Source organism: Aquarana catesbeiana, linkage group LG03 (genome assembly GCF_042186555.1).
Source record: "Aquarana catesbeiana isolate 2022-GZ linkage group LG03, ASM4218655v1, whole genome shotgun sequence".
NCBI lineage: Eukaryota > Metazoa > Chordata > Amphibia > Anura > Ranidae > Aquarana > Aquarana catesbeiana.
In genome coordinates this window covers 545,071,609-545,193,504 of record NC_133326.1, presented here as the reverse complement: position 1 = coordinate 545,193,504, position 121,896 = coordinate 545,071,609, and the positions used below count along the sequence as shown (strand labels likewise).

General features: G+C 42.7%; 2 protein-coding genes across 3 annotated transcripts in view; both read right to left on the bottom strand.

The window, feature by feature from the left end:
* Positions 1-4,395: 4,395 nt before the first annotated feature.
* On the bottom strand, positions 4,396-65,119 carry LOC141132729 (protein mono-ADP-ribosyltransferase PARP12-like). The gene is given in 13 exon segments (XM_073621493.1): positions 4,396-6,022; positions 6,750-6,901; positions 9,419-9,549; positions 9,764-9,875; positions 9,984-10,080; positions 14,749-14,869; positions 25,558-25,720; positions 28,208-28,331; positions 29,482-29,544; positions 33,066-33,370; positions 33,372-33,421; positions 51,070-51,205; positions 64,705-65,119. Coding segments are annotated over 13 exon segments (2,037 nt in total). The 5' UTR covers positions 65,001-65,119; the 3' UTR covers positions 4,396-5,735.
* Positions 65,120-112,065: 46,946 nt separating this feature from the next.
* LOC141132726 (zinc finger CCCH-type antiviral protein 1-like) overlaps positions 112,066-121,896 on the bottom strand; it is a 162,172-nt gene continuing 152,341 nt past the window's right edge. For both annotated transcript variants that reach the window (XM_073621491.1, XM_073621490.1), the window contains exons 12-13: positions 117,212-117,369; positions 112,066-116,292 (exon numbers count right to left, since the gene is read on the bottom strand). In XM_073621491.1, coding sequence (XP_073477592.1) covers positions 116,006-116,292; positions 117,212-117,369 — 445 coding nt within the window. In that variant the 3' untranslated portion in view covers positions 112,066-116,005. The remainder of the gene's footprint in view (positions 116,293-117,211; positions 117,370-121,896) is intronic.

Here is a 121,896-nt window from a genome sequence, read left to right as displayed (position 1 = left end):
CCATGCAGTCCTTGGCTGCTGCATTCTTAATCTGCCCCTAGTTGCCTCTTCTATCCAGCAGCAGGGGATGCTCTAAATCAGGGGTCTCCAAACTTTCTAACGAAAGGACCAGTTTACTGTCCTTTAGGCTTTGGGGGGTCAGACTGTGCCCAGTGGGAGTAACCAATGCACAATCTTTGGTATGGGGGGAGAAATAGTTTGTGTCAGTGGGAGGAATAGTTACCCTGTTTTTGTTGTCAGTGGAGGAAATAGTGCCCCATAGTTGGTGTCAGTGGCGGGAATTATGCCCCATTGTTGGTGTCAGTGACAGGAATAATGCTTCAAGGGCTGGATAAAGGTAAGCAAAGGGCCGCAGTTTGAAGACCACCTCTAAATTAATGGAGCATGAGCGCTACAGCAGTTTTTTCTAGGTCGTACTTTAGGTACTCAGCTGCTATATACTTGTACATGGGGGCAGCCGTATTTTTTCATAAGCAGATTCTGCTGTGGGAGGAAACCTCCTCTCGGTTTCCGATGATCACACAGGTAGCAAAAACTAAAAACCTGAGATTATAAGCCTTCTCCACTCAATCCAGAATCACAAAAAAATTTTAAAAAATTAGTATTTGTGTCCAAGCGACTGTAAAAACTCTTTGGAAACTGAAGGAGGTGGTGATCTAAACAGCCACCTTCTGTTATGTGTCAGGCTCATGTATTGGTCCAAGGCAGCACTGGAAGCCATAAGAAAAAGCTGGCGGCTCATTTACCTGAAAAATAACTTGAGAACCTGAACACCTTAGTTACAAAGCCTTTTACACTTACATGTTCTGAAGTTCAGGATGGAGTTGACAAAGTCATAGAGTAGAACAGAAAATTCTGTTAACTTAAAGATGTCTAAAATAAAATAAGTGGCCAAGGGGATACACAGTAACATTGGACTGATTTTTCTTTGGAACTGGATTGTGAAGATATGGTTCCCTCTCAGCTAATGACACAGGAAGATTTTTTCTCCTCCTCATACTCTGGGTAGACCTGGAATTTCTCGAACACCACGAAGATGGACGGAGCATGGGTGGTGTCCACGCAGGAGTCATAACTCTCGGTTTTGTTGTATTTCTGAGGTGGACGTCTCATCTTGGAATCCCCTACAACAAAGTCACCGACCAGCACATGAGCCACAAACATGGTTCGTGTTCCTGCAGAGGTGGGCACAGAGTAATTGTGGGAGTAGGATTCATCTCTTGCAAAGTAACTTCCTGTTGGGAAAAAGTTTACAAGTTATATGTGTTGCGATAAAAAAAAAAAAGAAAACTGTGTCCCCTTTCCTTATTTACAGAATAGGAGGGTCTCCTACTGAATTATGAGAACAAAACTTACTAAAGTCTATCTAGAGCAAAACTTCTTTTTTTTTTTTTTGGATGGAGTGGGAAAAGATGAGTGCCACCTTTTATTATCAAAAACCCAGCCTCATGCTGAAGTCAGTAAGGTGCACTCACCCCAGCAGTTTTCTTCCTCTCTCCTCCCTCGGCGGCGACGGCCTCACTACTATGGGCACTCGGCTGTGACAGCTTGTGGCTTTACAGCTGGATGCCCACTGCGCATGCGCGAGCGGCGCTGCACTTTGTGATTGGTCCCGAAGTCTTCTAGGACCTGTCCTGTGTTCCAGAAGACCGGGAGGGAGGGGGGAAGGATAACTTCCACTTCTGATCACCTAAGGCGACCCAAAAGGAAGTGGCTGCGGGAACCAGTCAAAAACAGGTATCCGCTCCCCCACTCCTCCCCAAAAGCTCTATTTCACCATCAGATAGATATACTTTATTGTCATTGTATACATACAACAACATTTTTCTGGGTACTCTTTACAGCAGTAATAAAACACTTCTCAACAAAACCACATATATACTCTTAGCAAATGCCCACATAACTATTTAAATATATCAAAATATAAAATGTTATTTAACAATAAATAACAGAATATTATAATTCCACATAAAATTCCTAAAACACTGTACCTGACGGGATCATGGACAATACGGCCCTAGGGAAAAAACTATGCTTTAAGCGGTTAGTGTGCGTTTTAAGTGTTCTATATCTTTTCCCTGATGGCAATGGGACAAACACACTGTAACCTGGGTGGGTTGGATCAATACTAATAGCTTTTGCCCACTTTTTTAATCGGCTGGCATATGCTGTATCCAAATTTGGTAGCTCTGTTCCTATGATCCGCTGTGCTGTTTTCACCACACGAAACAGGCACTTCTTATCCTCCGCCCCTCAGCTGGCATACCACACTACAGCGTAGTGGAGAAGAATACTCTAAATGGTACAATGATAGAAATTGTCCAGAAGCCTTAAGGGCAATCCAGCCTGCTTCAGTCTCCGAAGAAAATGCCTCATCAATGGGACTTTAACCAGTTCCCTACCGCCGTATTGTAAGGAACCATTCCTCCCTCCGGGTGGGTGTCATATGACGTCCTCGGCTTCCTGGCATTGTGGAGATGTCCGCCGGGCACTGGGGATTGCTCATCACAGAGCAGGGACGTGGGTCTGTGTGTGTAAACACACAGATCCACGTCCTGTCAGGGGAGAGGAGAACTGATCCTATGTTCCTTGTACAGAGAAACACCGATCGGTCTCCTCCCCTCCCCCCACAGTTAGAATCACTCCCTAGGACACACATTTAACCCCTGCAGCGCCCCTTAGTGTTAACCCCTTCCCTGCCAGTCACATTTATATAGTAATCAGTGCATTTTTTATAGCACCGATTGCTTTATAAATGTGAATGGTCCCAAAATAGTGTCCAAAGTGTCTGATCTGTCTGCCGCAATGTCACAGTCACGATAAAAATCACAGATAGCTGCCATTAGTAGTAAAAAAAAAAAATAATAAAAATGACAAATCTATCCCCTATTTTGTAGATGCTATAACTTTTGCGCAAACCAATCAATATATGTTTATTGGGATTTTTTTTTTACCAAAAATATGTAGAAGAATACATATCGGCCTAAACTGAGGAAAAAAATTGTTTAAAAAAAAAAAATGAGATATTTATTATAGCAATGGAAAGGGCATAGAAGTATTACAATTCTTAGTTAAAAGAAAGCAAAGAAAAATTGCGATAATTACCCAACAAATCGCAGAATGCAAAATTGCATTAGAATCTTATAAAGAAACACCATCCTTTGCTACACTTACTAACCAGCTCAATAAAGTGCTGGAAAGAAAAGATATAGAGATAAAACAGAAGAAAATACTTAAGAGACACAAATGATTACAAGTTAGAGCAAAGTTACAAATGGCAATTGAATTTCAAGGAAGGTTAAACTGGTTCTACCACATCTTCCCCTGTGAGAGAGGTACGGACTTCAACCCCTATGAGAGACCAAAGAATGAGATCTCCAAGAAGATCAACACAGGAAGAGAGTATCACAGAAAGGCAACACAGAAACAATGTTGATGGACAGCCCAGACAATATGATAGCAATGGCCCAAGAACACCTAGGCCCTGGTGGCAAAATAAGAACAATAACCCTAAACCATGGAGTAAATCCTCAAAAAAACCTTTTTGGAAAAATAATGGAAAAAATAAAAAACATAGGAACCACCAGAATGGCCAATATGAACAATATGGGAGTAGGGAATATAACCAAACAAATGGACAGTACTACAATGAGTATCAAAATCCCCCTAGACCTCAACAACAAGGATATCAAGGAAGACCTAGGGATAACTATTCAGATAACACATATTATCATCAGGACAGTAGACATGATGGAAGAGATCGCTACCAATACCAATATCAACAGGAAGATGACCGGGGACGTTACGATCAATATCAATATGGTCCAAGGTACAGCCCCATAAGAACACAGAACCGATATGAAGTACTAAGGGAGTATAGAGACCCTAATCCACCTACACCTTTTTTAGACATGCGCAAGAACGAAAGTCCCCCGCGGCAAGACAGAGCTATGAACGTAGGAATCCCAAACGGAAGAGAGGATGAAGAGGAGGACACAAGACCAAAAAGGAAGAGAGAGTAAAAGGTGAAGGAATCTACAACCTGAGTGGAGTGGACCTCACGCAAAATGAATTAGCATTACTCGACAAAGGATTAAAGTATGCACCTACACGCAATCTGAACAAATTCAACTTATATGTGGATATCCAGAAATACACAAGGAAGTTAAACATCAAAAAATATATGTTGAACCAAGCAACAGCAACCAGCTCAACCAACAGATTATGCTGATTTGCACATAATTAGTTATTTTTGTACAAGAATTAATATAAGAATATTTTCATGTGTTTTTGCACAGAGTTCAGTAATAAGATAATAATTAGTTTACACAGAAAAGAAACGAAAAACAAAGGGTGTTTGTTAAATTTTTATTGGAATAATTTCTTACTGAGGCCCGGTTCACACCTATGCGAATTAGATGCAGCTTACATTGCATCCAATTCGCACAACATTTTAAACTACGTTCATTTGAATGAGGCTGGTTCACATATGTGAAAACGTGTACGTATTCTGGGCATTGCGGTGCGATTTTCAAGCACATTATTTATTACCTATTTTGTAGTTGCTATAACTTTTGCGCAAACCAATCAATATACACCTATTGTGATTTTTTTTACCAAAAATATGTAGAAGAATACATATTGGCCTAAACTGTGGAAGAAATTTGTTTGTTTATATATTTTTGGGGGATATTTATTATAGCAAAAAGTTAAAAATATTGCTTTTTTTTTTCAAAATTGTCGCTCTTTTTTTGTTTATAGCGCAAAAAATAAAAACCGCAGAGGTGATCAAATACCACCAAAAAAAAGCTCTATCTGTGGGAAAAAAAGGACGTCAATTTTGTTTAGGTACAATGTTGCACGACCGCACAATTGTCAGCTAAATCGACGCAGTACAGAATCGCAGAAAATGCTCTGGTCAGGAAGGAGGTAAATCCTTCTGGGGCTGAAGTGGTTAAAACCAATCACACCGTGTTTTTGGAGAGCAGCCAGTATTTCTCCTGCGGTTACCTGTGGGTTTTTCTTTGTATCCTGAGCAATTCTCAGGATACAATTCCTGAGCAATTCTTCCGCCAGTTGTGGCTGCAATCTTTCTTGGTCTACCGGACCTTGGCTTGGCTTTTTAATAAGTGATTAAACAGTACTGACTGGCATATTCAAGGCTTTGGATGTTTTTTTATATCCTTTTCCATCTTTGTAAAGTTTCATTACCTTGTTACGCAGGTCTTTTGACTGTTCTTTTCTACCTCCTCATGGCTCAGTGTCTAGCCTGCTTAGTGCATCTATGTGAGCGCTAACAAACTCATTGACTATTTATACACAGACACTAATTGTGATTTAAAAAGCCACAAATGTGGGAAATGAACCTTTAATTGCCAGTTTAACCTGTGTGTGCCACTTTCTGTGTCTATACCAGGGCCAAACATTCCAGTTGATTAATAATAAATGGCTTCAGCCAAACACTAACCATGAGTGAAAGAAATGTTTTTGCGTTATCATTCATATTCTCTGAAAAATGGCCAAGAATTCATAAATTCTGCTAGGGTATGTATTTAATCGGTGCTATAACTTATAAGCGCAACTGTATTTACAGTAGCTATAGGTAAGCCTTATTATACCTTATTATACCTTTAATGATGTATTAATGATTACAGAGCTGCATTAATTTGTGTCAGCTTTAAACTAGGTGTTTTGTTTGTATATTACACAGGACCATTTATTAAAATTACTTTGGCTCAGCTAATCATGCAGTAAGATTTATTTTCTTCCTCGTACTCCAGGATGTACTCTGGGTAGACCTGGAATTTCTCAAACATCACGAAGATGGATGGATTGAGCATGTTGTCCACGCAGGTGTCGTAGCTCTCAGTGCTATTGTGTTTCTGAGGTGGGCGTCTCATCTTGGAATCACCTTTGACAAAGTCACCGACTAACACACGAGCCAGAAACATGGTCCGTGTCCCCTCAGAGTTGGGCTGGGAGTAGTTGTGGGAGTAGGATGCGTCCCTGGCGAAATAACTTCCTGTTGGGAAAAAGTTTACACATTTAATATATTAATGCATTCACCCCCTCTGCAGAATATTGGTAGCTCCTGCTGCATAGTAGGAACAAACATAGGAACAAAGTTTTGTTTTAATGGATCAGATCTGCCCCGCCAGCACATACACAGCAGGAAGAGAGTTTATGTACAGGGTGTAAGCTTAGAATTGTTCAACAGAATTTGAACAGTCATTTGTTTACATGTTCTTACCAAGCAGTAAATTAGCTTTAAGCCAAGCCTTCCCTGACCTCTGTAGCTGCATACACTGGGAGCAATTAATCCCCAAAATTTACAGTGTAAGCACTGAAGTCATTCAAATCCTTTTGTCTGCAGCTCAGCTTCCCCTTCCCAGTAGTGACTCCCTCCACAACTGGACTCCCCATGCTTTCCATTTTCAGCAGTAATTAGGCAGCTCAGCTACCCCTATCCCCCACCCCATCCCATTAGGACTCAGCAGCTCAGTTCACCTTGCTCCCTCCTCCCAACAGTGGCTCAGCAGCTCAGCTTACTCTGCTCCCCCTCTCAGCAGTGACTTAACACTTAGCTACCCCTGCTACCCCCTCCTAGTAATGACTCTACAATTTGCTCTCCTTGCAAACCCTTCTTCTTGTGTTCCTATTCTGTGATTACATCAGAAGGGTAGGAGACTGTCTGAGCCACTGTGCAGCTGCCCAACCACGACTTAGGGGACTTAGGCTTTAAGACTGACCTTGCCCATATACAACACCATTAGTGCTGCAGACACGCCAGTCAAAGTTCTCCTTGCAGATGGCGTCGGTTTTAGAACTGTCTGTGCCGTGAAACAGCTGGCGCTCCTCCACAGGGATACCCAAATTCTTCTTCTTCATCTGATCCTTCTGCCTGAGACCCATGAAAGAAATTCAACAAGTCAGCGTTGTCTAAAGTAGAAGTAACTTTTTTTTTTTTCATAAAACAAAAGATGAACCTTTTCCATGCGCTGTTTGTCTGTTGTTCAGGTATGTTCAGGGTCCTGGGATCATTTTAGGGTTGCCGCCTTGTGTGAGATTGTCCAGCCACAATATTCAAACACTTAGCAATGTCTACAACAACTTATATCCCGATGTCTTTTCTTTGCTTACATGATGTTTTTTGTATCTTTACGCATAGATCCTTTTTATATTGCAAAAAGCTCTTGTTCCCTGAGGAAGCCAATGCTTTGGCGAAACATGTAGGAAACTGAGCCCTCACTTCGAAGGCCGTCTAAATCTGGCCCACCTTACCGCATTAGGGTCATACGTATCATATATGCTTTTTGCTGCTAACTATTTTATTGTTTTTTCTATGTATTGAATATTGTGAAATAAAATATTTGTAATTTTATAATTCCTTTGCATTTTTCATATGTTGTACCCTAGCACCGCTATAATCCCCGGTCCCTCTATCTACTATGAAAACATTCTAGTGTGCCCTAATTCACAGATCCATATCCCTCTAGTGCAGTGTTACAAATTATTTAGATTTGTGAGCTAAGGATATAACATTATCAACTGCTATGCTACCCCAACATTTTATAATCCTGATATGTGCCTACTTTACTATGTACCAATGGCTGACACAGCTCCCCCCCTTCCCCACACAGCCACTCACTGGAAAGACCAGTGTAATGCTGTTTCTGTGCCTCATCATTGGTGTCATTGGACCTGATTGTTGGTGGCACTGTTAGGAATAGTGCCCTATTTTTGATGTCATCGGTAGGAATAGTGCCCCATCATTGGTGTAATTGGTAGGAATAATGCCCCATCATTGGTGTCAGTGGGAGGAATAGTGCCCCATCATTGGTGTCATCAGTAGGAATAGTGCCCCATCATTGATGTCATTGTGAGGAATTGTGCCCCATTGTTGGTGTCATTAGGAGGAATTGTGCCCAATCGTTGGTGTCATTGGGAGAAATTCTGCCCCATCATTGGTGTCATTGGAAGGAATTGTGCCCCATCACTGGTGCGATTGAGAGGAATTGTGCCCCGTCATTGATGTCATTGGGAGGAATTGTGCCCCATCATTGCTGTCATAAGGCTCCATTGTTGGTGTCATTGGGACGAACTGTGCCCCATCGTTGGTGTCATTAGGAGAAATTGTGCCCCTTCATTGGTGTCAGTGAATAAAATAGTGCCCCAAGGGCTGGAATAAAGCAAGCAAAATATCACATCTGGCCCTAGGGGCGCAGTTTGGAGACTGCTTCTTTAAAGCGAAGCAGGAGCTCTTTAAACATAATAACGAGAAACACAGAGGGGTGCCAGACTAAGTGCAGCATTAAAAATACCTTGATGTGTTAAAAAAGACAATAGGCAACTCGCATTGTAGTGAATTCAAGTAGGCATGTGTAATAAGCCAAGGCCAAGCATGGAGGGATCCTAGTTAAGAAGCATCAGGAAGTGGCCAACCGCAATGGTGACCAGCGTGGAACGCAAGATGGCCCTGCACCGGAATTGATGCCAGCGGGAGGACATGCTGCCGTGGATGGGAGTTTAGGAGCTGAAGTGTACATGAAGCCTTACAGATCTGTGATCTCTCCTTTGTGGCTTCTGATCATCCAACAAATACTGCCACTTGTACACATCTGGAAATTGTGCACAAGTGGCTATCCTGGGAAATCTGCCACATTTGCCTTGGAATACAAAATGCCCCTTTGACCTATAAAAGTGAGACACTCCTTTTCTGAATTAATTGGGGCTTGTGGGCGAGGTCATCTGCACCCATGCACTCAGGGGTACCTTTTATACGGAGCGGAGCGCTCTCATCAATACCCGGGACCAGGCGGAGACTGTGATCTTAACAACTACACTTCTCTTCCTCTGTGTCTTGCCAAGTTAACCCTTTTATAGTGGTGTTACTTCACACCCCGTAGTGCATTTATAGACCCAGGTTCTTTAGATAAGACAGGACCAACATACAGCCCTTTGAATAACTTCAGACCAGGCTCATAACGATTAATGTAACTTTACTGGAGAAACGCAGAATAACAGTTTAATATGAACAACATCCTTTCCCTAATTCCAACTAAAACAATGTAGTGGCCCAGGCATACCTCCATGAGGTAAGAGTCCATAATGGCTTGGATGTTTCCCCAAAAACCCTGGTTTCTTCAGCAGCACCAATGATGATTGTGCTCACAGGTGATGCTGAAACTCACTGAACCCACCAGAACCTGGCTCACTGGGACTCAACCATCCCCCTTTTATAGCACAGGTGGGCTGGCTAGGACCAAAAGTCCAGAAACTGAGCTAGAAACATTTAACCCTTTTACCAGCCTGGGCCAGCCGCTGGCTTACTGGACTAAACATGCTTTAACCTGCCTACAGGCTGCTTGGGTATTAAAGCCACCCAAGCTCAGTTAGTTTGTAATAACTGCCAACATACCATTGATAGACCTGCCAGAGAGAGGGGTTCTGAATTCGCCACAGTTTTTTCACCTTAAGACGGGAGACTGTCTTCCTAAACATTTCAACAGTTTTTGAGAACTCTACCCAACTTGCCGCTACAAGAACTTTCTGCAAATAAAAATAAAATATATATATTTTTAGATTTACACAACCATATTTTATTTCAAGAAGGTCATAGAAGCAGACCTATCATAGACATTTGCTAAACAAAAACAGGGTTTAGGCGGTCTTTACCTGAAAATGAGTGAAAATGTAGCTATATCATTTTACATGAAAGTTTATTTTCAAATAAATTAGTAGTAAAGTATTCTTCCTGTCATACCTTATACCCAATTTCTGGCACGGCATTCATGTCCCAGTGTGGTGGGTAGTTTATCATCTTCAGAGGGGAATTTGAAGGCTTTTGGTTTGAACTGCCTGTAGCAGATTTGGTGCTGCAAAATAAAAGCAGAAAACAGATGGTCAGAGTCACCTGCCATCTCAACAATAACTATTTCATCATCTCAGTAGACATACAGATGGCCAGTGTAATTCTTCCTTACCTTCCTTTCAACATCTTCACTTTCTCAAAATCCTGGAATTTGGGTCTTCGGTGTACCTCTTTTTCTGTTCTATAATAAATGTTCCTCTGTCTCATTTCTGAAGGTGAAGAAAAAAAAAGTACAAATTAAAGAGAAGTATATGTCCATGCATCATCAATTTATACCCCTCAAATGTCCCCTTCCCCTCTAAATCATATAACAGCATTATTTTTTTATTTTTCTGTTGTGAGTGAACCATCTTTTTTAGTTACTGTGACATCATCACAAGGTTTGTAAAATTCTGCAGGGGGGGCTGCTGGGAGTTCAGTTAATATTGGTTGGAACACTCCGAAAACGATGTCTCCCGAGAGCCTATTACTTACATAGTGTGTGGATAGGCTTTTGCTGATCAAGGAATCAGCATTGTCTTGCTGAAAAATAAGTCAATATACAGTATGCATGTCTAGTGACAGAGACAGACAGGAATAGGTGGAGTTCTGTGATCCAGCAGGGTAGAACTGGACAAGTCTCATAATGTTGGTTGGGATTTTAGTGCAACAAAGGCACTGTGTAGCCCTCCCAAACAGGAAGCTAGAGGCACACTGGGTTTCTGGCAGATAGGTGTCAGGTCTATAAGTATTGTTCTATACTTGCAGAAACACAGGCAAATATGTGCTAAATACAGTGGCGGCTGGTGAAGTTTTAGGATGGGGGGGCGCCAGACCTCAGCCTTCCTTTTTGACCCCTCCCACTTGGTGAAAATGGGTGTGGTTGCAGCGAAATAGTGGGCGTGGCTCTAGGGTGATGTGGTTAGCGTCTGAGATGAGGGAGAGAAGGGAGAGGGAGGGAGTGAGGGAGGGACAGCAGGCCCATATCCTACACAACAATAGAAATATGTGTGTTCTAGAAATTTTAACAATCAGCAGATAAAGATACTCCAAACACCTGGTATTAGCACTTCAATCATCCCGGCACCATGGTTGTTATGGTGTCAGGATGATTGAAGCGCATTATTTCTATTATTACATTGTAATATCAAATTAAATCATTCAACTCACCATAATGCAGAATCAGTGGGAGCCCTGAGCATGTCACCTGCCACGTCGCCTGCCACCAGATGCCATCAGGTGCCCCCAGCAGAGTCCGTCCTTACATCATCTGCCCCTAGCGGAGTCCGTCCTTACATCAGGTGCCCCCAGCGGAGTCTGTCCTTACATCAGGTGCCCCCAGCGGAGTCCGTCCTTACATCAGGTGCCCCCAGCAGAGTCCCTCCTTACATCTGTGTCCCCAAAGGAGTCCCTCCTTACATCTGTGTCCCCAGCGGAGTCCATCCTCTCTCCACTGAACACAAGGGGATTAGTCCTCACGGCAACCATCTTGTAGCCCGCCGTAAGTGACTTTGTTCTCATACTGAAAACAAAGCACCCGACGGGCGGATGCTGCTCGGCGCGATAGATTGCGCCGCAAAGCAGCTCCAAACCCCGCCAATGAAGCGCCGCATCAGCAGTCTCGTGATTGCACTGACGTGGCGCTTTCCATAGTGCACTGTGTCCAGCGCCCGAACACAGTGCACTTAAGGGCTTTTTTTTATTATTTTAATTTTTTTAAAGGGTCATTTTTTTTTGTGACTGCCTTGGGGGGGGGGGGGGGGCCCGGGCGCCCCCTATGGACGGCCGCCACTGGCTAAATATGTGTCTTTTTAATTTCATTTTGTCCAGATATAAACATTAAGGAGGGGATTTACTTAGCGTTAGTGTGAACCCCCTGTATGTGAATGTCTCACTAATGCTTTTTGCATTTTGCCTATGGAACACGTTCACATCAATGCATTTTTGTGCCTCTGCGTTTTTGGGAAGGGTCGGGGACTTTTTTCCCGCAAAATGCAGCGTCTTGCATGTAATAGATTTCAACGGACCCGCATCCAAAACACAAGTTTTACAGCGATTTTGCTGCGATTTTTTTGTTACATTCTATAGCTGGTTGCTAAGGAGCGGGAAGTTGGTCGCCGCATCCTTAGCAATCGATGAGTCATCAGCTGTCAGCGGGCTTCCCCGCTGACAGCTGAATGTAAAAAAAAAAAAAATTGCTGTCTAAAAAAATTCACCTTCGGTCTGGTATGGATTAGGAGGGGACACCCCCATGCCAAAATTTAAAACAAAATGATATGGGGTCCCCCACAAAATCCATATTAGACCCTTATCTGAGCATGCAGCCCAGTAGTCAGGAAAGGGAGGGGACAAACGAGCGGTCAGATTGCCATGCCCACCTGTGACATCATCGGATGGCCACACCCCATGGCTATATTGGAGATGTCACACACCGGGGACATCACAACGGAGGAAGACAGCCCCAGGACAAGACCTTTTTTGTTTTTAGCGGGTAATGGGCGTCGAGAAAGAAGACAGCGGTGGCGAGGAAAGGGACAGCGGCGAGGAAGGAGACAGCGGCGGCAAGGAAGAAGACGGTAGTGGGAGAAGACGGCTCAGGGTGAAGACAGCACTGGGAGAAGGCGGCTCGGAGAGAAGACAGCACCGGGAGAGACAGCGGAGGGAAAAGATGGCTCGGAGCTATTTTTAATTACATTTTTTAATTTCACTGCTTTTTTAGTGAATGGGTAGGGGTATGTACCCGATACCCATTCACATAGAGGGAGGCCAAGATCTGGGGGTCCCGTTGTTAAAGGTGGCTTCCAGATTTCGATAAGACCCCCGCCCACAGACCCCGACAACCACTGGCCAGGGTTGTCAGGAAGGGGCCCTTGTCCCCATCAACATGGGGGCATGGTGCTTTGGGGTGGGGGCTAGAGAGCATGTTGAGGGCATGCGGCCTAATATGGTTCAGGAGGGGGGGCACTCGCTCGTCCCCTCCCTTTCCTGACCTACCGGGCTGCATGCTCGGATAAGGGTCTAGTATGGATTTTGGGGGGGACCCCACGCCATATTTCTTTAAATTTTGTTTGTGAATTTATTTAGCCAGCAATTCTTTTTTTTACATTCAGCTGTCAGCAGGTAAACCCACTGACAGCTGATGACTCATCGATTGTTTAGGACGGGAAGCCGGCTAATGTGCTGTGAGTGACCACACAATTCACTCTTTACTATTTACACATATTTTTTACTTAAAGTTGAAGTCTAGGTATGATCTTTATTGCATAGGTACATTGGTCCAGCTTGGACCAATATATAGTATACATATTTAAAACCTGAGGGACTGTTGTGGAAGGTGACAACCACTGTAGTAGTACTACAGTGATCACCAAAATTTTCCTGGGCCCTGTAACGAGCAGCTTCCCTCTGCACAGTGACCACAGGGGGCACTCGTTCGGCATTGAAAACCATTCACAGATGCCTTGTGTAGCGATAAGGACAGTCAGCAGAAAACACCATACCTTTCAGTATTTCTAGACATCGCTTGTCACTTTAGTAATCAGTGCAATCAGTGACCACATATCTGTGCATCCAACAAAGTGAATTATGGGACGTATAGTACTCCTTCAGACTATTACTATGCAACCATGTACCCTAAGGCTACACATCCCAGGGATCTCCGCAGAGACATGAAGATTGCTGGGAGTGTCCATATAAGGAGCGAGAAGCCCGCGCAGAGTCTCTTCCTCCTAGGCCTGACACGAGACGGACCTCTCTGTGCAACAAGGAGAGAGATGTCGCGGACCATCATGCTGAGCCTTACTTCCACCTCGAGGAATAAAGGGGCCTAGCTCTGTTATCAGCTGTCGGACATCCTGTCGCTAACATAATTTGGATCGCCTGCCTGTCGGTGTGGGTGCGTAGGGCAAGTTTTACTTTGGAAGACCGAGACACTGTGCTCAGACGCCTTAGATCTTCACTAGGAACCTTTTGCTTTATCTACAATCAAACGGATTACAGTTAACAAGCTCCATCTAGCTAGGGAAGAACCTCAGATCTGCAACGTGGAACTCTTTTGTCATTACACTTATAAGAAAGCATATATATATTACCTTCAGTACACTTGCTCTTTCATTAGGATAGCGTAGGCTGGCTAGATTACATGTTTCTCAAAGTAGCCACATAAGTAGTTAACTGAAACATCCGCTAGGAGGTGACTTTGGATCTAAATATAGTGTACATATATGTATATAACATTGTTCATTGCTGAACCATTGTTTGTGTCCTTGGGAGGAATCTGTTTGCTGAGTTGGCGCTGTTAAGCCGGCTTAGCAGATTCATTACCTCTGTTTGTGAAATAACTTCCTCTATCTGGCTCAAGTAAAATATTTCCGAACCTAATATTACTGAGTTTTTTAACTCTTGCTGCACAGTGTTACAAGGATGTCTGAACCCAGAGTGTCAGGTGGTTTGGAAGGTTCACTTGATCATGGCCGTGCAGATGAGCAGGTAATTCTCAGCAGTCCCCAAGGGGGCAGTGCTACACTCGCATTTTTTCCCATGAATACAAGGCGTTCTCTGATTGGATGAGTCGGAGATCATGACATTACTACCCCACCTCTACATTGTCCAATCAGTGAACGCCTTGTAACCATTGAAAACTACAAGATGTTTTGTGAATGGCGCTGGTGCTGTGCTTGTGACTCCCTGTGGTCTCTGTGCACAAGGGAAGATTGCAACCATTATTGTAGCAGCGCCGACTATTGCAATGATTGTCAGCTTCCCTCAGGTAAGAGATATGCATACTTACATTGGTTCAAGCTGGACCAATGTACATATGCAATAAAGATCATACCCAGGCTTCAACTTTAATGTACAGGTACAATGTTCTAGGCTGCTATGAGGAAGTTGATCCTCACCTTGGCAGTTGATGATGTAGTTCTGGTCTCCAGCACTGAATGAGATGGTCTCAGTAAGGTTGGAGAGGTAGATGGTCTCCAAGTCAGATGACAGAATGGAGGAACTGACTTTCTTTGTGTTCTAAAAGAGCAGATAGAAATATGGCAGTCATTATCTTGCATTGTGGAGCACTTGTCCCCAAATTAGACAGCCTACATGTAGGGTGTGTATCTTTGAAATGCATTATCTGTAAATTGAACCAGTATTGGCATAAGGCTGTAATGTTAGTTGGTCAATTGAAGCTATTAAAGCAGAACAAAAGTTTTTTTTTTTTATTAGAAGAGCCTTTGCATGACTTTCAACTACGGTACTTATGTATTAATATTTTTAATGTTTTGAGCACTGCCTGAGGTGCATGTATGACAGTTTTTACTCTCCATTCACGCTCAGCATCTGTAAGATCCTGGGTACAGAGATAATGAAACTCAAAACTTTCCCCAGTACATTCCCACTGTGGTACAAGGTCCTTTGGCACCCAAAGTGAGAAAGCAATACTGCACCCCATTCCCAAGCACCATAGTCCCCCCCCCAACCTCTTTAATTTTAATATGCTATGTAAGTAACATTTTAGCCAGAGCTATTGTGCTCCATACACAACAACTCCATCTGCCAGCTGGATATGTATAGTGCCTTGAAAAAGTATCCATATCCCTTGAAATAAGGTATGTAAAAATTGGTGCTGCGCTGTTCTTTAAAAAAAAAAACAAAAAACAAAAACTATGCTGCTAGAGGTAGTAGTACAAAGGTAAATGAACATGTAAAATGATATAAATATATAAAAAAAAAAAAAAACAGAAACAATATAAGAATAAGTACAATCAATATAGAGCACTTCTATACCCAGTAGGTGCAGTGTGATGAAGTCACGTGACCGTGACGTCACGCGTAGGGACGGGGTAGGCATCCAAGACTGATATATGCAAACGAGCTTGCCGCTTGTAGGAGATAAGTTTTCTGTGTGTTTTTTTCTTGTAAGTGAAGTGAGTACCCTCACCATTGTTTTAATAAAAACCAACCTCTGATTGAAATACTACACTATTTGGCCCCTTCTTTCCTTTAATCCCCCTCCTGCTCCCCTGAGAGACAAAGACCCACTAACAGCTCCATCCAGCCCAGGAATATAAGTGAGAGGCAGTTAGGAGTACAAGGGAGAAGCAGCCATTACCAGCAACTTTATGCGGTTACATGTTTACCGCAAGGTAAGAGGCCACTTCACACTATTGTGTGTCCTTTGCACGAAGAGGAGATCACCCCCATGCTCTCAGCACCTTACTGCACTTTTTTGCACATTTTCTGATTAGCCACAAAAAGAGGATTTAATCACATTGGACTATATTCCCAGTCCCATTATATATTTTGCACACGTTTGCCTTTGTTTGAATTTCCACAAGTTCTACAGTGGATTTATTTTGGTTATATGTTTATTATACACTGCATTTGCAATCTTTGCACATATTGATTGCACGTTGCACATTTAATTTATTAATTGCTGTTTTTTGCACAATGTTTTTTGCCTATTTGCACGATCCATTGAGGTTTTTAGTGATTGTATATTGAATTTAGTGTTTCCAGTAAGATACTTATCACATCTGGCCTTAAGTCTTTATTGAATGATTTTCTTGCACTTTGCTATTACCACCGATTATTGTGGAACATCACACTGCACCTATTGGGTATAGAAGTGCTCTATATTGAATGTACTTATTCTTATATTGTTTCTGTTTTTTTATATATTTATATCATTTTACGTGTTCATTTACCTTTGTACTACTACCTCTATCAGCATAAGTTTTTTTTTTTTTTTTTTTTAAAAGAACACCAATTTTTACAATCCTTATGCCGCGTACACACGGTCGGACTTTCCGGCATACTTGGTCCGGCGGACCAGAGTGTGCCGGACAATCCGCCCGTGTGTGGGCGGCGGCGGACTTTTCCGGCGGACTTCTTCCCAAAAGCCCGCCGGACCTAGATTTGAAACAAGTTTTAAATCTTTCCGTAGGACTCAGTTTCGGGCGGAAAGTCCGCTCGTGTGTGTGCTGGTCCGACGGAAAGCCCGCTCGTGTGTATGCTGGTCCGACGGACCAGATACGACGCGAGGGCAGGGTATTGCATCTCGCGCTCTCTGCAATAGGAAAAACAAATTTTCCTATTGCGGTGAGCGCGGTGCATGCCAGGCCCTTAGGTCTGGTATGGATTATAAAGGGAACCCCCTACGCCGAAAAGACGGCGTGGGGTCCCCCCTAAAATCCATACCAGACCCCGATCCGAGCACGCAGCCTGGCCGGTCAGGAAAGGGGGTGGGGACGAGCGAGCGCCCCCCCCCCTCCTGAACCGTACCAGGCCGCATGCCCTCAACATGGGGGGTGGGTGCTTTGGGGGAGGGGGGCGCCCTGCGGGGCCCCCCCACCCCAAAGCACCTTGTCCCCATGTTGATGAGGACAAGGGCCTCTTCCCGACAACCCTGGCCGTTGGTTGTCGGGGTCTGCGGGCGGGGGCTTATCGGAATCTGGGAGCCCCCTTTAATAAGGGGGCCCCCAGATCCCGGCCCCCCACCCTATGTGAATGAGTATGGGGTACATGGTACCCCTACCCATTCACCTAGGGAAAAAGTGTAAGTAATAAAACACACTACACAGGTTTTTAAAATATTTTATTAAACAGTCCGGGGGGGGGGGATCTTCCTCCGGCTTCGGGGGTCTTCTTCCGGCTTCGGGGGTCCCTCCGCTTCATCTTCTCCCGGCGTCCGGTTGGTTCTTCTCCGCTCTCTTCTCCCGGTGTTCCTGTTCTTCGGCCGACTCCTCTGCTGTCTTCAAGTAGCTCTCTTGCCAGCAGAGGTCCGGACTTCTGGGCTTCTGGGCTTCTGGGCTTCTGGGCTTCTCTTCCCCAGATGTTGACACGACGCTCTCTCCTGCTGGACTGCTCTCCGAGGGCTGCGTTGTGACTTATATAGGTGGAGACCCCGCCCCCTTTTGATGTCACAGTCCCTGGGCATGCTGGGACTGTGACGTTTTAGGGGGTGTGGTCACTGGGTGATGTTGACCACGCCCCCTAAAACGTCACAGTCCCAGCATGCCCAGGGACTGTGACATCAAAAGGGGGCGGGGTCTCCACCTATATAAGTCACAACGCAGCCCTCGGAGAGCAGTCCAGCAGGAGAGAGCGTCGTGTCAACATCTGGGGAAGAGAAGCCCAGAAGCCCAGAAGCCCAGAAGTCCGGACCTCTGCTGGCAAGAGAGCTACTTGAAGACAGCAGAGGAGCCGGCCGAAGAACAGGAACACCGGGAGAAGAGAGCGGAGAAGAACCAACCGGACGCCGGGAGAAGATGAAGCGGAGGGACCCCCGAAGCCGGAAGAAGACCCCCGAAGCCGGAGGAAGATCCCCCCCCGGAGCTGTTTAATAAAATATTTTAAAAACCTGTGTAGTGTGTTTTATTACTTACACTTTTTCCCTAGGTGAATGGGTAGGGGTACCATGTACCCCATACTCATTCACATAGGGTGGGGGGCCGGGATCTGGGGGCCCCCTTATTAAAGGGGGCTCCCAGATTCCGATAAGCCCCCGCCCGCAGACCCCGACAACCAACGGCCAGGGTTGTCGGGAAGAGGCCCTTGTCCTCATCAACATGGGGACAAGGTGCTTTGGGGTGGGGGGGCCCCGCAGGGCGCCCCCCTCCCCTAAAGCACCCACCCCCCATGTTGAGGGCATGCGGCCTGGTACGGTTCAGGAGGGGGGGGGCGCTCGCTCGTCCCCACCCCCTTTCCTGACCGGCCAGGCTGCGTGCTCGGATCGGGGTCTGGTATGGATTTTAGGGGGGACCCCACGCCGTTTTTTCGGCGTAGGGGGTTCCCTTTATAATCCATACCAGACCTAAGGGCCTGGTATGCCCCGCGACGGGGCTCGCAAGGTGTCAATCTCGCCGATAAAAGCGGCAAGATTGACATCCTTTTCTAGTCCCGTCGCACCTGAGTCACGTTCAAAATGAACGGACTTGTCCGTGTGTGGGCAAGTCCGTTCATTCTGAAAGTCCGCCGGAACTCCGGCGAAAGTCCGTCGGAAAGACGGGCGGACTTAGCCCGCCGGAAAGTCCGGGTGTGTGTGGGCAAGTCCGTCCGTTTTAAAGTCCGGCGCACCTGGCGGACAAAGTCCGTCGGAAAGTGTGCCGGACCAAGTAGGATAGAAAGTCCGACCGTGTGTACGCGGCATTATTTCTATTGCTGTATGGGCTGAGTTTGACCTATATTCGGTGCTTGCAGCAGTTCAACTTTCATTGCCCTTCGTTTAAATGGTAGCGCAGGAATAACTATACATTTCACTATCACTTGAAATTTTCCACATTTTGTCATGTTCCAACCAAAAACGTAAATGTATTTTATTGGGATTTTATGTGATAGACCAACACAAAGTGGCACATAATTGTGAAGTGGAAGGAAAATGATAAATGGTTTTCAGAATTTTTTACAAATAAATATGTGAAAAGTGTGGTGTGCATTTGTATTCGGCTCCCCTAAGTCAATACTTTGTAGAGCCACCTTTCGCTGCAATTACAGCTGCAAGTCTTTTTGGGTATGTTTATACCAGCTTTGCACATTTAGACAGTGAAATTTTTGCCCATTCTTCTTTGCAAAATAGCTCAAGCTCTGCCAGATTGGATGGAGCGTGTCTGTGAACAGCACGTCTTGCCACATATTCTCAATTGTATTCAGGTTTGGACCTTGACTGGGCCATTCTAACACATAAATACGCTTTGATCTAAACCATTCCATTGTAGCTCTGGCTGTATGTTTAGGATCGTTGTCCTGCTGAAAGGTAAACCTCCACCCCAGTCTCAAGTCTTTTGCAGACTCTTATGCCCCATACACATGGTCGGACATTGATCGGACATTCCGACAACAAAATCCATGGATTTTTTCCGAAGGATGTTGGCTCAAACTTGTTTTGCATACACACGGTCGCACAAAGTTGTCGGAAAATCCGATCGTTCTGAACGTGGTGACGTAAAACATGTACGTCGGGACTATAAACGGCGCAGTAGCCAATAGCTTTCCTCTCTTAATTTATTCTGAGCATGCGTGGCACTTTGTGCATCGGATTTGTGTACACACGATCGGAATTTCCGACAATGGATTTTGTTGTCGGAAAATTTTATAGCAAGCTCTCAAACTTTGTGTGTCCGAAATTCCAATGGAAAATGTGTGATGGAGCCTACACACGGTCGGAATTTCCGACAACAAGGTCCTATCATACATTTTCCGTCGGAAAATCCGACCGTGTGTACGGGGCATTACAGGTTTTCTCTTAAGATGGCCCTGTATTTGGCTCTATCCATCTTCACATCAGCTTTAACCAGCTTACTTGTCCCTGCTGAAGAAAAGCATCCCCACAACATAATGCTGCCACCAACATGTTTCACGGTGGGGATGGTGTGTTCAGGGTGATGTGCAGTGCTAGTTTTTCACCACACATAGCCTTTTGCTTTTAGGCCAAAAAGTAAAATTTTAGTCTCATCTGACCAGAGCACCTTCCACATGTTTGCTGTGTCCCCCACCTTTTTGCTTTCTGGAACTTAGACCAAGTGGGACTGGTCTAAGTGGTGAGTTAAAACCAGAGCTGAAAACAGGAGATTATAACAGGAGTCATCAAACCTGTAAGTAACATCTGAAATTTTCTGTTAGTAATATTATTATTGAAAACGGTGTTCAAAACACACATGTGAGGCATGATCGGTAGAGCGAGAGCAATAATTCTAGCCCTAGACCTCCTCTGTAACTTAAAACATGCAACCTGTAGAATTTTTTTAAGTCGCCTATGGAGATTTTTAAGGATAAAAGTTTGTCGTCATTCCACGAGGGGGCGCAATTTTGAAGCGTGACATGTTGGGTATCAATTTACTTGGCGTAACATTATCTTTCACAATATAAAAAAAAAATGGGCTAACTTTACTGTTTTCTTATTTTTTTAAATTCAAAAAAGTGTATTTTTTCCAAAAAAAGTGCGCTTGTAAGACCGCTGCACAATTATGTGACAGAAAGTATTGCAACGAAAAAAATGTATAATGTTTGGGTGTTCTAAGTAATTTTCTAGCAAAAAAAATTGTTTTTTAAACTGTAAACAACAAATCTCAGAAAGAGGCTCGGTCCTTAAGTGGTTAATGAGGAGGTGGAGACTCAGCTCCAAGCACAGATGGAAAGGGCTGCAAGGGCTGGAATAGTGATAATAATAGGGGATTTTTGGGGGGAAATTGACTGGAGTAATGGCACTGCTGGGACAGTTAAAGGGCAAAAATCTATAAACGTATTACAGGTCAATTTTACAGTCCAGTTTATTGAGGCCCTGGTAATCTCAAACCATTGGCTTATTGCCAATATTCATATAAAATAACATTTGGGTAGCAGTGACCATAACATGATTTAATTTAATATTAGCTGTAAGCAACAAACACATAAGGGAAAGATTAAACTAGAAAGGGTTGGGACTTTAACCATGAGTATAGTTTTGACCATACTCATGGTTATATGCAATAAACTTTTCTACTAATTTACAGTTCATTACTCATTCCCAATTGCATGCTTCATTTAAAGTCCCAACCCTTTTTAGTTTTTTTCGCCAAAATTAGGGATAGAGGTAATATTGACTTATACGTCATAGACCTCATTTAAAGTCCCACAGCCCTACTCTTTCTTTACAGGAAAGATTAAAACACTTAACTTTAAGACCCCTTTCACTAGTTTTAGCGGCGCTTTACCGCTGTTATAGAGGCACTTTTTGGCAGCTAGCAGGGCGCTTTTAACTGCTAGCAGTTGAAGGAAGGGTTAATAGTGCCTGTGTTGTGCTGAAGCACTTTGCAGGCATTTCGGCAGCGCTGCCCATTCATTTCAATGGGCAGGGGCGGTGCGGGAGTGGTGTATACACCGCTTCACACTGCCCCAAAGATGCTGCTTGCAGGACTTTTCTTCCCATCCTGCAAGTGCACTGCCCGAGTGTGAAAGCACTCAGGCTTTCACACTGGGGTGGCTTGAGAGGCGCTTTTCAGGTGCTTTACAGGTGCTATGTTTAGCGCTAAAACCGCCCCAGTGTGAAAGGGGTCTTAGAAAGCTAATTTTTTCAAGGATGAGGGCTTCTTTCCAAGACTTAGACTTGGAGGGAATGTTGGCATCAGTACACACAGAACAGAAAGGGGAATTCTTTAAAAAGACTGTATGCAAACTCACTGCAAAGTATATTCCCATAGGAAATAAGTTTAAAAGGCTAAAGATAAAACCTATGCGGCTCACAACCAAAGTTAAAATGACTATAAATAATAAGAAAAGAACTTTAAAAAAAATAAAAATGAAGGAACACTATCATCGTTTAAATGTTACAAAGAATATAACAGAATATGTAAAAAGGAAATCAAGGATGCAAAAATTCAAAACGAACGGCAGATTGCAAAAGAGAGTAGGGCAAACCCCCAAAATCTCTTCAAATATATTAATAGTAAAAAGGTCAGGTCTGAGCATGTAGGCCCTTTAAAAAATAATCTGGAGTGGGTGACTGGGGACAAAGAGAAGGAAAATGTATTAAATACTTTCTTCAGCTCTGTGTATACAAAGGAGCATGAGGGAGCTCATGACCATAATGGGGATGGTATGATCCACAAATGATCCACAATGGCTCAAAAATGATATTGTGCAGAAATATTTAGACAGAATAAAGGTGGAGAAAGCACCTGGACCAGATGGCATCCACCCACGGATCCTAGAAAAATTGAGCTCTGTCATTTCAAGGCCATTGTTTTTAATTTTTAGGGACTCGTTAATGACTGGAATGGTACCACTGGATTAGCTTGGTGCCAATGTGGTGCCCATATTTAAAAAGGGATCAAAGTCTTTACCAAGTAGCTATAGACCTGTTAGTTTAACTTCTATAGTCAGGAAGATACTGGAGAGTTTATTAAAAGACCACATAGACGAGTTCTTGCTGGAAAAAAATATTTTAAGCAACAGACAGCATGGATTCATGATAGACAGGAGTTGTCAAACAAACCTGATTTCTTTTTATGATGCGGTAAGTAAAACCTTGGACAGAGGGGTGGCTGTGAACGTGGTATACTTGGATTTTGCAAAAGCATTTGACACAATTCCCCACACACGACTAATGTGTAAGCTAAAGTCTACAGGCTTGGAAAGATCAGTTTGTAAATGGATAGAAAACGAATTCAGTGAGCAGTGATTAATGATTTTTACTCTGAATAGTCTAAGGTTATCAGTGGTGTACCCCAAGGTTCAGTGTTGGGACCCTTACTTTTTAATAGCTTTATAAATGATATAGGGTCTGGGATTAAAAGTAACATTTCAGTCTTTGCAGATGACACCAAGCTATGCAGGGGAATAACGTCCTTACAGGATGTCTCCAATTTACAAGCTGACCTCAATGCACCGTGTAATTGGGCAACTAAGTGGCAAATGAGGTTTAATGCTGATAAATGTAAAGTTATGCACTTGGGGAGTAGAACTGGGGCAATCCATAGCGGAGAAGTATCTGGGGGGTTTGGTAGATCTTAAGCTGAATAATAGCATGCAATGTCAAGCTGCGGTTTCCAAAGCGACTCCAGAGAGAGAGAGAGAGATAATTTTGCCCCTGTTCAAATCATTAGTAAGACCTCATCTGGAATATATAGTTCAGTTTTGAGCACCAGTTCTCAAAAAGGATATCAGGGAACTGAAGAAAGTGCAGAGAAGGACAACCAAACTGATAAGAGGCATGGAGGAGCTCAGCTATGAGGAAAGATTATAGAAACTGAATTTATTCTCTCTTGAGAAGAGGAGAATAAGGGGGGATATGATTAACATGTAAAAATACATAAGTGGTCCATATAGTGAACTTGGTGTTGAGTTATTCACTTTAAGGTCATCACAGAGGATAAAGGGGGCATTCTTTACGTCTAGAGGAAAAAAGATTTCTCCAAATACGGAAAGGTTTGTTTACAGTAAGAGCTGTGAAAATGTGGAATAGACTCCCTCCAGAGGTGGTTCTGGCCAGCTCAGTAGATTGCTTTAAGAAAGGCCTGGATTCTTTCCTAAATGTACATAATATAACTGGGTACTAAAATTTATAGGTAAAGTTGATCCAGGGAAAATCCGATTGCCTCTCGGGGTATCAGGAAGGAATTTTTTCCCCTGCTGTAGAAAATTGAATCATGCTTTGCTGGGGTTTTCGCCTTCCTCTGGATCAACTGTGGGTAAAGGATTGTGTTTATGGGATTGTATTTTTATTTTTTTTCTGGTTGAACTAGATGGACCTGTCTCTTTTTTCAACCTGACTAAGTATGTACTATGCCAAGGCTGTCAGTTTAGGTAGACGGCCATGTCTTGGTAGGTTCGCAGTTGTGCCATACTCTTTCTATTTTCCGATGATGGATTAAAGGATTGAACAATGATCCGTGAGAGGTTCAAAGCTTGGGGTATTTTTTTATAACCTAACCATGCTTTAAATTTCTCCACAACTTTATCTCTGACCTGTCCGGTGCGTTCCTTGGCCTTCATGATGCTGTTTGTTCACTAAGGTTCTCTGAGGGATTCACAGAACAGCTGCATTTATACCGAGATTAAATTACACACAAGAGGACTCTATTTACTAATAAGGTGACTTCTAAAGGCAATTGGTTCCACTAGATTTTAGTTAGGGTATATACTCTTATTTCCTTTACATTTTTACAAAGTCTGTAGCAAGGTTATATGATTTCAAAGTTGGCCTTGTCATGATATATTTTTCATTGTACGTGTAGCAGTGTTCAATAATGTGCCTTAGTAACGTTTCCAGGTATTTAGTCGCTCTCAGATGACAGTACTCCCCCCAAGACAATGCCTCCAATCTGCTTTAGTCTCCTGTAGCATGGAGCCATCTTTGTTTAGACATCATCCAAGATCACTATGTACTTCTTGAACTGAGATCTTGGTTCAGAGATGACAGAGAAAAAAAAAAAATCGAGCACTTATCTGCATGCCCACCCCCAAGCATAAATTCCCCCTCCTCCCAGAACAAATCTTCCACCCTGCTGAAATGATCCCCCCCATCTCCCCCCTCCAGAGTAAAGGGGGCTGAATAGAAATGCATGGCAAGCTTTTCAAATATTTATTTGTAAAACATTTTGAAAACCATTTATCATTTTCCTTTCACTTCACAATTATGTGCCACTTTGTGTTGGTCTATCACATAAAATCCCAATAAAATACATTTACGTTTTTGGTTGTAACATGACAAAATGTGGAAATATTCAAGGGGTGTGAATACTTTTTCAAGGCACTGTAAATATTGACTAAAAACTACAATGCCAGTTTTAATTGAATAAATCCTTTCAATGGGATGAAAATTTAATAGTGATTTTACTGTTCACAAGATAATTTAACTGAAATCAATTAAATATTGGCTCAGAAATAGTAGTGCAATATTGTTGTGCTGAAGAGTCAGGTCACCCAGCAACCTCTTATGTTGAACAGGGACTCTGGTGTCCAAATCTTTTTATTGTAGTTCTTGGCTCTGGTCCCCACAGCCTCTGGTATCTCAGAAACCTTTACCACAATTCAAAGCATATGAAAATTCCAGTAAAGTATGTGGGAGCTCATCTGTTTATGCATGGCAGATGTGGGGTCTCACCAATACAGTCTCCGAGAGAGAGAAGAGACTGTCAAGTGATGCAGCATGCCTTAGCCACCTTTATCTGAAATATTAGTTTTGGTTGAACTGAACTTTTATATCTAATAATAAAATTTATTCTGGAGACTTCACTTACCATTTGGCCATACTTGGTCCAGGTGCCAAACTCATCCTTCCAGTACCAAATCCACTCAGTGGTCAGTACATATTCCATTGGTTGGGTGACAGATGATGGGGTAGAGAGTCTGCGGACTTGCTTCTCACCAGCTTTCATGGCCTGAAAGTCAATTGATCTGTAGCTGAGATAGAAAAATGTTCATTCGATCACTGCTGTATCAGTTATGGACAATACTGACCTTGTGGGAAATAATAGTGAAAGCTTTTATTGTCCTTTGGGTCCCTGTTAAAAAGATTTCACCTAATTTCTGGTGCTGGTGACCACACTGAAAGTGAGGAGATCTTCACAGTGGGGACAGAAACAGCAATAAAAACCCTTGTAGTCTGTTTCTCCAACCTTCCCACAATGGTGAGATTTCCCCCCTGTAGTTTGTGTCTCTGCTTCTTCCACAATGGTGAGATTTCTCTTCAGTAGTTTGGATCTCTGTCCCCCCCACAATGGTGAGATTTCCCAATAGTGGTCTGAATCTCCACCCGTCTAATTAAAGAGATTTCCCAGCAGTAGTTGGTGTGTCTCTGTCCCTCCCACAAGAGTGAGATTTTCCTGCAGCAGTTTGTGTCTCTGCCCCTCCCACAATAGGGATATTTCCCCGCAGTAGTTTGGGTCTCTGCTTCTCCCACAATAATAATATTTTTTTTCAGTCTTTTTTTACTTAATAAAATTAGCATTGTATAAACCAGGATTTTACATCACATTTTGACTCTCCAGGTTGAGGCAGTAGTGTATTTAGGTTTTGTGCTGCCCTAGGCCTGACTAAACTCGTGCCCCCCCTAATTTAAATATGAGCCACCCCTTCCTATCAAGGCCACACCCCTTGCTGTTTAACCACTTCAATACTGGGCACTTATACACCTTCCTGCCCAGACCAATTTTCAGCTTCCAGCGCTGTCGCACTTTGAATGACAATTGCGCGGTCATGCTACACTGTACCCAAACTAAATTTTTATCATTTTGTTCCCACGAATAGAGCTTTCTTTTGGTGGTATTTGATCACCTCTGGGATTTTTATTTTCTGCTAAACAAATAAAAAAAAGACCAAAAATTTGGAAAAAAAAATGTTTTTTTTTTGTTTCAGTTACAAAACTTTGTAAATAAGTAAGTTTTCTCCTTCACTGATGGGCACTGATGGGGCTGCACTGATGGGCACTGATAAGGCGGCACTGATGGACACTGATGAGGTGGCATTGATGGGCACTGATGAGGTGGCATTGATGGGCACTGATGATGGGCACTAATATGCAGCACTGATGGAGCACTGATAGGCAGCACTGATGGGCACTGATATGCGGCACGGATACGGATGGGCTCTGATAGGCAGCACAGATGGGCACTGATAGGTGGCATAGATGGGCACTGATAGGTGGCACGGATGGACACTGATAGGCAGCACAGATATGCACTGATAGGCGGCACGGATGGGCACTGATAGGTGGCATGGATGGGCACGATAGGTGCCACTGATGTACTGTAACGTATGGTACTGATGGATGCCAATCAGTGCCAAACAATAATGCCTGCCAATCAGTGATGTCCATTGTTGGCAATGATTGGCATCCATTGTGGGCACTGATTGGCATCCCTGGTGGTCTAGGGTGGCATACCTGGTGGTCCTAGTGGCGTCCCTGATGGTCCAGTGTGGGCATCCTCGATAATCGATCAGCACAGACCCGCCCTGTCAGAGAAGCAGCCGATCGGCTCTCCTTTACTCACGTCTGACAGACACGAGTGAGGAAAAGCCGATCACCGGCTCTTCCTGTTTACATCGTGATTAGCCCTGATTGGACACGGCTGATCATGTGGTAACGAGTCTCCGTCAGAGACTCTTTACCTAGATCAGAGTTGCGGTGTGTCAGACTGACACACCGCAACAACGATCGCCGCAATGAGCGCCCCCAGGGGCGCGCAGCGGCTTAATATCCTAAAGATGTCATAGGAGGTCTGGTCAGGATATTGGAACCACTTTGCCGCCATCATTTTGCTATATGGCGGGTGGCAAGTGGTTAAGACCTGCCCTGAAATTTTCGAGTGGGGACACTAGTTCTGAGGGCCTGGGGGGGCAATGGGTTCCCTTAATTTGCATAGATTTCCTCTCACTTCCTGTTTGGCTATGAGGCAGGAAGTGAAGGGAAATCTCTGCAATGGGACAGGGATGGTAAAAAATAAACTGACAGGGGCTATAACCCTCCCTTATTCTATCCAAAATGAAAAAAAAAAGTGTTACCTATAGTCCTACTTTAAGCACAAATTTCTGATAATTTTATGGAGTGGACTAAGAAGATATAACCATGCCAATGGTGCAGCAGAAAACATAGCACAGTGAGGAAGGTTTGTGGTCCAGGATGGTAGGACAGTCAAAATAAGAAGCGGCGCCCCCCCACAGTTGCGGAATGCCAGCTGCCCACATACCAGAAGCAGTGTGGCCGCTTTATGGGGGCGCTAGACTAATTAGCCTCTCAGCCCAGTCCTCCCCATAAGACTGGCAGTACACTAACAGTGTAGAGCAAGCCAACGGGGACTCTTTCCGTGCTGCCCCCCTGCAAAGTGCTGCCCTTGGCCTGGGCCTTGTCAGCCTAGGCCAGGATACAGCTTTGGGGTGAGAGTCACATACCTGACATTGTTTGGATTACTATAAATCATTTCAATGTCCTCCATACTTGGCAGGTCGCCCCAATCTGTTCCGTTGAACTCCTGCCATCGGTATGGTAGGTAGTAGTGCATTTTGGAGCAACAGCCTGTCAGTCAAGAATAACACTGTTATCTTTGGTGCAACAATATTCCCAAATCTCATATTATTATACTCTGTTCACTTTGCTATAAACAATGTCTTATTTGTCATAGCAATAACTATTCATTCTATGTGACTTCTATTTTTAATTGTTACTGCTAAATACACTATATTACCAAAAGTATTGTGAAGCCTGCCTTTACATGCACATGAACTTTAATGGCATCCCAGTCTTAGTCCGTAGGGTTCAATATTGAGTTGGCCTGCCCTTTGCAGCTATAACAGCTTCAACTCTTCTGGGAAGGCTTTCCACAGGTTTAGGAGTGTGTCTATGGGAATGTTGGACCATTCTTCCAGAAGCGCATTTGTGAGGCCAGGTACTGATGTGGACGAGAAAGCCCTGCTCGCAGTTTCCGCTCTAATTCATCCCAAAGGTGTTCTGTTGGGTTAAGGTCAGGACTCTGTGCAGGACAGTCAAGTTTCTCCACCCCAAACTCGCTCATCCATGTCTTTATGGACCTTGCTTTGTGCACTGGTGCACACTCATAGTGGAACAGGTAGGGGCCATCCCAAAACTGTTCCCACAAAGTTGGGAGCATGAAATTATCCAAAATGTCTTGGTATGCTGATGCCTTAAGAGTTCCCTTTACTGGAACTAAGGGGCCAAGCCCAACCCCTGAAAAACAACCGCCACCAAATAATTTGCAGTGCACAAACAAGGTCCATAAAGACATAGATGAGCGAGTTTGGGGTGGAGGAACTTGACTGGCCTGCACAGAGTCCTGACCTCAACCCTATAGATCACCTTTGGGATGAATTAGAGCAGAGACTGCAAGCCAGGCCTTCTCATCCAACATCAGTGCCTGACCTCACAAATGCGCTTCTGGAAGAATGGTCAAACATTCCCATAGACACACTCCTAAACCTTGTGGACAGCCTTCCCAGAAGAGTTGAAGCTGTTATAGCTGCAAAGGGTGGGCCAACTCAATATTGAACCCCATGGATTAAGACTGGGATGCCATTAAAGTTCATGTGCGTGTAAAGGCAGGTGTCCCAATACTTTTAGTATAATAGTGTATAACAGTTGTTATGACTTAGTCAAAGCTTAGTAAATTGAATCATACATCGCTTATTTTTTCTTTTTTATTCTCATTTACCTCCGAGCTTGCAGAACTTCCAAATATTAGAGAGACAAATTTCTGGTGTTTTCTCTAATGACACTAAAATAAAGCATATGAAAATAAAAAGAACAGTGATTTGGCATCTAAATTACTGAAAACAAATTCCACTCAACAGACCCCATAATAATTACATTACACCAATAGGTGTCCCCAGTCTTCTGGAGTTGAATAATGCTGGGCGACTGGAAGATTGAGGAGATACCTTGAGTGCAGGGTATCATGGTCCTGCATCAAAAGGGGGTGTCACCACAGCTTCATGCACTCACTGTGTAATAATGCAGCACTAATGCAATACATTTAGTGCTGCTGTTTGCATCATCAAGCACCACTTTCCAGCGGGAAAAGAGAAAGAAGTTATTACCTTATAAAAGTAGCAGTGACATCATCATCGTCCTGCACATAGCCTGTGCAGAGAACAGAGGTTTGGAAGGGACCCAGTAGACCCCACCAACTACAAGCTGCCTGCAGAAAACTACAAGAGGGGGCGGATACAAGACCAGTCACCCTGTACAAGGAAAGAGAGAGCATAACTGTGGAAGGGACTGAGCTGGTTCACCTACTACAGGCTGCCTGCAGAAAACTACAAGAGGGGGTGGATACAAGACCAGTCACCCTGTACAAGGAGAGAGAGCATAACTGTGGAAGGGACTGAGGTGGTTCACCTACTACAGGCTGCCTGCACAAATTACAAGAGGGGGCGGATACAAGACCAGTCACCCTGTACAAGAAGAGAGAGAGAGAGCATAAATGTGGAAGGGACTGAGGTGGTTCACCTACTACAGGCTGCCTGCACAAATTACAAGAGGGGGCGGATACAAGACCAGTCACCCTGAACAAGGAGAGAGAGAGCATAACTGTGGAAGGGACTGAGGTGGTTCACCTACTACAGGCTGCCTGCACAAATTACAAGAGGGGGCGGATACAAGACCAGTCACCCTGAACAAGAAGAGAGAGAGCATAACTGTGGAAGGGACTGAGCCGGTTCACCTACTACAGGCTGCCTGCACAAATTACAAGAGGGGGCGGATACAAGACCAGTCACCGTGAACAAGGAGAGAGAGAGAGCATAAATGTGGAAGGGACTGAGGTGGTTCACCTACTACAGGCTGCCTGCACAAATTACAAGAGGGGGCGGATACAAGACCGGTCACCCTGAACAAGGAGAGAGAGAGCATAACTGTGGAAGGGACTGAGCCGGTTCACCTACTACAGGCTGCCTGCAGAAAACTACAAGAGGGGGCGGATACAAGACCAGTCACCCTGTACAACAGGGATATGCAATTAGCGGACCTCCAGCTGTTGCAGAACTACAAGTCCCATGAGGCACAGCAAGACTCTGATAGCCACAAGCGTGACACCCAGCTGTAGGTCCGCTAATTGCATATCCCTGCTGTACAAGGAAAGAGAGAGCATAACTGTGGAAGGGACTGAGCTGGTTCACCTACTACAGGCTGCCTGCAGAAAACTACAAGAGGGGGCGGATACAAGGCCAGTCACCCTGTACAAGGAAAGAGAGAGCATAACTGTGGAAGGGACTGAGCTGGTACACTTACTACAGGCTGCCTGCAGAAAAATACAAGAGGGGGCGGATACAAGGCCAGTCACCCTGTACAAGGAAAGAGAGAGCATAACTGTGGAAGGGACTGAGCTGGTTCACCTACTACAGGCTGCCTGCAGAAAACTACAAGAGGGGGTGGATACAAGACCAGTCACCCTGTACAAGGAGAGAGAGCATAACTGTGGAAGGGACTGAGCTGGTTCACCTACTACAGGCTGCCTGCAGAAAACTACAAGAGGGGGTGGATACAAGACCAGTCACCCTGTACAAGGAGAGAGAGCATAACTGTGGAAGGGACTGAGGTGGTTCACCTACTACAGGCTGCCTGCACAAATTACAAGAGGGGGCGGATACAAGACCAGTCACCCTGAACAAGAAGAGAGAGAGAGCATAACTGTGGAAGGGACTGAGCCGGTTCACCTACTACAGGCTGCCTGCACAAATTACAAGAGGGGGCGGATACAAGACCAGTCACCGTGAACAAGGAGAGAGAGAGAGCATAAATGTGGAAGGGACTGAGGTGGTTCACCTACTACAGGCTGCCTGCACAAATTACAAGAGGGGGCGGATACAAGACCGGTCACCCTGAACAAGGAGAGAGAGAGCATAACTGTGGAAGGGACTGAGCCGGTTCACCTACTACAGGCTGCCTGCAGAAAACTACAAGAGGGGGCGGATACAAGACCAGTCACCCTGTACAACAGGGATATGCAATTAGCGGACCTCCAGCTGTTGCAGAACTACAAGTCCCATGAGGCACAGCAAGACTCTGATAGCCACAAGCGTGACACCCAGCTGTAGGTCCGCTAATTGCATATCCCTGCTGTACAAGGAAAGAGAGAGCATAACTGTGGAAGGGACTGAGCTGGTTCACCTACTACAGGCTGCCTGCAGAAAACTACAAGAGGGGGCGGATACAAGGCCAGTCACCCTGTACAAGGAAAGAGAGAGCATAACTGTGGAAGGGACTGAGCTGGTACACTTACTACAGGCTGCCTGCAGAAAAATACAAGAGGGGGCGGATACAAGGCCAGTCACCCTGTACAAGGAAAGAGAGAGCATAACTGTGGAAGGGACTGAGCTGGTTCACCTACTACAGGCTGCTTGCAGAAAACTACAAGAGGGGGTGGATACAAGACCAGTCACTCCTTATTTGAAAGAGCAGTAGGGATTACAGGAAACTCCTATGCAGTGCAGGTTTTATTATATGTTGGATTATTGCACAGATCTGGAAGAACTGCAGAAGGGACACCTTGAGTAAGAATACATTTCAGTCTTTTAATTTCAGCTTTAATGTTCTTCCTTACCAACAGGGTGACTAAAGAGGTTGACCCAAGCTCAACTTTTAGGCCTGGATGGTTTTACAGCAGCTGTTTATGGCTTCAGGTGTTTCTTTTACTGCAGCCTGTAAATTCCCCTGCATGTTATCCTATGTGTCCATGCACACATAGGCTTTTATCAGCGTTTTTTGGTAGGGGCGTTTTCTGGCTGGAAAAAAACCCAGAACTAGTGGGTTTAAAAAGGAGCTTAAAAACGGCTATTTGACATTTATGAACATTTTTGAACCCTAAGTTTTTGTGGAAGTATAGTTTTGTTAAAAAAAAAGCTAAAAAACACTGAAAAACACTACTGCAAAAATGCTGCAAAACTCATTCTACGGCTAACGCTACTGGCGTTTTTAAAACGTCCAGTGTGCATAAGGCACATAGGTGAAGCTCCGGCCAATCACAGCGCTGGAGCCACAATACCCGGAAAGAAGATGGATGCTCCGTGGCAGAGGGGACAGCAGTGACATCGCAGGCTCCTGTGTCAGGGAAACAAAGAAGAAGTAAACCCATCAGGGTTTACTTCCTCTTTAGTCTGCATATAACTTGAAATAAATATAGCTGTGGATCTACTGGTTGTGTTCACAAAAGAACAGAAGCATTTTATGTTTCTTATTTTAAAAATGGGATATTCCAGATGTTAGATTTACTTTATATAATTGGTGGGATATCATTACCTTCTTTTTTTCTTTCCCTGCTCCTGCTGTCTGAGTCTTGAGAATTATCTTTTTTTCTTGGACTTCCTATCTCTGTGCCTTCTTCTTCCTTCTGTCGAGCCTCCCTGGCCTCTTTATTATTAGCCTCCTTCCAAGGATCCTGGTGCCTCTCACTGTGTTTAATATCACAGAGCATCTGTAAGTTCTCGATGGTCTGTTCACTCAGCCAATGGCATTCGAGCAATATTTTGGATTCCAGCAGATTGTGCGATCTTTTACAGCAACGGTGGTTGCAGTGTCCTCGCGTAAAGTATCTGCACATGTGGAGTACAATCCTCTCCTCGGTCACAGCTGCTGTGTACATAATGTGTACAGTCCTAGTGGGGAATGGATCACAAGAGTAAAATGAGAGCAACTGTAATAAACAATATTGGGTAGTGATCATGTAACCCCCTAACTGGATGATATTTAATTTGCTTTCTTCACTGCATTTTACAAACAAATTTGATGTGTAGCCCAGTCTGCAGCACTGACAGGAAAAGACAGTCCGCCTTCTACCCAAAAAAGAAGGCACAGAGGATGTTGACTGCAAGGATTGTGGGAGTTGTAGTTCTGACAGACTGAGCTGGCTTGGTGAGCTGAAAGGAGTACACTGCATATCCCACAAGGCACTAAAGCAAAGAGGAGAGGTGGTTCTCTGCTCTTTTCCCAGGCTGAGAAGAAATGTGGAGGCTGTTCTGTGAGGACATCAGGATACTAATAGACTGTTCACTGCTGTACTTGAGAGGGAGAAAGGCACAGTGGCAGACATTCTGGGACATTGGAGGGCATCATGGATACTGATAGAGTTTGCTACTTGATCAAGGAAAATGGATACTGCAAACACAGACCAGATGTGTTTTACCCAGCATTCAGAAGGAGAACACCTACTAACACAATAAATTGGTGGGAAGCCACTGGCCAAATCCACAATACATTTTGACAATAGAGGGACAGTGTTGCCTGCAAGTTCCACATTAGTGCTTAAGGGAAAAGTCCAGCCTGAGCTTGTTTGGCTGGGCTTCTCCCAGCCTCAGAACGAGCTCCCCGCCCCTCCACAGCTCAGCGCTCCAATGAGCATAGAGGAACAGAGCAGGAAAGCTGCTGACTGACAGGCAGGAGCTCTCTGCTCGGGGAAGAGTGAGAACCAAGCCATTGGCGATGTTCGATGGCTCGGTTCTCAGTGCAGAGACAGATGCAGCATCGGTCTGATGCTGCATTCACATAGGTAAGTATGATTATGGGAAAAACAGTTTTTTTAAAAGGACATTACCCTGAGTGTTCTGACAGAACAGCTGGGCCCCAATGAGCTAGCCAGCAGAATAAAGTATATTGTAGACTGCTGCACTGTTAGGGTGGTATAGTTCTCCTTAGTTAGGATTGCCCTAGTACAGTGGAACCTCGGATTGTGAGTAACGTGGTTAACGAGCGTTTTACAATACGAGCAGTTATTTTTAAAAAATCCTGACTCGGTTTGCAAGTGTTGTCTCGCAAAACGAGCAGGATTCAAGCCTCTGTGGTGTGCAGTACCGCATTTGGCCAGGGGTGCAGGGGCGCCAGTGACACTCGGAGCCATTCGAAAATACTCTGAAACACTCAAAAATACTCTGAAACACTGGGAAATACTCCATTCCCGAGTGTTTCTGAGTGCAGCCGAGCTGTCTCCAAGTGTTTCCGAGTCTCTCCTGCCCCCCCCCCACCTCTGGCCACATGCGGTATTGCATGCTATAGAAGTCAATGTGGAACAAATTATTTTCATTTCCATTGACTTCTATGGGGAAACTCGCTTTAATATGCGAGTGCTTTGGATTACAAGCATTCTCCTGGAACGGATTATGCTTGTAATCCAAGGTTCCACTGTATAGGGTTTAGGATAAGTTGCTCTCTACACCTATTGCTTGTTTTTACAGTATATTTTTTCTACTGTTCATCTATTTGCAATATATTCCTTGCCATAGTTGAACTGTTTGCAGTATCATTGCTGTTGTGTCATATCCCTTTTGCTATCAGGGAACTTCATATACATCTGCAATAAATTGTCCCCACCCAGCCAGGTGTGTCAGAGTGCATGGTGCTGTTTGCACGGAACGACGAGCCCAACACATCAACACATCAGGGTAAAGTGCTACCCGTGTTCTTTTCTTAAATAAATATTTGTTCCCCATGTCAGTGCTGCTGATCTCCTCCAGCCTCTTTCAGTTACTTCCTGTGTAGGTGCACTTATTCCAATCAGCTGCATATCATTTGCACATGATTGAATTGCATCCCAATGCACCTATCCAATGCTGTGCAACGTGCTGTGGTAATACAATTATGCTGCATTATAACCTGCGTTGTCCTGTGCGAGCAGGCCATTTAAACCAGCAACGGGTGATGCTCATCTTCACTGTCTTGCAGAGCTACAATGGAAGAATAATGTTCAGCATTCAACATACTGTCAGCTCCTGTGTCTCCTCACTGGTTGCCATGGTTCCACCTGCTGCCCACTATTTCTTCACAGGTCCACAGGGACACAGCAGTGACTAGTGGCTGGCAGATCAAACAACAGTGCACAGCAGGGACACTCCAAGGAATGCAATCGGTCGAAAGCTAAAGATTCTTTAGTTAGGGGGCGTGGCCTGCTGCAGCATGGAGTAGGACGTGTTGGACCAGAGCTCCGTCCAGTACTCCTTAATCCTTGCCCATCCTGTTTCCCAGCATCATCCTCCAGCAACCTGAGGTACCTCCTGAGCCCCCTGTAAACATATTGACCTGTTCCTGCAGGTCTTTGATCGGACGGGCATCCGAACCGGCACGGAGCTCCTCCGTGGCGGCAGCCGCAACTACAGGCCGCGACTTCGGGCCTACTGGATTCCAGAGGCCATCCTGCCCTCCTCGGCCTCCCGGGTGTCTGGCTCTCCTCCCGCCCACGGACCCTGCCCTGAGGGCTTCCAGAGGAGTCTCAGACGGAGCGGTATAGGACCGCACGGCGGTAGCCCCAAATCTAGGCCGCGGCTTCGGCCTAGTCCGGAGCTCCGGCGGCCATCTTGCTCCTCCAGGCCTCTCCAGGGGTGCTACGATCTGGCCCCTGGGACACCTGGCTTTCCTGTTACCAGCTGACCCCCCTGCATGGGACCCTGAGAGGAGTCTGAATCACATAGTGCCCCCCCACACAGCGACAGCCTTAAATCCGAACCGGGGATCCGGCCTGGTCCCGGCGGCCATCTTGGTGCTCTCAGCCTTCCCACCAGTATTGCATCCTTACTTCCTGGGCTCTGTACCCTGCACTCTCCGACCTGAAAGTGGACACAAACGGTACCGGAGCTTCTCGGGACCAGTATGACCGGAGGGAGACACTCCCAGGCATCTCGCATGCCCCGGAGTACTCCGAAGAAGCAGGCCTCCGTGGTGCGCTTGTCTCCCGCCACGGCGGCCAGCATGGCGTCTCAGGCAGAGGAGGGAGAGGCAGCTCTACGGGAACAAACTAACTTTGAAGCCCTCATGCAGGCTATTACTACCTGCCAAACTACCCTGACGGGGAAAATAGAGTGCATGCAGCTAGACATCAGCCTCATTCGTAGAGACATGGACTGTTTCCGCTCCAGGCTCACTGAAGCTGAAAGAAGAGTGGGGGAGGCAGAAGATATACTACAAGACCAGGGAGTCTCACTCCACAAGCTGCAGACCAAAATAAAAGTCCTGGAAGCTCGTGCGGAGGACGCAGAGAACAGAAATCGAAGGAACAACCTCCGGATAGTGGGACTGCCAGAGGGCGCAGAAGGTAAAGATCCTACGACGTTTACTGAGCGCTTGCTGTGCACCCTTCTTCCAGATGCCAAGTTCTCTGATGTCTTTGTGGTGGAGAGGGCACATAGAATGCCTGCTACCCGGGAGCCCCCGGGAGCTCCTCCACGCACATTTATTCTGAAACTCCTCAATTTTCGGGATCGAGATCTGGTTTTACGGGAGGCGAGAAAGATCGAGGTGCTTCGCCATGAGGGAGCGAGACTCATGATCTTCCCAGATTTCTCCATCGATACACAAAAGTCAAGAAGATCGTTCGATCAGATCAAATTGGATCTCCGCAATCGCAAGATCAAATATAGTATGCTATTTCCCGCCCGTCTGAGAGTGCAGGATGGAGAGTCAGTGCGGTTTTTTACATCTCCAGAAGAAGCATCCAGGTGGCTTGAAACAGTACCACGAGGCTGATCCGATCGCTCTTACTAAATCCCCTTATAACATAAGTTTTACTGCAACAAAGATCACCTTCATCTGCTGACTTCACTACAAGCCCGAACCCTTTACCTTGACTTGTCCAACTAGTTCAGAATAAGTCACTTTTATATTCTTCTTAAGATCCGGTTCTGTGAGTATATATGCCTACTAGTTATAGAACATTTACGCAAAAAGAGATGAAGAATTGTTTGTGATCGTGCTTAAATATATGGTGAGGGGACCGGAATCTTCAGTTTGCAACGTGTTTCAGTTTAAGAATAGTACCCCCGGACTTTTGGGAGACATTTTAATATGCTGGGATCGTTTATCCGGGAATTTTGGGTCTTGTTGGCTGCTCTTTATGAACACAGACTAAGTCGCTCCGATGGCTCACAGTTCACGAGCCCCATGGGCAGTTGCCACAATTAGTTTTGGGGAACGAGCATCCCGAAGTTTGGGGGGTGGTGCGGGGAGGGGGGAGGGTGGGAAAGGTTGGTGCTGGGGTTCTCACCCCAGATTAGTTTTACGTTATGTTATTTTACTTTTACTTTTTATACATTTGGCAGTTATCTGCTCCAGATTGTACAATCAGTGCTCTACTCAAGGCAAGACATGCAGTGTTAATCTGCTAATACTAGAGAGGGAGGGTTATTCGGCTCACTGTATTATCACAAATGTGTATCTCACTAAGAGTATTATGTTATCATGTAAGCTCTGTATGGAGCGTATGCTGTACCAATCCTGTGGCACATGTATCAGGGCACCAGAATGAATCTCCTTAATGTTATGTCCTGGAATGTACGGGGCCTAAATTCTAAGATAAAACGCTCCTTGGTTTTTACTTACATAAAAAAATACAACCCCCATATCTGCATTTTGCAGGAGACTCACTTAACGGGGAGCAGGATGCTGGCTCTAAAAAAGCCCTGGGTGGGTTCATATTATCATTCTACATACTCTACCTATTCTAGAGGAGTCAGCGTCCTGGTCCATAAATCACTGCCCTTTACACTGCTTGATCTCCACCTAGATCCCGAGGGGAAGTATGTAGTCGTGCATGCCATGTGCGACAGGATTGAGATGGTAATAGTGGGCTTATATATTCCACCCCCAGCCTCCATGGCGATTTTACATAAACTGACCCCTATATTGGCTCAATACCCGGCTGCAGCCATTCTTCTGGCTGGAGACTTTAATATGCCACTGGACCCCAGTATGGATAGGCTGGGTGACGATGGAGCTTCTGACTCCCCACTGAAGAGATGGGCGGAGGGATACGGCCTTAGTGATGTGTGGAGATGGCGTCACCCCAGGGATAGGCAATATACTTGTCACTCTGCCACGTATGCCTCCTTCTCAAGAATTGATCTGTTCTATGCTGGGGGACCCATTCTCTCCCGTGTCCAGGAGGTTAAGATTCTGCCACGTGGCATTTCTGACCACGCTCCCCTCCTACTACAACTAAACACGGACTCGCCAACGGGCTCCGGCCTATGGCGGGTCTCGGGTTTTTGGATAACGGATGAGGGTGTTGCCCCTGAGATAGAGGGAGAGATGAATACATTTTGGTTACAAAATAAAGCAACGGCCTCCCCTGCAATGGTGTGGGATGCCTTTAAGGCATATACACGAGGTCAGTACCGCATGGTTATAAATAAAGTTAGGAAACTCAATAGGCTCGCATTGGAGGAGGCTGAGGGACGGGCTCAGAGTTTGGAATCCAGCTATGTGACCACCAAAGATACGGGAACTTATACCACACTTCAAGCTCTCCACCGTGAGATTGCGTTGTTGCGAGCAACTGCGACCCGCAAGCTACTGCTCTCACAGTCCCAGAGAATATTCGAACAAGGTGAGAGATCAGGGAGGCTGCTGGCGTGGCTGGCCAAGGAGCGCTCCACCATAGCACACATTGCCAACATTAAAGATGACATGGGGAACCTTTTGGCGGATCCCGCTAAGATCAATGCCAGATTCGCACAATTTTATGAACACTTATATACATCCAAAACTGACTACACCCTAGATACCTTGCAACACTTCCTAGGTCAAATAGAGTTCCCAGTCCTCTCGGAGGAAAATAAAACTAAATTAGATGCACCCATTACCCTCAAAGAAGTGCAGACGGCAATCTCTTCACTGCAATCTGCAAAGTCCCCAGGCCCAGACGGTTTACCGGACGAATTTTATAAAACTAATAGTGAGTCATTGGCCCCTCAGTTTCATGAACTTCTTCTGTCTATGCTGGAGGGTCAAAGCCTTCCTCCATCAATGTCAGAGGCGGTGATTGTTGTAATACCTAAGCCCCGTAAGGACCCCGAGCTATGTGAGTCATACCGGCCTATTTCGCTATTAAACGTCGACGCTAAGATCATCACAAAAATTCTAGCGAATCGGCTTAATACTGTTATCCTTTCTCTGGTTCATGGAGACCAAACGGGTTTCATGCCAGGTAAGGGAACAGACATCAATTTGCGACGATTGTATACAAATATATCCCACACCCTTGCCAGAGGTACCCCCGGAGTAGTGGCCTCCCTAGACGCCGAAAAGGCGTTCGACTCGGTCGAATGGGAATATCTTTGGCAGCGGTGCTGGTGACGGTGCGCTGGTGGTTTGTTCAGTCACGACATAACCCAGCGGTTAATTTAGAAGCAGCCATATTGGGGTCGTATTCAGCATTGAGCAACCTGGTATTCAGGGGTCCAAAAGCACAAGACAATATGACCATCCCCATGCGCACGACCGCCAAAATATGGGAACAGCTGACAGCTAAGCTCAACCCACCACAAACTTATTCACCCTATACACCACTCTGGGGTAACCCTAAACTACCACATCTGTTAATGATCCCAGACCCAGCAGTCTGGGCTAAATATGAAATTAAAATCTTACAGCATATTATGCCAGAGGGTAAACTCCTTACATTTGACGAATTGCGTAATACCTTCCAACTCCCTACTAAAATGTTTTTCCGCTATTTGCAACTGAGACACACAATTCAGGCTCAATTCCCTTCAGAAATTCAACTACAATCACATATGGTGGAGCGCTTCCTTATTTCCAAGCATGTGGACCGTATCCTTTCCTCTTTGTATCTCCGGGTGTCCCTGGGAACTGATAACCAGGGGACTAGGCTATTTAACAAATGGAAGCTGGCTGTGCCCTCCCTGACGGATGACGATTGGGAAGAGGGAGTCCAACAATATATTCCTTTGATGATATCCGCCAGGGACAGGTACATCCAGTTAAAATTCCTTCACCGGGCATACTACACACCCCAACGGCTTGCTAAAATATATCCCTCTCACTCTGATAGGTGCCCAAAATGCAATACGGATATAGGTACTTTCTTACATGTGGTGTGGTCGTGCCCCCTTCTTCAACAGTTCTGGAGGGAGGTGGTGCAGTACATCAATTTAATTGGGAACCTGACACTTACACTGGATCCCCGGGTCCTTCTCCTGGGGATCTGTGATACCCTTATCGCAAACACCCATAAGAGGCTATTCGTTTTCTACGCTCTATTCTATGCAAGGAAAACCATTTTATTTAAATGGAAACAGACAGACCCCCCAACAGTGGGACAGTGGAAAACACTCATTGATAAGACCCTCCCTCTATATACGCTCACATTTATGAGCCGGAAATGTCCCAAAAAGTTTGAAAAAATTTGGGGTGCATGGGTTTCTGGGTGAATGGCCACTGATGCGGATCCCCCCCGGGAGAACTCGCTGAACTTATACACCACTAGATCGATTAAGAAATATTTAGAATACACTTAAAATTACCACTAAAATATACCCCCCCCCTTCTTTTTTTTTTTTTTTTTTTTTTTTGCTTTGAGGAGGAGGTATTGCTCCTAAAATACAACTTTGCAGTGATATGAATACTTGCAACTAAGATGTGAACTGATGTGCCTTGCTTTTTGATGTAATACTTGAGACTATTTATCCTAGATTGTCACCTTCCTTCTGGAAATGGTTCTTCTTTGCCTTTTTTATGTAATCCTCTCTTATTGTGCCCTTTTATATTTCTATGTATAGGTATATGTACATTTATATATATATTTGTGAATGTACTTCTTTTTTATCTTTGTACTGAAACTTTTCTCCTTTGGAGATGAATAAAAACGTAACTGTTAAAAAAAGATTCTTTAGTTGGTGTAGCACTGCAAGACTTGAGTCACTAGCCAGGGAATTGATTAGTATTTTTTTTTTTTAATTTTTTTGGGGGTGACAATACATTTACTGTGGGTGGGCAGCAGCGCAAGGCTAAGCGACATGCGGGTACGGCGTGGCTCACTTTCTGGATTTCGGGCGTGCTGTGCACGCCCCCTTCTGATCTGTGCTGTGAATGGCCACAGCACAAATCTGTCAGCTGGTTACAGCCAATGATCTTGGCTGTATTTCTGCTGATCGGCTGTGGCCAATCACAGCAAAGACCTCAGTGTGTTTATAAACAGAACACACAGGACCTGGCCGGTTTCTTCCTCCTGCTTTTTTTGTTCAGGGAAAGAAGCCAGACAGATTCTGTATGAATACAAGCAGCACATATAAACTTGTTAGGCACATTTAACCCCTTGATTGTCCTCCACAGTTAACCCTTTGATTGCCCTTTAAGCCAGCCAGTGTCATTAGTACAGTGACAGTGTGCAGTATTATCACTGATCACTGTATTAATGTCACTAGTGACATCAGTGCCAGTTACTGTCCCTCCCAGCCAGTGTCAGTAAGACCCCTTTCACACTGGGGCGGTTTGCAGGCGGTATTGCGCTAAAAATACCACCTGCAAACTGCCCCTAAACAGCCTCCGCTGTTTGTTCAGTGTGAAAGCCCGAGGGCTTTCACACTGAAGCGGTGCGCAGGCAGGGCGGTGAAAAAAGTCCTGCAAACAGCTTTTTTGGAGCGGTGAAGGAATGGTGTATTCACCGCTCCTAAACCGCTCCTGCCCATTGAAATCAATGGGACAGCGCGGCTATACCGCGGCAATACCGCGGCTATAGCCGCGCTGTACGAGGGATTTTAACCCTTTTTCGTCCGCCAGCGGGGGTTAAAACCGCACCGCTAGCGGCCGAATACAGCTACAAGAACGACGGTACAGCAGCGCTAAAAATAGCGCTGTTGTACCGCCGACGCCCCCACCGCCCCAGTGTGAAAGGGGCCTTAGTGTCAAATTTCCCACCAAACTAACACAGTCACACTATAAGTCGCTGATCACCATTACTAGTATAGTGTCTAGTACAACAAAAACAAATACTCTTGCACACGGTGTGTTGACTAGATGATCCAAAAGTTCAGAATGGACAATAAATTTCAGCCTTGCTGCCCTCCAGGATAGGGATATCCTAGTAGTCGAACAAAAAAAACAGAAAAAAAGAGAGAGGGCGCACCAGCCTAGTGCATTATCCTTTAGTACATTTATTCAAAAAACATAATTAAAAACTACTCACAAAAGACAGTACAGGGGGTAGGTAAGTGGGCATAATAAAGATATATTTTCCTCAAGCAGAGCTGCACAGGAAAGAGAAAGGAAGGAAGAAAGAAAGGAAGGAAGAAAGAAAGGAAGAAAGGAAGAAAGGAAGAAAGGAAGAAAGAAAGGAAGAAAGGAAGAAAGGAAGGAAGAGCATCCCCTACTCAATGTACTCACTGGGAGGCAGGAGGGACTGGATGGATGGAGGGATGGATTGATCAGACTCCCCTTTTCCTTTTGCTGTTTGCTTCCTTTTCTGTTTTCCTCTTCAGCATGAATCTTCCCGCCCACACATCCCCTTCTCTGAGGCAGAACAGAGAACACTGCCGAGGAGAGTGGGCGGGGCAGACACAGGAGGAGAGGGGAGGAGGAGGAGCAGAAGCAGCTCTCTCCTCTTCTGTCTGGCTGTGAGGGCAGCAGGGGGAGGGGGGAGATCTGTCAGAGCAGGCTCTACTGAGCGGCTCTCCCTATCTGTGATCCGGAGATGTATGTGAGCTCCGATCACACGTCTCACTCGCAGCCTGTATCTCTCCCTATAGCAAAGCGAGGGGACTCGGGACTGTGTGATGGCGGAGATCTCTGCTGCTGGAAGAGGCGGCTCTCTAATTAGGTGAACTAGCCAGCTGTGCGAGGCCCCTGTGACTGCGAGGCCTGAGGCCACCGCCTATTTCACCTAATTAGAGAGCCGCCTCGGTTTCCATGTCATGGAGAGAGGAAGTACCAACCACTGCTGGCTGAAGCATTTCGAAGGTATCCCTTCTTTCTCAGAGCCTCTGTACTATAGGATAATGCACTAGGCTGGTGCGCCCTCCCCCTTTTTTTCTGTTTTTTAGTATAGTGTCTATACAGATCAGTATCTTGATCACAATCAGAACTATACTAGTGTCCCCAATACTATACTGTCCCCAATACCACAGTGTTAGATGTGGGATTTTTTTTTACCAAAGACATGTAGAATACATTTTAGTCTAAATGTATGAAGAAATTTGATTTTATTGGACATGTTTTATAACGGAAAGTAGAAAAATTGTTGTTATTTTTTTTTTCAACATTTCTGGTATACATTGATTTGGATTATTTTTACCAAAGAAATGTAACAGACTACATTTTGGCCTACATTTATGAAGAAAGAATATTTTTTTGCAAAACAGTATAACGATTACCATAAAAAACTGGGGGTTTTTTTTCGAAATGTTTGGTCTTTTCATTTATATAATAAACAATAAAAAGCTCAGTGGTGATCAAATGCCACCAAAAAAAAGCTCTAATTGTGTGAAAAAAATGATACAAATTTGTGTACAGCGGTGCATGGTTGAGCAATTGCCAGTTAAAGTAGCACAATGCTGAATACCAAAATGCCCTAGTCATGAAGTGGGTAAAACCTTCCGGAGGTCAAGTGGTTAAAGGAAACATTTCACTCCTTTGCTGATATTTGTCAGGTTTCAGTAGTCATACACGCCCTGTGCTGAATTATTAGTAAACGACCAGAGGCTTAGTTCTGCTGTGTCGTGCAATAGTTTATTGCTATGGGATCTACAGAAGGGCGTTCTCAGGGACATAAGTTGCTTTACTGGCTTGAACCGATGCCTCGGAGCCTTTTCACACTGAGGAGTTTTTCAAGCGCTTTTGAGTTAAACAAAGAGCCTGAAAAGCTCAAGAAAAATGCTTCCTATTAAAATCAATGAATGCTTTTACACTGAGGCGGTGTGGTGAAAACAATTCTGCATGCAGCATCTTTGGAGCATGTTTGGAGAGCTAAAAAAAAGCGCCCCTTTCCATTGAAGTGAATGGGAAGTGCCTCAAAAGAACCACTAAAACACCTCAAAAGCGCCTCAAAAATGCCCCACAGTGTTTTTGGAGCAATTTTTGAGTCACATGTCCTTTAAAAAACGCACTGCAAACACCTCAGAACCGCTTAGCGTTTTAATTGCAGTTTTGAAGTTAACCAGGGTGAACTTGGCCCAAAAATGACTTCAGGAAGTTTTCACAGGTGACCCTCAACCTTACAGAGATAGTAGTCAATGAATCCGCTGCATTTAGTATATGCACAGACAGTGCAGGTGCAGTTTGATACTTGGTCCTAAAAACATGTTTGGGATCATTCAGTTGTATGCCTAAACCTTTGCAAAAGAATACTTTGTTTTGTAGAGGATTGTAAGTAACACAATTCTCCTTACTTTTTTCATGTTTTCTCTCCTTTGTGCTGTGCGCATCCTAAAGGGCTCTTTGTATGGACTACCTTTGAACATGGGCACAGTCCAACATTGGCTGTGTTGGAAGAACAACAACATGTAATGTAAAGTACTGTGAACTGTATATAGTGTATGCATTATACCTATCTATCCAGCGTGTGGCACTGTGGTGTGTATCTATGGTAATGTATATAGAGGAAGTGTCATCTCTCTAAGTGTATGTAGTTGTATGCTTCTTCTTCCTGTTTCTGTCTACATTATGTAAAGCCATGATAAAGATATCCTCCATGAAAGTAAAGGTGTTCTGTTGTATACAAGAAGCTTCCAGCCATGATTTCAATGCTCTGCACAACAGGTTATGGGTCCAGGCATTGGAGAGGATACTACAAGCCAGAGCACCCAGCGCACCCAGCAGGCACTGGAGAGGATACTGCAAGTCTGTGAGTACTGTATACAAGCGGCTGAAAGATAGCAAGTGATTCAGATGTGAAGTTTTCAACAGTAAAGATAAACAATGCCAATTATCAGCTATGGAAGTTTAAACTGGAAGTGTTTCTCACCAAGGGTGACTTGTGGCAAGTGCTGAATACAGACAGACCCACAGACGGAGAGGCAGAGGACTGGGATAGGAAGGACAGACAGGCAACAGCAATTATAAGCTTACTAGTGGAAGATGACCAGCTTATCCACATAAGAACAGATCAAACGGCCAAAGGTATGTGGACTTCATTACAAAAACGACATGAACATTCAAGTCTAAACAGCAAACTGTTTTTCTAAGAAAGCCGTATAAGATGAGACTAGAAGAAGGCCAGCAAATGTGTGACCACATGAATACTATGCTAGAGATCATAGAGTAGCTACGTGCTATCGGAGAGGACATCAAATATAACCATATTGTTGTCCTGCTCCTCTGCAGCCTTCCAGAAATATACAGTAACTCACAAAAGTGAGTACATCCCTCAAATTTTTGTAAATATTTTATTATGTATTTCATGTGACAACACTGAAGAAATGACACTTTGCTACAATGTAAAGTAGTGAGTGTACAGCTTGTATAACAGAGTAAATTTGCTGTCCCCTCAAAATAACTCAACACGCAGCCATTAATGTCTGAAGGAGTGGGGCATCCTCACTGGCCAAGCATGTCTCCAGACCTAAACCCTATTTAGCATCTGTGGGGCATCCTCAAACGGAAGGTGGAGGAGTGCAAGGTCTCTAACATCCACCAGCTCTTTGATGTCGCCATGGAGGAGTGGAAGAGGACTCCAGTGGCAACCTATGAAGCTCTGGTGAACTCCATGCCCAAGAGGGTTAAGGCCGTGCTAGAAAATAATGGTGGCCACACAAAATATTGACACTTTGGGCCCAAATTGGACATTTTCACTAATGCCCTGTACACACGATCACACATTCCGACAACAAAATCCATTTTTTTTTTTCGACGGATGTTAGCTCCAACTTGTCTTGCATACACACGGTCAGACAAAGTTGGTCGGAAATTCCGAAACTCAAGAACGCGGCGACGTACAACACATACGACGAGCCGAGAAAAATGAAGTTCAATAGCCAGTGCAGCTCTTCTGCTTGATTCCGAGCATGCGTGGAACTTTGTGCATCGGAATTCTGTACACACGATCGTAATTTCCGACAACAGATTTTGTTGTCGGAAATTTGAGATCCAGATCTCAAATTTTGTGTGAAGGAAATTCCTATGGAAAATGTGTGATGGAGCCTACACACGGTCGGAATTTCCAACAACAAGGTCCCATCGAACATTTTCCGTAGGAAAATCCTATCATGTGTACAGAGCATTAGGGGTGTACTCACTTTTGTTGCCAGCGGTTTAGACATTAATGGCTGTGTTTTGAGTTATTTTGAGGAGACAGCAAATATACACTGTTAAACAAGATGTACACTCATTAATTGACATTGTAGCAAGTGGCATTTCTTCAGTGTTGTCATATGAAAAGACATAATAAAATATTCACAAAAATGTGAGGGGTGTACTCACTTTTGTGAGATACTGTATACTGCTCTTATTAACGCTTTAGAAACTCGAGACTCGAGCAGGAGCAGACACTGGTATATGTCAAAGGGAAATTAATTGTTTACATTTGACAGAAGGAAAGAAAATACACACCATGATGTACAAAGGCACAAATCACAACAAAGAAAGCAGAGCCTGTTTTCGCTGTAAAAGGACCAGTCACTTAAAAAAGGACTGTTCTATCTGGAAATCCGAGCAGTGAAAGCTAAAGCTATCCACACAAGAAAGAGTCAAAGTAATCATAAAGGAAACTGCAGACACATCATGAAGTGGCACCTTTAAAGTGACACAGAGTAGCAAGCCACGTTGCTGGTGCATAGACTCAGGTGCGACAAGCCACATGACTAGTGATGAGACCTTCTTCACAAACATTGCAAAAGACAAAGTTTTCCTAGCAAATGGGAAAAGCATCACTGCCAGGGCTTTCTGAACTGCATTACACCAAAAGGCAAGCATAATATCCTTGTAACGAAAGTGCTGTATGTTCCAGAACTAGAAGGCAGCTTTCGATCAGTGAAAAGTCTTGCAAACAATGGTTAAGTTCCAGGGTGATGAATACACAATTCATAATAATAAGCAATTCCTCGCAAAAGGAAAACTGGATGATCACCTATACAGGCTCATCACCACAGACCAACAAGCCAATATAGCCTCTAATGACCTACACAGCAAATGTATTCAATTATGGCACAGGCAGCTAGGGCACAGAAATCCAGAAGCCAGACATCTCAAGTCTCCCGGAAGGTGCAGGAGACTCCTGCATTTCTGCGGCGGCTCCCGCACACCCGCAAGCACCTCCCGATCTCCTGGGAATGATCGGTGCGGCGGGGATCAGCTGTGATCACGATCTCCTTTGTATAGATTTTTGGCTGACACCCGCTTCTCCTTCTCTCCCTCCTGCGGCTGACGGCTAAAAAGCTATACAGGGAGATCGGCGATAACAGCTGTCCCTCCAGCCGCACCGATCATCCCCAGCTGCTCTGAGTACTCCTCCCCTGTCCCCCTCCATGTCCTTCTTTGCCCCCCCTCATCCCCTGCAGCCAGCTCTCCTCCTCTCCTCTCCCGCTAGGTGTAGGAGGAACTAGTAATAGGACAGAACAAGAAGACCTGGACAGCCGCACACCAGAATGGATAAATCCATCTTTTTATTCAAAATACAGGATCATGGGGTACATAAAATACGACTGTGGGGTGGTACAAGAATAGCTGACGCGTTTCGCACTTACATCAAATGCTTACTCATAGCTAGCTAAAATGGGAATGAAAAGCCATATATATATATATATTAAAAATATTAGAACATGTGACCATGCAATGGTGAGAAAATACAGAACATCTGAGAAGCAGCCGTATGAGATCTCCGCACCTGCTGCTGGTTAGTAAATCTAAAATGGAAATCCCCATAGCAAGTAGACATAGAAACAACAATTTGGAGATGTAAAAAAATAAAGTGAAAAAATTAATGAGATAAAAATAAGTGTTAAAATAATGTGATATCCATAAATGTATAGAATATACATATAATGAATGAGCACATGTGAAAAAAATGTGTGTGGTGATTTGTGTTATAATATGAACAATATGAATAATATGAACAAATAAAACAATTTATAACCCGGTTATCCAGGTTTTTTTTTTCAAAATGTGAATGTGCGTAGTGACAAATGGGCAGTGATATATATGTTATCTGAATAAAGATTGATCATGTATGAGAAAGATGTGTAGACACAGGGCAATCAATTCTAAAAATATATATATGTATAATAAGATGAGGACTGAGGGTAAATGCATGTGAGTGAATATGTGCAAGACATGCACGCAAAATTAATATGCAAAAAATCAACAACTGCTGCCGTGATCTCAAGACAGCATGATTGTTAGATCTACATAGTCCCTAATCATAAAGCCCATGATCTAAAAGATAAACAAATATGTCACAGACAAACAGAAACAAGTACAAAAAATATATTTAGAATATATAAAGATTTTTTTTTTTTTTATGTGGTAAAGACGTACCTGTAACCATATAAAAACATCATATACAAGAATAATATTATGTTTCTAGAATGGTGATGAACCATAAACTTGGACTCATCCATGTGGATGTGTAATTAAACAAAGATATATATATCCATGTGTATGTATTGGTTCAAAACCTAACTAAATGAAATTGGGGTACTGGAATGGCGTATAAATCAAAAACGCCAATCCAGACGCCCCTTAGCAGAACTATATTGAAACGCTCTCCAAAAACTTAAAAATATATGTTTAATCATTCGTATTAAGCAGCTAGTTTTAGTTGTAAAAATATGGATATAAGTACAACTAAATATATGTGCGAGCTGCCAGTGAACAAAGGGGAACCTTTTGAAGAAAAAAATTCAAAAAATACGGCACTTCAAATAACAATTCAACAAAAAGAAGAGAGGAGGAAAAGGAATGGGACAGTAGTTGTAAAAACAAAAAATGTTGTTAAATATTGGAAAACAATTTAACGCCGCCCCCCGCCCCAGTGTGCAAGGGCTCTTAGGCAACGTGTTGTATGACCCACATATTGAATTTTGCAACTTTCAGGAGTTTGCTCCTGTGATTACTGAGCAGAGTAAACTGTGCTTACTCTGCTCAGTTTATGAATGGATAGGAGCCTCTGTCTCCTGTTCATTTATCTTTAGTGCTGAGAATGGGACTGGGGAATGTGTCCTCAGTCCCTTTGTCTGTCTCAAAGGGGAGATGTCAGGGTCTGTTTAGACCCCTGACATCTCACCAAAGCCCCCCCAAAAATATAAAAAAAAATTGTAAAAAATTCTAAAAATGAAAAAGTGTAAAAAAATAAAATAATCTACTGACACCACTCTCTCCTGCCCTATCAACACTGTCCACTGCCCCAACCCCCTCCCCCCAAAAAGCATTGTAAAAAAAAAAATGAAAAACAAATTAAATTGTAAAAAAATCAATTATTAAAAAAAAACAAAAAACTTACTGATACCGTCCACTGCCACCCACCCCCACCCCCTTCCCCAGAAGCACTGCGAAAAAATATTTAGAAAGTGATTTAAAAAATATTTTGCCGCGGGGGGGTTGCTTGCAGGTGCGAAGCGCCACCTCCCTGAAATGAGTTTGCCACCACACTGAAATTAGTTTTTGTAGGTTGGGGTGTCTGAGAAGCTATACAGGACATTAAAAAGAGAGGTTTATCAGAAGATTTGACAATAGCGCCTTGCAAAATGCTCATGAAATGCAAGTGCTATATTGAAGCAAAAGCCACACAAGCTCCCCTTCCACAGGCATCTCAAAGAAAAAATTTTTTTTTTTTACATAGATGGAGGTAATCAGATAAAAATGGATGCTTATCTGCTTACATTTCCCTGATGATAGACTAACCTAATCTTCCGGTTAGATCCGTCTAAAAAATTGACAAGCGGAACTGATCCAATCCGATGTGAAAGAGGCCTTACTATGTAATTATGTAACCTGTACATGAGGTTGCATCTGCTGATGATATTTTTCCCATCCTACAGCAGTTGGCACTGCAATCTTTGCATGCATCACTTTTGGGTCTGTACAATTAGTTGGCATCTCCTTACAGTCTTAAGTCTGGTACACACTATCAGTTTTTTTTTCCGTTCAACCCATTGGAAAAAATACTGTCAGCTCCGGTTGTTGCCGCTGTAAAAAGATCCCACGTTAGTACAGCGATCTCCTCCGCTGAGCTGCTGTGTTCTGACAGGGTTGGCTTCTGTCATACCGGCTGCCATACACATGGGTCGAATGTCGGATGGTTTTTTTGAACCACCCGATGTCCCCCGGCATTCGGCCCATGTGCGGGGCTTTAGATTATTTATAGGCTTACAAAAATTTCAGCAAATTATAATAACATTTTATTTGATAATCACCCCTGTAATCCTTATAAGCACATCTACAGTTTTATAGTCATCTGAAACAGTTGGCATTGTCCATAACTAATGGTCTTTTCTGCCCTGTATAAGCGAAAATTTAGCCAGAGACAATAATGACTCATGTCTTACATTACGGTGCAATGAGCACAGTGGTGGCAATGGGGATATCTCAGGCTCACCTTTGGCAACAGCAAGTTGTCATTCTGGAACAGCAAAACTTTGATCTCCTCCTCATTTAATCCGCTCAGCTCATTGGCTTTTAACACTGCGCAGTTGTGGTCAGACAGGACATTGTGGGAGAATTTGCAGCGATACCTGGAAGACACCATGAATTGTGATTCTGGGTGGAGATGAGCTTAGAGAAAATGAATAATTGGAATTACTGAAACGCTGCAGGAAAATATAAACTAAAAATGGCAAATAACCCAATTTATAACTAGCTTTTAGAGTAAGGTGCACATGCAAGGGCGTTGCACCAAAGCAAACAAAACAAAATGAATTTTCCAGCACATTTACCAGCTAGCCAAAAAAAACAAAAAACTAATTAAATGTCGAACAATGTCAGTTAAAAACAGAGGTTTTATTTGCACAGCATTTGAAAATATACAGTCAGGTCCATAAATATTGGGGCATCGACACAATTCTAATCTTTTTGGCTCTATACACCACCACAATGGATTTGAAATGAAATGAACAAGATGTGCTTTAACTGCAGACTTTCAGCTTTAATTTGAGGGTATTTACATCCAAATCAGGTGAACGGTGCAGGAATTACAACAGTTTGTGTTATTCCCTCATTATCCCATTTACAAGGAGCAGATAAAAGGTCCGGAGTTCATTTCAAGTGTGATATTTGCATTTGGAATCTGTTGCTGTCAACTCTCAATATGAGATCCAAAGAGCTGTCACTATCAGTAAAGCAAGCCATCATTAGGCTGAAAAAAACAAAACAAACCCATCAGAGAGATAGCAAAAACATTAGGTGTTGCCAAATCAACTGTTTGGAACATCCTTAAAAAGAAAGAATGCACTGGTGAGCTCAACAACACCAAAAGACCCGGAAGACCACAGAAAACAACTGTGGTGGATGACCGAAGAATTCTTTCCCTGTGAAGAAAACACCCTTCAAAACAGTTGGCCAGATCAAGAACACTCTCCAGGAGGTAGGTGTATATGTGTCAAAGTCAACAATCAAGAGAAGACTTCACCAGAGTGAATACAGAGGGTTCACCACAAGATGTAAACCATTGGTGAGCCTCAAAAACAGGAAGGCCAGATTAGAGTTTGCCAAACAACATCTAAAAAAGCCTTCACAGTTCTGGAACAACATCCTATGGACAGATGAGACCAAGATCAACTTGTACCAGAGTGATGGGAAGAGAAGAGTATGGAGAAAGAAAGGAACTGCTCATGATCCAAAGCATACCACCTCATCAGTGAAGCATGGTGGTGGTAGTGTCATGGCGTGGGCATGTATGGCTGTCAATTGAACTGGTTCTCTTGTATTTATTGATGATGTGACTGCTGACAAAAGCAGCAAGATGAATTCTGAAGTGTTTCGGGCAATATTATCTGCTCATATTCAGCAAAATGCTTCAGAACTCATTGGACGGCGCTTCACAGTGCAGATGAACAATGACCCGAAGCATACTGCGAAAGCAACCAAAGAGTTTTTTAAGGGAAAGAAGTGGAATGTTATGCAATGGCCAAGTCAATCACCTGACCTGAATCCAATTGAGCATGCTTTTCACTTGCTGAAGACAAAACTGAAGGGAAAATGCCCCAAGAACAAGCAGGAACTGAAGACAGTTGCAGCAGAGGCCTGGCAGAGCATCACCAGGGATGAAACCCAGCATCTGGTGATGTCTATGCATTCCAGACTTCAGGCTGTAATTGACTGCAAAGGATTTGCAACCAAGTATTACAAAGTGAAAGTTTGATGGATGATTGTTAATCTGTCCCATTACTTTTGGTCCCTTAAAAAGTGGTTGGCACATATACAAACTGTTGTAATTCCTACACCGTTCACCTAATTTGGATGTAAATACCCTCAAATTAAAGCTGAAAGTCTGCAGTTGAAGCACATCTTGTTCGTTTCATTTCAAATCCATTGTGGTGCTGTATAGAGCCAAAAAGATTAGAATTGCGTCGATGTCCCAATATTTATGGACCTGACTGTATGTGGAAGCCATACTGCCTTGTCAACGCCCTTCTGTTTAGGGCGTTCCTAACACTAACTTTGCCTGGAGGTAGCACATTACTCCATAAAGGTTCAGGGCCACACCAAAAGCCCAACAAAGGACAATGGCACCTAAAAGTGTCAATTTTTCAGTAAATGTACAGTGCCAAAGAGCAGGTTTTGTGGAGGTAAAGCGACGATTGAAGCAATTGGAACTGTCTTGTGCTATGCTATTTCCAGCTAGGTTAAGAGTGAAGACACAGGACAATACTTTTTTTTTTTACAACACCAGACTCGGCGTCTAAATGGCTGGATAATTATATACACCCAAATTAACTTTTTAATGTGATATGGAAAGTTGGGAATAATCCTTTTTTTTTTTTGTTTTGTTTTTTTGTTTTTGGTCAGGGTGGGCTCTACTTTTGGGACCTTTTGGATCATATAACCCCTATGATTGTATCTGTGTTTTTGTTTTTGTCTTTTATGTGTTTTGTTTTGTGTTTGTTTGTTTTTGTCTTATTTTTTTTTTTGTCCTTCATGTGTCCTGGTCTTGGTTGTTTGTTTGTCTTTGTCCTATTTGTTATTATGTTAGTCTGGTTACACCTTTTACTAAACCTCAGCATATCAACTCTATCGTTAGGCTCCTGTTTCAGATCTCCTCTCTTCTCTCCCCCTCACCCTTCTCCTCCCTATCTCTGAGCTCCTGGGAATTAAGTGATGGATGGTACTATAAAAAATATGAAGATAGTTTGTAAACTTTTGATATCCTTTTTTCTTTCAGCCTCTCCCCTCTTATATGCCTATGCTGTTTGCCTTTCTACTCTATGGCCAAGTGGCTATCGAAGTATAAATATAGTCTAAAATATGATTATAATTGAAGTTAAAATATATGATGCAATTGTTCTATGACTTCTCAGAAAGATGTAATAATATCATGGAATGTTAGAGGCCTGGGCACTGCATCAAAACGGCAGGCTATTTTCACTTCACTCATGAGATTCTCACCTTCTATAATTTGTCTTCAAGAAACCCACTTACTTCCCCATACGTTACATTACTTAAAGAAAAATCAGTTTAGAACTCAATTTCATTCAACATATACATCACACTCTAGAGGTGTATCCATTCTTATAGCCAACATATTTGATTTTCAATGTAGACAGGTTAGGAAGGATAGTAGGGACCGATATATTTTTTTGGATTGTGTATTGGCTGGACAAAGATGTGTACTGGCAAATATTTATATTCCACCACCATATGCTCCTGAAATTTTGAAGGAATTTATTGTGTTTGTATCCGATAAACCAGATAGACTATGCAAGATAACTGGTGATTTCAATAATTGTATGCATCCATCAATGGATACATTTTCCTTATTGGAAAAATGATATCCACAGGGGACCACGGCCTTTGCCAAATACATAGCAAAAATGGGACTACTTGTCCCTTGGAGATTGTGAAATCCAACCAGTAGACAATGTTTTTCAGGTACATACAATACCTTATCTAGAACAGATTTAGCACTGGGGTCCGACTCCCTACTGCCATATCTTAGTGAAATTAAATATGAGGCCAGAGGTATATCCGATCACTCACCTTTGATATTATCCTTTTTATTTAGGATTAATGTGGGGAATAGATTGTGGACGGTGAACCCTTACTGGATTTCACTTTTTCCTCCAGACGAAATTAAATTAGAACTTACTACATTCCAGCAGATGAATAAATCTACTGTATCGCCCTTAATATACTGGGACGCACAGAAAGCTTACTTTAGAGGCCTTCTTATTTCACGAATCTCAAAAAAAAGAAACAATCTAGAGCTTGGGAAAAAAATCTTGCTGATAGTATGTTACAAGCTGAAGCATTATATATAACTAATCCTAGTAAAAGTACTCATACACAATGGATAAATAGTCAAGAAAAATATGCACAGGTAGCCATTAAAAAAGCAGAGAATGATAGTCTTTTATATTTGTTAACATTCAATTTGCAACAGTCATGATATGAAAATTGTGTGTGATTGATGAAGTAAAAACTAAAACTATGTCCCTTTTTCATACACAGGAAGACCTCAGCCAGGACGAGGCTCTGGAATGTGGCATACAGGAGGAGGCTGTGGAATGTGGCAGCCAGGAGGAGGCGGGGGGTAGTGGCAGCCAGGAGGAGGCGGGGCTAAGTGGCAGCCAGGAGAAGCCTGGGACCAGTAGGAGCCTGACCGAATCGCAGGTTCCTCCCCTCCGCCTTCCAAACAAAAGACCCAGGAAGGGGAGTCACGTGCAGGATTCAGCACTCAGGCTCATTTAGGAGGCTTCTGCGTCCCTCAGAGCCACCCCCACTCCTGAAGAGGCCTTTGCCTGCATGGCTACCACCAAACTGCAGGGCATGCAGGAGGGCCAACGCCAGCTGTGTGAGGACCTTCTTTATAAAGTCTTAACCAAGGGGGTGAGGGGCGAAATCACACCCAATACCCACGTGATTGAGTTGGAACATCCTCCTCCTCCTCCTGCCACAACTACACCACCACAGCCACAGCGTGGAAGGAAGCGTGGAAGGAAGACCAGAGAGTGATGACCCTGGGTTCAGTCTGGTCTGACAAAAGATGCAGGCTCTTGTATGACCACAGCCTGGGGACACAGATGTCATCTGCTGCTTTCATGAGCTCTGGGACTTCTGGACCAGACTGCACTCCCTTATATATGGACTCCTCAGGCCACCAATTTTGCAGTAAAATAATTGATGTGTGCCCTGGGGGTCAAAGGCTTCACCAATTTCTGCTGTTTCTCCAGCGTTGCCTCCCTCTTTGTTTGGTTCTGAGCCCTTAATAAAGGTTTTTTGGTTTCAATTAGACTCGCCTATGTGTGTTTTCATTCAAAAAGGACAGGTACATTTCAAAATACAATGTGAAATTAACAAGAGACACCAACACCAAGCAACCTCCATGAGATTAAATAATACAAGATAATAATGGTGTTGTGGTAACTGGACACACAAAACACAAACAAAAATATTCTGGATGTTAAATAACTAAAAAAAAAAAAAAAAAAAAAAAACAACAAGATCAGCCTTGAAAAAAATACAAACCAAAAAAAAAAAAAAATCACATCAGGCTTTAAAAAAAAAAAAACACACAAAAAATGATATAGATTTTTGGTCAGATGTGACAAATCATAATATATTGAGGGAATCACGATGAATAATAAAGAAATAAGTTTGTGAGAAGTCTGTGTGAATATCAGCAGCAAAACTACTTAGTTCTTCCTGCATTATAAAGAAGAAGAGAGTGCGCTGCATTAAATCATTTTAAAGATTGCAGCCTGACGATAGTGCTCTATGCATTCCGAACGCTAATTTTACCAGACCGAGCTGTTCTGTCTCGGAATTTCTTCTGAGCATGTGTGGCACTTTGTGCGTCGGAATTGTCCACACACGGTCGGAATTGGCGCGATCGGATTTTGTTGCCAGAAAATTTTATAGCCTGCTCTCAAACTTTGTGTGTCGGAAATTCTGATGGAAAATGTGTGATGGAGCCCACACACGGTCGGATTTTCCGACAACAAGGTCCTATCACACATTTTCCGTCGGAAAATCCGACCGTGTGTACAGGGCATTAGAGTTTTATTCGTTGGAAAAAAGATCTGATAGATCTTAATGAAGATGAATGGACTCGTGCCATGGGGGTCCTTCCTGAGGTATCTATTTCACCATCTCAGCAATTGATTCAGCTTTTTATTTTACACAGAACCCACTATACCCCACAAAAATTGTTTGTGTGGGGAAAAAACTCTTCGCCTTTATGTCCACGATGCTTTAGCAATGTCCCAAACTCCGTAGATATTGGGAAAAAGTCTTTATGACCCTAAATACAATTTTGCGAACAGAAATAATAGATACTCCTAAATTGTCACTACTGGGAATAATTCCAGATGGAATTTTACCTGTGGTTATGCACATAATGTGGGCTAGATCTCTCTATCTAGCCCGTAAACTTATCCTACAAAAATGGACAATTAAGATCCCTCCAACTCACAAACAGTGGAGTAATAAGATAAACTATATATTAAAAAAGGAAAGATTAACATATAAACATAGGGGAGTCCCCCAGAAATTCAGCAAAATTTGGCACTACTGGATTGACCCGAGCAATCTACTATATGATGGCTAATGCCCCGTACACACGGTCGGATTTTCCGATGGACAATGTCCGATCGGAGCGTGTTGTCGGAAATTCCGACCGTGTGTGGGTGCCATCGGACATTTTCCATCGGATTTTCCGACACACAAAGTTGGACAGCAGGAGATAAAATTTTTCGACAACAAAATCCGATCGCGTCAATTCCGACCGTGTGTGGCCTGTTCCGACGCACAAAGTGCCACGCATGCTCAGAAGAAATTCCGACACGGGACAGCTCGTTCTGGTAAACGTAGTGTTCGGAATGGATACAGCACTTTCGTCACGCTGCAATGTTCAAAATGGTTTAATACAGCGCACTCTCTTCTTCTTTATAATGTGACAAGAATTAAGTAGTTTTGCTGCTCATATTCACACACACTTCTCACAAACTTATTTCGTTACTATTTATCGGGATTCCCTCAATATATTTTGATTTCTCACATCTGACAACAAAATTTATTTATTTTTTTTTACTTTAATGTAGATTCTTTTTTTGTGTTTCTCTTTTTTATTTTTTTTTGGTGATTTTGATTTGTATTCCCGAAAATGTTTGTGTGTTTTTTGTGACAAGTTCCCACAACACCACTAATATGTTGTTCTATTTAATCTGTAGGAGATTGTTTGGTGTTGTTGTCCCTTGTTAATTTCACATTGTACTTTAGAAATGTACCTGAATCGTCACCAACAAACTGTCCTTTTTGGATGAAAACACACACAGGAGAGTAGAATTTACCCAAAAAAATTTTATTAAGGGCTCACAATTAAACAAAGAGGGAGGCAACGCTGGAGAAACTGCAGAAGTGGGCGAAGCCTTGGACCCCCGGGGCAGACACCAACTATTTAAAAGCAAAATTGGTGGCCTGAGGAGTCCATATCATAAGGGAGGGCAGTCTGGTCCAGAAGTCCCAGAGATCCGGAAAGCAGCAGATGACATCTGTGTCCCCAGGCTGTGGTCATACGAGAGACTGCATCTTCTGTCAGACCAGACTGAACCCAGGGCAATCACTCTCAGGTCTTCTTTCCACGCTTCCTTCCAGCCTTTGGCTGTGGTGGTGGAGTTGTGGCAGCAGGAGGAGGAGGAGGATCGTCGATCTCAATGACATCCGTCTTGTGTGTCAGTTCCCCACTCTCCCCCTTACGAAGGACTTTATAAATCAGGTCCTCAGAGATCTTGCGTTGACCCTCCTGCATGCCCTGCAATTTTGTGGCAGCCATGCAGGCAAAGGCCTCTTCAGGACTGGGGAAGGCTCGGAGGGACGCCGAAGCCTCCTGGATCAGCCTGTACGCTGAATCCTGCACGGGACTCGGAGTGGCCTTCCTGGCTCGTTTATATGGCAGGCGGAGGGGAGGGACCTGAGACTCAGTCAGGCTGCGACTTGTCCCTGGCTTCTCTTGGCTGACACTTAGCTCCGCCTCCTCCTGGCTGCCACTAATCCCCGCCTCCTCCTGACTGCCACATTCCACAACCTCCTCCTGGCTGAGGTCTTCCTGTGTATGAAAAAGGGACATAGTTTTAGTTTTTTATTCATCAATCACACACAATTTTCACCTCCTGACTGCTGCAAATTGAATGTTAACAAATATAACAGACTATCCTTCTGAGCCCAGCAGTTTTCATTCTTTTCCCAATTTTGGGTGCCCACTACTGTCTATTGATATGTAAAGCACTTTTTTTAATCAGCAATTAGTGATCAATAATAACATCTAATAAACATCATTTATTTATTGACCAGAAATCTGTAGAAGAATGCTATACCTGACTCCAGCTGGGCTCCTCCACTTCTTCCTGGCTGGAAGGCCCAGGTTGGACATCGGAAGCCTCAGCTGGGATGGAAGGAAGCGTGGAAGGAAGAATGGAGAGTCATTCCCTGACTTCAGTGTGGTCTGACAGAAATCGCAGTCTCTCGTAGTACCACAGCCTGGGGACATAAATGTCATCTGCTGCAGCTCCGGACCTCTGGGAATCTGTGACCTTCTTGCGCTCCCTAAGATAAGTGCTCCTCAGGCCACCAATTTTAGCTTTCAAATAAGGGATGGTTGCTGTGGGGACCACCGGCTTCACCAACTCCAGCAGTTTCTCCAGCGCTGCCTGCCTCTTCTGTTTGTGATTATAGTGGGGGTGTCTCACTTGCCACAGACAGGGCAGCTCCCTGTACTTGTCTATGAACAGGGGCAGGAAATTGTGGTCGTTGAACCCATCCATTTTCTCTGTAAGACACAACACAAGACAAAGCCTAATGTCAGGCCAAACTCCCCTAATCTTGTTACAATATAGGCTTCCATTTCGAAGCAGTATAGGCCCAAGTTTAGATCCTACCTTTGTTAGCACGATCGGCGTCTCCGACGCTCCTTCCTCCGCTCACAGATCGTACGTAAGACGCGCGCGTTACGATTTATACACACTGCGCATGCGTATAACTCCGCACGCCCCTGACGTTCTTTCTACTCTATTCCCCGCCCCTTTTCGTTCGGCGCAGTGAGGGAAGAGCACATGGCGGATAGACAGCAGGATCATGCTAATTGTAGCAACGAGGAGGAGGAGGAGGAGGAAAGGCCAGAGCCTGAAACGTTCCGATCCAGAAGGAGATTAAAGGACTCAAATATGTCCTTTGGGGAGATGTTGGAGATGGTGGACATCCTGAAGAAGGCCGACTATGATGGAAAGTATGGGCCTTACCCCAACCCCAATGTCCGAAAGGCCAAGATCATGGCGAAAGTGGTCAGGAGTCTGCACCGGAAATTCGGGGTACGACGATCGAAAGATCAGCTCAGGAAGCGGTGGTCGGACCTGAAATTACGAGAACATGAGCAGTACAGAAAGATCCGGAGAGTGCTGCAAAAAAGTAAGTAGTTGTGCTGTGTTCCTATTCTTTATGTTTATTACGTTCATGCTGCTCCATGTGCTTTTAGGAACTGTTGTACAGTTTAAAATGGCAACTTTCATGTTCATGGGCACATTATTCGTTCGGATCACACATTGTTATTTCGGACGATAAAATACCATTGTTTAGGCCATATGCATTTGGCCACCATTTTGACGCCCTATACTTGTCTTCAAAGAATTGGGTTGTGTAGATGGCTTTGTTACTAGAATGAAATGCAAACTAGATTCTGTGTAAGGAGAGGACACTGAGCAGCTGTTTTCACATCTGGACACTGGAGCACTAGTGTGAGACACAAGAACACCATTTTTATTAGGGGGCCACACAGGTGCTCCAGTGTATACTATAGGGGGGGCTACATCTGTGAAGCTTTTACCAAACAGGTAAAGTATTGCAGCTTGACAAAGGACACTAAAAAAGCTACATGTTGGAACTCTGCTAAAATAGATAATTGTACCCCACTTCCAAGCAATGTTTTTCATCTTTATAGTTCTGCCATCAAATATCTGTGTGCTAATTATACCATTTTTGTTTTACATAGGGGAGAAAAGACTCGGAAGACACCCCTCATCCGAGGAGACCAGAGCCCCCCCCCCCCTCTGGAAGAAGGGAAAATCCCCCCAACACAAGATGAGCAGGAGGATGAAGACGTGGTGGAAGTAGTTACCACAACAGGTGAGTGTCTGCAACCACAGGCTCCGATAAGAGATGGATTGCAGCATTTTTTTGAAACCTAATTTATTTTGGGGTTCCTCTCTTTTTAGGTGATCGTGAGGTTGTGGATCCAGATCCTTTCACATCCGAAAGTGCCCAGATCCTGATCGGGGAGATCATGGGGTGTAATTTACAATTGGAAAACATCAAGCAAAACATCAATGATGTTATTCCAAAATATAAAAACATCATTGATGTTTTGGGGCGAGTTTAAAGCCCCTCCAAATCACTTTCTTCTTTTGTGTGCTACAATGTGCGAAATGTTTTTGTGATTTTTCCCAAAGCCAAATTTGGAAGATGCACACAGTGTGTCAACATGTGCTATCTGCCATCACGGGAGATCAATGGACGCATTTTGGGGGTGCAACCCCTTCCTCAATAATAAAGTAGCGGTGAGGAAGGGCTTTCTCCCCCAAAACACATCCCTTGATCCCCCGTGATGGCAGCTAGTACATGTTGACATTGGGAAATTTGTGTGCATCTTCCAAATTTGGCTTTTCCAGGGGTGATTTCCCCCCATCTGAACGCAATATCAAACAGTTCCTAAATACTCATGTCTGATATTGCCTTCCAGTTCTACCAAATGTGAACTTTGTAAGATCAAGATTTGTGTCTTTCTTGTTGGTTTTACACAGGCCTGTTTTCTATAAAATGCACATTTTGATTTTGGATAATGACACCACAAAAATTGGTATACAACAAACATGTTGGTTTGTCAGAAAAACCTTTGGTAAATGCACATGTGATTGTGCAGGTATTAAAAAGATTGTTCATCAAGAATGTGTGGATTATTGTCTCACGCTACAACACTTTTGGGGTGATGTAATTGTTGTTTTATGAGAAAATGGGGGTTATTTCCTAAGGGGAAATCCACTTTGCACTACAAGTGCAGTTTCAGTGCAGTTGCAAGTGCACTTGTAGTGAAAAGCGTCTTTGCATTTAGTAAATAACAGCCAACAGTGCTTTGTATAAGGTTACACAATCACAACATTTTCTGCACTCCACACATTTCTGTCAGGGTCAGCTCAAACAAACACAAGCAGTAAATGTCCACAAAGAAGAGCCTGGGGGGAGATGCCTGTCGAGAACTTGAGGTCCTGCAGGCTTCTCCCTGTGGCCAAATACCGCAAGGTAGCGACCAACCTCTGCTCTGGAGTGATGGCTTGCCTCATGCAGGTATCCTGCCTGCTAATATAAGGGGTCAGCAAAGCCAACAAACGGTGAAACACGGGGTCTGTCATCCTGAGAAAGTTCCTGAAATCATCAGGATTATTCTCACGGATCTCACGGAGCAAAAGCATATGAGAGAACTGGTGACGCTGAAGCAACCAATTCTTGGTCCATGAACTCCTCCCCACCCTGTTCATGGACTGGACTTGTGTCAAGGTCAGGACCCCAACACCAAGCCCCCGCACAGCACGAACTGTACGAGGAGTACGCATACGAAACATGGCTAGAAAACGATCGGCTGCTCAGAACGAAGTAACAGAACGCACTGAAGAACAGCAAGGCCTGTGAAGAGCGACCTGAAAAACAGCAACGAGCAGGCAAGATCACACAGAAAACTCTGATACGAACTGACTGCATGCACTGAAGAGCAGATACAAACCCACAAGCACAAAATGAACAGCAGAAAACGATCTGAAAGCCACGAGTCTGAAAAAGCGCGAATCGTCTCTCACCAAACTTTTACTAACACGAGATTAGCAAAAGGAGCCCAAAGGGTACCGCGCTTGGTTCTGAACCGGCCTTTTCTAGTCTCGTCGTACGTGGTGTACGTGACCGCGTGGTTGTCGATGGGAAATTCCGACAACTTTGTGCGACCGTGTGTAAGCAAAACAAGTTTGAGCCAACATCCGTCGGAAAAAATCCTAGGATTTTGTTGTCGGAATGTCCGAACAAAGTCCGACCGTGTGTACGGGGCATAAAGTGGAGGAAGTTGGTGAGGGGGAGTGGGGGGGGAGGGGAGGATGGGGATGAGGAGATTGATCTATAAAATATTAAAATGATGGGAGTTGAACAAAGCAAAATAAACTATTGCGAGGTGTATGTTTATTGTTGGTGTGTGTGGCTAATTCTATATGAGTATTTGACTTTTTCTGTATTTGTTTATGTTTTTCTTTGTGAATATGTGTATAATATGAAATGAAATGATGATAAGATCCTCACGTTTATTTGTATAAAAATTTATCTTTCTTTTTATCATTTTGTATGAAATAAGCATTATAAAAATAAAAAAAGATTTGATACAAAAAAAAAAGTGTCCATTGAGTTCCATACTTGCCAACATACTAGCAGCATCACTCACTCACCTCTCCTGTACTTAATAGCCGGCATCATACACTCTGCATTCCTCTCCTGCATATACTGCCGGCCGTCATACACTCTGCACTCCTCTTGTACATACTAGCTAGTGTCATACCCTCCACACGTCTCTCCTGTACATACTACTTATCATCATACAGTCAGCACTCCTGTACTGCATATATTACCCAGAATTACTCCATCTTCACTCCTCTCCAGCACACATTACACACCATCACAACCTCTGCACGACTCTGTTGTTGCACATACTATCCACTATCAAATACTCTGCACTCCTCTCCTGCACACCCACCATCATACACTCTGCACTTACTTCCTACAAATATCGTCATACACTGCATGCTCAGATTACATTGTCTAACAAGGAATATATGTGGGAAGGTAAACATGAGCCCACCAAAAAAGGCAACAGATCCCCAATTATAATCCAAAAATAGTGAACACTTTTTGAGCAAATCCTGCAGCAAAGTTCATATAGAAAACATGCAGTTCAAGTTCGTTCAGGATACTCATGCTTCCCTTCCTCTAGTGTGCCATTCAGAATCCTAAAAACTTTTTTTCACCTTTTTCTTACCATTTACCCCCTCACCCAACCCTGAGTCCAGCACCTAAAAATCGAATTTGTCTCTTGCCCGAGAGGACTGAGATATAGCTATTTTTTTCCCTATCACCCTCAAACTCACCCCTCACTTATTGCAATACCCCCAGACTTACACTCTGCTTGTCCATAGAAGTACTAATCTAACCACTTACCCCGATATCTCTAGATAAACCTTCATCTTGTCATTAATAGCCTATACTCATCATACATTCCCCAATATACCTAGTCACCCTCCACCTGTACATAGTAGCTATAAACTCACTGTACTAATCCCATATCCCTAAAGTGACTCTTGTCTTTAATAGCCCTATATTAACCCTACTTACCCTAATATTTTTAATAGTTCATAGTAACTCTATTCTCACCACTTACCTCAATATCTCTAGTGTCACCCTGCATTAGTTCTCAGTAGCCCTATACTCACCATACTTACCCCAATTTCCCTACAGTCACCCTCCACCTGCCCATAGGAGCTCTATACTCATCGTACTTCTCTATTTCTAGAGTCACCCTTCACTTGTGCTTAGTAGACCTTTACTCACTGTATTTACCCCAATATCCTAAGAGTTGCCCTCCACCTGTCTATAGAAGACCCATAGTAGCCCTATGGTCCCTGTACATAGCACGATATCCATAGAATCACCATTCACATGTCCATAGCAGCCCTATATTCATTTTACACACCACAACATCCCATAGTTCTCCCTCCATTTGTCTATAGTAGACCCACACTGACTGCAATTTTGCCTCTATCGCACACTCAGTCTGTTCTTTTCTGTAGTAGCTTATACCAATACCCATAGAGTCACCCTTGCCATAACAATCACTTTTTCACTTCTAATATCCCAATACTTCAGAAGATATCCTCCATTTGCCCAACACATTCAGGGCCACCCTCCATTGCCCCTAGACTCTGCCTTTACTTTCCCCCTTACCTACCTTGAACTGGGATGACACTGGTCTTTCAGGTATTTACAGCACAGGTGAAGTTTTTTGCACTCTTTCTTACATCCCTCTGAGTCATTTGGGTACAGGTATTGGGCACAGATCCTCAGGGGGCTCCGAGCCAGAACCAGCTGGGAGCTCTGTGGGAAACTGGATGACTCATCCTGCAGAAACTGTTCTATTTGCTCTGCTGAGAGATCCAGAAACTCAGCTAATCGATTCTTTTCCAGCCGACCACCATGGGAGCACAGCAGCTTGAACAGATAGATGGTGAGTGAGGGGTCCCACATAGTCTCAGTTTCCTGAAACAACTCTATGAGCTACCCAGACAGAGAGGAGCAGAGGGACAATCATCCGCATCACAGTGGAGAATTGAAAACTCCAACTGATCAGAACTGACACCAGGAAGTTTGTTATAACTATGTAAATATACAGTGTATACACACCTCAAACTCTTCTTTAACCACTTCAAGACCGGACTGCTTCACCCCCTTCCTGCCCAGGCCATTTTTGAGTTTTCAGCGCTGGCTCCCTTTTTTATGTCTCAAAAGTTTTATCGAAGTAAACAATAATATACAATCCAACAATTCAGGTTCCAAAAAAAGCATTGACATGCATAAACCGACATGCTATCACATTCCACAAGCATTAATGAAATTGCGTATACAGTACAGCATTTTTGCGGCTTCTTTCCCTGATCCTCCCCGCTGTACCCAAATAAAATTGTTATCATTTTGTTCACACAAATAGAGCTTTCTTTTGGTGGTATTTGATCACCACAGGGTTTTTTATTTCATGCTAAATAAACAAAAAAAAGGCCAAACATTTTGGGGAAAAAAGCATATCTTCATTTCTGTCATAACATTTTGAAAATAAATAATCTTTCTTCATAAATTTAGGCCAAAATGTATTCTGCTATATTTCCTTAGTAAACATAACAGTGTATATTATTTAGTCTAGAAAGTTATAGAGTCTACAAACTATGGTATATATTTGAAAATTGATTGATTAATTCTGATGTGCTGATGGCAGGGGTGTACCTAGAGCATTTGGCACCCGGGGCCGATCCTATATCTGGCACCCCCCCAGTCAACTGCACCTCTGGACCCCTTTACATTACATAGACCCCCCGCAGCTCTGGACCCTTTTACATTACACAGCACCCTGCACCTCTAGACCCCTTTACACTACACAGCACCCTGCACCTCTGGACCCCTTTACACAGCACCCTGCACCTCTGGACCCCCTTACACAGCACCCTGCACCTCTGGACCCCTTTACATTACACAGCACTCTGCAGATCTGGACCGCTTTACATTACACAGCACCCTGAAGATCTGGACTCCTTTACATTACACATCACCCTGCACCTCTGGACCCCTTAACACAGCACCCTGCACCTCTGGACCCCTTTACATTACACAGCACCCTGCACCTCTGGACCCCTTTACATTACACAATACCCTGCACCTCTGGACCCCTTTACATTACACAGCACCCTGAAACTCTGGACCCCTGCATGTTACAAAGACCCCCCCCCCCCCACATACACACAGCTCTGGACCCCTGCATGTTACACAGACCCCCCAGCCCCTTCATACCTAAATCATGCAGCCAGAGGGAGAGACACAGCAGTGCTGAAAAGAGGGCGGAACTGCTGGAGTTAATTTTTAATATTAACAGGCTAATGATTGGTTGCTAGGGCCACCTAGCAACCAATCACTAACTTAACTTAAAAAGTTAACGCCAGCAGTTCCTCTATTAAGCATTGCTCACTGTCTCTCTCTCCTTCTGCGGTATAGGAGGAGAGAGAGTGTCTTCTTTATCCTGCACCGCTTGGCCGGCTCTGGGTGTCACCTGGGTAGTGGTACGTTCCACACCCAGCCCGGGCACCCCCACACCCTGTCACAGGCTCTCACTGGCTGCCCTATCACTGCACCCCTGCACTGCCTGAGCCCGCCCCACTGTCACCGCTTTCCTTGCAGGGGGGTGTCAACCACTCCAGGTGGACCGCCCCCCAGTTGGTACGCCACTGACTGATGGCCACTGACAGTACAAATACCCCCCAAATGACCCCTTTTTGGAAAATAGACAGTCCTAGGTATTTAGTAAGAGGCAAGACGAGTTTTTGGAAGTTGCAATTTTTTTTATCACAATTTTTTGTAAAATTAAAGGGATTGTAAAGGTTTGTGTTTTTTCACCTTAATGCATCCTATGCATTAAGGTGAAAAAACACCTGGCAATGAATGGCCCCCCATTTTACTTACCTAAGCCCGTTTACCTGCTCGGCTCGTCCCCGGCGTCCTCTTCTCCACGGAGTCTCAGTGTTGATTGGATAGATTGATAGCAGAGCAGCCATTGGCTCCCAAAGCTGTCAATCAAATGCAATGACGCGCCTGCCGGGGGGCAGGACATAGACATACACTCTGTGTCTATGGACGCAGAGTGTATGAGACGGGAGCGCGCCCGCAAGGTAACCCCCTCCGGAAAGAGCTTCCCGAGGGGGTTAGCTATAGCGGGGAGGAGCCGAGAGAGCCACCATGGGACCCCAGAACAGGAGGATCGGGGCCACTCTGTGCAAAAGGAGCTGCACAGTGGAGGTAAGTATGACATGTTTGTTATTTTTTAAAAAAATTAAAAATGAACCTTTACAACCCCTTTAAGGAATGAAAAAAATGTTTTTTTCCATAACTTTTTTTCACCAGTGCAGTACAGCATCATCATATAACTGGTGTGATCAGGGACACTGACTGGTGACAGTATGTAAAAAAAAAACAATTCTAATTTTTTAAAAAAATAATAATAATTTTTATAACTTTTTAAAATTTGTTTTTACTTTTTTTTTTTTTTTTTTTTACATAATGTGACCAGGGCAGTACAGTATTACCATAGTAACACTGCACTACTCTAGGGAGGTGATCAGGAGTTGATCAATCCTGATGTACTGACTGCCTATCTCATTTTATGAGACCATAGGTAATTAAGATTGGTGGGGTCCAATGAGAGCTTTTTAAGCATGGGGGTGACAACTCTCTGTTCCCTGTGACAATGTACACCTTCCCTGTATTGCTGAGCCTTGTCCACATCCACCTATCCAGCGTTTTCCAATACTATTCCCCAGTAGTAGAGTGGGCCCTGCCTTACACTGCGCATGCTCCACAAGTGCACGTAATTTAACTCTTGAACTCCCGTACCTCTGCACGGGATGGGAACCTCTGTGGCACAAATCCACTTCTGTTGCTTTGGGAGATAGACCGCTGGGGAAAGGAGAGCTGACAACATCTCCCTCGCTGCTAGAGGCCACTCCACCTATAACAGGTATACACTATTGACAGGCTGCTATAAAACGTCCGTTACTCCAGGTAACCACTTGTCTCTTCACACTATATCTTATTACCCCAATGTATTAAGACCCACTTGGTGAACTATGTGTCCCGATTACTTGCAATACACCCCTTTCAGTAACTTCAGGCCACGCAAGGACAAAGTTTCAATACTTTACTTAGAAAAGTGCAAAATGAACATTTCAAATTCCAACATACAAGAACAGGATTTTTCCTAAGTTCCTACTCCTAACTATAGGCTTGTGCTGCCCTGGCATACCTGCAAAGGTCAATCCCAGCAAACAGTAGAAGGGAGTTAAGGAAGAACTTCATTAAAAAAGTAAGGAACTGCATAGCAACCAGCAACCGTTAAGACAATAAAGACTTTGGAAAGAAATATATACAAGTGATACTCGAAAAATTTGAATATCCTGCAAAAGTTCATTTATTTCACAAATGCAACTTAAAAGGTGAAACTAATATATGAGATAGATTCGTTACATGCAAACCAAGATAGTTCAAGCTGTGATTTATCATAGTTACATAGTTACATACATAGTTACATAGTAGGTGAGATTGAAAAAAGAAATAGGCATACCCCTCCCCCTTTTTTACCCTCTCTATCCTTGCGGTATAGGGTATACCCTTGAATGTTTGCCAGCCAATCATGAGAGCTGTTGAACCAGGTCTCTGAAATTCCCACAAAATCCAAATCCTCCTTGTACAACAGTATCTCTAGTTCACCCATCTTGTCCGCCATGCTCCTGGCATTGGTGAACATGCCACATAGTTTAGATCGGTCGCATATTGTCCTCGTATTGGGTGTTTCGAGATTGCAACTAGGACTTGCTACTATACTCACCTTGTGTTTTTGTGCTTTGGTTAACCTACCACTAATGCCCCCAATACTACCCTCTGCAATATCTTCCGCGCTGGCTATCTCTGTCTCTGGACCCTCCCCCCCATCGCCTAGTTTAAAAACCCCTATAACTTTTTGGCCATCTTCATTCCCAGCAGATCTGCACCCTCCTCATTTAGATGCAGTCCGTCCCTTCTATAGTACCGGTTACCGACTGAGAAGTCGACCCAGTCCTCCAGGAACCCAAACCCCTCCTTACTACACCAGCTCTTTAGCCACTTGTTTACTTCCCTATTCTCCCTCTGCCTTTCTGGTGTGGCTCGATGTACCGGTAGTATTCCTGAGAATACTACCTTGGAGGTCCTTTTCCTCAATTTAGCTCCTAAGTCCCTAAAATCGTTCTTTAGGACACTCCATCTGCCTCTGACTTTGTCATTGGTGCTAACGTGCACCATGACAGCCGGGTCTTCCCCAGCCCCTCCCAGTAATCTGTCCACAAGATCCGTGATGTGCCGAACCCGAGCGCCCGGTAGACAACATACTGTTTGGCGCTTCAGGTCTTGGTTACAGATTGTCCTCCCTGTCCTTCTAAGAATTGAGTCCCCTACCACCAGAATCTGTCTTTCCTTTCCCTTTGCTGCCCCCCCACTCTCACTGGAGGAGTTCTTCCCCCGGCAGCTAGGAGAGTCCCTCAGCTCCAGCAGTGCTGGTCCCTGACTGGTTTCACCAATGTTACTCAATGGAGCGTACTTATTGGGATGCTCCAGCCCTGGATCGGCCTCCCTGGCACTTCCCCCTCTACCCTTCCTGACTGTCACCCATCTACTCTTTGCTAGTGCCTGCACCTCTTTGTCTCCACTCGCCTCTGTGCTGGCCCCTGCTGGCACCTGCCGTGTACGTTCCTGGCTCTCCTTTAGTATGGAGGGACTTCTCAATGCTGACAGTTGCTTCCCCAGATTCAGAACCTGGACTTCCAGCGAAACAATGTGCTTACATTTTGCACAGCAGTATTCGCCCTCGATCGGATGATCAAGGAACGCAAACATGCAGCAAGATGTACAAAGAGTCGCCTCTCCACGCATCGTACCTATTAAATTTAGTGAGGATTTGGGGATTTTACCCTGTCCAAATTACCTAACAGCTAGCTTCCTGGCACTAATACTCAAGACAATACAGAGGTACACAACAAGACAATACCCAGGTACTCACAGACCTACGTGCAATCGCAGAACAGTCGCAGACCTACGTGCACTCGCAATACTCAAGTATACAGTACACAATACACAAGTACTAACGATCCACACACACTACTCAGACAACACTCAGGTACTCACACTACACAGGTACTATGACCCCTGTTATAACCTCCTGTTTTAAACTCTGGTTTTTAACTCACCACTTAGACCAGTTCCACTTGGACTAAGTTCCACAGCCTCACACTGAGCAGGCTCACTTATGAGTCCTACACAGAGTTATATAGGCACCTGTGAGCAATTAACCACCCCCCTTAATTGATAGCCTGAAGGAACCAGAGAAAAAAAAAAAAGATATTTAAAAAGTGACAGAAAAAGGTGATTGAAAAACTAAAAGGAAAAGCCCCAAAAATGCAACCCAGCAAACAAAAAGCAAGACTTGTTCACTCTAACTCTGGTTTTTAACTCACCACTTAGACCAGTTCCACTTGGACTAAGTTTCACAGCCTCACACTGAGCACACTGAGCATCATAATTGTGATGATTATGGCTTACAGCTTATGACAACCCCAAATCCACAATCTCAGAAAATTAGAAAATTGTGAAAAGGTGCAATATTCTAGGCTCAAAGTGTCCCACTATAATCAGCTAATTAAGCCATAACATCTGCAAAGGGTTCCTGAGCCTTTAAATGATCTCTCAGTCTGGTTCAGTAGGAATCACAGCCATGGCAAAGACTGCTGACCTGACAGTTGTGCAGAAAACCATCATTGACACCCTCCATAAGTAGGAAAAGCCTCAAAAGGTAATTGCAAAAGAAGTTGGATGTTCCCAAAGTGCTGTATAAAAGCACATTAATGGAAAGCTATGTGGAAGGGAAAAGTGTGGAAGAAAAATGTGCATAAGCAGCAGGGATGACCGCAGCCTGGAGAGAATTGTCAGGAAAAGGCCATTCAATAGTGTTGGGGACTTTCACAAGGAGTGGACTGAGGCTGGAGTCAGTGCATCAAGAGCCACCATACACAGATGGGTCCTGGACATGGGCTTCAAATGTCATATTCCTCTTGTCAAGCCACTCCTGAACAACAAACAACGTCAGAAGCGTTTTACCTGGGCTAAAGAAAAACAGACCTGGTCTGTTGCTCAGTGGTCCAAAGTCCTCTTTTCTGATGAGAGCAAATTTTGCATCTCATTTGGAAACCAAGGACCCAGAGTATGGAGGAAGAATGGAGAGGCACACACTGCAAGGTGCTTGAAGTCCAGTGTAAAGTTTCCACAGTCTGTGTTGATTTGGGGAGCCATGTCATCTGCTGGTGTTGGTCCACTGTGCTTCATTAAGCCCAGGGTCAACGCAGCCGTCTACCAGGAGATTTTGGAGCACTTCATCCTTCCTTCCACAGACAAGCTCTATGGGGATGCTGACTTCATTTTCCAGCAGGACTTGGCACCTGCCCACACTGCCAAAAGCACCACAACCTGGTTCAATGACGTGGGATTACTGTGCTTGATTGGTTAGCAAACTCGCCTGACCTGAACCCCATAGATAATCTATGGGGCATTGCCAAGAGAAAGATGAGAGACATGAGACCGAAAAATGCAGAAGAGCTGAAGACCGCTATTGAAGCATCCTGGTCTTCCTTAACACCTCAGCGGTGCCACAGGCTGATAGCTTACATGCCACTCCACATTGAGGCAGTAATTGCTGCAAAAGGGGCCCAAACCAAGTACTGAGTACATATGCATGCTTATACTTTTCTGAGGTCCGATACTGTTCTATGTACAATCCTTCTTTTTTCGATTGCATGTAATATTCTAATTTTCTGAGATTGTGGATTTGGGGTTTTCATGAGCTGTAAGGGGTTTTCATGAGCTGTAAGCCATAATCATCACAATTATGACAAATCACGGCTTGAACTATCTTGCTTTGCATGTAATGAGTCTATCTCATATATATGAGAAAATTCATTTGGAGTTCCAATACATTACATTATATGTTAAAAAACGTGTAATTTGAAAATAAGTAAAGTGATACTGTCCGCTAAAGGATTCAGAGACCTCCAGAACAGCTGGTGGTAACGGAACAAGCGGTTCATCCAACGCGTTTCAAATGGTAATAATTATACAATCTTCATCAGGGATATTGTATCACTATCTATAATAAATAAAAAAAAAATCATTCAATTCATACAGCGTTTAGAAGTTCCATTTAGAAGTCATATTTCATACCCATTGATATAATTCATAAGTGTATAATAACTTACTTTTCAATTCATAATTATTCAACTAGCAGGTGCATTCCCCATGGTATTAGGAGGGAAGATTCCCAAAATCACAACACATGCACCTCATATATCCTCTACAGGAAGGCCGGATAAAACAAATAAAAAAAATGGCGCTTGAAAAACAAGGTTTCCCGGGTGCTACATAGAAAATTGCAAGATGACAATTAAAACCGAGTATTAGATTCTAAAAGTAAACCTACTCCCATGAATGAAAGTGTAAAAGACTTACCCTATACAACAAGAGGGGTTCAAGTATTCAGAGAGGTCATCGAGCAAGCGCTCCCCCATGATTAAGCTCCTTCAGCTGTCAAGCTGAAGAGAAGGATGGCGCCATTTGCCGTCCTTGGTGTCCTTTTGAATGCTGTTCTGAGCATCATAATGACGCACCACCTGATAAACGGTGACGCGGCATGTAATAGTGTACCGCGTCATCGTTGGCACGCCTTTGGATTGGTGCAGCACGTCTGGCTGCAACAAATGCGGTCCCGAAGTGTTACAGTGCCTGGGTCACATTACTTCCTGTCTCCCTGATGTACACATACAGGGCCACAGGCGGGCAATAACATTGGATGAAACAAAACCGATTGCGTCATCAGGAGAGCATCATGTAATAGACGCAGCACATCCAGTTGTGACAACCATGACTTAAGGACGTGATGCGATTCCTGTGCCTCCTAACTTCCTATCTCCCGGATGTAAACATTCTGGAGTAAAGGCGGGCAGCCATGATGGACAGTCAGGAATAGATACAACACGATGCACTACCTGGGCCACATACTTGCCCGCCTCCTGAGTATAAAATCCTGGAAAGCGGGAGAGCGGCCATATAGAGTGGAAAAAACAAATTGGAGCGTCAAAAGAACCGCAATAAAGAGACACGTCACTTTATAGTACAGGGATGTGTAAGGCAGAGCACAGGGGTTGGGGAGTGCCGCAGTCAGTGTTGGGTTTAGGATTATGGATGAGCTCGATGTTCGAGTCGAACGTAAGTTCGACTTGTGAAAAAAGGCCTTTGCGCTACTACAAAAAAATGTCACAGAAAGGCAGTAAAATGAACACACAAATAAACAAGTGATAATAAAAGTGAAGTATACACAGAAATAAACACAAAAACTATATGTGTATTCCAAGTGTATAAACTACAAATAAAAGGTGCTAATGTAAATAGACCTGCTGCAAAACCTATTCATGTTCACAATACACAAAACAAACATAAAAAATAAATAAATAGTGATCTTGCGCAATGGTGTATTAGCACTCAGCCTAAAAAACAGGCTGACAATAATGTGAAAATATATAAATGAATAAATAATTAAGTCCAGGAAAATGGTCAAAAACTAGGAAACGGTGAGTCTCCAAAGACTAGACGGTTGAAAAAAATTAAATATATAAATGACAGGAGTCCATACACAGATGTAGGTTAATATATCAGTAAGGTGACCACTTGTCCAATATGTCAAATCCTAAACTCCAATCCCATCTGTAATGTATATCCAGTAGAAAATGAACTCACAGAACTCTCACCTCAAATCTGTATATAACCAGCATCAACACCATATCGGCAGCCTTTGACCTTCTATTCCTCCATCCTCCACTAGGGCGTCTCCGTCTTTAAGTAATTCTCCAAGTATCATGCACCGAATATTGAGATTAGGTGATGAACACACCGTGATCGGCCCTATGTGCTCCAATTGTGATAAAAATTGCCAAAGGAGGGAAGGAAAGGAATGCCTCCAATAGTGTAGTATGTTAAATAACTGATAATAATTTAATAAATGCAAAAAGTTGGACTCTTACATCAAAAACTAAATATAAAAGCATAAAAATGCAGTGTGGTGTTCTGTTCCCCTCTCACTTCACTTCCTGTATCCGGTCTACGTCCACTTCCGGCCACTCCCTACGTGTTACGTCACCACGTGACTTCATCAGGGAAACTGGATTGGCTGTTGTGGACTTCCTTATAAATCGTAAAACCGGAAATGCTCGGGTGGCCATTTTCTTGTAGCCCGCTGTACTAATACTAGCGCGGCCATTTTAATGGTGGTCTATGGCTGAAAACATGTGTGGCGAACGAATACACTCATCAGCCATTACTAGGCTGATTCCACAGAAAAATATATAGTGTTACCGCTCCATCAAAATAAACCAGCGGTCATAATGGATCGTAAAACCGTAAACGCTCATGCGGCCATTTTCTGGTAGCCTGCTGTTCAAATACTAGCGCAGCCATTTTAATGGTGGTATATGACTAAAAACATCAATGGCGGCCATTTTCATATACCCGGAACTAATAACACACGTCAGCCATTACTAGGCTAACTCCGCAAGTGAAAAATATGGTATTTCCGCTAAATTACAATAGCCTAACGATCCTAATATAGAACACCTATCTGTAAAAATAGGCAAAAACAACTACCAAAGCCCTAAAATGACATGATAATAATGTCCTAGCCAAAAAAAAATTTTTGGTAATAAATTTGATAATTATAGTATTAACATGATCATAAAGAATTATTAAAAATCAATATAGTATATCCCTTGGTCGCATACCGGAAATTAAATAATAGAGCGCATCAACAGCAAATACATACAATAAACATATATATAATAAAATTAGTATATGATAAAAAATGGATTAAAAATTACTTAAAAAACAATTAAGATCAAACTCTACTTTTAAGCCTTCAGGTGTAAGAGTTCTCATAGTGTGTATCCATCTCGACTCTTTTTGGCTAATAGTCCTAATCTTATGACTGCCTCTCCATGACCTATTGTATCTTTCAATACCCCAAAATTGTAGTTCTCCTGGATCTTTATTATGTACTGCTGTCTTGATACACTATGCTTCGGGAAGCCGTTTATGATATTCTGGACATGTTCTTGTACTCTAATTTTTAATGCCCTTTTTGTCCTCCCTACGTATTGTAGATTACAACTACATTGGAGGACATACACTACTCCCTCTGTATGGCAGCCAATAAAATCTCTAATTTCATAAGACTGTCCTGTGGTAGTGACCATAAAATCTAATCTTTTATTTTGAAATTTCTTAGAATGTCGACATGCATAGCAATTCTTGCATGGGAAGAATCCTTTCCCAGTAAAAAATGTATAGCCGGTTTTGGGGGGTGGTTCAACTACTGATTTCACAATCATATCCCTTAAAGTGGGTGCTCTTTTATAAATAATATTCGGTCTATCTGGCAAAATTGTTCCCAAATCTTTATCATTTCTTAAAACATGCCAGTGACATTGAATCAATTTCTCTACTTCTTTGTGCTGGACATTATAGTCTAATATCAGACAAGGAACTTCTTGTTGATGTGTTTTTTTAGGTTTGTTTTGTAACATAGCTGTTCATTATATCCCTTCACTTTAAATCTTGCTCCAATCAACTCAGCCTGCATCTTGAAGTCAGCTTCTTTTGTGCAATTTCTTTTTATCCTGATTAATTGGCCCTTGGGATTATTGTATAGCCAAGGCTTAAAGTGACAGCTATCCAGAGATAGATAGCTGTTAGTGTCAACATTTTTGAAATGAGTTTTTGTAACAACCTTATCTTTCTCCAAGACATTATTCAAATCCAGAAAATCAACAGATTTATCATCTATTTTCCCATACCAAGCTTATATTCTTATCATTTTCATTCAATTTTTTCAGAAAATTTTCCAGTGAATCCCGACTACCATTCCATACGATAATTAAATCGTCAATGTACCTTTTGTACAGAGTCAACTCAGCAGGTGTATCTTTATACACAGCGTCCTCTTCCCAGTGTGCCATGAAAGCATTGGCAACACTGGGTGCAAATTTCGCTCCCATTGCAATCCCGATGGCTTGTTTGTAATAAACTTGATTATGCCAAAAATAGCTATACTTCAAACAAAAATCTAAACATTTGTAGCGGGCACCTACTTTTAGGTAGGTGACCTTTTTGGTAGTTTACTATGTCAGGTAAATTTAGACAGGCTGGTGCTATTACAGCAGGCCTGTTTTTGTTCATTTCTCATTTGAGTGGCAGGTAGTTTATATGCTAGTCTCGGCCAATCATTAATTTGCTTGGTAATGCCCAGGACTCTCATATAAAAGCGGGGTCACATGGTTGAGAGGGGTCTTCCTGTTCAAGCGTGGAGAAGCCAGCCTGGTTCCCGGAGGGGAGAGGTTTCCCCCTCTGGGGAGCCAACGGAGCTCCCCCCTTGCGAGAAGGGTGGGGAACCAGTCTCCATGGAGGAAGAGACGACATCTTTCAGCATGTAGTCGCTGGTGTCATTGGCCGCCCCTGCGGGAAAGGGAGCGGGCCATAAAGGAGAAAAAGGAACTAAGAATCATTGCGGGAGAAGTAGCAACATGGGGGAAGGAAACTGGGCTATCGATCGTTTATGAGTGGCACATGGACTATTGATCACGTGAGTGAAAGCCCAAGGGAAGGGTACTGCCAGAGGCTGAGGGATGTTGGTACGCAAGTCAGTGAGACAGGCGGTGATGGCCTGTGACTTTGGGTTCAGCAATGCCCCGGGATTCCAATCAGTCGGGCGGGAGAAGTTATTCAGAGTGACTCTTTCCCGGCTCAACTTGGAAGTACCATGCAGATGGGAAGTAGTGGTAAAAAGGTAGCGGTGAAGCTGCAAGCACATATATAGAGATATGGATTGTTCTTGAAAAGTCATGCAGATGGGGTGGGCAGGAGGCGGAGCCTAGCGGAGCAGACATGCATTGTTAGAGCTCCACACCGCTGAGGAGAGAAGAGAAGGACAAAGCGGAGCCTGCAGGCTCAAAAGGTATCCATTTGAACCTTTTTGCCCCAGGGAACAAACTGTGAAAGTTTGGGCAGGAAATATGGTACTGGGAGGAAACCGTGGCAGAAATAAAAATCACCTCACAAAGAGCTCACAGGCACTCACTGCAGCTGAAGCAGCTCCAGTCACCTCACAACATACAGCATCAGGGCGCTCTCACAGACAGAAAATGTCACAGCAAGACTCTCCATTTGAGTCAGATACAGAACAAATCCTCTCACAAACTTCTCCACAAGACTCCTCAGCATCCCCAGTAATATTATTACAATTTGAAAAGATGCTTCATAAGGCTTTAAAACAAACCTCAGACCAAATAACAAAAAGCCTAACCAAAGAAATAAGAGAGCTGGGAAACCGCACTGCAGCCTTAGAAATAAAAATGGATGAAATTGAAATTACAACCCAAGAAAATATAACAGAATTGGAACAATTAAAAAAAGAGAATTTAATACTTCAAACTAAGCTCGAAGATTACGAAAATAGAGCCAGGCGTTCAAACTTGCGCATAAGGGGAATACCTGAAACTGTGACAGACCTGCAATCTACTATTACTGCTCTATTACAAGAACTAAAGCCAGATATCCCTATTGAACGTTTAGAACTGGACAGAGTACACAGAGCCCTCACAGCCAAAAAGAAAGATGGACCCCCACGTGATATAATCACAAAATTTCATTATTACAGAACGAAAGAACAAATACTAATTGCTGCAAGAGAAAAAAAGGAACTTAATTTTCAAGGACACAATTATCAAATTTTTGCTGACCTATCCCAACTTACTATTACTAAAAGACGATCCATGAAACCCCAACTAATGGAACTGCAACGCCACAACATTATGTATCAATGGGGCTTCCCCTTTTCAGTCAGATTTAACTACCAAGGTACAATTTACAGAAGCAGATCAGCAGATGAACTACAACAAACCCTTTTAAAATGAAATCTGACAGAACCCACAAGCAGCAACACTCCCACACGCAGAAGAATGGCATCATCTTCACCTTCAGGCAGCACCCAGAAAATTTCAGAACAAAATGGGAATCATCATTCTCACAAAAGAGGCCGTTATGCCACATCATCCATGGACCAAGAAGATTCAATGGACTGACATCCTAATTCCTGATATCTCTTCATTTATTATACTAAGAGATGGTTCTCTATAAAAAACCTATATTTATAACTGAATGTAACTGCATTCTGATAGTCACACACTGTGTGGGATCATGTTACATTCCAGTTATATTTCTTATTACTTCTGATTCATATAGCCTTAGAATATACAAGTGAAATAAGGAAATTCTTGTTCAGTTATATATTATCAGGTAATAACAATAGATGTATTACTTTTTAGGACAAATATGTTCAATAACCCAGAAGTAATGGAAGCTTTTTCTTTCTTTTCTTAAAACAAATATATTATTACCTAACTAGTTCCTAGAATTATGTTTTTGTTTATTCTAATCTGAAGCAATACAACCTCAATTTTATGAGTTAACATATCTAAACAGTTACATATGAATAAAATATGTAATTGTTTACTCTAAAAGGGTTAAAATCCCAAAATAATTCAAACTATCTTCATCAATACCAAAGTTATTAACAGTACCTTTCTAACTGAATTATTTAGGCTAGGGCAAGACTAACCATATACAACCTCCCTGGAATAAATAATTTCAACAAAAACTATATTCTGCACTCCAATTAATGAAACATCATTTTGATGTCTTTTGACATAGCACTTCTCTCCTGTAAGCGGAAGATCCGTGTACCCCCATTAGCCCTCCTCATTCTCCCAACCATATTATGTGGGAGTGTGACGAAGGCACTTATTCCCCTGAGAGAGATATTTATTCTCTTTCACGGGTAAATTGTGATTACTTGCAAAAAATAATTTATACAATGTATCATCTAATCTCATATGTTTTTTGTTTACTCTTTACTCCAGAATTCACTGGTTTCTTTTCTATCTATTCATCTCTTCAGTCCACACAGGTTGATCTGCGCAGTCAGCTCTGCATAACTAAAAGTACGTCAAAATTATTTGATCTATTGCCATGGCACCACTGAATATACTTTCCCTGAATGTTCAGGGAATAAATGTCCCTCAAAAAAGGACCAAAGCCTTCCGTACTTTCCATAACAAGAAGGCTCACATAGTATGCCTCCAAGAAACACACTTCACCAAAGATTCTACTCCAAAATATATTTCTCCTTTTTATCAACAAATTTACACGGCTTCTGCCTGTACCAAGCAAAGGGCAACTCTAATTGCATTTCACCGATCCACACCATTCACCTTATCATCAGAAATTAAAGACCCAGAAGGTAGATACCTGATACTCATGGGTTATATAATGGATACAGCAATCACGGTGATTTCCTACTACGCTCCTAACAAACAACCTACACCATTCCTCTCACATATATTACAAGTGATTAATACACACAAAATAGGAACAGTGATAATGTGTGGGGATTCGAACCAGTATATGCAAAATAATCCTGCGCTGCTCATAAGGGAGAAAAAGCAGCTAACACAACCAACAAAGTGTATATGCAAAAGACAACAAAAAGTGTAGCGCTAAACCTTATCATACATAACCCTAGATGGGTAGGTATACAGTGAAGGGGATCACCAATATAAAGACCCATACATAGATGGGAAGTCCCGTTATAGGTGTTTATGGCCAAACAATAAATAACAATGTTTAGTCCTTAGATAGAAAAATGAATAAATCCAGTATCCCAAAACAGCAGATCAGCTCACTACCACCGAGAGAAAGGAAGGCTTACCAGATGTGGTGGACCCAACAGGGCATACGCCGAATTGGGTCAGATAAGACTTGGGTGGTAGGAGGCTGTGAATGTCTGTGGTGTGGCTACAGTGGGGGTAACCCCCCAGATGACGTCTTTTTAGGACGAAACGCGTCAGGCAGGACCCCATTGTCGCCACTTTGTCACAGCGCTGTATTATTCTTTGGACTTATACGTGAGTGTATTTCCTTAAAGTTTTTATTAAATTTTTTACTCGGATTTACACTATGTGGCCCTTCTTTTCTTTTTTCCCCATTAATATCATTATCTACACCCAATGAATGTTGGTTTGAGGGATCCATCCACGGAACACCTCATCCCCTCCCCCCTGGGATCTACAGAACCATCCATATTCTTGGGACTCCGCACACCTTCCAGGACCCGGACACCAGTTGGAGGAATCCAGCAATCTGCAACACCACAGACATCCACAGCCTCCTACCACCCAAGTCTTATCTGACCCAATTCGGCGTATGCCCTGTTGGGTCCACCACATCTGGTAAGCCTTCCTTTCTCTCGGTGGTAGTGAGCTGATCTGCTGTTTTGGGATACTGGATTTATTCATTTTTCTATCTAAGGACTAAACATTGTTATTTATTGTTTGGCCATAAACACCTATAACGGGACTTCCCATCTATGTATGGGTCTTTATATTGGTGATCCCCTTCACTGTATACCTACCCATCTAGGGTTATGTATGATAAGGTTTAGCGCTACACTTTTTGTTGGGATTCGAACCAGGTCCTCCTCCCATTTCTAGATAAATCACCTTTTACACCATCCAAAATAACCTCTAGATTACCTTTTTCTCAACTTCTTTCCAAATACAATCTGGTAGATTCGTGGAGAGAAAGTAACCCAATGAAAAAGAAATTCACTTATTTCTCGCACCCTCATCAAACCTTCACCAGAATAGATCATATTTTTCTAACAATAGGAATGATACCAGAAATTATTGCATCAGATATAATTCCGATTCCGTGGTCTGACCATAATGCAGTATACACTACTATAGCCTCAGCCATACCAAAAGCGCATGACCCAACGTGGTACTTACCGGACATAATGTTCAAACACCCACTACATCAGATGGCCATTGAACAAGCTTTAAAGGAATACATATCAATTAATAATACAACAGACATCTCCCCAATAACACTGTGGGAAGCTCATAAGCCTGTCTTGCGTGGTACAATACAAAGACAAATGGCACTATTTAAACGGGAACGCAAGAATCTAGCAAAAAAACTAGAACTCAATTTTAATGCAGCCTACATATCATTTCAAGATAATCCATCTCAGAGTACAAAATCTCATCTGGAAAAATCTAGATTGGAATACGATCTATTTCTCACTGAGTCAGTTGATAAATCCCTCAAACGCTCCAAACACAATTTCTACATGAATACAAACAAACCAGGTACATATTTGGCTCGGGCATTAAATTCAACTAACAAATCTTTCAAACCAATACATTTGAAATTATCAAAAAATGTTTACACTTGTAATCCAGTTAAAATAGTCCATAAATTTCACTCACATCTCGCAACTTTATACAAGACAAACAATGAATTTTATCCTACAAAGGCTGAATCCTTCTTCTCAAAAATAACCTTACCTGAGTTATCTCAGAATCAAAAAAACAGTTTGGATGAGCCTATAACTATAGATGAAGTTGCTAACGCCATAAAAGACCTAAAACTTAACAAAAGACCAGGCCCAGACGGCTACTCGGCTTTATACTATAAAACATTCTCAGAAATACTCTCTCCCATTCTCACTGAAACTTTTAATAAACTTCTAGATGGACATTCTTTTCGGCAAGAAACACTAATGGCAATTGTTTGTATGATCCCAAAACCCCTTTCTGATGATACTTCCTGTGTGAATTATCGGCCTATCTCTCTGTTAAACCTCGATATTAAATTATTAGCAAAAATAATAGCAAAACGCCTCAATAGCATTATAGGAAAATTAATACATAGAGATCAAGTAGGCTTCATGCCAAATAGACAGGCAGGCGATAATATACGCAGGGCAGTGTTATTGGCACATATTGCTAAAAAACAAAAAATCCCTTTATGTTTTCTATCTCTCGATATTAAGAGGGCATTTGACACAGTATCCTGGCAATATATGCAATATTCATTACAAAAATGGGTTTTGGACCCCACTTTTTAACATGGATCAAAGCATTATATAATAAACCCAAAGCCTATATAAAATATGCTGGATACAAATCTGAAGCCTTTAATATCGAAAGAGGTACCCGACAGGGTTGCCCATTATCTCCCTTATTATTTGCCCTTATACTCGAACCCATGGCCCAATACATCAGAACAAACCAAACTATAATTGGCATTGAAGTAGGAGGTATTACACACAAATTATGTATATTTGCAGACGATATATTACTTTTTCTATCATCACCACAGGTCTCTGGTCCTAACTTAATACCAGCTCTTGATGGATTTGCAGCCCTATCCGGCCTTATGATTAATCCTAAGAAATGCCTAGTGCTTAATATTTCACTCACAAACATGGAATTGATCCCGGCTAGGGCTGCACTCCCATTCACATGGGCAGAAAAATCAATCCCATATCTTGGAATTCATTTAACAGCATCTCATTCTGACTTATTCTCAACCAATTATCCTCCTGTATTAAGACAGATCACAAATCTAATAAAACAATGGTCGCAACTTCCTTTATCCTGGATAGGGAAGATTAATGCAATCAAAATGACTATTCTACCCAAATTGCTTTATCTATTCAGAGTCCTCCCTATTCCAATTCCTTCCTATTTTTTGAGAATAGTACAAAAAAGAGCAACTTCGTTTATATGGGGCTCTTCTAAACCACGTATACCTATACACACACTACATCTTCCCAAAAATAAAGGAGGCCTGGGATACCCTAATTTTACTAACTACTACAGAGCAGCACACTTGGCCAGTCTGTCCAAATACCATGCAAAACAGGAAATCCCATTATGGGTATTTATAGAGGCTTCAGAAAATGACCCTCTATTAATATCAAATTTATTATGGCTTGATCCTAAAGACCGCTTTAAAATTCATAATCCCATAACTAAACACTTCTTATCTCTCTGGGATAAACTAAAAACCAAATATCAGTTACAATCTCCACACAATCCTCTCCTTTCTTTTATCAGAAATCCGGCCTTTTATCCGGCATGGATCTACCCAAATTCTTTTAAAGCTTGGACAACATCAGGCATTCAGACACTAAATGACTTCATAGCATCTAAATCATTCCTTTCATTCCCATCGCTTAGAGAAAAATATGATCTACCAAACTCTGAGATATTTAGATATCTCCAAATCAAAAATTTCTATACACCATTCCTAAAGGGGGATACACCATTATCCCAATTATCCATTTTTGAATCAATCTGTACAAAAGATCCATTTGCTAAAGGTACAATTTCATCACTTTATAATCAATTATATGGAGTAGCAAATCTTAATAGACCCTCTTACGTTCAGAGGTGGGAGAAGGACCTGGGACGAACTTTAGAAGACACGGACTGGTCTAACATATGGCTCACATCTAAGTCCTCTTCACCCAACATCTTAGCACTGGAGACAAATTATAAAGTCCTAACTCGCTGGTACCTTGTACCCGCTAGAGTGGCAAAATATTCACCTAATACCTCAGCTCTTTGTTTTCGAGGATGCCCAGAAATAGGCACATATTTACACATATGGTGGACGTGCCCAGTAATCCAAACCTTCTGGAAGGAAGTCTTCGTGATTGCATCTAAAATATTTAAAAAAATAATACAACCAGATCCATATTTAACTTTACTTAATCTAAAACCGGAATGGTTAACACTCTCTCAATTCAAACTTATGATCCAACTAATAACGGCTGAAAAACAAACAGTGGCCAAGGCATGGAAATCTCCTACATTGGTACTAGCAGAAACAATTCACAGAATGAATAATACAATGTCCCATGCTAAGATGGTAGCCATCGATCAAAATCAAATTCCAAAATTTGAAAAACTTTGGCATCCTTGGATAAAACAACAGTTCCTGTCAAACTTCAATGACTCTGTCCTGTTGCCATGGTAACAGATTAAATGACTTACAGAGACACCCATTCTAAGGCTTCAAAGAGAACTAAAAAGAATAATAAACTGACGAGCGGGACAACCTTGTGGACCATACCTCTACCTTTCAACCCTTTTTCTTCTTTCTCTTTCCTTTTCTCCACCTTACAATTAAAGCTCATTATCAGAATTTATTTGACTTATATACACTCTACTTGTAAACAATATGTATAGTAGGTATAAATCATTTAAATACCTACAAAAGTAACTAAGGAAATGATATATATCTTTAATTTAGGTTTACGTGAACCCAATGTTTAATATTTGAAATTTCATGATATTTACCTATATAAACCCTACTGTAAAACAATGAGCTTACTTTATAGATCCTTGTAAACTTACTTTATGTATCTTTATAACATTGTATACTCAATAAACTTCTTTTGACAAGGAAAAGTCATGCAGATGAAGAAATTATTCAGAGTGACTCTTTCTCGCTTATTCTCTATCAAATCTACTTCCATCTTCTTCACCCTGATTGAAGAAATCACACAAAGTGATTTCCTAATTATCCGCAAATGATTCTAGTTTTCCTGTAAGAGACAGTGAAAAGATGATAATGTAACAAAAGAGCATCTCAAAAGAAGTCCTTCTCCCATCCCAGTTCATGTTAATTAATAAAGCAAGAGAAAAAGCATTATGGACTGTGTTTGGATTTCATGGGCTGCGATGGGTTAGGTGGTAAACGTGAATTACGGATATAACAATTATTTAGCCACTACATTGGGGGTAAGCACTCCACATTTAATTAGGAACTTTCTTTGTTTGTACACGAGTGTGCTATATTTCCTAAGAAGCCATTTAGTTGCAGCACATGCTTCATAATGTTTTACAATCGTGTACAACGAAGACACGTCTGCAGTGGCTAAGAGAGTTCTACCCTCTAATACAGGCAGCATATCTAACAGTTGAAGAACATGCTTAGTATCTTTGAGATATGCGGATGTATTCTGTACCGCCAGTTGGATGAAATGGTCAATATATTCACCCAACCTTGATGTCAATGAGTCTATCCCATTGACAATGGGTCTGCCTGGTGGATGTTCTCTATTCTTATGGATCTTCGGGATCGTATATATCACCGGAATTCTGCATGCCTCTGGTATAAGATATTTAGACTCCTTACTGTTTAATATTTCTTTCTTAATCCCTAGATTACTAGGAACTACTGGTGAATCTAAGGAGCATCTGTGGGGCATCCTTAAATGAAAGATGGAGGAGCGCAAGGTGTCTAACATCCACCAGTCTTATAAAATTAGAGATTTTATTGGCTGCCATACGGAGGGAGTAGTGTATGTCCTCAAATGTAGTTGTAATCTACAATACGGAGGGAGGACAAAAAGGGCATTAAAGATCAGAGTACAAGAACACGTCCAGAATATCATAAACGACTTCCCAAAGCATAGTGTATCAAGACACTTTGCAGCAGTACATAATAAAGATCCATGAGAACTACAAATTTGGGGTATTGAAAGATACATTAGGTCATGGAGAGGCAGTCATAAGGTTAGGACTATTAGCTAAAAAGCGTCGAGATGGATACACACTATGAGAACTCTTACATCTGAAGGCTTAAAGGTAGAGTTTGATCTTAATTGTTTTTTAAGTAATTTTTAATCCATTTTTTATCATATATTCATTATATTATATATATGTTTATTGTATTTATTTGCTGTTGATGCGCTCTATTATTTCATTTCTGGTATGCGACCAAGGGATATACTATATTGATTTTTAATAATTTTTTTATGATCATGTTAATATTATAATTATCGAATTTATTACCAAAATTTTTTTTTGGCTAGGACATTATTATCATGTCATTTTAGGGCTTTGTTATTTGTACTTGCCTATTTTTACAGATAGGTTTTCTATATTAGGATCGTTAGGCTATTGTAATTTAGCAGAAATACCATATTTTTCACTTGCGCAGTCAGCCTAGTAATGGCTGACTGGGGTTATTAGTTCCGGGTATATGAAAATGGCCATCATTGATGTTTTTAGTCATATACCACCATTAAAATGGCCGCCCTGTATTTGAACAGCGGGCTACTAGAGAATGGCCGCATGAGCGTTTATTATGACCGCTGGTTTATTTTGATGTAGCGGTAACACTATATATTTTTCTGTGGAATCAACCTAGTAATGGCTGATGAGTGTATTAGTTCGCCACACATGTTTTCAGCCATAGACCACCATTAAAATGGCCGCGCTAGTATTAGTACAGCGGGCTACAAGAAAATGGCCGCCTGAGCATTTCCGGTTTTACGATTTATAAGGAAGTCCACAACAGCCAATCCGGTTTCCCTGATGAAGTCACGTAGTGACGTAACACGTAGTGAGTGGCCGGAAGTGGACGTAGACCGGATACCGGAAGTGAAGTGAGAAGGCGAATAGAACGCCACACATTGTATTTTTATGCTTTTTATATTTCGTTTTTGATGTAAGTATGTAAAAAGTCCAACTTTTTGCATTTATTAAATTATTATCAGTTATCTAACATACTACACTATTGGAGGCATTCCTTTCCTTCCCTCCTTTGGCGATTTTTATCACAATTGGAGCACATAGGGCCGATCACGGTGTGTCCATCACCTAATCTCAATATTCGGTGCATGATACTTAGAGAATTACTTAAAGACGGAGACGCCCTAGTGGAGGATGAAGGAATAGAAGGTCAAAGGCTGCCGATATGGTGTTGATGCTGGTTATATACAGATTTGAGGTGAGAGTTCTGTGAGCTCATTTTCTACTGGATATACAGTGGGGACAGAAAGTATTCAGAACCCCTTAAATTTTTCACTCTTTGTTGTATTGCAGCCATTTGCTAAAATCATTTAAGTTCATTTTTTTTCCTCATTAATGTACACACAGCACCCCATATTGACAAAAAAACACAAAATTGTTGACATTTTTGCATATTTATTAAAAAAGAAAAACTGAAATATGACATGGTCCTAAGCAGGGATGAGCCGAACACCCCCCTGTTCGGTTTGCGCCAGAACATGCGAACAGGCAAAAAATTTGTTCGAACACGAGAATACCGTTAAAGTCTATAGGACTCGAACATGAATAATCAAAAGTGCTAATTTTAAAGGCTTATATGCAAGTTATTGTCATAAAAAGTGTTTGGGGACCTGGGTCCTGCCCCAGGGGACATGGATCAATGCAAAAAAAAGTTTTAAAAACGTCTGTTTTTCCGGGAGCAGTGATTTTAATAATGCTTAAAGTGAAACAATAAAAGTGTAATATTCCTTTAAATTTCGTACCTGGGGGTGTCTATAGTATGCCTGTAAAGGGGCACATGTTTCCCGTGTTTAGAACGTTTCAAAGGAAAAAAAGTAATTCAAAAGTACTCGTGGCTATATGAATTGTCGGTCCGACAATACACATAAAAGTTCATTTATAAAAACGGCATGGGATTTCCCCTTCATTCTCGGGCCGCTCCGCATCCATGATGGGGGGCTCCCGCTTCTCGTCTTCTGACGGTTCTTAAATAATGGAGGGCGGGGCCACCCAGTGACCCCGCCCCCTTCTGATGCACGGGGACTTCCCCGAGGCTTTCCCTGTGATGTCAGAGGGGGCGGAAAGGGAAGTCCCCGTGAATTGCCCGTGCATCAGAGGGGGCGGGGTCACTGGGTGGCCCCGCCCTCCGTTATTTAAGAACCGTCAGAAGACGAGAAGCATCACACAGCGGGAGCCTCCCATCATGGATGCGGAGTGGCCCGATAACGAAGAAGGGAAGAAGACGCTGCGGAGGAAGATGCCGGACGAGAACACCGGAGCAAGAAGCAGAGGATCGGAGGAAGAAGAAGAAGAAGATGGAGGAAGAAACCGAAGGAAGATAGAAGAAAGAAGATGGAAAGAAGAAGCATTTAAATAAAGGAATTGTCAAAAACTGTCTCTTGTCATTTTTAACATTTTTGACACTTTTTTGTGAAATGGTAGGGGTACTTTTGTACCACCTTACCATTTCACACAGGGGGGGCCGGGATCTGGGGGTCCCCTTGTTAAAGGGGGCTTCCAGATTCCAATAAGCCCCGCGCCCGCAGACCCCCACAACCACCGGGCAAGGGTTGTGGGGATGAGGCCCTTGTCCTCATCAACATGGGGACAAGGTGCTTTGGGGGGGACCCCAAAGCACCCTCCCAATGTTGAGGGCATGTGGCCTTGTACGGTTCAGGAGGGGGGGTGCTCTCTCGTCCCCCCTCTTTTCCTGCGGCCTGCCAGGTTGCGTGCTCGGATAAGGGTCTGGTATGGATTTTTGGGGGACCCCATGCCATTTTTTTGAAATTTTAGCGTAGGGTTCCCCTTAAAATCCATACCAGACCTGCAGGGTCTGGTATAGATTTTGAGGGGGACCCCCATGTCTTTTTTTTTTTTATTTTGGCGCGGGGTTCCCCTTAATATCCATAACAGACCTGAAGGGCCTGGTATGGAATTTAGGGGGATCCCCACGCCATTTTTTAAAAAATTTTGGTTTGGGGTTCCCCTGTGGGGAAATCCCATGCTGTTTTTATCAATGAACTTTTATGTGTATTGTCAGACTGACAATTCATATAGCCGCGAGTACTTTTAAATTACTTTTTTCCTTTGAAATGTCATTTTGCTGTCAGACTGTTCTAAACACGGGAAACATGCGCCCCTTTACAGGAATACTATAGACACCCCCCCAGGTATGAAATTTAAAGGAATATTACACTTTTATTGTTTCACTTTAAGCATTATTAAAATCACTGCTCCCAAAAAAACAGCCGTTTTGAAAACTTTTTTTTGCATTGATCCATGTCCCCTGGGGCAGGATCCAGGTCCCCAAACACTTTTTATGACAATATCATGCATATAAGCCTTTAAAATTAGCAATTTTGATTTCTCCCATAGACTTTTAAAGGGTGTTCCGCGGCTTTCGAATTTGCCGCGAACACCCCAAATTGTTCGCTGTTCGGAGCTGCTCGAAGCTCATCCCTAGTCCTAAGTATTGAGACTCTTTGCTGTTACACTCATATATTTAACTCAGGTGCTGTCCATTTCTTCTGGTCATCCTTTAGATGGTTCTACACCTTCATTTGAGTCCAGCTGTGTTTGATTATACTGATTGGACTTGATTAGGAAAGCCACACACCTGTCTATATAAGACCTTACAGCTCACAGTGCATGTCAGAACAAATGAGAATCATGAGGTCAAAGGAACTGCCTAAAGAGCTCAGAGACAGAATTGTGGCAAGGCACAGATCTGGCCAAGGTTACAAAAAAAATTCTGCTGCACTTAAGGTTCCTAAGAGCACAGTGGCCTCCATAATCCTTAAATGGAAGATGTTTAGGATGACCAGAACCCTTCCTAGAGCTGGCCGTCCGGCCAAACTGAGCTATTGGGGGAGAAGAGCCTTGGTGAGAGAGGTAAAGAAGAAACCAAAGACCACTGTGGCTGAGCTCCAGAGATGCAGTTGGGAGATGGCAGAAAGTTGTAGAAAGTCAACCATCACTGTAGCCCTCCACCAGCTGAGGCTTTATGGCAGAGTGGCCCGATAGGAGGACTCTCCTCAGTGCAAGACACATGAAAGCCTGCATCGAGTTTGCTAAAAAACACCTGAAGGACTCCAAAATGGTGAGAAATAAGATTCTTTGGTCTGATGAGACCAAGATAGACGTTTTTGGTCTTAATTCTAAGCGGTATGTGTGGAGAAAACCAGGCACTGCTCATCACCTGTCCAATACAGTCCCAACAGTAAAGCATGGTGGTGGCAGCATCATGCTGTGGGGGTGTTTTTCAGCAGCAGGGACAGGACAACTGGTTGCAATCGAGGGAAAGATGAATGCGGCCAAGTACAGGGATTTCCTGGACGAAAACCTTCTTCAGAGTGCTCAGGACCTCAGACTTGGTCGAAGGTTTACCTTCCAACAAGACAATGACCCTAAGCACACAGCTAAAATAACGAAGGGGTGGCTTCACAACAACTCCGTGACTGTTCTTGAATGGCCTAGCCAGAGCCCTGACTTAAACCCTAATGAGCATCTCTGGAGAGACCTAAAAATGGCTGTCCACCAACGTTTACCATCCAACCTGACAGAACTGGAGAGGATCTGCAAGGAGGAATGGCAGAGGATCCCCAAATCCAGGTGTGAAAAACTTGTTGCATCTTTCCCAAAAAGACTCATGGCTGTATTAGATCAAAAGGGTGCTTCTACTAAATACTGAGCAAAGGGTCTGCATACTTAGGACCATGTGATATTTAAGTTTTTCTTTTTTAATAAATCTGCAAAAATGTCAACAATTTTGTGTTTTTCTGTCAATATGGGGTGCTGTGTGTACATTAATGAGGAAAAAAATGAACTTAAATGATTTTAGTAAATGGCTGCAATATAACAAAGAGTGAAAAATTTAAGGGGGTCTGAATACTTTCCGTCCCCACTGTACATTACAGATGGGATTGGAGTTTAGGATTTGACATATAGCACAAGTGGTCACCTTATTGATATATTAACCTACATCTGTGTATGGACTCCTGTCATTTATATATTTCATTTTTTCAACCGTCTAGTCTTTGGAGACTCACCGTTTCCTAGTTTTTGACCATTTTCCTGGACTTCATTAATTATTTATTTATTTATTTTCACATTATTGTCAGCCTGTTTTTTAGGCTGAGTGCTAATACACCATTGCGCAAGATCACTGTTTATTTATTTTGTAAGTTCTACTTGAACATCAGGTGTTCGCCCGTTTGCCGAACAGCAAATATTATGGGATCGCAGTGCATTGATGTCTGATGATTGGCCAAAGCATGCACCTGACCTGCATGCTTCGGCCAATCACAGCACGCTCTGCTGCGAGAGCCTTAATTGGCCAAAGGCAGGGTGCCTTTGGCCAATCATGGCTCAGGGGCACTAAGTCCACGCCCCACAATAAGGCTGCTTACATAGCGGCCGTGTATAGTGTGTGACTGTGGACAGAGATAGATTGAGCTAGATTAGGCAGGCAAGTTAGTTATTTAGTGGCAGTGTATTTAATAAATATATATATATATATATATATATATATATATATATATATATATATATATATACACACACAGTCTAGAATATATACAGTATCGCACAAAAGTGAGTAAACCCCTCACATTTTTGTAAATATTTTATTTATTATCTTTTCATGTGACAACTCTGAAGAAATTACACTTTGCTACAATGTAAATTAGTGAGTGTACAGCTTGTATAACAGTGTAAATTAGCTGTCCCCTCAAAACATCTCAACACACAGCCATTAATGTCTAAACCACTGGCAACAAAAGTTAGTACACCCCTAAGTGAAAATGTCCAAATTGGGCACAAAGTGTCAATATTTAGAGTGGCCACCATTATTTTCTAGCACTGTCTTAACCCTCTTGGGCATGGAGTTCACCAGAGCTTTGCAGGTTGCCACTGGAGTCCTCTTCCACTCCTCCATGATGACATCACTGAGCTGGTGGGTGTTAGAGACCTTGCGCTCCTCCACCTTTCGTTTAAGGATGCCCCACAGATGCTCAATAGGGTTTAGGTCTGGAGACATGCTTGGCCAGTCCATCACCTTTACGCTCAGCTTGTTTTGCAAGGCAGTGGTCATCTTGGAGATGTGTTTGGCATTGTTATCATGTTGGAATACTGCCCTGCGGCCCAGTCTCCGAAGGAAGTGGATCATGCTCTGCCTCAGTATGTAACAGTACATGTTGGCATTTATGGTTCCCTTAATGAACTGTAGCTCCTCAGTGCCAGCATCATTCATGCAGTCCCAGACCATGACACTCCCACCACCATGCTTGACTGTGGATCATGCTCTGCCTCAGTATGTCACAGTACATGTTGGCATTTATGGTTCCCTTAATGAACTGTAGCTCCTCAGTGCCAGCAGCATTCATGCAGTCCCAGACCATGACACTCCCACCACCATGCTTGACTGTAGGCAGGACACACTTGTCTTTGTACTGTACTTCTCACCTGGTTGCGGCCACACACACTTGACACCATCTGAACCAAATAAGTTTATCTTGGTCTCATCAGACCACAGGACATGGTTCCAGTAATCCATGTCCTTAGTCTGCTTGTCTTCATCAAACTGTCTGCCGGCTTTCCTGTGCATCATCTTTAGAAGAGGCTTCCTTCTGGGACGACAGCCATGCAGACCAATTTGATGCAGCGTGCTGCGTATGGTCTGACCACTGACAGACTGACCCCCCACCCCTTCAACCTCTGCAGCAATGCTGGCAGCACTCATACATCTATTTCCCAAAGACAACCTCTGGATATGATGCTGACCATGTGCACTCAACTTCTTAGGTCGACCATGTCGTGGCCTGTTCTGAGAGGAACCTGTCCTGTTAAACCGCTGTATGGTCTTGGCCACCGTGCTGCAGCTCAGTTTCAGGGTCTTGTCAATCTTCTTATAGCCTGGGCCATCTTTATGTAGAGCAACAATTCTTTTTTTCAGATCCTCACAGAGTTTTTGCCATGAGGTGCCATGTTGAACTTCCAGTGACCAGTATGAGAGAGTGAGAGCAATAACACCAAATTTAACACACCTGCTCCCCATTCATACCCGAGACCTGGTAATGCTAATGAGTCACATGACATCGGGGAGGGAAAATGTCTAATGGGCCCAATTTGGACATTTTCACTTAGTGGTGTACTCACTTTTTTTGCCAGCGGTTTAGACATTAGTGGGTGTGTGTTGAGTTATTTCAACCAACATTTTAAAAACATTGCAATGTTTAAAACGCATACATATGTCTACAATAAACGCATACAAAAACAGTAAAAGTCAAAATAAAAAAATATATATGTAAGCTTGCTGTCATTTATCCAATATTCGGTCACAAGCAAATCATGAAAAAGAAGAAACGTAAGGAAAAGGACAATAAGGCCTAGAAAAAAAGACACAACAGTGTCCAAATCCAGGCTTATGAATGCCCAAAAAGGATTAACCCAAAACACATCTGTTCATTGAATACATGAATGCAAAATGTCTATACACACATGATAAACATTCATAGGTGTGTATGTAAATAGATGTATAAAGCAAAATTTCATTGGGTATTAAAGGTTCAGAACCGAAACTTTGTTCAGCTAAACTGAACCTCATTGTAATCGGACTATTTATGTGAAAAACGCATGGAGCTGACTGGTGATAAAAAAGTAGCCATCAAAAGTCAAATCTACGAATGACATAAGGACAAAAGGAGTATAGTAACAAAAAGCAATGGATTCCGGTGTAAAATATAAACATCAGAATGTGCAAATCACAACAGTGACAAAATAATGGGAAAAGATATGGAATTGATATACATATATACATGCATGTCTGAAATGATTCGCATGCACTGCATGCATACAATAAAGGTGTGAGGCTGAGGGACTGTTGTCTGATTAGGTCATCAATTAAACTATTCTATCACTACATAGATGACCTTATCTTTATTACGGACGGAGAACTTGGCTCCCTAGAGCTGTTTCTACAACACCTGAATTCGAATGACAGAAATTCCAGGACAGTGTAATTCAAGGGATATTGATTTTTTGGACATACATCTGTGTGGCTTTGATAATAGCATTCACACCAGTTTGTTCAGGAAACCCATGTCTGGCAATACTTTGCTCATGGCTCAGTCGGGCCACCCCAGACATGCCGTCAGAGGTATCCCTGTTGGCCAGTTTTTGAGAATCCGCAGATTGTGCAGCGACCAATCATCTTATGAGAAAGAAGCGAGAGCTCTTTACTCACGGATTTTACAGAGGTGATATCCCAAATATGAGTCCAATCAAAAAGCATCAAAGTGCTGAAATATCAAACAGTGAAAGCAAAAAAAATTAAAAAATTCAAAAACAAATAGTGTTCAAAAATTGATGTCAATTCTCAAAACTTCTGGATAAATCCTCCTAGTATTCGGCAGACATCAAGGGAACAGTAATCCACCATCATCACCGGCCACACAGCCTACTCACCAGATTGTGGTGACTCCCATTACAGGAGTCAAAAGCGCTTCATAGACATGCCAGAAAGGTTTACATGATCACGACTTGGTCCAGGTACTGGAAATCAGGAATGCTGTGACTGCATGGACACTGGATGGATTTAGATGAACCCTCAGATGAAGATTGGTCATTGATGACCATTAGTGCCATAAATGGGAAGAAAATGAATGGAAGGCTCCCATCGTGAAATAAGCCAAAAATGTATTAAAACAGTCTAAAAAACCTCATGAGCCACATGTGGGTCTATGCGGACAATCAAACAACGAAGGCAGCTGCGAGGCTGCGTGACAAGCGGAAGTGGCACGTTCGCTAAATCCGGTTTTGTCAGTATGTTCTGACGTCATCAGGGATCTACGTACAGACACGTCGCTTCCGTAAAACAGAACCACCATTCGCGAGTATCCAATCTGGTGCCATCCCAACTGATTAGGAAATTTACCATGATTAGGATAAGCTGGAAGAAAACCATTAAATAAATAAAGGCTGCCATCTTGTGGCCAAAAGCCAAAATACAGTTACAAAAATATAATGAAACATCTAGACTGCCATTTTGTGGATAAATACCAAATTACGCGACTTGATAAAATAATTAAAAACTTTTTTGTGAAGAAAGAAGATGAATTAAATAAAAATGAAAATTATAAAAATTTGAAAAATCTCAATCTTAAAAAATATTAAATTAAAATTATGAAAAACAATAAAATAAGGGATGAGACTGAAATGGATTACCCTTTCACAGTATAAATCAATACTTGGACAGATAACAATTTAAGTCGATGTCAATGTTAATACCTGCCGGAGTAAGTGTATTCAATCTATATATCCATTCCGTTTTTTTTTTTTGATATCCTCTAAACCATATTTCCTCCCCTGAAGTCAACATCCAGCTTGTCTATCCCAAAAAATTGGGCCAAGCTGGGATCCTGATGGTGGTGGATTCTGAAATGGTTAGAGAGACTGTGTTTCAGAAAACCATTTTTTATATGTGTAAGGTGTTCATTGATACGTGTGCAGAGATTTCCCACACGGGCAAGTGATAAGGTGTGTAACATGGGTGGATTTACATGTAATAAAATTTGTAATCTTTGCCCGTGCTAAAGGATGTAAAGTTTTCCACTTTTCTCATGTTGTTCCTAGTTAATCTGCAGGCCTTACACTTCCTACAATAAAAGAACCCTTTAAGGTCCAAGAAAGTGGTGACTTTCTTGGGGGGGTTGAGTACATTCGGGGCCAATTTGTTTCGCAAATTTGGTGCACGCCAATAAATTAATTTTGGGGCGTTCCGGTAATAATCTGGACAAGGTCTTGTCTCTCCACAAAACTGGCCAATGTTTTAGGAAGATTTTTTCAACACTTTTATATTCCCTATTAAAATTAGTCAAAAAAGGAACATAGTCCAAATCCCATTTTTCCTTGGTGTTATCCTTCAAAAGTATGTCTCTATTCATTTGTAGAATAAGTGATTGAGTGGCCCTAAAGTATTTTTCCTGATACCCTTTCTCTTTAAATCTATCAACCAATAGATTAGATTGAGACATGTAATCTGATATAGACTCACAATTACGTCTAATCCTCAGTAGTTGGCCCTTAGGTATCCCTTTGAGCCAGTTGGGGTGATGGCAGCTGGCCGTGGGTATATAACTATTTCTATCAGTGCCCTTGAAATTGGTCTTTTGACAGTCTGAATTTTCCCATTATTCTTATACAAAGTTAAGTCAAGGAAACTGATCTAACTTGTGCTTCAATTGCCTGTGAACATTAGTCCATAGCAATTCTGACTGATGTTATTTAGGAAAATTTCCAATATCTCCACTGTACCATTCCACAGGATCACAATGTTATCAATGTACCTTTTGTACGGGCAGATCTCAGGTATGTGGGCTCCAAATATGCTGTGGTCCTCCCAGAGACTCAGGAGTATATTTGCCACACTGGGAGCATACTTGGCTCCCATCGCCACCCCTTTGATCTGCCTGTAACAAGGCCCCTCATGCCAAAAGTAATTGTTAGACATAGCTAACTCTAAAATCTCAATCAGAAATTCTTTCTGTTCAGTTTTGAGACTGGACTTGGAATCAAGAGCCCTCCCTCCAAACATCTTTCTGAACAAGGTTAGTATAAAGCAATTCGACAATCGTAACAACGATTGTGTCATCTTGAACCGGGATATCCTTAAGCAAGTTCATGATGTTTACTGTCTTGCAAATATGAGGGGTAAGATTGAACAATGGGCTGAAAAAATTGATCAACATATTCACCTAATCTGGAAAAAATTGAGTTTATGCCATTGATAATAGGTCTTCCGGGTGGGCATTGGGAATTCTTATGTATCTTGGGCAATTGATAAATTATTGGGAGTCTAGGTGCATCAGGGACAAGATATCTGGCTTCTTTCTTATTTAGGATTACTACTTCTTTAGCCTTACGTACACTATCCTTCACTAGGGTTTTGAGTTTTTTGGTAGGATCACCCTTGATTTTTTTATATGTCATAGTGTCACCTACCAACCTATTAAGTTCTTTTGTGTAGTCATCTCTATTTAAGACTACAATCCCCCCCCCCCCCCCCCTTTATCCGCTTGGCGGATAGCAATTTCTTCCTTTTCTCAAGTGCCTCTATACCTTTTTGTATGTTACCCTTCTTTTTCCCTTTTTTGGTTTTGATGAGCCTAATATATTGCTCAACCATACTTTTAAACGTCTCCAGGAAATGATTCAATGACTTCTTGGGGTTGAAAACTGACTGATTTCTCAATCCGCTATGTTGGTACTCTGATTCCATGGACTGGGTATTAGGAGCTTGTTTCTCTGCATAGTGTTTTTTAATGTTTAGTTTACATATAAATTTCTCAGTATCAATGAACGCCTCAAATTTATTTAATCCTTTGTCCGGGGCATATTTAAGACCTAACTCAAGTACTTTAAGTTCATTAAGGGTAAAAGTCTCATCACTCAGATTAAAAATTCCTTGGCCAACTATTCTCTCTTTCTTTTTGCTCTTCCTTCCTCCTCTCGTACCTCTTCGTTGTTGCTTTGGGGGTCTTGGGTAGGCCAGATGGGTGGTTCCCATTGTTGCCAATGGGGGTTCCCCTGGTCCCCATATTGGGTCCTTGGTTGTGGGTTGTGCCAAGATGGATTTGTTGGTCCACCCCTCCCCCTTTCTCTCCAATTTCCCCTTTGACCAGAGTGACCCCTGTTTTGATTCCAACCGCCCCTGGGGGGTGGGTCTCCATGTCCCCTCTTGTGAAAACCCCTATAGGGTGGACAACCTCTCTGTGGGTCATTGCCTTGATAGAGAGGTTGGAACCTATTATATGTGGGGATATTATAACCTCCATAATAACCATTGTCATAATGGCTAGAACTAGGCGTAGGGACGAGGGTAGGTCGGGTAACCAGAATTGCTAGTAGCACCTCTGAAGCTACCACCTCCCCGATTGTTCTTGATACCTCGGGTGGGGGGACCAGGCGTACGCCCCTGGTTACCACCGCCCGGTGTTGAACATAGAGGGGCCTTGGAAGGTTGGATAGACTCCAATCTCTCTGAGGAAGAATCCTTGGATTGGTTTGGAACCAATTCTACCAACTCATCCTCCATTTGTAAACTCTGTTTTCCCTGTAGTCTTTAAGGTCACGTTGGTACTTTTTAATTTTCTTGGCTTTGGTGTCCTTATCTAATTTCTCCACATTTTTTTTGTACCTGTATGTTTTTTTCTTTGTATTCTACAGTATCTTTAAAAGGTGTAATGGTTTCCTTAAGTTCAGTATTTTGGTCTCTAATATTTGTAGTTTCGCTTGTCTCCTACAAATAATTAGATCCAGCAATTTCTGTTTGCTGTCATTAAAAAAGTTGTACAATCGGGCATCCAAATCAGAATCCTCAAGACGATCATTTGGACCGATGTCCCAACGTAAACGCCTGGGTGTCATTTTGTTTTATACATATTGTTCTAATGTGGTAATATCCCACCAAGCCCGGATTTTCTTATCCAGAATGTTTTTTAAAGATTTGAAATTGTGTTCCAAATCTCTAAGTGCTAAATTTTCAGCAGAGGCAAAACATCATTTGTGTCAGTGGGTCTGCTACTCATATAGTCAAAAATATCCATTGCTGCAGGTATAACTTGGAAAAAAAGATAATATATTATAAATGGTGAAAAAACCACCAACCCGCGCAGGTGGAAACTGGTGAATTTAAATTATTTTAGTATTATTTTAATATTTTTCATAATTTTAACTCAATATTTTTTAAGATTGAGAATTTAATTCCATCTCAAAATCTTATTTTTAATTTTTATTTTCCAAATTTTTATAATCTTTATTTTTATTTAATTTATCTTCTTTCTTCACAAAAAAATTTTCAATTATTTTATCAAGTCGCGTAATTTGGTATTTATCCACAAGATGGCAGTCTAGATGTTTCATTATATTTTTGTAACTGTATTTTGGCTTTTGGCCACAAGATGGCAGCCTTTATTTATTTATTTAATGGTTTTCTTCCAGCTTATCCTAATCATGGTAAATTTCCTAATCAGGTGGGATGGCACCGGATTGGATACTCTCGAATGGCGGTTGTATTTTAAGGAAGCGACGTGTCCGTACATATGATCCCTGATGACGTCAGAACGTACTGACGAAACCGGTCGGATTTACCGAATGTGACACTCCCCTTCCGCTTGCCACGCAGCCTCGCAGCTGCGTTCCTTGTTTGATTGTCCGCATAGATCCACATGTGGCTCATGCGGTTTTTTAGCCTGTGTTTTAGCCTGTTTTATAAAATTTTTGGCTTATGTCACGATGGGAGCCTTCCATTCATTTTCTTCCCATTTATGGCACTAATGGTCTTCAATGACCAATCTTCATCTGAGGGTTCATCTAAATCCATCCAGTGTCCATGCAGTCACAGCGTTCCTGATTTCCAGCACCTGGACCAACACCACAATGGATTTGAAATGAAACGAACAAGATGTGCTTTAACTACAGACTTTCAGCTTTAATTTGAGGGTATTTACATCCAAATCAGGTGAACGATGTAGGAATTACAATAGTTTGTATATGTGCCTCCCACTTTTTAAGGGACTAAAAGTAATGGGACAGATTAACAATCATCCATCAAACTTTCACTTTTTAATACTTGGTTGCAAATCCTTTGCAGTCAATTACAGCCTGAAGTCTGGAACGCATAGACATCACCAGACTCTGGGTTTCATCCCTGGTGATGCTCTGCCAGGCCTCTACTGCAACTGTCTTCAATTCCTGCTTGTTCTTGGGGCATTTTCCCTTCAGTTTTGTCTTCAGCAAGTGAAATGCATGCTCAATCGGATTCAGGTCAGGTGATTGACTTGGCCATTGCATAACATTCCACTTCTTTCCCTTAAAAAACTCTTTGGTTGCTTTCGCCGTATGCTTCGGGTCATTGTCCATCTGCACTGTGAAGCGTTGTCTAATGAGTTCTGAAGCATTTTGCTGAATATGAGCAGATAATATTGCCCGAAACACTTCAGAATTCATCCTGCTGCTTTTGTCAGCAGTCACATCATCAATAAATACAAGAGAACCAGTTCCATTGGCAGCCATACATGCCCACGCCATGACACTACCACCACCGTGCTTCACTGATGAGGTGGTATGCTTTGGATCATGATCCATTCCTTTCCTTCTCCATACTCTTCTCTTCCCATGACTCCAGTACAAGTTGATCTTGGTCTCATCTGTCCAGAGGATGTTGTTCCAGAACTGTGAAGGCTTTTTTAGAGGATGTTTGGCAAACTCTAATCTGGCCTTCCTGTTTTTGAGGCTCACCAATGGTTTACATCTTGTGGTGAACCCTCTGTATTCACTCTGGTGAAGTCTTCTCTTGATTGTTGACTTTAACACATACATACATACACCTACCTCCTGGAGAGTGTTCTTGATCTGGCCAACTGTTGTGAAGGGTGTTTTCTTCACAGGGAAAGAATTCTTCGGTCATCCACCACAGTTGTTTTCTGTGGTCTTCCGGGTCTTTTGGTGTTGTTGAGCTCAGCGGTGTGTTCTTTCTTTTTAAGGATGTTCCAAACAGTTGATTTGGCCACACCTAATGTTTTTGCTATCTCTCTGATGGGTTTGTTTTGTTTTTTCAGCCTAATGATGGCTTGCTTCACTGATAGTGACAGCTCTTTGGATCTCATATTGATAGTTGACAGCAACAGATTCCAAATCCAAATAGCACACTTGAAATGAACTCTGGACCTTTTATCTGCTCCTTGTAAATGGGATAATGAGGGAATAACATGCACCTGGCCATGGAACAGCTGAGCAGCCAATTGTCCCATTACTTTTGGTCCCTTAAAAAGTGGGAGGCACGTATACAAACTGTTGTAATTCCTACACTGTTCACCTGATTTGGATGTAAATACCCTCAAGTTAAAGCTGAAAGTCTGCCGTTAAAGCACATCTTGTTTGTTTCATTTCAAATCCATTGTGGTGGTGTATAGAGCCTAAAAGATTAGAATTGTGTGGATGTCCCAATATTTATGGACCTGACTGTATTTATATATTTGCACTTTCACTCTAAAGGGAGTGGGGTTTGCAGTTAACTCGTTAATTATTCTCTTTTCACTTACCCTTATAACGTGCTGCTCCTAAAATAATTTAAATTCACCAGTTTCCACCTGCATGGGTTGGTGGTTTTTTTCACCATTTATAATATATGTTAGATAGAGCCTGAACAATTTCGGATTCCAAAGACAGGTCAGAACTTTTGAGCCAATCCAAATATGGAACAAAAAACAAACAGAAAAAAACAATTTTTCAACAAAGAGAGACCCACTTTGAGCTCATCCTTCAGTAGGGAATTTAATGAGATCAAAACCATTGTACATCGATATTTGCCTATACTTTTTGAAGATAGTGTATGCACAGACCTCTTGAAGGATGGAATCAATTTCATTCCCAGACGTGCACCTACTTTGGGCAACTCTTTGTCCCTTAGTTTGTTTGATCCTGCCACCTTGAGGTCCACCACTTGGTTGCACTTCAAAGGAAATTATGGTTGCAGTGTGCCTGGATGTTCGTGTTGCAAGCACATCATTAAGGGGGATTTAATACGATCCTTCTCTAATGAAAAAACGCATCAGATCAAATCCTTCTTTAACTGCAACACATGGTATGTCATTTATGTTGTTACATGCAAGTCGTGCAATGTGCAATACGTCGGATGTACCACTAGGTGACTCAGGGATAGATTTCATGACTGTTGTATAACAGATGTGTTTAACTCCCCCATAATTATACTACCCCACTTATAAACTTATTCATTAACCGAGACCACACCGTGCTCTTGGGGTAACAAAGGCCGTAGCAGCCTACTTTATTTAACAAATATAATGACTCAAGTATCAAAACATATAAAACGTATAAGTAGAAAAAACATATCTGTTATAAAACCTATGAAATCTAACGTTGGTCTGAGCAGGAAATTAATAAACCTCTGTGTTAATAAACCTTCTTGCACTGCAGTCCCTCTCAAATGTATTATCCCTGCCTCAAGCTGACAAGCTGGCTCAAAGACTACCCCTGACCGCAGTGCCCCATGATCACTTCCCGGCTAACCTCCGTTAACCGGGAACCACCATCAGGACCCCTCCAACGATAGTCCCGATCTCATCCTTCTGATATCTTTTTTCCCTGCACAGACCAACGTCCGCCACCGCTACGACATCCCATTGCCAGTACCTATGAAGAAAAACAGAAAAACACTTCCAAATCGAAAAAAAAAACCCGCTATCCATAGGGAGGGTGGGTGGGAACTTTCCCCCACGCTTTGGTGACTCATCCCAGGCGGGGCCTCCTTTTCAGTATTCCTCCAGCCCCTCCCCCTCGGCTCTATACTCACCACCCTTTTAGTCTAGTTAATTCCCTGTTAACCCCGTCATGCCCGCCCTGCGCTTATTCACTTCATTGCTATTGCTCCGGGCTTTCTAGAACATTTGTACAGCATTGAGAAAAATTTATCCACAAATGTTGCTAGACACTTCAACCAATACCATAATGGCAGCAGTATTTTTGCAGGTGTACAGATTCTAGAAAAAGTCTTGACACCTACTAGAGGAGGAGATGTTTTCAAACTTCTCTGCAAAAGGGAGTTTTTTTGGATTTTTTATTTATATACCAGAAGACCTTTTGGAATGAACCATGAATTGGACATCACACATTTTTATAACTAGATTAGTTTTTGTTCCATCCAGGTCTATATGCATGCAGTGCATGCGAATAATCTCAGACATGCATGTATATATGTATATCAATTCCATATCTTTTCCCATTATTTTGTCACTGTTGTGATTTGTACATTCTGGTGTTTATATTTTACACCGGAATCCATTGCTTTTTGTTACTATGCTCCTTTTGTCCTTATGTCCTTCGTAGATTTGACTTTTGATGGCTACTTTTTCATCACCAGTCAGCTCCATGCATTTTTCACATCAATAGTCCGATTACATTGAGGTTTAGTTTAGCTAAACAAAGTTCTGGTTCTGAATCTTTAATACCCAATGAGATTTTGCTTTATACATCTATTTACATACACACCTATGAATGTTTATCATGTGTGTATAGACATTTTGCATTCATGTATTCAATGAACAGGTGTGTTTTGGGTTAATCCTTTTTGGGCATTCAAGCCTGGATTTGGACACTGTTGTGTCTTTTTTTTCTAGGCCTTATTGTCCTTTTTCTTTACTTTTCTTCTTTTTCATGGTTTTCTTGTGACTGAATTTTGGATAAATGACAGCAAGCTTACATATATATTTTTTTATTATGACTTTTACTGTTTTTGTGTGCATTTGTTTTAGACATATGTATGCGTTTTAAACATTGCAATGTTTTTAACATTTTGGTTGAAATGTTGTTTGTATGTGGCACTATTAGAGTCAGGGGTGTTTTTGGGTGTATCCTTAAAAGACCTGCCTGTTTAGTGTTACATTGGTTGTGAACAGGCAAGCTACCGCTTGTGAAATGTCTACCATTGCCTGTATCTGTTTGACCCTTTTGACAATAAAGATGACATCAAGATAATTTGGAGTTCCAGTGTGCAACCAATTCCTTGTTTTGTTCATCTTCCACGGTGGTGAGCCGAGGTCTGCACCTGCAATCTATCCTGCACCTGATTTTGCCTGGAGCGGTGTGCTTCTCTTTATAGTTCAGGAGGGGGGGGGGGGGCTCACTCCCCCCCCCCTTTCCTGGCCTGCCATGGCTGCTTGCTCGGATAAGGGTCGGGTATGGATTTTTGGGGGGACCCCATGCCTTTTTTTTTTTTTTGGCGTGGAGTTCCCCTTAAAATCTATACCAGACCCGAAGGGCCTGTTATGGATTTTGGGGGGCCCCACACTTTTTTTTTTTATATTTTGGTGTGGAGTTCCCCTTAACCACTTCAGCCCCAGACCATTTGGCTGGCCAAAGACCAGAGCACTTTTTGAGATTCAGCACTTTGTCGCTTTAACTGACAATTGCGCGGTCGTGCGACGTGGCTCCCAAACAAAATTGATGTCCTTTTTTTCCCCACAAATAGAGCTTTCTTTTGGTGGTATTTGATCACCTCTGCAGTTTTTATTACTTGCACTATAAACAAAAAAAGAGCGACAATTTTGAAAAAACGCATTATTTTTTTACTTTTTGCTATAATAATTATCCCCCAAAAATATATAAAAAAAACAAAGAAAAGGGAAAGTGGTCAGCGAGACTTTAAATGAGACCAATCACTATATTAAATAAACATGTGGGATATAGAACACAGTGTTGCTTTTATGGGTTCCAACAAAAAAAGGGGAGTTTTTGAATAAGAGATGTATACCAAAAAGCAATCTTACCAAAGAACATTTTATTATACCGTGTAAGATCATGTATAACATACTGAATAACACAAAAATGCATACACAGAATCGCATACACGCAGGGCATGCTGAAAACCACATATAAATATTGATGCCATGGTACTCGGCATATCATAAAGTAAAAACAAGTCCTGCACAACATGGGCCACTGGAAGGGCTGAATGATGTTGGAAAGTCTAGATGTGAATGTGTTATTCAGTATGTTATACATGATCTCACACGGTATAATAAAATGTTCTTTGCTAAGACTGCTTTTTGGTATACATCTCTCATTCAAAAACTCCCCCTTTTTGTTGGAACCCATAAAAGCAACACTGTGTTCCATATCCCACATACTTTATATAGTGATTAGCCTCATTTAAAGTCCCGCTGACCACTTTCCCTTTTCTTTGTCTAAAATTTGGGTTGGAGGCCAATTACTTTTGGTGCCTTGGACCATATCAATCTTTATATATAAAAAAAAACATTTTTTTTCCTCAGTTCAGGCCGATACATATTCTTCTACATATTTTTGGTAAAAAAATCGCAATAAGCGATTATTGATTGGTTTGTGCAAAAGTTAAAGCGTCTACAAAATAGGAGATAGTTTTATAGTTTTTTTATTAATAATTTTTTTTTTTACTAGTAATGGCGGTGATCTGCGATTCTTATCGTGACTGCGACATTATAGCGGGCAGATCGGAATTTTTGGCGCTATTTTGGGACCATTCACATTTATATAGCGATCAGTGCGTTTAAAAATGCACTTATTACTGTGTAAATGTGACTGGCAGTGAAGGGGTTGACCATTAGGGGGCGCTGCAGGGGATAAGTGTGTCCTAGGGATGTGTTCTAACTGTGGGGGGGGTGGGCTACATGTGTCACGACACTGATCACCGCTCCCGATCATAGGGAGCTGTAATCAGTGTCCTGTCACTAGGAAGAATGGGGAAATGCATTTCCCCCGTTCTTGCTCTCCATGAGACGATCGCGGGTATTCCCGTGAACATTAAGTCCTCGGGACCCGCGATTCAACTCACGGGCGCGTGCCCACAATGCCGCGTTTTAAAGGGCAACGTACAGGTACATTAATACCATTCTGCCGACGTATATCGGCGTGAGCCTGTCGGCTAGTGGTTAATATCCAAACCAGACCCGAATGGGGGGGGACCCATACCAATTTTTTCATTGATTTGTATCTATATTACCGGGAGCCAGCAATACATTACAGCCGCAAGCAATTTTAAATTACATTTTTTCCTTTGGAAATGTCATTTGGCTGCGGCACAGTAAAACACATGAGAAAGATGCGCCACTTTACAGCCAGACTTAGGGGACCCCCAGGCACGAAATTTTAAGGAACATTTCATTTTTATTGTTTCACTTTAAGCATTATTAAAACCACTGCTCCTGAAAAAACTGCCATTTTAAAAACTTTTTTTTGCATTGATACATGTCCCCTGGGGCAGTACCCGGGTCCCCAAACACTTTTTATGGCAATAACTTGCATATAAGCCTTTAAAATGAACACTTTTCATGTTTGTGTCCCATAGACTTTAACAGTGTTCGCATTTCATACAAATTTTTTATCTGTTTTCATGTTCTGGTGCGAACTGAAGCAGGGTGGTGTTCGGCTCATCCCTATTTATAATACACAACGCAGATGGAAGGGGTCCTGGGTGTTTTTAAGGATCAGGAGTATGTAATGCACAGAGGGCTGTAGTGAGTGCTGGCTTTAGGAGTACATTACACAGAGAGAGCACAGTCCAGGAGCACATAATGCACAGAATACAGGGAACAGGTGTTTTATGCACAGAATGCAGGGGACAGGAGTATGTAATGCACAGAATGCAGGGGACAGGAGTATGTAATGCACAGAATTCAGGGGACAGGAGTATGTAATGCATAGTAAGAGTCAAGAGTACAAAACAAAAAGAGTGCAGAAGGCAGGGGTGTGTAACGCACAGTATAGGGGTAAGGAGAGGGCAAGATCCCCCGCAAGCAATACTCTCTTCCACTTTACCCTTTCAGCAAAAAAAAAAAAAAATCACACTCCCAAAAAAAAAAAAAAATCCAGCACTAATTTGCACACTTAGCCCCCCCATACAAATCCTCTCTTCTCCTCCCAGAACAAATCCTCCCACGCACCCCCCCCCTCCCAACACAAACTTTTCCCTCACAGCACATATCCTCCTCCACCCCAGTACCTATCTCTGAATAAATCCTCTTCACCCCCCCCCCCCCCAAATCCTCCATCCCAGCACAATCCCTCATTCTAGTACAAATCCTCTCTTACCCAATTCCACCTCTCCAAATCCCCCCCCCAGCACAAATCCTCTTTCCCCTCTCAATTCCCCTTCCCGGCACAACAAATCCCCCAAATTCCATCTCACAGCAAAAATTCTCTTCCCCCTTCAAGCACAAATCCCCCACCCCCTAAATCCCTCTTCTAGCACAAATCCCCCCAGAGTAAATCTTTTCTCCACTTCTAACACAATTCATCTTTCTAGCACAAGTCACAGTAAAGATCCTAAAAACACAAATCCTTTCTCCTTCTAATATAAATCCATACTTCTCAACTGTCCCAGTTTTGGTAGGAGATAAAAGCAAAATCCTGCAAATCCAGACTAAGGGCCAGTTCACACCATAACGGGCTGTGGCAAACCCGTGTTTTGTGCTTTTTTGCCACACTCCAAGTTCTTCCTGATGACTCTAGTATACAAAATGCAATGAGGCTGCGTGACCGCCATCCGTGACGTCACTTCCTGTCAGGTTTGGTTAGCAAGTCTATCAGCTGGAACTCATGCCAGCTTATCCGAGCGGCGGGGATTATCTTTTAAACCAGGCTGTTTATGTTGGTGCTGACCTGAGCACCAATAAATGTAAGTGTATAACTGTTTTTATCCTTTCTACTTTTATTAAAACTGAAATACACTATTTTGGAGTTCTCTTTTTTCTGGGTTTGGGCTGCGAGGGAGAGAGAGATGGTGACTGAGAGATCAGTGGCTGGCTCACTTCCATAAAGCACTACATGTGTTGATCCCATCTACTGCTAGTAGAAAACGGGTGATACCCCAAATTATCAAAGGCGTATATATATTGTATTGCTGGTAGGAGTGCATCTTGTTCACAAGCAAGTTTTTGAGCACTTTTCCATTAAAGGGGTTGTAAATCCTCGTGTTTTTTCACCTTAATGCATCGAATGCATTAAGGTGAAAAAACTTCTGTCACTAAGCAGCCCCTCAACCCCCCCGTTTTACTCACCCGAGCCCGTTCATTCCCACGCCGGAGACACGCACACCCTCTCTGGTCGGGGTCTCAGCTCTTGATTGGATAGATTGATAGCAGCACAGCCATTGGCTCCCGCTACTGTCAATCACATACAATAACGCAAGCGCTGGGAGGCGGGGCCGAGTCCGGCTTTCTTTGTCTATGGACGCAAAAGCTCGACTTGGGAGTGCGCCCGCACGGGGACCCCCAAGGAGAGCGATTCTCCTAGGTGGTTTCCTGATGCAGGGAGGAGCTACTAGCGCCGCCGGGGGACCCCAGAGGAGGAGGTTCGGGGCCACTCTGTGCAAAACAAATGGCACAGTGGAGGTATGACATGTTTGTTATTTAAAAAAAAAAAAAAAACACAAGGGTTTAGTAACCCTTTAAGAGACACGGTGGTTAGAGTTTTATAAGGACTGCTTTATATGGACTTTTTCATATTTTTATTTTCTATTGAAAGATTTTTTATATTATATGCACTGTGTGTGTGTTCAAATAAATTGAGATGTGTTATTGATGTTTTTTACTTCTAAGGTTGTGTGAGAGCGCCTTACTTTTATTTATACTTTTTTCACATTGAAGTGGTTAATCCACTTAAAGGGGCAGCTGCACATTTCGATTTCTTGAGTCCTTGTGTCTAGTTTGACGGCAATTTAACTTTTGTTTTCTCTCATAGCAATAAAGTTGATTAAAAAAAAGAAAGACAGTGTAATAATAACAAATTTTTAAATACAATTTTTAAAGCGCCCCCACCCCTCCATGCTCACACGCAAATGCGAACGCATACATAGGTCGCGTACGCATATGTAAACGGTGTTTGCACCACACATGTAAGGTATCATCGCAAATGTTATAGTGAGAGCAATCATTTTAGTACTAGACCTCCTGTGCAACTCTAAACTTGTAACCTGTAAAGGCTTATAAATCGTCACCTATGGAGATTTTTAAGTACCGTAGTTTGGCGACATTCTACGAATGTGTGCAATTTTAAAGCGTGACGTGTTAGGTTTCTATTTTCTCAGCGTAACATAATCTTTAACGTTTTACCAAGCAATTGGGTATTATCTAGTGTTATTGTGCATTAAAACTCACTAAAGTGTATTTTCTCATACAAAATTGCATCTGAAAAACTGCTGCGCATATACCGTAGACATAAAAAATTACAACACCCACCATTTTATTCTCTAGGGCCTCTGCTTAAAGATATTCATAATGTTCTAGGAGGAAACACCTATCTAGCCAATCACTCTGTATCCAATCAGGCAGGCCCTTGCACTACATGATGGCACTACATGATGGTAGATCTAAAGGAGATTGTAAAATCAGATTGTATAGTGTAAGGCTGGCCACAATTTTCTTGTGCAATTTCCCTTTAGATTTACCAAAACCATATAATATGAGGTTAAACCTAAACACTTTCAATTTTTATGCAGTCAGGTAGGCCCTTGCACTACATAGTTGAAGGAAATTGAACAAGAAAATGGTATAATGTATGGCCAGCCTAAGGTGAACTTTACAGATCCCAGGGTACACTTATCCTGTTTTCAATACTACAGCTCTATCCACATAGGCTGCTATCTCATCTCTCATTTGCTGCACACTTCAAAATGCCAAATGAACAATCTATGCAAGATTAACGTTAAGTAGGAAAAAAAAAATAGATGCCTGTGTATATAGTATTTGCATTTCATTTAAAAAACATGTGTCTGGAAATGGGTGGGTAGGTAGAAGGTTAGATGATGCAGGGTGTGTGCTAAGGAGGTCAGCTGGTCAACTCCTTCCTGTGTCATGACCTATAGTCTGTCCAGGAAGTAAGGCAGAAGTAATGGTTACGTGTTTTGAAACAGCCATGGGAAGAGTGAAGTAAGCGTGTGTAGAATAAATGAAATTTAGAAAAAGATTAGTTACAGCAAACAGGGTTTTTTTTGGCATAAAAGTTTAACATAAAAAAAATAAAATCTGATCATTGTAAGAACCCCTGTCAATAGTAAATGTTTGTCTCAAAACGTTTTACCATACAGTGACAGCCCTGGCAGGGAGCAGTGTGATGTATGTTTCAACACATAGTACTGCTTGTTTTTTTTTCTTCTCACATTTATTTTAAGTGCCACAAATGCATGCTGCATTTTTCCACACTGCACATTAAACCAGCGTTGTGGTGTGAATGGGGCACATAGAAAACAATTGTTTTCTTTGTATCCTAGCAGTGTCCTGCGTTTATGCAATGTGGAAAAATGTAGGCCACCACACACAGTGTGAATAAGCTCTTGATCAACACCTGGGACTGGGTTGTAGGCAAAGAGGTAGGGGTAATATGTCTGCCAATATTGTTGTATGATAAACTTTAATCATGTATACCAATAAAAAGAATAATTTTAAGCTGATATGAAACTTAAAGAGACACGTTCTGTACTTTAAAAGTCCCTCAGTCTTTCCTGTTTTGTCTTGTTTAGGTAATTGCTATAAAGTGTGAGATGCTACAGTGAAAGTGAGCTTGCAAACAAGTAATATTGTTTACCTAAAATGCATTCTCCCACCATACTTTACAGTTTGAATAGTTTGGTGTTGATATTAAATAATTTCACTCTTTCCAAAGGCTCTACTTGTTTCACCTGTGCCCAGGTTGGGCATTGAACAGATTACCTCCCATTAACATCAGACCTGACCTGTGTTTTTCTTATAGTATACAGTGCCTTGCAAAAGTATTCACCCCCCTTGGCATCTTTCGTGTTTTGTTGCCTCACAACCTGGAATTAACATGGATTGTTTGAGGATTTGCATCATTTAATATACAAAACATGCCCACAATTTTGAAGATTTTTTTTTTTATTGTGAAGCAAACAACAAATAGGACAAAATAACAGAAAAAGTCAATGTGCATAACTATTCACCCTCCTAAAGTCAATACTTTGTAGAGCCACCTTGAGGCTATCACAGCTCCAAGTCGCTTTGGATAAGTCTCTATGAGCTTGCCACATCTTACTACTTGGATTTTTGCCCATTCCTCCTTGCAAAACTGCTCCAGCTCCTTTAAGTTGGATGGTTTGCACTTGTGATCAGCAATCTTTAAGTCTAAACCACTGAAGTGTTGCTTTAGCAGTGTGTTTGGGGTCATTGTCCTGCTGGAAGGTGAACCTCCTTCCTAGCCTCAAATCACACACAGAGTGGTACACGTTTTGCTCAAGAATATCCCTGTATTTAGCACCATCCATCTTTCCCTCAACTCTGACCAGTTTCCCAGTCCCAACTGCTGAAAAATATCCCCACAGCATGATGCTGCCACAACCATGTTTCACTGTGGGGATGGTGTTCTTTGTGTGATGTGTTGGGTTTGCGCCAGACATAGCGTTTTCTTTGATGGTCAAAAAGTTCAATTTCAGTCTCATCAGACCAGAGCACCTTCCTCCATACATTTTGGGAGTCTCCCACATGCCTTTTTGCAAACTCAAAACGTGCCATTTTGTTTTTTGCTGAAAGTAATGGCTTTCTTCTGGCCACTCTGCCATAAAGCCCAACTCTATGGAGCGTACGGCTTATTGTCGTCCTATGTACAGATACTCCAGACTATTGTGTTCTGATCCATGACATATATAATTCAGATTAAAAAAAACATTGAAGTAAAGGCTGTAATGTAACAAAATAGGTAAAAAGCCAAGGGGGGGGTGAATACTTTTGCAAGGCACTGTACTTGTAAATACAGCATTATCAACTGACAGGGATGCCTGCTGATTCATAGCTGTAACCTGAAAGAGCCCCATAGTGAAAAGTAGTGTATCCTAGTAGCTATATCGGGTTAATACCTGCAATGATAGTATTCAGTATATGGATTTGTCTTTTTAATTCCACATGCTTCGATTTGTTTTGTTTTTTTTTTCTGCACTTTCATGCAGATCAAGCCTTCCAGAAAAAAAAAAGAGACAGTTACAGGGCTTTGGACAAACCATAAAACAGTGCTGGGGATGCTTGCAAAAGTCAGTTTTTATTAATGTTGTTTACATTTTTCCAAAATAAAGAAAAAACTGTTGTTGTAACTGCCTAAAGTGAAACCAAACCCTCTTTTCCTTTACAGCCAAGGAAGCTGCCATCTTAGCCTCTGTTTGATCTTCAGCTGCCATGGTGCTGCACATGTGATGATCAGTTATGACACCCCCCATTTGATGGTTTGCCAGTTTGATTGAGAGCACAAGCAACTGTGACAGTTAGCATTCACAGCATGCCTTGAATGTACCTGCTTTTGGAAACCATTAAATTGATGGGTTTAATACTGTTTTAATAGGTCTAAGGTGGAGTTAGGTTTTTATTTGTTTTTCTTAAGACCATTTAAAACTTCACTTCCATCTAAGGGTGCACTCACACTGTGCATGGTTGAACTGAACCCTGTCCAGTTTCAATTGCCCCCCCCTCCCTACTCCTGTGCTGGTCTGCACTTACACTGGGCACTAAGAAAGTGTTCCCATACACACTTACACCATCACCACTGCCAACCACAGTGGGCCTATGGCTAGGAGCTTGACACAATATAGCAAAGGGCTACAACTACCAGCAGGTGGGTAGCTGTCCTATCCAAGAAGATGCGGGGCAGAGAACTGCACCATTTGGCAAAAACACACAGCCAGCCGTGAGCCCCCTTACAAACAGATGAAGGCATTGTCGGGAGGAGTACTGTGATTTCTGTGAGAGACAATAAATACCTGGAAGTGTTAGAATGACACATTACTAACTGACCTGAAAGTAGTATGAATACCATAAAATCAGAACCTGTTTTGGGTCAGTGACTGAAAAGTATTGAAGCTCCTAGACACAGTCCAATAATTTGAATTTAGGAGACAATTTAAAGTATCAAATGGAAAAGTCTTTATTGAATAAACAATATAACATTTCATACATTTAGCTTTCCTCCAATCACGGAGTTGCTACAGTGAATGTAGTGCCAAATAAAATTAGTGATACAGTAATACTAAAGCCGGCCATAGATGGATCGAAATTCAGCCAGTTCAGCAGGGATCGAACAAATTTCGATCTATCGGCAGGCTGGTTGTACAGAAGTTGATCTCTTGACCGACTTTTGTACAACTAGCCTTCTGGAAAATCTTTGTTCAATCAGTGCTTCTGGCAATAGCCAGCAGCCACAGGGGAAATAAAAGGTCCAGCTATAAAATATACATTAAAGTATATCAGAAAGTGTTGGAAAGGAAAATACTTTCCCAAATTGAAAAAAGGCGATATAAAAAGATAAACTTACAAATATAGATTCTGCAATGAGCTTAGTTCCAAGGGATTTAACGTGCTGTCAGTAAACTCTAATATAGATCTCCAGAGCTGATTACAAACCATAAAAGAAGAAAAAATTTAATGGACAAGCAATTAGCTCTCAAAAAGATAAAGCAACTAATGAGTAAGAAGAAAAAAGCAACCGATTTTACAGAATAATATATATATAATGCAGCAAAACTGCTTGCTAGAGATACCAATAGTGCCTTTAAACTGCCGATTACAAGACAGCCAAAAGCTAGGTCACAACATATAAAGAAATTTCCCCTGTATAGTTTAGAGTTTTTAAAAGGTTACCTGATATTAACTGACGGCATAGCATATCCCAGGGGCTCCAGCAGCATCTAATCGCCGGAGCTGGCGGCCTTTTACACCCCCCATCCGGTCTAAAAGACCGGAAGCGGACGTGTAGACTGTGCCGCGCATGTGCAAACCGCGTCATTCACGTCACTCCGCCCGTCATCACCGGGTCTTAAGATTTGGATGTGGAGACAGAGGGGGTGGTTTCCTCTAGTGGTGAAAAGGAGGAATTCACCCATGTTAAAACAGGGAGAAATCCATGGAGGGAAAAAGGAGTGATACAGAGGGCACAATAGCAATGCAGTAGATTGGGAGCCATTCTTAACAGGCTAAGAAGCCCTGGGCGTCCATGTGGCCACTACATTGCACAAAAGGAACCAAGGCAGCGAGCAGTCTGATTTATGTGGATCTACATGGATATCAAATCAGGAAAAAGATGGTTATAGGGTGAAGCAAGGCCATGAGCATAGAGAAACAAGTGCATTTACAATAAACTTTGTTAAACACAAGTTATACACAAAAGAAATTTTATACAAAGAATAAACTCTAATAATGACAATGTTGATATATATTGAAGATCATTCTAACATACACTGAAAGATCAAATTTTATCCAGCAGCAGGGGATGCTCTAAATCAGGGGTCTCCAAACTTTCTAAAGAAAGGACCAGTTTACTGTCCTTCAGGCTTTGGGGGGGGGGGTCGGACTGTGCCCAGTGGGATTAACCCATGCCCAATCTTTGGTATTAGGGTGAGAAATAGTTGGTGTTAGTGGGAGGAACAGTTACCCTGTTTTTGTTGTCAGTGAAGGAAATAGTGCCCCAGAGTTGGTGTCAGTGGCAGGAATTACGTCCCATTGTTGGTGTCAGTAGCAGGAACAATGCTTCAAGGGCTGGATAAAGGCAAATAAAGGGCCGCAGTTTGAGGACCACTGCTTTAAATTAATGGAGCATGAGCGCTCACGGCAGAAGTTTTTTGTAGGTCATACTTTAGGTACTCAGCTGCTTCATAAATGTTTTTTTCTTTAGAAAAAATAAGTAGCCTTTTATACTTGTACATGGGGGCAGCCATATTTTCTCATATGTATATTCTGCTGTGGGAGGAAACCTCCTCTCAGTTTCCAATGTTCACACAGGTAGCAAAAAATAAATACCTGAGAAGATAAGCCTTCTCCACTCAATCCAGAATCACAAAAAATAGAAATCCCCCTTAAAGTGAATGTGCATTCCCATGAATTAAATATTTTCACAGTGCAGACCCAAACCCCATACATTGTACGAAAGGGGTATAACAAATTATATACCAGTAACCCATCCATCCCATTGCCTTCTTAATCTGCCCCAAGTTTCTTCTTATGTCCAGGAGCAAGATATGCTCTAAACTGGGGAAAGAGCTCACATAGCAATAACCAAACAAATTAAGTAATTTGTTTCCAAGCAACTGTAAAAACTCTTTGGAAGCTGAAGGAGGTGGTGATCTAAACAGCCACCTTCTGTTATGTGTCAGGCTCATCAGGGCCGGACTTTCCATAGGGCTTGACTGGGCTCAAGCCCATGGGCCCCGCCTGTTTCCATTTTAAATACCGTGTCCCAGTGTCCGTATCTTCTTTACACTAGGTGTCCGCGCTATTGCCGAAAGACGGCTACAACGCAGACTCTTTTGCCGGGAGGGCGTCCCTGGACATCCTCCTGTTTACTTCCCCAATGCGCGCCGCGCGGGCGCGCATCGAGGAAGTTCTGTGTTCGACGTGTCCCTTGGACACAGCCAATCACAGATTGTGCTAAATGGCCAATCACAGCGGCCATTTAGCACTCGATCCAATGAGAGATGATCTCATATGAGATCATCCCTCACCGCCAGCTCTCCCTCCTCACACAGAGACAGCGTGTGAGGAGGGAGAGCAAACGGCTGCAGCTTGTGAGTAAAAAAAAAAAAAAAAAAAGGGGGGAAATAAAGTGCTCACAGTGCCATCTGGCCCCAGTACCATCTGTCAGTGCCATCTGTCAGTGCCACCTGTCCCCAGTGCCGCCTGTCAGTGCCACCTGTCCCCAGTGGCACCTGTCAGTGCCACCTGTCCCCAGTGCCATCTGTCCCCAGTACCACCTCTCCCCAGTGCCATCTGTCCCCAGTGCCACCTGTCAGTGCCATCTGTCCCCAGTGCCATGTATAAGTGCCATCTGTCATCAGTGCCACTGCCACGTATAAGTGCCATCTGTCATCATCAGTGTCACGTGTCATCAGTGCCACCTATTAGTGTCATCTGTCAGTGCCACGTATTAGTGCCATCTGTCATCAGTGCCACATCAGTGTCACATGTCATCAGTGCCACCTATTAGTGCCATCTGTCATCAGTGTCATGTGTCATCAGTGCCACGTATCATTGCCATCTGTCATCAGTGCCACCTGTCAGTGTCACGTGCATCTGTTATCAGTGTCACGTGTCACCAGTGCCATGTATTAGTGCCACCTGTCATTAGTGCCATCTGTCCTCAGTGCCACGTATTAGTGTCATCTGTCATCAGTGCCACATATTAGTGTCATCTGTCATCAGTGCCACATATTAGTGTCATCTGTCATCAGTGTCACGTATTAGTGCCATCTGTCATCAGTGCCACGTATTAGTGCCACGTGTCAGTGCCACATATTAGTGCCATCTGTCATCAGTGTCGCGTGTCATCAGTGCCATGTATCAGTGCCATCTGACATCAGTGTCACGTGTCAGTTACGTAAAATATGTAATTTTGTTTAGTTGTTTGTTTAGAATCGTGATCTATATGTTTATTCTCAGTTTATCCTGAATTGTGTAGCTCTAATACATAGCTTGTGTATGTATCATTTTGTTCTATTTAAAGTAATGTATAGAAGGTAGGGCCTGAAAGTGACTCAAGCCCAGGGGCCCCCACCACCCTAAGTCCTGCCCTGAGGCTCATGTATTGGTCCAGCACTGGAAGCCATAAGAAAAAGCTGGCGGCTCATTTAGCTGAAAAAATTACTTGAGAACCTGAACACCTTAACAACCAAAGCCTTTTACATGTACTTACATGTTCTGAAGTTCAGGATGGAGTTGACAAAGTCATAGAGTAGAACAGAAAATTCTGTTAACTTAAAGATGTCTAAAATAAAATAAGTGGCCAAGGGGATACACAGTAACATTGGACTGATTTTTCTTTGGAACTGGATTGTGAAGATATGGTTCCCTCTTAGCTAATGACACAGGAAGATTTTTTCTCCTCCTCATACTCCAAGATGTACTCTGGGTAGACCTGGAATTTCTCGAACACCACGAAGATGGACGGAGCATGGGTGGTGTCCACGCAGGAGTCATAACTCTCGGTTTTGTTGTATTTCTGAGGTGGACGTCTCATCTTGGAATCCCCTACAACAAAGTCACCGACCAGCACATGAGCCACAAACATGGTTCGTGTTCCTGCAGAGGTGGGCACAGAGTAATTGTGGGAGTAGGATGCATCTCTTGCAAAATAACTTCCTGTTGGGAAAAAGTTTACAAGTTATATGTGTTGCGGTAAAAAAAAAAAGAAAAGAAAACTGTGTCCCCTCATTTACAGAATAGGAGGGGCTCCTACTGAATTCTGAGAAAAAAACTTACTAAAGTCTATCTAGAGCAAAACCTTTTTTTTTTTTTGGATGAAGTGGGAAAAGATGAGTGCCACCTTTTATTATCAAAAACCCAGTCTCATGCTGAAGTCAGTAAGGTGCACTCACCCCAGCAGTTTTCTTCTTCTCTCCTCCCTCGGCGGCGCCATCCTCACTACTATGGGCACTCGGCTGTGACAGCTTACGGCTTCACAGCCGGGTGCCCACTGCGCATGAGCGAGCAGCGCTGCGCTCTGTGATTGGTCCCGAAGTCTTCTAGGACCTGTCCTGTGTCCCAGAAGACTTTGGGAGGGAGGGGGAAGGATAATTCCACTTTCGATTGCCAAACCGAAGTGACTGCGGGTACCTGTCAAAATCGGGTATCCGCTCCCCCACTCCTCCCCAAAAGCTCCATTTCACCATCAGGAGCTGGAAAGGAGGTCTTAAAGCGGAAGTTCCACTTTTGGGTGGAAATCAGCTTTAACATCCCTTAACTACATATACCCAGCAAATGCCTCATCAATGGGACCTTAAAGGCAACCATAGGGGAGAATGTAGAACCTTAGACAGTGTTATATAAAAATAATACAATCTATATTGGTACAATCAATGTAAAAATACCCAGAGTATTATAGTGGCTAATTGGCATGTACATATACTATATAAATCACAGTGCAATATTCCCACAGTTGTTAGTCACCAATTGGATAATTGCCATGATGGTGAAATGGTAATACTCTGAACATTTTTTACATTGTTTGTACCAATAAAGATTGTATAATTTTTTACAAGAACATTTTTTTATGACTGACCTTGTCCATACAGGGTTCCATTAGTGCCGCAGACACGCCAATCAAAGTTGTCCCTGCAAATGGCTTCTACATTGGCTCCGTCCGTTCCGTGGAACAACTGACGTTCATCCACGTTGATACCCATATTCTTCTTCTTCTTCTTCATCTGATCCTTCTGCCTAAGAAGAAAAAAGCAACAAGGTCTGAGTTACAGAAAAGTATGTGGGTGGGGCCTACTCATCCTGCACGCAGGGGTACCGTTTTCACGTGTGCGCGCTCATCAATTTCCGGGACCAGGTGGGGCTGCGTTCATGTGAAAGTCAACATTATGGCGGTACCCAGGCTTATAGATGAGCCGTACATGGCTCTGTAAAACGTCCCTCTGTACATGCTGTCCCAAGTTACTACAAACCCTACTCAATTTATATTGCATTTAGGAGGGACACTGCTGAGCCCGTGCCCTTTCCACCGGTCCAGCTCACTCCCAGTGACAGAATGGGGTCCCACCGTGTACTAGCATGGACCTCCGGTCTCCACCAGTCTCCACCTCCGGCAGTGACAGAATAGGTTCCCACTGTGCACTAGCGTGGACCTCATGCATGCACTTCCTTAACTCCTTCTCTCTTCCGTACCATGCGACTGGATACATGGGGTCTCTGTACTGCAGGTTTGGCCCCAGTTACTTTTGGGGGAGCCGACTGCAGAATACCGACCCCCTCAGTAACGGAGGACCTGTCACCTTTGCCAGGTACCACGCTTATTGACCGGCTTTATTTTTCACTTCCCACCAGTTCTTGGTTACTCATGGCAACTGCTCTCATCCTCTAACTCTTCTGCTGAGTTAACCCTTGTAAAGGCCTTGCTTTCATACCCTATGTGTGCTTTACAGGCCCTGTTCTTCTGATACGCCATGTACTACCATGCACCCCTTGAATATCTTCAGACCAAGCTCAAAAACAGTTCAAAAACTTTACTTAAAACATTTCAGGAGCATTACAACAGTAAGTGCATCTCAGTCCAACTTCTAGCTTGCAATTCTGTGACTGCATAGGAGTACCTGTAATGGTGTGAGTCCATCTTGGTAGTTTTCATGACTGGTGAGTTCCCTTGGGGTGGCAGGTGAGGGCTATATTCTTGTGGCTGACTCAGACCCACCTGCTCCCGTGTGATCACAAAAAAGAAACCCCGCAAGCAAAAGAGCCCAAAAAGCCTCTCAACCCCCCCCCACCCTTTATATATAAACTGGGCAGGAAGGCAGGACCCAAAAAAGCCTGGGAAAACGGTGATCAGAACTTAACCCTTCCCTAACCTGGGCAAACTAATCTAGCTTGCTAAACAGAACAATCCCTTTGTAGGCACCTGCCTACATGTAACTCTATGGTTGTTGGTCTGTTTGCCATTGATATTTTAGTGATTTTGAAAGCAGAATTATACCATCGGGGAAAAAAGGCTAAATAAAATAAGTTAATTTAGGTTTGAGAGTAGCTGGGCTTCTTCAATTTAAATACTGATTAACTTAAAGTGGAGTTCCAGCCATAATTTTTATTTTTTTTATGACACCCGAGATGTTCATCTTACTCAATGTTACAAAAGCTAAATCTATGAAAGGTCGCAGTAGTATTGCATGTTTTTTTTATAAAACTAACCTTTATATTAGTTCGGCAGCACGCTCCCATCTTAATTGTGGGCATGTGAAGCACACTAGTGTTTTCTGGTTACCCAGCATGCACCTCTGGATATCAAATGCGCATAAGACACGAGGTGCGGCGCACGATTGTGTCTCTGGTTGCCATCACAATGGTGACGTCGTAGGAAGGTCCCGCCCCATTGATATGGCAACCAAATATAACCTAGACAATAGACGGAAGTAATGTAGCCTGGCACACAGATGAAGCTGCTGCTGCGCTGGGCTGAGGTGAGATTTGAAATCTCCCCCATCACATCACAATGCTCACAATGTCTTATATGGTCTGAGGTCCTACTGGATAATTAAAGCGGGGGTCCACCTATCTATCCTTTTTTTTTTTTTTTTAGTTCATTCACAAACTTTTCTTCTCAGCATTACATACTCACATATTGTGTGTAATATGTCCGCCTGTGTCAGATTTCGTCGGAAAGAATAACTTATATTATTCACTGCAGGCGGTTTCCATCTTCATTGTGGGCATTTGAAGCCCACAAGCATTTATTTCCTGGATGTGGTGAATGCTGTGCTCCCAGCATTCACCGCTCGTTCCCGCACATGCTCAGTGGCATCCTGGGAAGCCTGATACTAGCTCCCAGGAGTCTGGGAGAGGCTATTAACACGCATACTCCCATGGGAGGAGAACCAGGAAGTGCAAAGAAGAATAGAAAAATAAAAGGTAATTACGGCGATTTAAATTTTTTTAAACGGCATGTCAGCATCTAGGCAAGGAAGAGAATACATACAGATATTGTTCAAAATTTGGGTGGAACCCCGCTTTAAACGTCAAAGTGCAGTAATCCTCTTCTAAATATTAACAGATCGCTGCTCTAGTTGCCTCTGCCACCACCGCTGTCTCTTCTATGGACAAAACACTAACAATGGAAACAAGCACTGGATTGCCCTTTTAAAAAATGTCGCTTAGCACTGTCGTGCATCGCATCATTTCCTGTTTCGAAATAAGGTGATGCTAACAGGTGGCAATGCCCACTGACTCTTGGGAATTATGACACACATCTTCCAGGAGCCAAGGCCCCTAGGATATGACGTACCTCGCTGCGGCGCCGAAAGAGGAAGAAAGAAGCATGTACCCTAGCAACAAGGTAAACTAGGAAAAAAAACTCCCAATGTTTTTTTAACTTGCGGGATTGAATTGAAGCGATTCATGGAATTATGAAAATGTGGCTGGAACTCCGCTTTAACTGGCTGGAAAAGACTGGTTAAACAGGAAGTGATGTTGGCAGTAAATAAGGAGGGAGGCAGTAAATGAGATCACACAGCCATGTGTTGGACACACAGAGCTGGAGACTGGAAGAAAAGGATCAGGATGTCTGTGCTCTTTGTCCAGCCAAGGACATTTTGATCATCACAGAAGCATGCACCAACCATCAGAATTGATTGAAATCCCTAATTTGAAACTAACAATTGTATATATTTGTGTTAGAAATTGAAACTGGGGTAAATAGATAGGGCTGATTGCTTATGTATTTATATACACAGTGTGACAGTTCTAAGCCCTGCAATTGGGTTGAAAGAGGTACACACAGTGTTCTCAAGGATACAGTTTAAAGTGGTTGTATACCTTTATTTGTCATTTTTACCTACAGGTAAGCCTATAATAAGGTAAATAGACATCCACAGTGCGGCTCAGCCCCGTTCACCCCCCCCTGCTCCCTCCTCACAGGCTTTTATTGCCAATGGCTCCAGCTGCTAACACTGCAGCCTGTGAGGAGAGGAACACAGACAAGCACCACTGCAGATGGCCACATCACTGGATCAAGATAGGAAATTCTAAGGGGGGTGAGAGGGTGATAAAACTACTGAGCGAGCCAACAGGTGTGCCCCCATAGCAGATGGCTTACCATTGGGGCACACAAAGAAGAGGAGGAGCCAAGAGCACCTGCGGGGGACCACAGAAGAGGAAGTTTGTGGCCAGGTAAATATAACATGTTATTTTTTTTTTTTTTAATGTTTACTTTACCAACACTGTAACTTTCTATGCATAAATAATCCAGTAAAGGTACCCCTTTGACACCATATTTTGTTTTAATGCCTATACTTAAAGATTTCTGTACTACTTGGGACATATACAGTATTTAACCAAAGTAAAATATGGTCACATGGAGTGAAAAGTTGCTGACATATAATAATGCCAATAATAGTTACAGAAGGGGAAATGCAGAATGACATACAGAGTATGCCCATGGTACTTTGTTGAAATTTTTAGGTCGTATCTCATACACCCAGGGACCTCAGCTGGTTGGTTAATGGGGGGTTTTATATAGTTATTTTTTAACTATCAATGTGAATGTGATCAGTTTATATACAGTATATGTACTGTACATGGGGGCAACCATATTTTCTCATTATATAGGCAAGACTTCTTTCCGGGTAGTGCTGAGTAGGGATGAGCCGAACACCCCCCGGTTCGGTTCGCACCAGAACCTGCGAACGGACCGAAAATTAGCACGAACGTTAGAACCCCATTGACGTCTATGGGACTTGAACGTTTGAAATCAAAAGTGCTCATTTTAAAGGCTAATTTGCATGGTATTGTCCTAAAAAAGGGTTTGGGGACCCGGGTCCTGCCCCAGGGGACATATATTAATGCAAAAAAAACTTTTAAAAACGGCCGTTTTTTTGGAGCAGTGATTTTAATGATGCTTAAAGTAAAAAAAAAAAAAAAGGTGAAATATTCCTTTAAATATCGTACCTGGGGGGTGTCTATAGTATGCCTGTAAAGTAGCGCGCGTTTCCCGTGCTTAGAACAGTCCCTGCACAAAATTACATTTTTAAAGGAAAAAAAGTCATTTAAAACTGCTTGCGGCTTTAATGTAATGTCGTGTCCTGGCAATATGGATGAAAATCAGTGAGACAAATGGCATGGGTACCCCCCAGTCCATTACCAGGCCCTTTGGGTCTTGTATAGATATTAAGGGGAACCCCGCACCCAAATTAAAAAAGGAAAGGTGTGGGGCCCCCAGGCCCTATATACGCTGAACAGCATTATACAGGCAGTGCA